This window comes from Triplophysa dalaica, chromosome 20, assembly GCF_015846415.1.
Source record: "Triplophysa dalaica isolate WHDGS20190420 chromosome 20, ASM1584641v1, whole genome shotgun sequence".
Taxonomy (NCBI): Eukaryota; Metazoa; Chordata; class Actinopteri; order Cypriniformes; family Nemacheilidae; genus Triplophysa; species Triplophysa dalaica.
In genome coordinates this window covers 19266911-19411089 of record NC_079561.1, presented here as the reverse complement: position 1 = coordinate 19411089, position 144179 = coordinate 19266911, and the positions used below count along the sequence as shown (strand labels likewise).

General features: G+C 40.9%; 9 protein-coding genes and 1 long non-coding RNA gene across 15 annotated transcripts; 6 read left to right on the top strand and 4 right to left on the bottom strand.

The window, feature by feature from the left end:
* Positions 1-2245: 2245 nt before the first annotated feature.
* LOC130408851 (uncharacterized) lies at positions 2246-3402 on the top strand. The gene is made up of 2 exons (XM_056732306.1): positions 2246-2400; positions 2463-3402. Exons 1-2 carry the CDS (start codon positions 2261-2263, stop codon positions 3133-3135), a joined length of 813 nt encoding a protein of 270 aa, XP_056588284.1. The 5' UTR covers positions 2246-2260; the 3' UTR covers positions 3136-3402.
* Positions 3403-12276: 8874 nt separating this feature from the next.
* On the top strand, positions 12277-16083 carry LOC130408844 (zinc finger protein 501-like). The gene is made up of 3 exons (XM_056732296.1): positions 12277-12466; positions 12780-12951; positions 14947-16083. Exons 1-3 carry the CDS (start codon positions 12311-12313, stop codon positions 15654-15656), a joined length of 1038 nt encoding a protein of 345 aa, XP_056588274.1. The 5' UTR covers positions 12277-12310; the 3' UTR covers positions 15657-16083.
* A 1019-nt stretch (positions 16084-17102) lies between these two features.
* Positions 17103-22073, top strand: LOC130408843 (zinc finger protein 501-like). Of its 2 annotated transcripts, XM_056732295.1 has the most exons (4): positions 17103-17235; positions 17493-17636; positions 17944-18115; positions 19167-22073. In XM_056732295.1, the coding sequence occupies exons 2-4, from the start codon at positions 17502-17504 to the stop codon at positions 20024-20026; spliced, it is 1167 nt and encodes a 388-aa protein (XP_056588273.1). In that variant the 5' UTR covers positions 17103-17235; positions 17493-17501; the 3' UTR covers positions 20027-22073. The 2 variants fall into 2 exon arrangements, with proteins under 2 accessions (XP_056588273.1, XP_056588272.1); XM_056732294.1 differs by lacking the exon at positions 17103-17235 and having other exon boundaries at positions 17242-17636.
* A 14755-nt stretch (positions 22074-36828) lies between these two features.
* LOC130409598 (uncharacterized) lies at positions 36829-41315 on the bottom strand. The gene is made up of 2 exons (XM_056733638.1): positions 40075-41315; positions 36829-40031 (listed from the first exon to the last, which is right to left on the bottom strand). Exons 1-2 carry the CDS (start codon positions 41313-41315, stop codon positions 37598-37600), a joined length of 3675 nt encoding a protein of 1224 aa, XP_056589616.1. The 3' UTR covers positions 36829-37597.
* Positions 41316-42461: 1146 nt separating this feature from the next.
* On the top strand, positions 42462-46054 carry LOC130409434 (uncharacterized). Its single transcript, XM_056733413.1, has 6 exons — positions 42462-42747; positions 44644-44758; positions 44897-45061; positions 45242-45419; positions 45522-45592; positions 45719-46054. Exons 1-5 carry the CDS (start codon positions 42623-42625, stop codon positions 45581-45583), a joined length of 645 nt encoding a protein of 214 aa, XP_056589391.1. The 5' UTR covers positions 42462-42622; the 3' UTR covers positions 45584-45592; positions 45719-46054.
* A 4996-nt stretch (positions 46055-51050) lies between these two features.
* Positions 51051-54672, bottom strand: rprd1b (regulation of nuclear pre-mRNA domain containing 1B). Of its 4 annotated transcripts, XM_056733688.1 has the most exons (9): positions 54455-54671; positions 54071-54103; positions 53589-53752; positions 53281-53410; positions 53052-53194; positions 52831-52949; positions 52589-52715; positions 52159-52334; positions 51051-52053 (listed from the first exon to the last, which is right to left on the bottom strand). In XM_056733688.1, exons 3-9 carry the CDS (start codon positions 53737-53739, stop codon positions 51904-51906), a joined length of 996 nt encoding a protein of 331 aa, XP_056589666.1. In that variant the 5' UTR covers positions 53740-53752; positions 54071-54103; positions 54455-54671; the 3' UTR covers positions 51051-51903. The 4 variants fall into 4 exon arrangements, with proteins under 4 accessions (XP_056589666.1, XP_056589669.1, XP_056589665.1 ...); XM_056733691.1 differs by lacking the exon at positions 54071-54103 and having other exon boundaries at positions 53052-53191; positions 54455-54672; XM_056733687.1 differs by lacking the exon at positions 54071-54103 and having other exon boundaries at positions 54455-54670.
* A 106-nt stretch (positions 54673-54778) lies between these two features.
* tti1 (TELO2 interacting protein 1) lies at positions 54779-67085 on the top strand. Its single transcript, XM_056733686.1, has 8 exons — positions 54779-54917; positions 55865-58160; positions 58287-58445; positions 63015-63163; positions 63255-63395; positions 63477-63681; positions 65468-65555; positions 66187-67085. Exons 2-8 carry the CDS (start codon positions 55886-55888, stop codon positions 66386-66388), a joined length of 3219 nt encoding a protein of 1072 aa, XP_056589664.1. The 5' UTR covers positions 54779-54917; positions 55865-55885; the 3' UTR covers positions 66389-67085.
* A 934-nt stretch (positions 67086-68019) lies between these two features.
* On the bottom strand, positions 68020-98819 carry LOC130409150 (V-set and transmembrane domain-containing protein 2-like protein). The gene is made up of 4 exons (XM_056732860.1): positions 98511-98819; positions 75342-75511; positions 72697-72741; positions 68020-69701 (listed from the first exon to the last, which is right to left on the bottom strand). The coding sequence occupies exons 1-4, from the start codon at positions 98626-98628 to the stop codon at positions 69408-69410; spliced, it is 627 nt and encodes a 208-aa protein (XP_056588838.1). The 5' UTR covers positions 98629-98819; the 3' UTR covers positions 68020-69407.
* A 99-nt stretch (positions 98820-98918) lies between these two features.
* LOC130409152 (uncharacterized) lies at positions 98919-103951 on the top strand. Of its 2 annotated transcripts, none has more exons than XR_008904822.1 (3): positions 98919-98952; positions 99710-99796; positions 103814-103951. It is a non-coding gene; the product is annotated as an uncharacterized LOC130409152 (long non-coding RNA). The 2 variants fall into 2 exon arrangements; XR_008904821.1 differs by lacking the exon at positions 98919-98952 and adding an exon at positions 99044-99162.
* ctnnbl1 (catenin, beta like 1) lies at positions 103561-143113 on the bottom strand. Its single transcript, XM_056732859.1, has 16 exons — positions 142969-143113; positions 141953-142141; positions 141761-141867; positions 141537-141676; positions 141260-141357; positions 139916-140009; positions 138735-138826; positions 138252-138324; positions 135929-135987; positions 135379-135527; positions 133585-133766; positions 123133-123230; positions 119830-119910; positions 112365-112502; positions 112189-112261; positions 103561-103932 (listed from the first exon to the last, which is right to left on the bottom strand). The coding sequence occupies exons 1-16, from the start codon at positions 142996-142998 to the stop codon at positions 103844-103846; spliced, it is 1692 nt and encodes a 563-aa protein (XP_056588837.1). The 5' UTR covers positions 142999-143113; the 3' UTR covers positions 103561-103843.
* Positions 143114-144179: the final 1066 nt, after the last annotated feature.

Genomic DNA, 144179 nt, shown 5'->3' with positions numbered 1-144179 from the left:
CTCAGCAGAGCTGTCTCAGTGCTGTGGGCTGACTTAAACCCATCCATCCATCCATCCATCCAACCATTGTATTCCGCTTATCCGGGGCCGGGTCGCGGGGGCAGCAGTCTAAGCAGGGATGCCCAGACATCCCTCTCCCTAGACACTTCCTCCAGCTCTTCCGGGGGGACACCGAGGCGTTCCCAGGCCAGCCGGGAGACATAGTCCCTCCAGTGGGTCCTAGGTCTTCCCCGGGGTCTTCTCCCGGTGGGACATGCCCGGAACACCTTCCCGGGAAGGCGTCCAGGGGGCATCCGGAAAAGATGCCCGAGCCACCTCAGCTGGCCCCTCTCGATGTGGAGGAGCAGCGGATCTACTCTGAGCTCCTCCCGAGTGACCGAGCTTCTCACCCTATCTCTAAGGGATCGCCCGGCCACCCTGTGGAGAAAGCTCATTTCGGCCGCCTGTATCCGGGATCTTGTCCTTTCGGTCATGACCCACAGCTCATGACCATAGGTGAGAGTAGGAACGTAGATTGACCGGTAAATCGAGAGTACAGCGACTGCATTACTGCAGAAGCTGCACCGATCCGTCTGTCAATCTCCCTGTAAACAGGTTCAAATAATGGAGGGGAAGAAAGGAGTCGGGGTCGGCGTGGCTGGGAAAACTTGCAAGAATCTCTTTTATTATCAACGTACTTCCGGGTATTCACTTCCGGGTTTCAATATACATATTTCTACACAATCTTTCTGGATCGTAGATTCCTTCTGGTCAGCCTGTTGGACGCAACGTCTCTCGGCTTCGGCACACACACACAGGTTTTCCCAGCCGTTCTCTCTCTCCCGCCTCTGGATCTGTGGATCCCTTTTATAGCGTCTCCTCGCCAATTACTAGAACGAGAAGCAGGTGTTTTCACTAAACCGTTGATCTGCCTACTCACCGTCTTTCTCGCGACACTCTCTCTTCCCGCAGACCGTGCTGAACCACGCCCACCTCTCCACACTCCCGTTCCATACTTCCCTCACTCGTGAACAAGACCCCCAGATACTTGAACTCCTCCACTTGAGGCAGGAACTCTCCACCTACCTGAAGTGAGCAAGCAACCCTTTTCCGACTGAGAACCATGGCCTCAGATTTGGAGGTGCTGATTCTCATCCCAGCCGCTTCACACTCGGCTGCAAAACGTCCCAGTGCATGCTGAAGGTCCTGGTCTGATGGGGCCAGCACGATGACATCATCCGCAAAGAGCAGAGATGAAATCGTGTGGTCCCCAAACCTGACGCCCTCCGGCCCCTGGCTGCGCCTAGAAATTCTGTCCATAAAAATGATGAACAGAACCGGCGACAAAGGGCAGCCCTGCCGGAGTCCAACATGCACCGGGAACAAGTCTGACTTACTGCCGGCAATGCGAACCAAGCTCCTGCTCCGGTCATACAGGGACCGGATAGCCCTTAGCAAAGGGTCCCGAATCCCATACTCCCGGAGCACCCTCCACAAGATGCCGCGTAGGACACAGTCGAATGCCTTCTCCAAATCCACAAAACACATGTGGATTGGTTGGGCAAACTCCCATGAACCCTCCAGAACCCTGGAGAGGGTATAGAGCTGGTCCAGTGTTCCACGACCGTGACGGAAACCACACTGTTCCTCCTGAATCCGAGGTTCTACCATCGGCCGGATTCTCTCTCCAGTACCCTGGCATAGACTTTCCTGGGGAGGCTGAGAAGTGTGATCCCCGATAGTTGGAGCACACCCTCCGGTCCCCCTTCTTAAAAAGAGGGACCACCACCCCGGTCTGCCAGTCCAAGGGCACACGGTTTAACTATGACACAGGATTCAAATACAACAGGCATATGATCAGAGAAGAAAGCATCACAGACTTCAAGATTAGAAACAGTTAAGCCGTGAGTTAAAACCAAGTCAATAACTATACTGGTTATCATCACTTCCTGTTCGCTGAGAGAGCGTGGTTTGAGACAGAGCTCCGTCAAACTTTTTCTAAATATATTGTTTATTCCTGTTATTTCTTAATATTTATATTGTAAATTGATAACTCACAGAGGGTTAAACCTATCCTTAAGTGTATCCCATACCAAATATCGTCATATAACGCACAGATAGATTTGTTTTATACGATCATTCGCTATTAGCACTCAGGCTGTTAGCATTCCCAGCCTTTAGTTTCTGAATATTGCCTTTACTGCTTAACTCACTGTTCTCATTATGACACCACTAATGGCTAATGATTCAGATATGTGTTTAACGTTACCTTTGGGTGCAGATGATGAATCTTTCTTCGCACTTCAGTCAGAACTGGAAGTATTGGAGAAGCAGATCCACGATCTACTCGAGAGGCAAACACGTCTGCGAGAACGTAAAACGGCGATGGAAACATCCCGGGCTGACGCTCGCAAAGCTGCGGTAAGTGTTCGACGTGATTGTAATACTCCTATCACTTCTACTCCGTGTGTTTCTATGCACAGAGCCCAGGCTTCAAGATCACGACGAGCCGAAATTAACTTCACTCCTGCACCTGCACACACACGGCGGAAGGCGAAATCCAGGACCGGAGCGATGACCTCTCCCCCACCGCCGCGACCGGTCTTCGAGATTTCTACGAGAAATCGCTTTGCCGCCCTCTGCGAGACGAAATCCAACGCTGTGGTCATCGGAGACTCAATCGTCCGGAACGTACGCGCCTCCTTCAATGAAGGTAAGGTGCGCACTCACTGTTTTCCTGGCGCCCGTGTTCTCGATGTGTCTGCGCAGGTAACTGCGATTCTGAAGGAGGATGCAAGAGTAGGAGCCGTAGTTCTGCACGCGGGGGTGAATGATGTGAGAATGCGGCAGTCGGAGATCCTGAAGAGGGACTTCAGGAGTCTGGTCGATACTGTTCGCAACGCATCGCCCACGGCGAGGATCATCGTATCAGGGCCGCTTCCAACTTACCGACGAGGGAACGAAAAGTTCAGTAGACTATTTATGCTTAATAATTGGTTAATGTCATGGTGTATTGAACAGAAGCTGCTCTTTGTAAATAATTTTGATCTGTTCTGGGAGCGACCTAGGCTTTTCCGCCCCGACGGGCTGCACCCCAGCAGCATTGGAGCGGAAATTCTGTCTGACAACATCTCAAAGACGCTACGCACCATTTGACTAGTAAGTACAAATTTTAACTACAGTCTGTGTTCTTCTCACCCAACTGTTAAGAATGTTACTGCTTTCAAATGCATAGAGACTGTGTCTGTCCCCCGAATAATACAACCAAATAATAATTTATTTAAAAGTCAGAGAAAAAATCTTATCATGATTAAACCAAAAGACAATATATTTAATGAGCAAAACCAACGCCTAAAGTTTGGGCTACTTAATATTAGATCACTAAATCCAAAAGCAGTTATTGTAAATGAAATGATCACAGACAACAGATTTGATATACTCTGCCTCACTGAAACCTGGCTTAAGCCAAATGATTATTTTGGTCTAAATGAGTCTACTCCTCCAAGCTACGGTTATATTCATGAGCCACGTCCGGTTGGTCGAGGTGGTGGTGTCGCAACAATCTTTAGAGACTTTCTTACCGTTACTCGGAGAACAATGCATACATTTAAATCATTTGAAATGCTTGCGTTGAACATAACAGTTCCAAACAAAAGTAAAAAATCATTGGTCTCTCTTACATTGGTTACTGTGTATAGACCCCCTGGGCCTTACACTAATTTTCTGATAGAGTTCGCAGACTTCTTATCGGATCTATTGGTTAACGTCGATAAAGTACTGATTGTTGGAGATTTTAATATCCACGTAGACAGTGCTAACGATCCATTAGCTGTGGCGTTTAAAGAACTACTAGACTCTTGTGGTGTGACACAATACATCAATAGACCTACTCATCGCCTTAATCATACCCTAGACTTGATTATATCTCACGGAGCCGATCTAACCAATATCGATATTATACCTCAAAGCGACGATGTTTCCGATCACCATCTTATAATATGTACACTGCGCACTGCAGAAATCAGTTGTATATCTCGTTATCGACAAGGTAGAACAATCACCTCAACTACTAAAGATAGTTTCGTAAAGAACTTGCCAGATCTGACTTCTCTAATAACCTTTCCAACGAATATAAAATTGCTCGATGACATGACCAGCAACATGGGCACTATTTTCTCTAATACATTAGAAGCGGTCGCACCTATGAAGTCAAAAAGGATAAATGAAAAGAACATAGCACCATGGTATGATAACACCACTCGCGCCCTAAAAAGAGAAACGCGTAAACTGGAGCGAAAATGGAAACAAACCCAATTAGAGGTCTTTAAAATTGAATGGAAAGAGAGTGCAAGCTGTTACAAAAAGGCACTAAAAGCAGCAAAAGCCGAGCACTTCCGTAACCTCATAGAAAATAACAAAAACAATCCAAGGTTTTTATTTAGTACAAATGCTAAATTAACAAACAAACAGACTCCACCTGACCTGGGTATTCCGCCGCACCTTGGTAGCAATGAATTCATGAAATTTTTTACAGAGAAAATCGAAATAATACGAGACAACATAGCTAAAACCAAACCTCCAAGTTTGTCGGAAGAATTAGTTTCAACCGTCACCCAAAAAGAAAAGCTAGAGTGTTTTTCTCCTATAAATCAGGAAGATTTAATTAAAATTATTGCAACATCCAAACCGACGACATGCTTATTAGACCCCATTCCGACTACTTTATTAAAAGAGTTACTACCTGCTGTAATTGAGCCCATTTGTAACATAATCAACTCGTCTATTAATCTAGGACATGTCCCAGGACCCTTTAAACTGGCTGTCATTAAGCCTCTTATCAAAAAAACAAATTTAGACCCAAATGAACTTGGAAGCTATAGACCGATTTCAAATCTCCCGTACTTGTCTAAAATACTAGAAAAAGTAGTGTCAACTCAACTGTGTACCTTCCTACAAAATAATGACATGCACGAAAAGTTTCAGTCTGGCTTTAGACCGCATCACAGCACTGAAACTGCGCTCGTTAGAATTACAAATGACCTTCTTATTGCTTCAGATAAAGGAAACATCTCACTCTTAGTCCTGCTTGACCTTAGTGCTGCTTTCGATACTGTAGACCATAAAATACTACTAGATCGTTTACACCATTATATCGGTATTCAGGGACAGGCACTGCAATGGTTCAGATCTTACTTAACAGACCGATATCAATACGTCCATTTAAATGGGAAATCGTCAAATCTTACGCAAGTCAATTATGGATTACCTCAGGGATCGGTTTTAGGACCCTTGCTTTTCTCATATACATGCTGCCCCTCGGCAACATTATTAGAAAACATGGAATTAGCTTCCACTGTTATGCAGATGATACTCAGCTATATATCTCATCAAGACCAGATGATTCCTTTAAGCTATCCAAACTGGCAGAGTGCATCGAGGACATAAAACATTGGATGACTAGTAATTTCCTCCTTTTAAACTCTAGCAAAACAGAAATATTACTTATAGCACCAAAATTAAGTAAACCGAATATCTCCGATTACAGCCTGCAAATTGAAAGCTGCACTGTTACTCCAACAAATACAGTTAAAGACCTAGGCGTTATATTAGACGGCAACCTGTCATTTAAAAATCACATCTCAAATATCACAAAAACAGCCTTCTTCCACCTTAGAAATGTTGCCAAATTACGAAATAGTTTATGTGTTGCAGACGCAGAAAAGCTTATTCATGCATTTGTGACCTCACGGCTTGACTATTGTAATGCTCTACTTAGTGGTTGTCCTGTATCATCGATAAACAAACTACAGTTAGTTCAGAATGCAGCTGCCAGAGTTCTTACTAGGTCAAGAAAATACGATCACATAACCCCAGTTTTATCATCGCTTCACTGGCTACCCATTAAGTATCGCATTGATTTTAAAATTATTTTAATTACTTACAAAGCCCTGAACGGTTTAGCACCTACTTACTTAACCAAGCTTTTATCACGTTACAACCCATCACGCTCGCTGAGATCTCAAAACTTAGGACTTTTGACAATACCTAGAATAACAAAATCCACCAAAGGTGGACGAGCTTTCTCATACGTAGCACCTAAACTCTGGAATAGCCTTCCTGATACTATTCGAGGGTCAGACACACTCTCCCAATTTAAATCTAGATTAAAGACACATCTTTTCAGCCAAGCTTTCACTTAATGCATAGTTAATGAACAGCAGCTACGCTAATTATTCTCTTTATTCTCTTTCCGCCTCTGCCTCGGGATGCCCATCCCGAGGTAGGAAGAAGTTCCACCATGTCCAGACGACCGACAGATGCCCATCCCGAGGTAGGAAGAAGTTCCACCATGTCCAGACGACCGACAGATGCCCATCCCCAATTTGAGATTACACCAGATACAGCTGCAGACTGACTGACCATCCCAGCTCCATCTAAGGCAATTCCACCAGCTGCCAAGAGAAATATGACCATCGGACCATCCCAGCTCAGACCACTACATCCCCAACCAAGAGCAAAGACGGACTATTTGTCTTATTAATGCTGAAGTTACAATATTTGGTATTAAATGCTAAACTAAAATCACATGTCACCAGTCTGAGTGCAGCTATGACACGTCAGAGGGGATCTGGCCCTCCCGGTTGAGCCTGGTTTCTCCCGAGGTTTTTTTCTCCATTAATCAATCATTGGAGTTTGGGTTCCTCGCCACAGCAGGGCAGTGTTGGCCTGCTCACCGGGAGACTGCATTCATTCATTTATTTATTTAGAAATTAGATGTTATTTATTAGAATGAACTTACTCGTTGTATAAATACCATGCACTGTGCTGTGTTTTAACTTTTCTGTTTTTCCTGTTTGCCCCTGTAAAGCTGCTTTGAAACAATACACATTGTGAAAAGCGCTATATAAATAAACTTGAATTGAATTGAATATACTATTATTTATAGTTATGGATAATACATAAGAGATTTACATAGTTGCGTAAAGCTACATACAGAAATGTTCATAAGCAAGAAACCTGCTTGGGGGCATCAGGTATAATAACTGTCTGACTTTCATTTCACTGTATTTTAATGTAAAATGTTGCGGTCTGGTCAAGGGGTACTTGGTTTGAAAAAATCATAAAAAGGGGTACTTAAGCAAAAAAGTTTGGGAACCACTGCCCTACTGTATACTCTTTCATTGACCCGATATTACCATAATAACAGAAATAAACGCGCACATGAATGGCCGGAAGTCAAAATATAATCGAAACAGATCACTGTTATTTCAAACTTGTTTGGAGCTCTATCAGAACAATGTAGCCTAATCCTGATGAAAGGACAATTGCTTGAGCCGTTTTGTTGCTATGATCTATTTTATTTATGTTGGCTTTGAAATTTGACGTGAGATTTATTTGTACAGAGTGAGACGTGAGATTTGCCAGTTGCCAGTTGCAAACCCTCTCATTGCATTTGATGTTGATCATAATGATTTTCTCTGTTCATTTTAGACCTGATGAAGGTGAAAGAGGAAAGTTCAGAAGCGAATGAAATGGAGGAGAAACACCATCATCTCATAACTGGAGAAGAATCTGTTTGATGAGCGACTTGAAGATCTTCCCACAAAACAAATCTCAAATAGCAACGGACAAAATGCCTCATGTGTGCCCTTGGTGTGGAAAGATCGTCACATTTAAATCCAGACTGAATTTACACTTGAAGAGTCACACTGGAGAGCGGCCGTACAGATGTGATCAGTGTGGAAAGACCTTCAGTCGTGAATACCACCTCAGTAGGCACCTGAGAATTCACACTGGAGAGAAATCTTATGAATGTAACCATTGTGGAAAGACCTTCATTTGTAAAAACAACCGTAATGCACACATAAGAGTTCACACTGGAGAAAAGCCTTACAGATGTGAACAGTGTGGAGAGAGTTTTATGTGGCCATCGGCTTTCAGAGATCATCTTCTCTATCATTCTGGAGTGAGATCATTTCAGTGTGAACAGTGCAGTAAAACATTCTCTTCTGTACATACCCTGAGGAGGCACGTGAAGACTCATGCAGATGTGAAGACTCACGTCTGCTCTATTTGTGGAAAGGCCTTCATTGTTAAATATGACCTTAAAAATCAGATGAGAACTCACACTGGAGAAAAGCGTCACAGATACGATCATTGTGGACAGACATTCACATATATATCTAGCCTTGCTGCACACATGACAATTCACACTGGAAAATCACCTTAAAGATATGATCAGTGTGGAAAGGGTGGGTGAAAAATGTTCTTCAGTATGAACTTTCTTCTCTCTTGCCTTCAGTTGTCTGTCCCTGGTGAGATTGGTCTGGGACGGGCTCAAGCACTTGTGATTCATGTTTGTCTGGGTCTGCTGATGTGCATCTGGTCTTAATGATATACTGTAATACTAAAGTCTCACTAAATATAAAATAGAACTATTATACAAGTTCTTACAATGACCAACTCATGCGCAATAATTCTGTAACTTCCTGGACTCCATTAAACCCAGAGTCATTAAGAGAGAGTTAGGCCAACGGAAGTCCAAAACGCAAGAGCGTCACGTGAGTCATGAAGCCTTCAGATAGTATCAGGAAGTTATGGAAGTTATGTTTTCTCTGTAAATGCTTTATTTCTTTCATTTTTTTGATTAATTAAATGGCATTCGTCTTTAAATAGGTTAGATGTTTACCTCAGTTGGTCTGTTTAGTTGAATCTCTATGCGTTACTAGTAACTTCCGTGAAACTGTTCCGTCTCTTCGCCATCTTTGGTCACATAGGGCTCGCGTCTGTGTGTCATTTAGTACAGTTTGCAGTGTGACCAAAATGTTTGAAATTTAGCTTTCCTGTAGCTCAGTGGTTACGCTAGCTACTCCAAGGTCATGGGTCTCGATCCCAGGGGATTGCACATAGTAAGTATAATACAATGTACTGTAATTCGCTCTGGATAAAAGGGTCTGCCGTATGCATAATTGTAAATGGAAATACACGTAACGTTTGATGTGTTGTCCTGTTAACATGGACAACAGATTTTCACAGCCAACATGTCATTTGTGAAAGTCATGAGTGAATTTATTGGTGATGCTCTAGTGAAATACACCACTGTCAAGGCAGTGTATCACTCCATCAGCTGCCTGTTTGAAGATGACACGTGCCGTCCTTTCATCTAGACGTGCTCCGTTGTTTTTTATGAATATGAGAAGCACTTCTTTCGCGATACAGTGGGGTCCAAACATCTGACACATTATTACCAATATATCAATTTGAGCTAAAATGTTCATGAAGTACAGAATTGTTTTAAAAGGGTATACAATACAAAATATACAATCTGCTTTTCCAGAAATACTTTTTTTTCTTCTTTTTAACGGTTGTCTTTTATTATTTGATGTTGTCATAACTGTAGCTTCACAAACTAAAAGCTTCATTGCAGGTTTTATCCAGATTATCAATGTCACTTTTGGACCCCAGTGTAGATTACGATTATTTTGATTTTATGAAGTCTTTTAAATGTCGACATATCTTGTCCTTTGGCTTCTAGGGTACGTCTTTGATGACGAACCTCCAAAGAAAATTGAATCAAATCCATATTTCAATAGTATTCAAAATGCAATGTTTTTCTTATGTTTTTGATCGCTATGTTAGAGCCTTAAAAATACTGCACGTGGAAAATATGACTTGACTTACTTTGCGCCCATCAGATTTAGAAGTAATAAAGACATGACGATAAATGTTAAACTTTAAAATGGTAGGAATTATTGAAAGAAGCGCTTTAAAAATATCCACTCCCTTTTTTATCCTGGTTTCTTGATACAATAATCAAAAGACCATAGAAAAACCTGGCTCCAGGGGTCTCGTTTTAGGTTTGCTATCTCACTGAGAGTTTGGATAACCCTTTGGTTTCTCTGTGGGATATTAACGACTCCTAAGCTTTAAAGCGGAGATGAGAAGTCTCTCTGTGTCATCTCTAACTTAACATCTGAGGCTAACCAGAGAAACATCTCTGACAAATAGGAACTTATGTGATTAAACTTTCCTTCACTATAAATGTATCTAAATGTCTAGGTTGTGTGTTGGCGCTCGTGCCATTTTAAATAGTCTGTAACTGTTAGATATACAAGTTTTGACTTAGGGTTTGTTTTATTCATACGTTGCGATGATTCACAGCTCAAAGCCTAGCATGTTTCCTATGTAACTACTCCTCTCTTCATTACCTATATGATGAGCTATGTTATAAAATCATATTATGCATCATACTATGTCCATAAATAAGTTTAGTTAGTACGTGCAAACTGACCATACTCTCAGAGCTATCCAAATGAGGCACCATTAGAAACAAAGGAACACTGTCTAGCCCACTTATCGCATTCATGGCATTGGCCCGCAGGCCACCTGGGTGCAGTGCAGGTATGCATTTAAAAACACCATCACCGATACACTTCGGGTGGAATTAGAAGGAAAAAGAAAGAGAACGCGGAGGACAATCCAACGGACATCCCGGCTTGCAGCTTCCCTCTGGGGAGTCAGATTAGGCCATGGAATTTAGGATTTAGAACTAAGAAACTAAACTCCGCGTTTCAACAGGACTTTATTCTGAAACCATTCAAGATCTCCATCCACGCGCATACGGAAATTGGTCCAGCACAGAGCTAGCAAGTATCCTATTCTATATATAGAATTGCTGGGTTAAGTTTTTGACTCTTCTTTTTAAAGAGGATTTTATTGGTTTTCAGACATGATTTACCTGCCTCGCAGCCATGCCCTCTCTCTCCCTTTCTCTCTCTCTCTCTCTCTCTCTCTGCGGTTCCTAGCATGTTTGTGTTTTACGTCTACGTATTATGTGTTTTGTCAGTATATGTCTAGGCCTAATTGCTTGTAGTGTTCAATAAATAACCATGTATTCCCTCATGATGGTTCATTTGCTTTTTCTCGTAGGATTTGATCACTTACACTGTGTACCTCTGCTCTAGATTCTGTTTGGTAAAGTCACATTACTTATGGTCATAAAAACGTTAAAAGTGTATAAAATCATTGATGCATTTGCTGGACGAATGCATACAGGGATTTTTATCACTATACTGCTAATCAGAAACTGTAAAATGTGTGCGGGTAATAGCGATTATTATACATATTTTTCTTTGAGCTAAACTAATTCCTTGAATGAAATTGAAGTTTTTAATAACTCATTTCATGGATGTGATCTTGATAGATCTGGTGGAGAATCTAGATCTGTTGGAGTTAAACTCATCCTTATTTTAACATACAGCTAAAACCGCTACATTTGCTTTAAAAACAATGTAGCCTATTTGACTTTAATTGTAAGAAATAGCACATTACACTAATGTTAAATATGAACAACAGTGACTTTTACTGTGTAAAAAGCTGTGCATTTTTTATTTACCCAATACAGTTTAAAATACACTATCACTAATTATTAAAACAGAAAACAGTCTTAAATTGATATCTTTTTCATTTATCTGGAACATTTCGATCACATTTTATAATTTAGACATACAGTAAGAAAAATGGTTTCAACAGAAGTCAGTCTCATTTTTTGGGAAGCATTTGTCTTTGCTTCCTTGCTTCCTGTAACTTGCATTTTTAATGGACACTTAGGTTTTCTTCTTGTTTTATCACAGTTCCTCTAATATTATCATATTCAAATGGTGTTTCTTGTGCTGTATAAATGCTTATTTTAAATCACAAGAAGAAAACACACACAGGTGTGGAATCTCTTAAGTGCTCAGTGTGTGTGGAAACCTTTTCTACATCTAACCAATTAAAACAGCAAAACAAATGTCATACTGGACAGAAATCTCACCCGTGCTCCTCATGTGGACAGAGTTTTCCAAAATCAAGACGTCTTGAAACTCTAAATGTAAACAATTAAAAGCATTTTGACGGACTGTGAAAACAATCTAATTTGTAGGCAGTTTTTGAAGCATTCATTTTCATATAAGCACAATAAAGTCTAATCCTGCTTGAACAGCTTAGATTTATCACGCTGAGTTTTTGTAAAACATACGAGCATAAAAAAATAATAAAGTCTAACAACTGTAAACCAAGTGCATGAGTAACTCTGGTCGCGACTGTGAAGCGACCGATGCGTCATCCTCCAGTCCGGCAGGTGGCGCAAACGCATCGCACGTCACAGAAAACAGCACGAGAATAAAGAGCAGCTCACAGTTTCAAGAGCGGCAAGTATTGCGTATTTTTTATCATTTTGTTGTTTATATTTGTGTTCTCTTGCTTACTGTAACTTGTTGTTTTTGTTGTCAGCTTTAAATTAATATATGATTGTGGAGATAATTTTGATGTTTTGTTCAGGTGTCCTGTCATGATGGTGCAGGTGGATGTGATGTGCTGTAAATCAGTAGGAACTGATCTGTCTATGCTGGATATTGATGATTTGATGACAGAAATCTGTCAGCTGAAGAAAGAGGTGAAGTTACTGGAGACAAAACTCAGAGAGAGAGACCAACTCAACAGAAAGGTTTGGACACATTAAACATTCATTTCATCTTTTACATGATTGACTGTCTGTCTGACAAATATAAATATTAACATTGTAGATCAGACTTGCAGTTTTCCCTGTGAGGATCAAACAAATATCAGATTTGTGTGGATGAGCATTTTAACCTTTTGGTTTGCTGGTCATTTATTGTTGAGTACAAAAATAAAACTCCTGTCATTATTTTCTCACCCTCAGACTGTTTCACATGTGTTTAATACCTGTATGTTCAGACTTGATTAAAAGTTTCCAGGCTCTGAATGTTATTCTGTGTTTGTTGTGATGTTATTTTCAGGATGTATGTGGTGTTTCTCTCTGTGACTTCACTGATCAAACATCTCCAGATCTTCAGCTTTCTGTCTGTAATGAAGAGCAGAAGACATCAGTGAAGCTGCTGGACTGTGAGATGGAGCTGAAGACAGAAATCAAAGGAGAACAAACAGATGAAGATGATGTGATTTATTCAGGTGAGTCTCTTCTCTTCATGTTTAACCAGTGATGATATAAAGACATGAGCACTATTGTAACAGATACAGAAGTGTTCAGTGCAGGGATGTCGTCTTTGGCTTTGTGGTTGGAGTGAGATTTTTTTCGGCCAGGGTTCTTCCTGCACAACCCCAAGCAGTTGTCTGTGTAGAACTGACTATTCCTTTCTTGTACTTATTAGAAAATATATTTCTATGGAGCTTTAAAGTGGAAATGTGTCACAGTAAGATGATGGGCAATTCCAGCGTTATGGACGTGACATAAAAATGCTCAGAGAATGAATTTGTTACGATTATATTGAACCATCTATTTATATTTTACTGAACCCTTGTTGATAGAGTCTAAACATCAAAAATGTCAATCTATGAAAAAATATATATTTAAAAAAAAAGGGGAAAAAACATGAGTTATGGATGTGACAAAAAACGATAAACTTTGTGGGATTTCTGTGAAATAAAATGCACAATCCTGAAGCAATAATATCCAATGAATGGAGAAGGGAAGGCTCTTTAAAGAACATCAAATAGTTACTTTATATTCGTTTTCTTGTGTCCATTTATGAGGAATATGCAGCATTATGGATGGGACATTCCTCAAAATGACACTTATCGGACTATGAAAAATCATGCACTAAAAATAAAACAAATGCTTTACAAATTTGAAGAGAGATCTCACATGGGTATTTGAACCACCAAATGTTAAGATCTGTCCTGTTACCATAGTAAAAATCGCTGGTAAAAACTGGTAATTAACTTTATTTATTTCCGTGGTAAGGTTGACCTTTTCATGGAATTGTCCTAATGTCATATGAAGTGGGCATGTCCGGGAGGCTCCTTGCAAAAGTTAAATACATGAGATCTTAACACAAGACGATTCTATTTCTTTTAAATAACAATATGAACGTATTAAGGTCTTCCCTTAGGGAAATTAGTAATGTTTTTTCTTGTAATATTATACCATGGTCTGTTTGAATACTCGAACACAGATCACCCATTGTCAACAAAACACAGATATCAGTTTCACTCACCGCATGTGGTTCATGTCCAGCATCTTTTAGCGCTGGGACGGCTCCATATATCAGTTTCAAAGGATCTCCAAATCGAGCGTTATATCCACTGTTTATATAACACCATATACACAGGAAGTAGAGGGCTGTGTTGCAATTCCAGCCGTTCTCTGTAGTCCTTGAAAAGCGAATTCTGTTAAAGAAAATATCTCGCTTTGCACTGAACTTTATCATTTTCCAGATATTATTTATGCTCTAACAGCAACATTACACACTAAGTGAAGGTTGAAAATGCGATCGCGGGTAACATGGCCTTTAATGCATGGGTAGTTCCAGTCAGTTTGATCAATGTTTGAAATTATTTGACGAAAATACCCGTCACTTTCACCTGTCTAATCAAAAACACCAAAACATCAATAACAGGTTTAACTTGGCAAATGGCCATAGTATAAGCCGGATAATTCACAGTTAGCTGTGCATTAAAGGGTTTTTTATGCATTTAACAGAGGCGCATCGCGTCAGGTTGTTCCTTACCCGTGGATTATCCCCTAATATAGTATTAAGATTAAAATAAGTCTAATGGTTAAAGATTTACTTAGTTTACTTTTGCTGATGTTACAGTAATAACAGTGTTGAGCTCCGGACACTCTTTCATTGACCCGATATTACTGTAGTAACAGAAATAATCGTACACGCGAAATGTCAACAGTCAAAATGTAATGGATACAGATCAGCGCTGTTTTACCCTTGTCCAGTTAAAAAGGTTTGGAGCTTTATCTGAAAAAATTTTGCCTAATCCTGAAGGAAGGACAATCGTATGATCCGTTTTGTTGCTGGTATCTATTGATTTCATGTTGGCTTTGAAATTTGGCGTGAGAGCGTTAAATAGAGCCTGCGTGAGAGTCGGCAACCCTCTCATTGCATTTCTGTACTATGTGATGTTGATAATGATTTTCTCTGTTCATTTTAGACCTAATGAAGGTGAAAGAGGAAAGTTCAGAACCAAATGAAACAGAGGAGAAACACCATCATCTCATAACTGGAGAACAATCTCTGAACTGCTTGAAGACTGAGAAGAATAAAGACAAAAATTCTCACATGTGCCCTCAGTGTGGAAAGATCTTCACATATAAATACAACCTTAATAGGCACATGAAAGTTCACACTGGAGAAAACTCTTATAAATGTGATCAGTGTGGAAAGATCTTCAATCGTAAAGACCACCTTAATGAGCACATGAAAGTACATACTGGAGAAAAACCTTACCGATGTGATCAGTGTGGAAAAAGATTTATGTGGGCGACGTCTTGGAGAGGACATCTTCTCTATCATTCTGGAGTGAGATCATTTCAGTGTGAACAGTGCAGTAAAGCGTTTATTTCTGCAAATAACCTGAAGCAACACATGAACATTCATACAGGTGTGAAGCCTCATGTCTGTTCCATCTGTGGAAAAGACTTCTCACACCTCTCCAAACTAAAAAATCACAAGAAGAAAACACACACAGGTGTGGGATCCCATATGTGCTCCGAACAGAAATCTCTCCTGTGCTCCTCATGTGGACAGTGTTTTCGGAAATCAAGATGTCTTGAGATTCACATGAAGAAGTGTTGCAAAGTTCATCCACATGAAACTGTTCGGATCAGAAGATCCCTGAGATCTTCATCAGTAACTTGTTAAAATTACTTGTTAAGTGTTTCCTTGTTGGACAAGTAAAACATTCAAAGAACATCAAATAACATTTCAGAAAAAACCTTTTGTAGGAATCTTACTTCAGAAATGGAAGTATTTTAAACAGGGGTCAATAAAGAAGTTTGTGCAGTTTGGGGATCTAGTGAAGTTAAAGTTTCCGTATACTGATGATCAAAGTGTTTTGAATAGAAACAGCTTATCTGATTCACAGTCTGGAATTAAAGGTCCAGTCAGTAAAATCTAGTGCTGAGGTTGTGAATTGCTACCATTGCTCACTGCACCCCTCCTCCCTCTCTTTTGAAGGACTACAGCGGCTGACACAACATGATGAGTTTATGCAAGGGAACTGGCGGTGTATGTAGATAGAAATAAATCATTCTAACATTTACATTTATTAATTTAGCAGACACTTTTATCCAAAGCGACTTTCATTTTAATAAAGCGAACAGAATTACAACATTTTTCGTTTTCACAGTTCCTTAACTTTCGGTCTTTAATTTCTGAGCAAGATCTTTCAGAACTGGTGTCTAATGTAAATCTCATTGCTTGAATGTGCCGCTTACAACTGTCCACATTGAACATTTAAAAATAGAGATGGTTTGGTAATTATGGTAAAACAAGGAGACAATATTAGAAGGTACAAAGAAGCATAGAGAAAAGTAAAGTAATTCAAAACATAAGTAGGAGGAGCAGATCATTTACACATATTTAAGGACAGAACATTCAAATATTAATCATACATTGTATAGGGAAACATAATACAGGTTGTGTGATTCATGTTAAACCCTATAAAAGTAATGTTGGGGATAAATGTGGGCAAAATGATTGTGTTTTCTTAAAAACCTTTTTTCCTCATTATCTGATTGGTAGGCTAATTTTAGGTGAAAACAACATAAAAAAGACGTTTAAGTTTTTTTACTGTGTTTTAATTAGTGGATTGCAGTTTTTTATGAAAATTATGTTTTTGTGTGAATTTTGGGTGAAAAACATAAAAACTGCTTATTTTACATTCAAATAAACTGAGTAGAGGTAATTGAGGTAACACAAAAATCACCAAATAAGTGCATAACTTGAAAGATTTTCCATTTATTAAAAAGCAAAAAAAGATAGTTTTATGACATTTCTGTAGAATATAAATGGAATCACCAAGTGACCAAATTTGACCACAAACAGCAGATTAGTGAAGAGTTAATGAACACAACTTGAGGGTTAATAGAAAGAAGAACTAGGGAATTTTCCATAAATAATACTTTGTATGATGTGTTGAATGCAGGTAGACGAATGAGCGCAGTTTCTTAATCTATCAGGAACAGTGTATGAACATATAGAATAAAGGCAAATACAGTCAATTCTGTTCACACTCTATCACAGTAGGTGGCGGTAAACACCTATAAGACGGTTTGCAACCAGCCATAAACAAAAGAAGAAGAAGATGTTTGGGGAACTCTGATAACAACTGTTGTCAAGCAACCGCTGCGTCCTCAACCAGTCCAGCAGGTGGCGCAAACGCATCACGTGTCACAGAAAACAGCACGTGAAGAATGTTCAGCTCACAGATTCAACAGCAGTAAGTGTCGTGTTGTTTATGTTTTTCATCATTTGTGTGATATTTACGTTTTCTCTGACTTTTTGTAACTTCTTGTTTTTTCTGGGAGTTTAAAATCTTGAGATTATATCGATGTTGATATCAATGTTTTAGTCAGGAACGTTTTTTCTTGATTGATCAGAGCTCCTTTTTGTGTTTAACGTTAATCACATTACAATCATTGTTGGCGGTGTGTGAATATTCTATGTTGTGTTGAGATGTCCATGATGATGGTGCAGGTGGATGTGATGTGCTGTAAATCAGTAGGAACTGATCTGTCTATGCTGGATATTGATGATTTGATGACAGAAATCTGTCAGCTGAAGAAAGAGGTGAAGTTACTGGAGACAAAACTCAGAGAGAGAGACCAACTCAACAGAAAGGTTTGGACACATTAAACATTCATTTCATCTTTTACATGATTGACTATCTGACAAATAAAAAGATGTACATTGTTTAAAGTGCGATAGATGCTAAAGGTCTAACTTGCTTTAAAGTTGAGAATCAATGTGAATGAGCATATCAACCATATTGTTTGCTGGTCTTTTTCTGTTCATTAGTTCACCCTAAAATGAAACTTCTGACATAATTTCCCTTCCTCCGGTTGTTTCATATGTGTGTATGATATCTATAAATGTAACATTGTGCTTCACACTAGTTATTTTGTGTTTGTTGTGATGTTATTTTCAGGATGTATGTGGTGTTTCTCTCTGTGACTTCACTGATCAAACATCTCCAGATCTTCTGCTTTCTGTCTGTAATGAAGAGCAGAAGACATCAGTGAAGCTGCTGGACTGTGAGATGGAGCTGAAGACACAAATCAAAGAAGAACAAACAGATGAAGGTGATGAGATTTATTCAGGTGAGTCTCTTCTCTACATGTTTAACCAGTGATGATATAAAGACATGAGCACTATTGTAACAGATACAGAAGTGTTCAGTGCAGGGATGTCGTCTTTGGCTTTGTGGTTGGAGTGAGATTTTTTTCGGCCAGGGTTGGGTTGGTTGGCTGGAAGGTGTGCATTAAAACCATTGAATGCACAGGTGTTCCAGTCAGTTTGATCAATGTTTGAAATTTATTGACGAAAATTCCCGTCACTTTCACCTGTCTAATCAAAAACACCAAAACATCAATAACAGGTTTAATTTGGCAAATGGCCATAGTATAAGCGGGATAATCCACAGTTGGCTGTGCATTTAAGGATTTTAATGCATTAAGCAGAGGTGCTTCGCGGCGGATGGTTCTTGGCCTCCATGTTTACCCGTGGTTTATCCCCTACACATGGTATTTATACTAAAATAAAACCATGGTTAAAGATTTACTTGGTGCAAAAGTTAATCACAATTTATTATACATTTTTTAATAATGCATTAAAGTGTCCTGGTATATTTATGAAATACTGCTAAAGTAAAACTAATTCATTTGTTGGCGCTTACAATTGAAAGTTATCATAAAGAATGATTTATGAAATTGTCTGACTTTCAACTATTTGACATTATGCTGTGCTGTTTCCTCAACTTGCTGGGCAATCCCATCCTATCTGCTTTTGCTGATGTTAACAGTGTTGAGTGTTGAGCTCCGGACACTCTTTCATTGAACCGATATTACTGTAGTAACAGAAATAATCGTACACGCGAAATGTCAACAGTCAAAATGTAATGGATACAGATCAGCGCTGTTTTAACCTTGTCCAGTTAAAATGGTTTGGAGCTTTATCTGAAAAAATTTAGCCTAATCCTGACAGAAGGACAATCGTATGATTCGTTTTGTTCCTGTAACCTATTGAATTTATGTTGGCTTTGAAATCTTGTGCAAGATTTATTTGAACGGAGTGAGATGTGAGAGTCGGCAACCCTCTCATTGCATTTCTGTACTATGTGATGTTGATAATGATTTTCTCTGTTCATTTTAGACCTAATGAAGGTGAAAGAGGAAAGTTCAGAACCAAATGAAACAGAGGAGAAACACCATCATCTCATAACTGGAGAACAATCTCTGAACTGCTTGAAGACTGAGAAGAATAAAGACAAAAATTCTCACATGTGCCCTCAGTGTGGAAAGATCTTCACATATAAATCCAATCTTAATAGGCACATGAAAGTTCACACTGGAGAACGCCCTTACAGATGTGATCAGTGTGGATTGACCGTCAATCGTGAATCCAACCTCAATAGGCACATGAGAATTCACACTGGAGAAAAATCGTATAAATGTGATCAGTGTGGAAAAATCTTCGTTCGTAAAGACCATCTTAAAGAGCACATGAAGACTCACACTGGAGAAAAACTTCATACATGTCATCAGTGTGGAAAGATCTTCAATCGTAAAGACCACCTTAATGAGCACATAAGAGTTCACACTGGAGAAAAACCTTACAGATGTGATCAGTGTGGAAAGAGTTTTATGTGGGCAACATCTTGGAAAGATCATCTTCTCTATCATTCTGGAGTGAGATCATTTCAGTGTGAACAGTGCAGTAAAGCGTTTATTTCTGCAAATAACCTGAACCAACACATGAAGATTCATACAGGTGTGAAGCCTCATGTCTGTTCCATCTGTGGAAAGGCCTTCTTACACCTCTCCAAACTAAAAAACCACAAGAAGAAAACACACACAGGTGTGGGATCTCATATGTGCTCTGAACAGAAATCTCACCCAAGTTTTCGGAAAAAAAGGCGTCTTGAGATTCACATGAAGAAGTGTTGCAAAGTTCATCCACATGAAACTGTTCGGATCAGAAGATCCCTGAGATCTTCATCAGTAACCTGTTAAAATTACTTGTTAAGTGTTTCCTTGTTGGACAAGTAAAACATTCAAAGAACATCAATTAACATTTCAGAAAAAACTTTTACTTCAGAAATGGAAGTATTTTAAACAGGGGTCAATAAAGAAGAAGTTTTTGCAGTTTTGGGATCTTGTGAAGTTAAAGTTTCCGTATACTGATGATCAAAGTGTTTTGAATAGAAACAGCTCATCTGATTCACAGTCTGGAATTAAAGGTCCAGTCAGTAAAATCTAGTGCTGAGGTTGTGAATTGCTACCATCAGCTCACAGCACCCCTCCTCCCTCTCTTTTGAAGCACTTCAGCGGCTGACACAACATGATGAATTTATGCAAGGGAACTGGCGGTGTATGTAGATAGAAATAAATCATTCTAAAGTAATAACATTTACATTATTAATTTAGCAGACACTTTTATCCAAAGCGACTTTCAGGGAGCAATAAGCGATATGTCATACAGGAGCAAAAATACAATAGGTGCTAATACAAAGTTACTAGTTTCAACAAAAGCTAGACCTCTACCAGTTGAGAGCAAGAGAGAGGGTTAGTTTTTTTTTCTCATTTGTCTATCAACTATTCACACAAGAGATGGGTTTTAAGTCCTTTTTTGAATGTTGTGAGAAATGTGGTTGACCAGACTGAGTTAGGAAGAATTTTCCACCAGGAAGGAGTTATGAAGGAGAATGAGCGGGAAAACGATTTACTGCCCTTATGAGAAGGCAATACAAGAAGCCGCTGGTTTGCTGAATGCAGGGTTCTTGATGGGGTTAAGGAGTTTAGGAGGGTGTGAAAGTATTCCATTGCAGATCCAGTGATAGTCCTATAGATAAGCATTCGTTACTTGAATCTGACACTGGCTTCAACCAGTAGCCAGTAGGGATGCAACAATACAGCTCACCCATGGTTCAATTCGGACCTCGGTTTATGGCCCACAGTTTTCGGTTCGGTTCTTATGGCTTCGTTACATTAAAGTTTTTTTTTATTGTTTTATGCGTATGTGACAGGAACAGTAAAAACTTTATTTTATTGAAATTCTCTTTATTTTATTTGACTTATTTTATTATCCATCCATCCAACCATTTTCTTCCGCTTATCCTGGGCCGGGTCGTGGGGGTAGCAGTCTAAGCAGGGATGCCCAGACTTCCCTCTCCTTAGACACTTCCTCCAGCTCTTCCGGGGGGACACCGAGGCGTTCCCAGGCCAGCCGGGTAACATAGTCCCTCCAGCGTGTCCTAGGTCTTCTCACGGTGGGACATGCCCAGAACACCTTCCCGGGAAGACGTCCAGGGGGCATCAGCTGGCCCCTCTCGATGTGGAGGAGCTGCAGCTTTACTCTGAGCTCCTCCTGAGTGACCGAGCTTCTCACCCTATCTCTAAGGGATCAGGGGCATTTGTGGCCTAATGGTTAGAGAGCCAGACTCGTGACCAGAAGGTTGCTGGTTCGATTCCCAGGGCCGGCGGGTAACGACTGAGGTGCACCTCACCCCTACTTGCTCCCCGGGCGCTGCAGTGATAGCTCCACCTTATCTGACTAATAGGTCACTTTCACTTCACGTAATCGCCTCCGGGATCATGATCGAGGAGGAGGAGGAAATTCCTTAGGCTGATGGCATTTTTTTTGCCTGGTTTTATTTTTAACTTATTGTTAAAATGTAAAATTCTTATGTCCCCTTGTCTAAGTATTATTCTAAGGTTGAAGAGTCTAGTCGACGGAACACACAGAGCTTCAGGATCGATCCGGGAGACCAAGTATAAAACCCAGACACAGGAGTGTAATTCAATCAGAGTCCCAAGTTTTCTTTTCCTTAGAATTCCCATAAAACAGATCAGCTTCCTGTTTGAATCTCTTTGTCTCTAGGCTGGTCCATTCCAACAACACACCAGGTATTAAACATGTCAAGTCATCTTAACTATAAATCTAACTTTAACAATTTGAGCTATGTTTTTATAAATCACATTCTAGCAACAGAGAAATTTTAACTGGTTTTAATGTTTTTATCTTAAGCCACATAACTAAGCCCGTGCACTGACTCAGTACAATGACAAAATAAAAGATCTTAAACCAAACCAAAATGGTAATGTCCTTTTGTTTATGAATCCATGCAAAGATAATGGTATCAGAATTGTGTGGCCCAAATCCCGGCCATCACAATGTATTCGATATGTGTCTTTATACATTCAACATTACAGTATCAAAACAATTGTCCCTTGACATCATTAGGAACCTTGAGATGGAGACCAACGGATACTCATATCAGCATAAGACATGATACAACTTTATTGTATTAGACACAGCCGAAATATTAAAGAGGACACAGACGAAATCCAAATCTCACATTAACATTTTTATATTTTGTTACACTTATGAGATTACAATTGCTATATCTAACAATAAAAATATATATTTCTGGAAATCATCTTGCAACCCACCCTCGCGGCATTGCGAAAATGCTTGATGTTTGTTGCTGAAAATAAGTGATTACTTTCTCCAACTTTACATTTTCCTTATAACACCGTTAGATTTGTGTGTAAGCATATTATGGGATCTTTACACAGTCGTTCCCAAGAATTGTTTTTTAATTAAACAATTTAAACTTGTATTAAAATCTAGAAATTAAGACGTTAAGTTTGTTACAACATTGGTTTATAGATTTTAGACTATGCAACCAGTCCGTAGTACTACCTTTGAAATGACATGTAATTGCTATTTTGATTAAATCAGATATATTTTGTGTTGCAAAGTTCATTGACATGAAACTTTTTAGATCAGAAAAACGCTGAGATCATCTCTCATGCAGGTGTGAAGACGCATAGTTGTTCCATGGGAAAATCCTTAAAAAATATTTTCTATTACAGAAAACACAAGACGACACACACAGGTGTGAAATCTCATATGTGCTCTAAGTGTGGGGAGCCTTCACTACATCTGACCAATAAAAATAAAAAATTCACGCTGGAGAGAAATCTAACCAGTGCTCCTCATGTTGACGGAGTTTTAAATCGTCTCGAGATTCACTTGAAGAAGTGTTGCAAAGTTCTTCCTCAGAAAATTGTTCAGATCAGAAGATCCTGTTCTGCAGTAACTTGTTAAAATGACTAGTGATGGTGCTTAACCTTCACTGAATGATTTTTTGTAAAACAGTAACAATTTAGCAAAATAATGCACTCCAAAAAATTCTCTGTGGTTTTCAACCCAACATTTCATCAAATGAATGAGTAAATTAATGTAACAACAGAAATAAAACATTCTCATGTTATTCTCACAACCTTTCAGTGCACTTGTGATGAGTCAGAGATGTCATGGTGTAAAGGACACTCTTAGGGTTTCAGACTGTCGAATCAAAATGAGGCTGATCAGCAGCTCAAACCTTCTCCAAGCTGCAGACTAGTGTGGGCATGGCTGCACATCTAAATTAATTATTTATTACCTTTATTGCTTAATTTCTGCATTTATGTCTGTATTTATTCATTTCTTTATTCATGCACTTTATTTATACACTTTATTAAGTAATTTCTCATCCTCCATAGAAAACTACCACTTGTCATAACTAGAAAGGGAAAGTATCTGCTCTGATGTAATACACGGCCACGATGGCTGTTGTTATTGATGTAAGGATTGATGAGCTATATTTTGACATATCTTCACTTTAAAGAAAAACGGTACAGTTTTAATAAAAAATCCACAGGGATATGACAAAATTTCACTCTGGTCTTAAATTGCTCTCCTGATATCAAAGTGCATCCCAATGAATTAAGGCAGCCTCTTCACATAGGATCATCTATAAAAGCATATATGACATTAGTCACTGAGATGGTCTCGTGTGCCATGAATGACTGTTACAATGAATGAATGAGTTACACCACTTGCACTTTAAAAAGGGGGATGAGATGGAAAGAAACTCTGGGTTTACCAAAGAAAAAAGTGACCTCTGTTTTATAAAGGGGCTTGGGTTACCCCGCTTTCTTGGGTTTCATTATATATGGTATACTTTCATGAATTAATGGCATGTTTTCATATAAGCACAATAAAGATGAATCACTATGCATTATAATTTTGAGTGAATGCACTTTTGATATTTAGCGTGCTGTGCGCAGTGTGTTCTATTATATGCTGGCAACGTGCTCTGTAAGCAGGTGAACCAGCTGACATATCAAGCAGAGAGCAACATCATCCGTGATTTAGAGGTATTTTACAACAAATATGCCATCAAGTTCCACCGCTGTTTGTAATATGTGGCGAGTAAATGTTCTGTGGTCGTTTATAGTTTAAACGGTACAGCCCCTAGTCGACACTGAAAACAACAGTTGATTAGGCGAAAGTTCATCCGCAAAGAGCAGAGATGAAATCGTGTGGTCCCCAAACCTGACGCCCTCCGGCCCCTGGCTGCGCCTAGAAATTCTGTCCATAAAAATGATGAACAGAACCGGCGACAAAGGGCAGCCCTGCCGGAGTCCAAAATGCACCGGGAACAAGTCTGACTTACTGCCGGCAATGCGAACCAAGCTCCTGCTCCGGTCATACAGGGACCGGATAGCCCATAGCAAAGGGTCCCGAATCCCATACTCCCGGAGCACCCTCCACAAGATGCCGCGAGGGACACAGTCGAATGCCTTCTCCAAATCCACAAAACACATGTGGATTGGTTGGGCAAACTCCCATGAACCCTCCAGCACCCTGGAGAGGGTATAGAGGTGGTCCAGTGTTCCACGACCGGGACGGAAACCACACTGTTCCTCCTGAATCCGAGGTTCTGCCATCGGCCGGATTCTCCTCTCCAGTATCCTGGCATAGACTTTCCCGGGGAGGCTGAGAAGTGTGATCCCCGATAGTTCGAGCACACCCTCCGGTCCCCCTTCTTAAAAAGAGGGACCACCACCCCGGTCTGCCAGTCCAAGGGCACTGTCCCCGACCCCCACGCGATGCTGCAGAGGCGTGTCAGCCAAGACAGCCCCACAACATCCAGAGACTTGAGGTACTCAGGGCGGATCTCGTCCACCCCCGGTGCCCTGCCACTGAGGAGTTTCTTGACTACCTCGGTGACTTCGGCCCGGGTGATGGGCGAGTCCGCCTCTGAGCCCTCAGCCTCTGCTTCCTCAATGGAAGACGTGACGGCGGGATTGAGGAGATCCTCGAAGTATTCCTTCCACCGCCCGACGATATCCCCGGTCGAGGTCAACAGCTGCCCCCCTCCACTGTAAACAGCGTTGGTAGGGCACTGCTTACCCCTCCTGAGGCGCCGGACGGTTTGCCAGAATCTCTTCGAGGCCGACCGATAGTCCTTCTCCATGGCCTCACCGAACTCCTCCCAGGCCCGAGTTTTTGCCTCCCCAACCATCCGGGCTGCAGTCTGCTTGGCCTGTCGGTACCTGTCAGCTTCCTCTGGAGTCCCACAAGCCAGCCAGGCCCGATAGGACTCCTTCTTCAGCTTGACGGCATCCCTTACTTCTGGTGTCCACCACAGGGTTCGGGGATTGCCGCCTCCACAGGCACCGGAGACCTTACGGCCACAGCTCAGAGTGGCCGCGTTGACAATGGAGGTGGAGAACATGGTCCACTCGGACTCAATATCTCCAGACTCCCTCGGGATCTGGTCGAAGCTCTGCCGGATTTGGAAGTTGAAGATCTTTCTGACAGGCGATTCGGCCAAACGTTCCCAACAGACCCTCACAGTATGTTTGGGTCTGCCGAGTCTGTCCAGCTTCCTCCCCCGCCATCGGATCCAACTCACCACCAGGTGGTGATCAGTTGACAGCTCCGCCCCTCTCTTCACCCGAGTATCCAAGACATACGGCCGTAGGTCAGATGAAACAACCACAAAGTCGATCATTGACCTCCGGCCAAGGGTGTCCTGGTGCCATGTGCACTGATGGACACCCTTATGCTTGAACATGGTGTTTGTTATGGCCAAACTGTGACTAGCACAGAAGTCCAATAACAGAACACCACTCGGGTTCAGATCAGGGGGGCCGTTCCTTCCAATCCCGCCCCTCCAGGTATCACTGTCGTTGCCCACAAGGGCGTTGATTTCCCCCAGCAGAATGACGGAGTCCCCAGTCGGGGTGCTTTCAGGCACCCCTCCCAGAGTCTCCAGGAAGGCCGGGTACTCTACACTGCCATTTGGCCCATAGACGCACACGACAGTAAGAGACCTATCCCCGATCCGAAGGCGCAGGGAAGCGACCCTCTCGTTCACCGGGGTAAACTCCAACACATGGCGGCTGAGCTGGGGGGCTATAAGCAAACCCACACCAGCCCGCCGCCTCTCACCATGGGCAACTCCAGAGTGGTGAAGAGTCCATCCTCCCTTGAGAAGAGTGGTTCCAGAGCCCAAGCTGTGCGTAGAGGTGATCCCGACTATTTCTAGTCGGAATCTCTGAACCTCACGCACAATCTCAGGCTCCTTCCCCGTCAGAGAGGTGACGCTCCATGTCCCTAGAGCTAGATTCCGCGTCCAGGGATCGGGTTGTCGAGGCCCCCGCCTTCGACTGCCGCCCGATCCACTTTGCACCGGCCCCTTACGGTCCCTCCTGCAGGTGGTGGGTCCATGGGAGGGTGGCCCCACGTCGCTCCTTCGGGCTGAGCCCGGCCGGACCCCATGGGGGAAGGCCCGACCACCAGGCGCTCACATACGAGCCCCAACCCCGGGCCTGGCTCCAGGGTGGGGCCCCAGCTGCGCCATACCGGGCAACGTCACGGTCCTCCGATTCCTTGTCGTCAAAGTGGCATAATAATAATTTCACTGGAGCCATGTGTTATGTCATTATTAAGATGCAATAATGCGGCACACACAACATCATGCTTAACTGTGGCCATTGGTTTCTTATTACCGTGATGCGGAAAACGCGGACTGAAACACGTAATGCAGGTATAAAATGTAAAAGTAGATAATGATCTAAAGCTACAGTTATGTTAACAATTACTTTATTATAAATATAGATATTTTAATATTTAAAAATTCAATGCATGAAAGACGGATTGACATTATTCGATGGCAGAATAAATGCGGTGAATTCATCTTGAGCACACAGAATAAAACTGAGATGAGAACGTCTCAGCTTCTAGAATTTACAAAACTTAGACATTTCTTGATTATTATGTTTATCACAAAAAAGCGCCTCAATAAACAGGATCGCTTAGCACTGTTATCTGTGTGCCCTTTCAGAGTTTGCGCAGATTCCTCAGACGGATTTCACAAATATTGAGGCGATTTTCCTCCCAGCAGAATCCTTGCATTTCATCGACAAGCACATGTCAAATAATCTTAACATCACAATCACATGCGGACTCGAGTGTATATTCCATAAGTTAATATGGACAGTCTGCTTTATTAACGCCTTGTTCATTCGCTCTGCGCAAGATCATGCGTTCTGTATTTTGTGCAGTGGCGCAGGTGAGATTATTGAACGGCACGTTGCAATTGTTTCTCTTCACACATACAATTTAAGCTTATAATGTGTTTTTGTTGTTTTATTATAAAACCTAAAGATTGAATGAATCTTCAGTTTAAAATAGACTTGCAGTATAAATTGTGTAAACAAGCTTTTGTGGTTTGGCCTCTTGATAAAATTTGTTTTCTTGAAACTTCCTCAAGCCAAACTTTATTTATTTTGCTCATAAACAATGCACTATCTAACTGTTTAATTAAGCATTAATGGCACATTGTGTGGTGACTACAAAGCATTCTACATTTAGTAAAAAATAGATTTGTGGCTTTGGCCTGGATGAGTGTGGGATATCCCGGCCTGAATTTGTGTCTCAGTCCGGCCCTGCCATCAATTATCAGATCATAAAACCATTTATACTTAATAAAATTTAAAAAAGATTGAAAAGTGGCTAACGAGTGTTTAATAATGAAGTTGAGGTGTAAGGCTGGGGTGAACAACTGGCAACGTACTGTTACTAAACAGACCTGACGGGCATATTATCCCTTCCACCAATGAGGAATAGCGCCAATGATATTTTATATAAATATTTTATTTCTTAAAATATAATTACTTTATTGTTTGTAATGTAAACAAGCGGATTAAAAAGAAATCAATAAAAAACTTATTTTGGATGTTATTTATTGCCATCTATTATCAAGACTAATCCTGTGAGTTGGTGGTTTGCTGCTCAGTCGAACTTTTCCAGTACCTCAGTGTAAGAAAATTTGACTTTCAGATAGCAGCGAACTCAATAAAGAAAAGATTTCGTAACAGTGCTTTAAAAGTGATTACTCTTAAACTCACAAACATTTCACTTGCAATGTGCCATCTAGGTCTCCTAAGTAAGATTCTCATTGCATCATTATAAGCTACTTGCAGCTTCTGTTAACTAGATGCTCTGTAATTACACAACAAATGGACAGTGTAAAGTGTTGAACAATATGCTTTAAGAAGTGACACTTTCGGCTCATCTGAACAGAAACTAAACTTACGTAAAAGTATATTTGCATATACATCACACCGCGTTGCCTTTCAATTTCCTCAACATCTTCCATGCGTTCAGGGATAATATGTCCAAGGTATTTTACTTTCGCACACACAGTGAGACTCTTCTTAGACAACTTAAAAACTGGAAAATGTATACTTTTATCCTCTTTAGTTCTGCAAATCATAACCACACTCTTATCAGGATTATATAAAATATCATATTCAAGACCATAATCAAAACATAAAATTAAAAGCTGTTGGAGACCAGCACTGCTAGGACTACACCACAAGATCATCTGCATACAAAATATGATTCAGTAAAGTATTCCCAATCATACAAGCATACCCTCCTTGTCTCACACCGTTACCCACCCCGAAAGGGGCAGAGACCTTATTGGCCCATTTTACTCGCATCAACAGGTGGGCATACCAACAGCCCAGAATTCTCACAATATATTCTGGCACCCCTCTTTGTCTCATTTTAGAAAATAGCTTTGAATGGTTAACCCGATCAAAGCTTTAGACGCATCAATATAACACATAAAAACTGATGAATTGTTATCTCTCACTTATTTACTATTTCCTTTAATGGATAAATGCAAAGATCAGTACCATGTTTAGCCTTAAATCCAAACTGGCTCTCTGTAGAATAAATAAACAACCTAACAGGATTTTTCCAACACTTTAGACAGGATACTACCTAAAGCTATAGGTCTATAATTATTGAGGTTACCCACCATTCCAGCTTTATTTTTAATAACTGGTACTAATAAAACAGACAACATTGAATCTGGTAACACACTGTGAATCAAAAGGCCAGTGTGACGGGTGAAGCAACGACACGCACTCGTGGAGAGGTTTTAAGTCCCCGAAGGGGTTTCTTTTAATTCAACAAATGACAAACTTAAGCAGTAATCCAAAAAATGAATACACCACGTGTGTGTGGTCCACAGTCGTGGGGGAGAAGATAGTCCTTCCTGTCTTCCTCCTACAGGGAGTATAGCCGTCTTGCAACCCTCAGATGCTTCCCTTGCTTCCGGGGTATGGGTGCGCGGTCCTGCCGGTCGTTACTCGTCCGAGCCTGGGGAGAGGTAAGAGAACAGCCTTTACCAGACGCATGTCCAAAGGAGATCTTGCTCACCTTGTGATCTGAGGCAGACTCTCTTATAGCCGCCGAGTTGGCCTTGATTTGTAACGACCGGCAGGTGTGCCTCGTTGATCCGCTTAATCTCCATGGCGACACTGACTGCGCCAGGGGTGACTCGTCACACTCCCCCCCCCAAAGTGTCGAACTGGTCCTGTGGAGAGACAAAAAACAGTGATGGTAGGGAGGGGAAGTGTCACCTGACCGAGTTGTCCATCCTGACCAGATCCTAGACAGACCATCTGCATTGCCATGGGAGGCTCCGGCCCGATGTATCACCTTGAAGTATCACGAGTAGGAACCACCTCGTGACCCTGGTATTGGAATTTTTTGCCTTGCTCATCCACTGAAGTGGCGCATGGTCCGTTACCAAGTCAAACTTACGTCCCAGGAGGTAATACCGCAACTCCAGGACTGCCCATTTTATGGCCAGAGCCTCCCTCTCCACCGTGGCGTACCGTGTTTCCGCTGGGGTGAGCTTACGGCTAATGTACACCACAGGATGTTCTGCTCCATTTTAGTTCTGTGACAATACAGCCCCCAGTCCGGTATCTGATGCATCTGTCTGGAGGGTGAAGGGGCAGCCAAAGTCTGGAGCATGTAAGATCGGGGATGTTGTCAGTGCTTCCTTCAGAGTCTGGAAAGCTCGTTCCGCCTCAGGGTTCCACTTTATCTTGTCCGGCTGCCCCTTCCTGGTCAGGTCGGTCAGGGGACTGGCTATGGACGAAAAGTTGGGGATAAAGCACCTGTAATATCCCGCTAGCCCCAGGAAGGCACGTACCTGGGACTTGTTTTGGGGTGGGGGGGGCGTTTCGTACCGCTTCTATTTTCTTGGGTTGGGGCTGGATCACACCCCCTCCCACCCTGTATCCCAGGTACTGGGCTTCGGCAAGTCCAAGATGACATTTCTTTGGATTTGCCGTTAACCCGGCCTTCCTGAGGTCCATGAGCACTCTCCGCAACCTGTCCATATGGTCGTCCCAGGACCCCGAGTGGATGACGAGATCGTCGATGTAGGCCGCAGCATATGCTTGATGGGGACGTAGGAGAATGTCCATCATTCGCTGGAAGGTAGCAGGTGCCCCATGTAGACCGAACGGCAGCACTGTGTACTGCCAGTGTCCTGAGGGGCTACTGAACGCAGTCTTCTCTTTCGAATCCGGAGCGAGGGGCACCTGCCAGTATCCCTTCGTTAGGTCAAGCGTGGAAATAAATCGAGCCTTCCCTAGCCGGTCCAGAAGTTCATCCACTTGGGGCATCGGATATCCGTCGAAAGTGGACACTTCGTTCACTCGCCGAAAATCATTGCAGAAGCGGAGGGTGCCGTCTGGTTTGGGGACCATGACGATGGGACTGGACCATGGGCTGCGGGAGGGCTCTATCACTCCAAGACTTTTCATCCGGTTGATCTCCTCCTCTATAGCCAGTCGACGAGCCTCTGGTACCCGGTAGGGCCGCTGCCTTACAATAACTCCTGGGGACGTCCGGATCTCGTGATGTGTTATTTTGGTCTGCCCGGGTTTCTCCGAAAATACATACCGGAACTGACTGACCAGGGACTGGAGATCTTTCTTCTGGACGGGGGACAGCTGTTCTCCCATCTGGACCAGTGGTGGTTCGTCCGCGGCAAAGGCTGCCATCTGGGTTGGAGGTGGTATCCACTTCTTAAGCAGGTTTATATGGTACAGCTGTACCTCCCGTCGTCGCCCCGGCTGGCGGAGACGGTAGTTGACCGGACCCACTCTTTCTGCAACGGTGTAGGCTCCCTTCCACGATGCTAGGAACTTCGATGTAGTGGTGGGGGTCAACACCAACACGCGGTCACCTGGTTGGAACTCCCTGGGTTGGGTGGGCCGGTCATACCACCGTTGTTGGGCGCGCTGGGCTTCGGCTAGATGTTCTTTTACCATAGGTATCACTCTGTCTATCCTGGCTCGCATCTGCTGTACGTGCTCAATTACACTACGGTGCGGTGCCGGCTGTTGTACCCAAGCATCTCGGGCTACATCCAGGAGTCCTCTGGGTTGTCGTCCAAACAGCAGCTCGAACGGAGTAAAGCCTGTAGATGCCTGAGGTACTTCACGGATCCCAAAGAGCACATAAGTTAATAGAAGGTCCCAGTCACGCCCATCCTCTGCCACCACCCGACGGAGCATCTGCTTTAGGGTCTGATTGAACCGCTCCACCAGCCCGTCCGTCTGAGGGTGGTATACTGACGTCCTGAGCTGTTTGACCTTAAGCAGTTGGCAGAGGTCCGCCATTAGCCGGGACATGAATGGAGTTCCCTGGTCAGTCAGAATTTCAGTGGGGATACCCACGCGGCTGAAGAACAAGAATAGCTCCTTGGCGATGGTCTTAGCTGTAGCCTTCCTCAGGGGTAGCGCCTCCGGGTATCTCGTTGCGTAGTCCACGATGACCAGGATGTATTCGTATCCCCGGGCAGACTTCGGCAACGGTCCTACCAGGTCCATCCCTATGCGCTCAAAGGGTACCTCAATCACTGGTAGTGGAATCAGTGGACTGGGGGGAGGACGCTGGGGAGACTTCTGTTGGCAGGTAGGGCAGCTTTGACAGAACCTTTTGGCCTCCCCTTCGAGGCCAGGCCAGTGGAACCGGTCTCTAATGCGCTGTATAGTGTTTGCCGCTGCCAGGTGTCCCGCCATTGGGTGGGTATGTGCCAACTCGATTACCGCTTCTGTTTTGGTCTTCGGCACAACCAAAAGAAGTTTTTCCTCCCCCCTTCTCGAAGCCGCACAGTACAACAGACCCTTGTTGATTACAAAGTGTGGGAGGGGGTGGGGACCAGGCATGCGGTCTTCTCCATCGACAACTCTGACCTGGCTCCAGCAGTTCTGTAACCGGGGATCCTCTCGCTGCTCCCTTCCAAAAGAGCCCCCTCCCGTCACCTGCTGAAAAAGGTCAGCAAATACATTAGTGTTAGGACACTCACCCTCTCGTTCGGTGTCCGTAGCCACCAGGGCGGGTCGTGGTCTCCGGTCTCTTTGGGACTTGAGCTTCCGCGGGCGTCCCCCGTGGCTAGCAGGCTGCACGGTGGCTGTCAACACCTGCTCAAACCCCGGGCAATCCCGGCCCAATAACATTGGTACCGGCAGGTCCTCCACCACCCCGACCTCCAGCACCCACGAGCCCGGGCCGGCCGACACGGTTACCCGTCGGGCCGGTACACATCGGGTGTCTCCGTGAACACAAGTGATCGGGATGGTGGCCTTACCTGCGGTATAGGACGGGATTACCCCGGGCCGGACCAGAGTGATTGAGCTGCCGGAGTCCAAGGCGGCAGTCACCGGGCGCCCATTCACCCGTACTGGCCGCCGTGGAACCCCGGTGTGCACAGCCTGATGCACCGTGCATCCCGCCAACCACGCTGGGGGCCCCGCGGAGCCTGGCTCGGTGGGCATCGGTTCGTCTCGGGGGAGTGGTGTCTCGGGTCTGTTGACTGGCCTTGAGGTACTCTCCTCAGGTCGCCATCTAATTGGTATCCTCCGATGTCCTACTGCCACTCTCTCTCCCGCGTCCCGGGCTGCCGTGGCTTCGGCGAGCTCCACCGCTTTCACGACCTCGCGGATATTGGTGGGGCCCCGCATGCTAACCGAGGTTCGGAACCTGCGTGGGAGGGCCCGCAAGAGTCGGTCCACCACCACCCGTTCGGCTACCTGGAGGGCTGAAGGTTCCCCTGTTAGTAACCACAGGTGGCCCAACCGTGTCAATTGGGCCCTGACCGGCTGCTGCTCGTCATAGACCCATTGTTGGAACTGCTGGGCGGCGCTGATTGGGGAGAGACCGATCCTGGCAAGGATTTCCCTCTTGAGAAGTTCATAATTTTCACTGGCGGGGGTGGGTAAGGCGTAATAGGCCCGTTGTGCTTCACCAGTAAGGAAGGGCGCAAGAATTTTCACCCACTCGGCTCTGTCCCATGATTCCCGTGACGCAATGACCTCAAATGTGTGGAGGTAAGCTTCTATGTCGTCTTGTGCGGTGAGCTTGGTCAACAGTTGGTTTGCGCTGGTTCTCGCATCCGGCAGAGGGGTTCGCATAGCACCTGCTTCCCTTAAAAGTCCTAGGGCTTGGTCCGTGCTTTCCTGCCGCTGTGCCAGTTGTTCTGCAAATTTTTGCTGTCGTACCACGACCTCAGCCAACCGCCGCACCACTTCATCCATTGGTCCGAGAAAGAGAGAACTTCTAAAACTCAGATTACTGTAATACAGGGGGAAAGATGAGAAAAAATAAATAAAAAATATTACGGGTACGTATCATTGCAACGTTGCTATGCCCGCATTCTCCACCAGATGTGACGGGTGAAGCAACGACACGCACTTGTGGAGAGGTTTTAAGTCCCCGAAGGGGTTTCTTTTAATTCAACAAATGACAAACTTAAGCAGTAATCCAAAAAATGAATACACCACGTGTGTGTGGTCCACAGTCGTGGGGGAGAAGATAGTCCTTCCTGTCTTCCTCCTACAGGGAGTATAGCCGTCTTGCAACCCTCTGTTGCTTCCCTTGCTTCCGGGGTATGGGTGCGCGGTCCTGCCGGTCGTTACTCGTCCGAGCCTGGGGAGAGGTAAGAGAACAGCCTTTACCAGACGCATGTCCAAAGGAGATCTTGCTCACCTTGTGATCTGAGGCAGACTCTCTTATAGCCGCCGAGTTGGCCTTGATTTGTAACGACCGGCAGGTGTGCCTCGTTGATCCGCTTAATCTCCATGGCGACACTGACTGCGCCAGGGGTGACTCGTCACACTAGTAAAACAAACAGCTAATAAAGGGGCTGTCCTCTTACTTCCATATTTAAGATGTTCAGCAGAAATATTATCTAGGCCACTAGCTTTGTTTTGAGGCAATTTACTTATAGCTTGATCCACCTCACATGACATAATCACTATTGGATTATTAACTTGGTAATCGCCCACATTATATAATTCATTTTGGATGCAATTTAAAAGACTCCAGTAATGTTGTCTCCATAATTCTGCAATATTCTCTGTCCCAGAAACTCCATGTAAAGTTCAAGGAAGAGATGACTCTGCAACTATTAAGAGTTCTGACTTCTTTCCAAAAATCAGTAATACTATGATTTAGGAGCTTCATGGCCATTGAGTCAGCCCTTATAGCTTGCTAATTTTTACAAATAAAACAAATAGCATACTTATATCTTGCATTTGTAGACTTCTTAAGCTCGGCCCTTGCCTGGGTCTACCTGCCATATCCCATAATTTATAAGCTTCATGGGCTTCAGCTTGATATGTAGCTACATACTATACTCCATCCAGGCCTAGTCTTATTTATTATACCCTTCAATTTATAAAATGGCTTACTAAATCCATGCAAGACATTACCTATATCATTATACATTGAACAGAAATCCCTCTGATGATTGACATCTTTATAGCTAACATCACTACACATCATTGCATCCCTCGGTAAAGGAATATCACTCAGGCATTTATCTGTACTCACATAATAGGCTTAAAGGTCCTCCTTAGTTAGTACTGACCAATCCATTTTTGCTATATTGATATTACTTACATTATTAGACATCGCTAATAGTCAACATTTATCACAACAGACACAGGTATATGATCAGTTGTTACTGTATCATATAAGATACGCGATGCATGTACATCTGCTGTACTAATACAATGGTCCAACCATGATGTAGTGTTCCAAGCCTCACTAACATAGGTGCTCTATCTACAGGCAAACACACTTCACTTGACAATATAAAATTATTATCTTGACAGAACGGAACAATATGACTAGAAAATAATGAATTTCTGTCTGAAATGTCCGTAATCGTGTCCCCTATGACATACACACTGGAAATAACAGAACTTTCAATAAAAGAACTGATAAAAGCAAAATATATGTTCAATAAAAACATGAATACGTATAATGTTTGTGCGGTATTAGTTTAAGCAGACTGTGTTTCTCTATTGTTGTGACTTAGATGAAGATCAGAACACATTTTAAGACCAATTTATGAAGAAATCCAAGTAAGCCCAAAGGGTTCACATACTACACATATATATATATATCATATTTAAAAATAAATGTCATATTATAAAATAACGACAAAGTCTATCATGCTAACGGCAAAGTCTATTATGTATATATCAAGAGTGAGGAAAATGGCTCAGAAAATCACCCTGGACCTCTCACATCCAAGCCCTCATCTCTTCACAATGCTGCCGCACTGACCACTAAAACATCCAGACACAAAAACGTCTCCGGTTACTTTCGTAACCTCGGTTCCCTGAGAAGCGGGAACGAGACATTGCGGAGACCGCATATGAAACTCCTCCTCTTTTTCACTTTTCCTGAAATCTTATAGGATAACGCCAGTAAAAAAACTGGCCAATTGTCGCAAGAATGCAACCGTATGCAAATACTGACGAATCCAGACAGTATAAATACAGTGCATGTGACGACAATCCTCAGAATCTACGAGAGAACGCCTGCACGGTGATAAGCGGCGAACACGGCGTTCTCCGCAATGTCTCGTTCCCGCTTCTCAGGGAACCGAGGTTACGAAAGTAACCGGAGACGTTCCCTTTCGAGAGCGGTCACTTCGACATTGCGGAGACCGCATATGGAACGGTAGTACAATCCCGCCGTGAGAGCTTGCAAAATCAGCCAGAAAAACTGGGTTAAAACACACAAGCATGGGAAGCATACTATTTTAACCATTCACGAGGTCGCTAAGCGTCAACAGCTGATTGGCTTAAATCGGCCAATAAACTGCTAAATCACTGAACCGGCCAATGAACTGCTATATCGGGCTCCTGCCAAATTTGCATATCCAAACCCAACCAATGCAGCGGGCTGCGCTGAAACAGGGCAGACACCACAACAGTAAGAGCCAGCACGGTATCCCGGGCGGATATAACAGAGATATAAAAGTACACCAAGCACAGCATAAACAGCAACGCGGCAACCACTGTGTAGCATAAGCGATTATAAAGTAGAAGATAAAGAGTGATCAGCACTCACCGAGAGGACTTGAGACGACAAAGAGGACACGTCCAATCTGTAGAACCTGGCGAAAGTGTTCTGCGAAGACCAGCCAGCCGCACAGCATATGTCCTGAATAGATGTGCCCCTAGACCAAGCCCACGAAGAGGCGATAGCCCTAGTCGAATGAGCTCTGATACCGAATGGGCAGTTCTGTCCCTGACTCTCATACGCTAAGGTAATAGCGTCCACCACCCACTGAGAGAGCCTCTGCTTTGATACAGCCCGACCTTTAGTTCCCCCACCATAGCAGACGAAGAGCTGTTCAGACTGCCGAAAACCGGCCGTGCGATCAATGTAAGCCCGCAAAACCCTTACCGGGCAGACCGCTCTCGGAGCGTTTGCATTCTGCGAGTCTGACGACTCGGAAAACAAAGCGGGCAAAGAAATGACCTGTGCTCTAAATGGGGTAGACATAGACTTTGGCACATAACCCGATTTCGGCCGGAGAGTGACATTGCAGTCGCCGGTTCCAAAACGAATGAAATCAGCGCCGACTGAGAGCGCTTGTAAATCCCCTATGCGCTTAGCCGAAGCAAGGGCAAGAAGGAGAACGGTTTTTAGAGTGAGCTCTCTTAGGGAAGCCGCGTCCAGAGGCTCGAATGGGGGAAAGGAGAGAGCCTTCAACACCAGCGCTAAGTCCCAAGGCGGCACCGAAGGGGATCGCGGTGGAAAAAGTCTCCTCGCTCCTCTGAGGAATCTGACTACCAGCATGTGCCTTCCAATGGATTGCCCATCAACCGGGGAACGAAACGAGGCGATAGCAGCCACATAAACCTTCAGCGTTGACGGGAGTCCGCCGCTGTCCAGCCTGTGCTGCAGGAAGCATAAAATATCAGACACGGGGCAGGACATCGGGTCGATATTGTTACTACTGCACCATTTAACAAACACCCCCCATTTGAGAGCGTATAAACGCCTGGTGGAAGGCGCTCGACACTCCGAAATAGTGTCAAGTACACGCTGAGGAAGTGCATTTAAAACCCCCGAAGAGGCCAGGCATGAAGACTCCACAGCTGCGGGCTGGGGTGAAATATCGTGCCGTTCGCTTGGGACAACAGGTCTCTCCTGAGGGGAATCCGCCACGGCGGTGCCGTTAACAATTCGCTTAGGTCCGGAAACCACGGTTGATTCGGCCAAAACGGAGCGACGAGGATCACCGTCGCCGTCTCCTCTCTGATTTTGCACAGCACCAGGGGCAAAATCTTCACCGGAGGAAACGCGTAAAGCCGAACGTCCGGCCATCGCACCGTCAGAGCGTCGCTCCCCATGGGGGAATGGGTCAGCGAGAAATATAGCGGGCAGTGCGCGTTCTCGCTCGTCGCGAATAAATCCACTTCCGCCGTCCCAAAGCGCTCCCAAATTGACCGCACTGAGTCTGGATGAAGCCTCCATTCCCCGTGCGGAAGACCCTCCCTCGAAAGCATGTCCGCTCCGCAGTTCAGACGACCGGGGATATGCGCTGCCCTGACAGAGAGTAGATGCCGATCTGCCCATAGTAGGAGACTCGCAGCCTGTTTGAAAAGAGTTCCTGAGCGGACTCCTCCCTGGCGATTTATGTACGAAACCACGGACATGTTGTCGGTGCGAATCAGGACATGTTTCTTCTCCAGTCTCGACTGGAAAGTATGGAGAGCTAGAGACACCGCCATCAGCTCCAAGCAATTTATATGCCATTTTCTCTGTGACTGTGTCCAAAGGCCGGATGCCGGCATGCCCTCGCACACTGCACCCCATCCCGAGGACGACGCATCCGTCGTAACGACTATGCGTCTCGTAACCAGCCCCAGGGGAACTCCCCGACTGAACATGCTTGGGTCGCGCCATGGGCTCAGGGCACTGAGGCAACTGAGTGTAACCGGGACTCGCACTCGACCCGAGGACCATGCTTTCCATGGAACCCGAGCCTTCAGCCAAAACTGTAGCGGTCGCATGTGCAGAAGACCCAGGTGGCAGACCGCCGAGGCTGACGCCATGAGACCCAAAAGCCTCTGAAACTCCCTCAGTGGAACAGACCGACCCGGCCTGAGCAGATGTAGAGCTGAAGAGATGGACTCCGTCCGCTCTTGAGAGAGGCGAGCGCGCATCTCCACTGAGTCGAAACATACCCCCAGATACGTTATTGACTGACTCGGAGTGAGCTTGCTTTTCTGCATGTTCACGCGTAGCCCCAGGGATGTCAAGTGACGAAGCAGCATTTGCGTATGACCGGATAGCGCCTCCCGTGAGTGGGCTAAAATTAACCAGTCGTCCAGATAATTCAGAATGCGCATACCGCTCGCTCTGAGAGGGGAAAGCGCCGCGTCCACGCACTTCGAGAATGTGCGCGGTGCTAGTGCCAGTCCGAACGGGAGTACGGCAAATTGGTACGCTGAACCCGCGAAAGCGAATCGCAGAAACTTTCGGTGGCGCTTGGCTATCTGAACATGAAAGTACGCATCCTTCAGATCCACGGATGCAAACCAGTCCCCGGGACGCACTTGTGCCAGGATCTGTTTTAGAGTTGTCATTCTGAACGCTCGCTTGTGAAGGGCTCGGTTGACGGGTCTCAAGTCCAGAATCGGACGCAGACCACCATCTCTCTTGGGCACTACAAAGTACCGGCTGTAAAACCCGCTTTCTCGCTCGTTCGGAGGGACACGCTCGATCGCTCCTTTCGCGAGCAGGCTGCCGATTTCCTGCCTCAACACAGGCGCATTTTGCGCTGACGTAAGCGACGGAACCACACCGCTGAAGCGGGGAGGACTTCGTCTGAACTGCAGGGTGTACCCGTGTTCTATCACATTTAGTAGCCAATGAGAAATGTCCGGAATGGCCTTCCACGCGTCCAGAAACAGACATAATGGCCGAATCTCTTCGGGCGTTACCGTCAGCGGACCGTTTAGGGAAGCACGCTGGTGCAGCGAGGCTAATTGCACTGGCGGGGAAATAGCCCGTGCGTGAGACTCCAGCCGTCTCTCGCCCACGGGAAAGACCGTGGACGAGGGAAGGCTGGTTATAGTCGGGATTAACTGCGGCTTCGCGCTGCACCGTGGCAGGGCAAGGAACGCAGCATTGGTCGTGTGAGGGGGAAAGAGCTCTTTTTGTGAACAGGTATGTGTTTTTATTGCATTTACACAGACATTTACAACATTGCAATGTTCGCCCGCAACCGCGGGGGAAAACTGATGCAAACAGCGGCGTTTGGGGGCAACCGGAACGCTCACAAACTCTCTCCTCCTCTTTATAGGTCCGTCAGGATGACGGCTTGGCAGACGATGACGCTCCGCCGTCGTGGCGCGGCGGTCCTCTCTGCGGTCCTCCCTTCGGCCCGTACCTCTTCTTAGGCGGGCCCGACCATTGTTTAGGCCGTGCATCCGGCTCACGACCTCGAGAAGCCTGGGCGGAAGCAGCGTGCTGTTTGGTCGGCCTCTGCGCGGAGTGCGACGCGGATGAAGAACGGGCTCTAGGAGACGGTTGATAAGAGCGTCGCGGGAGCACGTGACTCATGGCCTTGGCGCGCTTTTGCGTCTCCCCGAAGCGCTCCACCACCGACTCCACGACGTCACCAAAGAGGCCGGAGGGAGTGATCGGGGCGTTGAGGAGAGACTTACGGTCAGCGTCTTTCAGGTCCGCCAACGTAAGCCAGAGATGACGGTGTAGGACGACCATGAACCCCATGGATCGGCCGATAGCTTGTGCGGTCCGCTTCGTTGCCATCAGAGCGAAGTCGGTCGCTGCCCTCAGATCCCTCGTGGCGTCCGCCTCCAGGCTGCCGCTATCCAGCGACTGAAGGATCTTAGCCTGGAACACCTGCAGCACCGCCATTGCGTGCAAAGCGGAAGCGGCTTCTCCGGCGGATGCGTAAGCCTTACCGGCGAGATGAGCGGTAAACCTGCACGGCTTCGACGGCAGGCCTGGGTCCGAGCCCAGCGAGGTGGTAGAAGGGCACAAATGAGCGGCGAGGGTCTCCTCGACGGGTGGCATGCGCACGTAACCGTGGGCCTCCGCTCCGACCACGTGGGCGAACATGGATTGCGTAGCGGCGTGAACGCGCGCCGACTGAGGAGCAGACCACGATTTCACCACGTGCTCGTGGACATCTGGAAAGAATGGCGCACTCCTCTTTGATGTGGCCTGACGGCGGCCCGCCTGAAGGTACCACGAGTCGAGCTTACTTTTTGCCGGCTCCTCAGGTGAACTCCAGGTGATGTCGAGCTCGCTGACGGCCTTCTCGAGGACCCTCATGAACTCCTCGTGGAGGTCCGGGGTGCTCTCTAGGTCGGGGCGATCCCGCTCCGACCCTGCCCAGTCCTTGTCTGAAGCCGAGATGGACATGGAGTCGTCGTCCTCCTCAGCGCCGAAGGAAACGGCGCCCAAGACGGAAGGCGGGGGACGAAGACTCTCGTCGGCGTAGAGGACTGGGGAATGGGGTGACGGCAGAGGACAGCGGCCCGGAGCCGTGTCGTCGCCGCTCCCCCTTGGAGCGGGTAGACTCACCAGCGACTCGTTGGTGGCAGTGAGCCTTGACCCTATATTTCCACGAGCGATGTTCCTGCGAGTTCTCAAGACACGCGCCGGCAGGTCCGCACAGTGCGCGCAATCGGACTCGCAGAATGCAGCCTCCGCATGAGCCAGGCCCAGGCAGGCAATGCAGTGCTCGTGCGTATCCTGCGGGTCAATGGGACCCGCGCAAAGACGACAGTATGAAGCCATCGGATGCGGTGAAAAATATCCAGTTGCGTCTTCAACGATGGCAGCGTGAAAAAGAAGATTCTGAGGATTGTCGTCACATGCACTGTATTTATACTGTCTGGATTCGTCAGTATTTGCATACGGTTGCATTCTTGCGACAATTGGCCAGTTTTTTTACTGGCGTTATCCTATAAGATTTCAGGAAAAGTGAAAAAGAGGAGGAGTTTCATATGCGGTCTCCGCAATGTCGAAGTGACCGCTCTCGAAAGGGAACTGTATCTTCCTCTAGGCCATCTACCTATTTAACAGTTACATGTTTTTTACCCACCGTGCAATTTAATAAATCTGTGTGCAATAATAATTGAGTGCAATATTAATTATCCATCTATTTTATATACAACTTTTTCTGTTAATTATATTTCATGCTGCTGTATATAAACCTTCTACATACAATAGTGTATTCTTATTTTTTACTTGTACATATTTATTTGGAAAACAACAGCTGTTTTTAAATGGCCTTCCCAGTGTTGCTTTATTTTCCTCAGTGAGGTTGGGTTCAGGGCAGGACATAAACTACAGATTTATATTGTGCAACATGATGTGCACTGAGGCACCAGGTTTTATTTTTGAAAATGGTATTATTGAATGGTGTATCTGCAAGAAGAAAACTATGAGACCAACATATACATCATTTTTTAATTGTTAACGTTAGTTAATAAAAACGTAGCTGTTTATTGTCCATATTAACTTAACAAATAGTATATATGCCATATAATTAGCTAGTTTAGCTTATGTTTTAAAACGCGAGACGGACAGAGTGATATTATGGTTGGCTAGTTCACCTATACAAACTGTTAAACAAGTACTCAGAATATATAGACCGACAACATTTTGTAGACTGGATTTTATATACTACCACACATAGACAAAAACATTCAAATTTACAGCAATAGCCGCGAAATGTTCTCTATCCAACACGTGCTTGTGCTACGCCTGCAAAATGCAAGCCGTGCGAAGAGTGCAGGTGTCGACTGCAAGTGACGTCACAGGAAGTGAAGGTGTCTGAGTGTGCAAGTCTAAGAGTGCGAGTTGCAGCCAGGTTATACATTTAACAAGACTTGGTGTTAAGGTTACATTAATTAGGTGTTACATTTACATGAATTGGGTGTAAGAAATTAACACCGTCAAAAGTGTAACATATACACCCCAAAGTGTGGACAAATAGACACTTTTCCGATGTTAAATGTGACATCGTTGGTGTTCCTTTTAAACCGGCAATTTTGCTGTGTACAACCTTTTAAAATCATTTTATTATATATCGGCTACATATGTTACGCCCAGGCAGAGAACAGCCAAAGCGAACACATGCTCATCTCGTCACTTCTTGCAGCAGCAAAAACGATCCAGTCGGGGTTGGCGCATCAGGAAAGACAGATATATTACTGATCATAACGTAAGGAAAACGGAAAACATATACCTGTTTTTGCGACATTAAACATTGGATTTGACAGTTTGATTTATACATTCTTAAGTCTTTGAAATGTTGCCTAGTACACCATTTTTACTCTTTTTTATTATTATGTGTCTGCTGATGCATTTGGATGTCTGAACTGGAAACTTCAATTACCAAACAAACAAAAAAAATCCCTGTTTGCAGGCACAACAGACATAAATTACTTTCTTATTTAGACTTATTTCGGCCTACAAATGAATTGTTTAACTTTAATTAACATTTTTCATTTCAGCGGAGAAGAAGAAACACATGGTAATTCCCAACATCTACACCCATTGATCAGTTTTTATTGTCAGTGATTAAGTAATGTTAGGCTCTTCGGCTAGAGTTTCCTGCTGTGTATATTTTCTTAATATATAAATGTAATATACAGTGGTGGACAGTAACGAAGTAAATGTAATTCGTTACTGTACTTAAGTAGTTTTTTTGTGTATCTGTACTTTACTCAAGTACTTCAATTTTCGGAGACTTTTACTTTAACTCCACTACATTTCAAAGTCAAATATCTTACTTTTTACTCTACTACATTTTCAAAATCAGTCGTTCCTTTTTATTTATAAGTCAGTAAAAACTTAACTGGTAAAACGAGCCACCAATCACAGTTCATCGCGCGCTTTATTTTGAACTTGTATTGTTTTGCCCTGTTGTCGCCTTGGTCACGTCATCTACTTAGCGCGAAAATACGATTAAACACATCAGATTCAGTGCAACTGTCTGCAACAACATAACATTTCGACTTCTAATATCTTTGGTGAAATCATGAAAGAAACTGAAGAATCTAACCTTGCTCAAAACCCATCGTTGAAAAGAAGAACGAGTCTTTCATTTATAAGTGCCTTCTCTGCCTGCCTCGGTCCTGTACAATTTCTTCATACAAGAATTCTCCTTCCAATAAGGGAACACATAGAGGTAAGACATTTTAATTTCACTCATTTAAAATAAAGAGATATAAATCTAACATTAGCTTGCAGAACACATTTTGGTTAAAATATAGACTGTTACGCTACCATGAACATTGTACACGTCGTCAGACAAGTAAACTTAGCTGTTTCAGCTTATTTCATATTTAAATTTGAAACTTTTCAAGCTGAGTGCTCTGATATTGTGAAATGGGAATCAATCGAATTGAACATTTTATGTTGGAATTTAAATTAATGATATTTTGACTAGGCTGCACCGATTCAATTCACATTTATTTGTATTAGTGTTTTTCACAATACATATAGTTTCAAAGCAGCTTGAATTTGTCTACATAAATATTTTGAGTGATCTGTTATGAGAGGTGACTGTCTAAGTTATCTAAATGTACAGTTTTAAGATAATTCAAATCATGCTGTTAGCTAACATCATGTATTCATTTAAAGAAGGAAAAAATGAGCTAATTAAAGTAATTATTACAAGTTAGGAACACAATGATTATATTATAAGAAAATGTTGCATTGGTGCATGTATGATGCTAAAACAGTTGACTGTTGGAGTGGATTGCTCCTTATTAACAGGTGTTGTTATTTTCTAAAGCTTCCAAAGACTGATCTAACTAAGCCTATGCTGAAAATAATATACTCTGTATATACTCTGTATTTCTTATGACATGCTAAAAGAAAAGCACATAAAATATATTATATTAATTTTTTTAATAAAAATGATAGTACTTGGATACTTGAGTACATTTGAAGGCAAATACTTTTGTACTTTTACTCAAGTAAAAGTTTAAAGGCAGCACTTCTACTTTTACTTGAGTAATATTTTTCCTTGGGTATCTCTACTTTTACTCAAGTACATGGTTTGTGTACTTCGTCCACCACTGGTAATATATTCACTTCAATTTTTTTTTAGACACTGTCATCAGACACAGCGCTTCTCTCCAGCCAGCAGGTGGCGCAGACGCTTCACCTGTAGAACAGCAGCACGTGAAGAAAAGACGGGCTACAGTTTCAGCCGCGGTTTAATGGTGATTTTTGGTTTGTTGTGTTAAAATGACGTTACGTTAAATGTTAACATGATATCATTCTTGTGAAGAAAGTTTTTTCACTGATTTATCAAAGCTTGCACTATATGATTGTGAACATGATTTTGATGTTTTGTTCAGGTGTCCATGATGATGGTGCAGGTGGATGTGATGTGCTGTAAATCAGTAGGAACTGATCTGTCTATGCTGGATATTGATGATTTGATGACAGAAATCTGTCAGCTGAAGAAAGAGGTGAAGTTACTGGAGACAAAACTCAGAGAGAGAGACCAACTCAACAGAAAGGTTTGGACACATTAAACATTCATTTTATATTTCACATGATTTACTGTCTGTCTGACTGATGTGCTTTGTTGTAAGTGTGGAGTTTTCCGGTTAAGTTTATTGTAGTTCACCCAGACATAAAATATTTTTACACCACGAGTGTTGAATTATATTCTGTGTTTGTTGTGATGTTATTTTCAGGATGTATGTGGTGTTTCTCTCTGTGACTTCACTGATCAAACATCTCCAGATCTTCTGCTTTCTGTCTGTAATGAAGAGCAGAAGACATCAGTGAAGCTGCTGGACTGTGAGATGAAGCTGAAGACAGAAATCACAGAAGCAGTTGTACAGACAGAAAAAGGCGTTTTGATTTATTCAGGCATGTGTCTTCCACAAACACTACCATCATAGTTTCAGAACAACTCCGTGGATATGCTACTGTGTTGTATTTTTCCTAATGTTTTTTCTGTTTTCATTCTAGACCTGATGGAGTCGAAAACAGAAAACACAGAATCGGGCAACAAACAGAAAAGACTGATTTGATATATTCAGGTGTGTATCTTACCTTCATGTGTAACCGTTAATGACATAAATACTATTGTTATAGTAACAGAACTGCACAATACATGTACAGTAGTATGTGGTATTAACCATAATGATTTTCTCTGTTTATTTTAGACCTGAAAGAGGTAAAGGAGGAAAGATCAGAACCAAATGAAATTGAGGAGGAAAATAATTTCACGACTAGTGAAGACTCTCCGAGTTGCTTGAGGACAGAAGAGAGTTTCCCACAAAAAAGAATTCATACCTGTCCTCAGTGTGGAAAGATCTTCACATATATATCCAAACGTGATAGGCATATGAGAATTCACACTAAAGAACACCGTTACAGATGTGACCATTGTGAACATTTCTTTAAATTTAAGTCCAAACTTATTTTGCACATGAGAATTCACACTGGAAAACGGCCTTACAGATGTGACCAGTGTGGATCATCCTTCGTTCGTGAATACCACCTTCATAGGCACACAAAAATTCACACTGGAGAAAAATCTAACAAATGTGACCTCTGTGAAAGTTCTTTTATTCGTAAAGACCATCTTAATGAACACATGAAAGTTCACACTAAAAAAAACCTTGCAGATGTGATCAGTGTGGAAAGAGTCTTGCATCGGCAGCGACTCTGAGAGATCATCTTCTCTATCATTCAGGAGTGAGATCATTTCAGTGTGAACAGTGCAGCAAAGCATTTATTACTGCAATTGACCTGAAGAGACACATGAAGACTCATACAGGTGTGAAGCCTCATGTCTGTTCCATCTGTGGAAAGGCCTTCTCAAAACTTAAAAGTCACAAGAACACAAAAACACAAACAGGTGTGGGATCTCATATGTGCTCTGAACAGAAATCTCATCCGTGCTCCTCATGTGGACAAAGTTTTCGGAAATCAAGACGTCTTGAGATTCACATGAACAAGTGTTGCAAAGTTCATCCACATGAAACTGTTCAGACCACAAGATCTTTACTACATGTGACCATTTAAAACAGCACATCAAAATTCACACTGAAGAGAAATCTGACCCGTGCCCCTCACCTGAACAGAGTTTGTGAAAATCAAGACGACTTGAGAACATGAAGAAGTGTTGCAAAGCTCATCCTCAGAGAACTGATCTGGCTTATCTTAACTTGCTTAAAATACTGTTGATGAATATTGTACTTGTTTGTTCTTCTCTGTTTTTTCTTTTCAGTTTCAACATAAAAAATGTTTTATGAATGTTAACAATGGTAAAGTTTTCCTAACATTCCAAATTTCTTGAGTAAGTTACAGGCCAGAGGCTTCATTCTCAAAACATTTCATCTTACTGCTAAAAGATCTTATAAATAAAATGTATTTTTTTTAATTCACAGAGCTACTAAGAGCATTTTTATTAAGAATTGGGGGGAAATCCTAAAATTGAAGAAAGGGCTGGGTTGACCTTGTTGCTATGGATAATGTCATCATGCCCACAGTGATTGGCTGATAGTGGATGGGTCTCTGTCAGTGATTTAATCATACAAATATTGGAGAATGTGGTATTGTGTTGTCGATAATTAAACAAGTACAGGCTATGTTCAGCTAATATTGCATAAATAAGCTTACGGTAATCTTTAGTAAGACTGTCTAAATCAAATATTAATAGTTCCCACTCACGATGAGACAGAAGTTGCGATTGACTTCCACTTAACTTTTCCGTATCGTGACGTGTCTCCGAGTGAAACGGCTTATGAAATTAGTGTACTAAAAAAATGTGTGCTATATTTTGCCCTTCCCTTTGTCATTGGTTTGTAGTATGTTGGGCCTGGAGTGGAGGGCTTAAAATGCCTGGCCATAGGACAGTCAGTATAGCGCTACCTCTTTTTTTGTTGCTGACGTCATGTGGTGAAGAGATGTTGTTGAGAGAGAGTTTTTGATTCAAGATGACATGTGCAAATGAAATTTGAACAAATAACGCTGTGCACGGAATAATCCCTTCAACACTGTGTAAAACACTTTTTCCTCTTTGATTTCATGGTAACTTTAAAAACCTGACCAAACGGAGTCAGCAACACTCCTAACCAGTAGGTGACGGTAATGCGCCTATAAGACCCTTCAGTCATGATTGTTGTCACTCTGAAGGGCGATATATCCCAGTTGGAATGTAAGGAGGGATACAGCGACCTCCACTGTGCGTGCACTGATGCAGACAGTACACACATCTTTTCAGCCAAGCCTTCACATAATGCATAGTTAATGAACAGCAGCTATGCTAATTATTCTCTTTATTCTCTTTCCGCCTCTGCCTCGGGATGCCCATCCCGAGGTAGGGAGAAGTTCCACCGTGTCCAGACGACTGACAGATGCCCATCCCCAATTTGAGATTACACCAGATACAGCTGCAGACTGACTGACCATCCCAGCTCCATCTAAGGCAATTCCACCAGCTGCCAAGAGAAATATGACCATCGGACCATCCCAGCTCAGACCACTACATCCCCAACCAAGAGCAAAGACGGACTATTTGTCTTATTAATGCTGAAGTTACAATATTTGATATTAAATGCTAAACCTAAACCACATGTCAGCAGTTTGAGTGCAGCTATGACACGTCAGAGGGGATCTGGCCCTCCCGGTTGAGCCTGGATTCTCCCGAGGTTTTTTTCTCCATTGATCAATCATTGGAGTTTGGGTTCCTCGCCACAGCAGGGCAGTGTTGGCCTGCTTACCGGGAGACTGCATTCATTCATTTATTTATTTAGAAATTAGATATTATTTATTAGAATTATCTTACTCGTTGTATAAACACCATGCACTGTGCTGTGTTTTAACTTTTCTGTTTTTCCCGTTTGCCCCTGTAAAGCTGCTTTGAAACAATACACATTGTGAAAATCGCTATATAAATAAACTTGAATTGAATTGAGTACCGAATCATTTTTGTAATATCTTTCAAAATCTATCTATCATTTTTTATTTTATTATTGTAAGAGTTCATGATATTCAAAGAAGAAAAGAAGAAGTGTTGCAGAAAGAAGTGTTGCAAAGTTCATCCACGTGAAAGTGTTCAGATCAGAATATCCCTGAGATCTTCAGCAGTAACTTGGTGAAATGACTTGTGATGGAGATGTGTTTGACCTTCACTGAACGATTCTTGTCAAACTGTGTAATGATTTAGCAAAACAGGTTAAAGGCACAGGTGCCGTGGCTTCATCTTACTTCAAATAGAAATACTTTTGTGTGGTTTTGAGGAATATGAATCAATTATTATTCAGCATAATCTTATTTTAAGACGATCATTTTCTGATTATGAGATAAACTACAGAAAGCAGAGAATAGATATTTTAAGAATAATTCATAGTTTAAATCTCCTGGTAGGACAGTGTAACTGTGAAAGGGGACTTCTTATCAAAAGTCCCCGAAAATCATCTTCTGTTAGCAGCACACACTAACCTTGAGGAGTTTGAGTTTGTGTGATTGTATTGTTTCAGGAGAGTGAGAAAGAGTGGAAAATCACGTCGTGTTTTAGAACATGCCTGACATCTTTGATAATCTATAGGACTATATGTCCTGTCTCATGACTCCAGAAGTGTTTGACAGCTTTGTGTTCTTGTTTAAGGGATTATCTATTGATAACCAATCATGTGAGCTTGATTTATATTTTATATTTATGCATTTGGCAGACGCTTTTATCCAAAGCGACTTATATTGCATTATCCTATACATTTTACATAGGTATTTGCAATCCCCTGGGATCGAACACACAACCTTGCGTTGTTAACACAATGCTCTTACCTCTGAGCTACAGGAAAGCTATTTACCCAAGTTATGACGTAGTTAGTTGACTTGTTCATCCAAAAAAGAAAATTCTGTCATGATTTACTGACCCTTCTTAAATTGTTCCAAACCTGCATAAATTTATTTGTTCTGATGAATACAGAGAAAGATATTTGGAAGAATGTTAGCAGTTTTCAGTTCTGAGACATCATTGACTACCAATGTAGAAAAAATGTAAAGGTTTGGATAATGTTTAATTTTCTAAATTCTTCTAAATCAATATAATTTTTTTTATTTTTATTCTATGAATGATGTCACAGAACTGAAAATGACTAAACATTCTTCCAAATATCTTTTCAACAGAACCAAGAAATGTTTCCAGGTGTCGAACAACTTAAGTGAGAGTAAACGGTGATGGTCATTTATGGGTGAACTATCGCTTTAAATACTACTGCAGTTTGAATTTAAGGCAGGTCGACCCGTGGAACTCCTGGAGAGTGCTGAAGCTGACTTCACTAGTTTCTTGTGGTCAACAACTCTGAGAGATCATCTTCTCTATCATTCTGGAGTGAGATCATTCATTTCTGAAAACGACCTGAAGAGGCACATGAAGTATCATACAGACTCACGTTTCTTCCATCTGCGAAAATACATTTTTGACAACTCTACAAATTCAATTGCACAAGAAAACAACTCACACAGGTATCACATGTGCTCTGAATGTGACACATGTGAATGTGTGTATTTATGAATCTGTAAATTATAGGAACAAAAGCATGTTTTTTGAATCAGACATCAGCTGTATGAATGCTTTCTGTCTTGTTAGACATGTGGCTATTGAGAATGTTTTTCTTGAAGAACATCTATAATTTCTTTATTAAATATACCAGAAAAGTTTGAAGGTTAAAGAATCTTTAACTAGTGTAAAGTAGGCTTGGTACATAATTATCAAGGGGAAAAAGAGAACTAATGGTTAACTTGTCTTCTGTGGTGAATGTTTTCAAATAAAATTAATTGTCCACCTTTTGTATCATATCAGGGAATTTTCTATTAATATTTAGATACTATATATCGGGCATCGGCTTCCAGTGTTAAAGAATTAACGATTATCGGCCAAAATTTACATATCGGTGCATCCCTACATCTAACCAATAAAAAAAAAACACCACACTGAGGAAAAATCTTACCTGTGGTCCTTGTGTGGACAGACATTTACAGAACAAAGACATTTGGAGATTCACAAGAAGAAGTGTTGCAAAGTTCATCCTCAGATAACTGAAGGTCCCTGAGATCTTTTGCAGTAGCCTGTTAAAACCTGTTCGGCAGTTTTTTCTGAAGTTCAAGAGTACTTTCAGTACTAAAATGTCACACAGGGGTAACCTAACTGCAGAGGTTTTTTGATGTGACGTCCAGTAGCTGACTGAAAATGCACTATATTAGCTGGAAATCGCAATAAAATTCTGCACAGAGAAGACTGATTCTCCACAACACTTGTTTTTATAGTTACTTCTGTAGGCTGGAATTATTTTTTGAACTTAAAGCTAAAAATCTGTAAAAAACAACAACATTAGTTTGACATTTAAAACAAATAAAATAATTAAGACATTGAAGTCCTGATTTCACTGCTTTTTAAAAATGTATGTTTGTGAAGTATGAAATTATTTCCTTAATATTACATCGTAATAGTGTTTTAAAGTGCTGGAAGATTCAAGTCGAAGCGCATCTAGTTGTAAAATTTATTGACTCCACTAAATGTGCCAACTGAAGAAATTAAAAACAAAATATGACTACAAGAATGAGTTTCTCTTTATGATGCAAACAAATATGAATCAATGAATTCATGATGGTTGTTGCAGAATATAAGCTAATTCTTCTGTGTACTGAAATATTCACAGAACATAATGAATAGCTTTTCCCAAAAAGCCCTAAAAAAGTCAACAAAAATTAAAAACTTAAACTTTAGAAATGGTCATTCTGAACTGAATTGTTTGGCCATGGTTAGTTACATAAACATACAGTGACAATAAAACAAACCTGATAGCAAAGACTTAATGTTGTATCATTGTTAAACTGGTTATTCCTGACATTCATTTATTTATCAATTAATAGGATCGTACTATATTCTTTTCAGCAAATATTAGCGATAAATGAAACCAAATATATACCAGCTAATAATGATCCTTGTCTTATGTCTGGTGATATCATGAACTCAGTCTGTAACAGTGACTTTGTTTAAAATTTAATTCTCACGTTCAGGTCGTTTCCAAAACCACAAACGCAAAGTTATCCACGGAAGCCATAAAACTAAATATCTACTGACATAACACAAAGCAAAGGCTTTTCCTTTTTCACAACAACTTCACTCACAGGAAAACTTTCACACTCTGAATCACATTTCATTCAAATTGACTGATGAGTTCGATGGCGTCGAAGTTTCGCTCTTGCAGGAAAATCACCAAAAGAGAGCGTTCGGCTGGTGGCATCAGAATCGGGCTCCGCTCTTGGTTCTGTTATTTCTGAAGTCTCAGATCTTAGAGGGACTTTGAGTCTCAGAGGGCCAGCGCTTGACAGACGTTCAGTCAGTGGAAAAGAGATCTCCGGCGGACGGGAGCGGGGCGAGACCACCGGTCACATTAGGGAGGAGAGACAGGTCTGGAAGACTTTGGATGTGGGATTTAAGTTCCTTGCGCACTTGTGTGACCCGAGCGAGTTTTTGCTTGAATTCCTGCAAAAAAAAAATCAAACAAAGAATGCATGAATCCATCGCTCAACATGCTCCCAACCCCTTCATTGAATTACTCCGTACAGAAATGAGAGAAGACTCTCTTACCTCCAGTTTCTTCTCCCTCTCACTGAGTGCTTCTTTCTGGCTTTGGATGTATTCTGTTAGCATACGGGCTAGCTGCCGTCGGTCTTCTAACTCGGCCGCCAGACGTCCATTATACTCGGCCAGCAGGAGACACGCCTCATCTACCGTCTTTGAGAGTTTATCTGCTGCCAGTTTATCTGCCAAATGAAGAAAGGTTTAGTCGACTTCCGTCTATTCTAGTGTTCAAATACCCAGCCATCTGAATGTGGCTGTGGATAAAAGCTCGTATTCAAGCTCATTCTAGCAAAAATCTTAAAATGAAAATAAACCAGACTGAATAAAGCCTGATGTGCACCTGGACCTCCGACTGGATTTGATCAAGATCTGCACTTCATCCGAATAGATAGAAGCGGTTTAGAACAAGAAGTCGTTTGTTGAGTCTCAACCCTACCTGTGATCTTCTCGAGAAGAGAGACGTCCTGCACTTCCTGCGGCAAGGAGGCGATCTTCTGTCTAACGGCTGCATCGCCGGACGCCGCATTCTCGAGGTCCTGAAGGGCTTTCACCAGTTCCTCGGTCTGTGGAGTAAAATCCCTTTAACGCAACACTTCTAAAATCTGATTTTACACACAGCCGTGAGCACTCTTCAGTTAAATTCAATCACTTCTGATGAAATGTGCGGGAAATTCGTACCAGCTGAGGAGCAGCAGCATCAGTCTCTTGTGGAGAATATTGAGCCCTGTAATCATCATCTTCCTCCTCTTCTTCCTCTTGGATCTTCTGGTAGCTTCTCTTTAAGTTTTTCCTCCCATCTGACACAAGAAAACACATCTTTGGATGCAATATAAAGTTTGGACAGATTTATCATAACTTCACGGGGCTCATCCTGAGACGGCAGTAGGTAGCGTGCTGACCTGCAGGCTTGTGTTTCGGGCTGTCCGAATCCTCAATGGCCAATTTGAGCTGCTGTATGAAGTCTGAACGGTAGAGGCTTCGCTCCTGCCAGATATTCAAAAGCCTCTCCATGGACCTTTTGCAGTTGTCATCTCCTACCCTGCTGGAGGAAACCAAAGGGAAAGTCTGTTAAACGGCAAGATTTGTTCTACTGAGAACAGTACTCAAGATAATGTAATGGGGTTTTACCTCGCCACATGTGAATAGGCATCAACCAACACGGTTTCAAAGTCTTTGGTGAACTCCGGCCCCTTTTTCTTACTGTTCTGAATCACGTCATTCGCCAGATAGAGAAACGTCAACTTCCTGCTGGTCTTAGCTGAAAACACACAGAACAAATCAAACTTCATGGTTAAAAGAAATGATAAACATTTTCACGTTTAAAAACAAGCCATACAATATACTAGAGAAAAAGATACACATGATCGTGCAAGCTTGTGTGGAAGATAAGATGTTGTGTCGATTGTGATGTGTTTTGAGGTGGAAGCGTGTCTCACCTTTCTTCAGCTCTCTGTGCCACACTTTCACGATGAGCGAGGAGTGTTTGCGATGGTGAATGATCCACAGCGAGAGAGTCTGAACGCTCTGCTGCGAGTTACTCAACTCTGAGAGCTTCTTCTCCAGAGCAGACTCAGAGAAAGACGACATCTCCCCCAAACACCTGAGAAAACACAAAACACACTTGAGTTCACAACATTTACCATCATATAGCAACACTCACTAGATGCATATGGCCAGTTCATATACAGTAAAATGTCAAACAGCGCCAAACATGTGACATACTTTATATTATTGACAATTATACATCTACTTTACATCAATCTAGAAGGGAACTATAAAGTGTGAAATAGTGAAACAGAAACCAGTCACAGCATCTTTTCTTATTCATGTCATTTATGCCCTCAAATAATAATAATACAACTGGCCATGTACACACACCACATGCATAAAGTAAATAATAGATTATAGTTATATCCACCTATAATTTAAGAGTTTTCCGTGGTAACAGAAGCTTCCAGAACATGGAAAAACAAAATCAAGTAAAACAATCGACATAAATATATAAAATTGTCAAACATATTTACAAAACGTATGCTCATCAAATACAAGCGTATATACTAATGTGACATCTACAGCAGCAATTATTTAAAAAAAATATATAGAACTATATGCTCCAGTGTTGCAAATGATTCTTATAAACAACACCAAAACTATACGTGTTCTTATATTACAGTTACACTGTACAGGTAAAACTTTATTAAATACTTTGTTTACATTACAATAATACAACAAAGTCATCATAAGCACACGAATTCGAACAAATAAACACTCCATAAGATAGAAATTAAAAACAGATCGTTACCTGTCTGCAGTTTCGGACGCTTAATCTGGACTTAACTCACTAAAACATAAAACACGCCGGAAACACTCTGATGTGATGTCACCCCTACCGGAAGCGCGCTGCAGCTCGAGATAGAAACAGATCGGGGTCGGTGCGTTATAAACTCCCGCGTTTATTCCTCGAAACTTGTGCAGGTTGTGTGATATGAACACGATGGGATTCTGCAGCAAGTTATGGCTGATAAACAAACGAGCGTCGCGCCGGGTGACGTCATCGGAACGCGCGGGAGAGAGCGGCAGAGCGCGCGACGGTCTCAGCACTCACTGCACAGCTCTGTAGAGCACACTACACTGCGTGATTTAGGGTCATGTGTGATCTTTTGACAATTGTCATTGAATGAAATGAAGAGTTGAGTGGCTCTATGAGTTTGGATCTGATTATCTGATGATGATCATGACGCTGTTGTTGGATTGAACCAATCAAAGTAAGCGTTACTATTACATACTGTACATTTTATATTTATTTAAACTCACCAAATGATAATACAACAACCTACCTTGCTCTAATAAATAATACAAGTTATTATGGGTTCTATTACAAATGTCTATCATTAAAACCAGATTGCTTTATGTAGTGGGTTTTGGGTCTTATTCCAGTATGATTTGGTTCCCATCTGACAGATAACATCCCTGACCAATAGAAGCAAACACATAACCAGTAGACACCATTATTGTTTCCAGTAAAAATTCCCATTATAGCCATTAAACCTATTAAAGGTTCTTTGATGGTTTCTAGTGTTTAAATACATTTTTGTCACTTTATTGGTTAATGGCAATGTGTCATAGATCAGGAGTTTTCAAACCGGGGTCCGAGAACTCCCAGGGGGGCTCCAGAAGGTTTCAAGGGGTCCACAGAAATTTTCTAGGAAAAAAGATTAAGCAAAAAACGATAAAAGTCCACAGTGTTTATGTTCTATGGATCTTTTCCAGAATTCTTTATATTGTTTATATAGTTTTGCTCACTATAGGTTCTTTTTTCGGACTCGAAGTGAAATTGTTGACAATTATTAGTTGTTGTTTTTATAATATCCTATTAACTATTTATCTTACAAACTTTAAACGTTTCTTTACACTGAAAAAAATATAGATTGATATATAATTTAGAAAAGAGGGTCTCTCACAAAAGGTTAATCATATTCGGGGGTCCTTGGCATCAAAAAGTTTGAAAACCCCTGTCATAGAGAGCCAAAATACCGTAAACAGACCCAACACATTACCAGTAGAGACCATTATATTTTTCATTAAAACCAAAACAATTGCTATTTTGTTGATAATTAAATATTATCTGGTGATTTTCAGCAGGGTAAAATTCTTTTGTAACTGGATGAATTTTTCATGTGTTTTACGCATGTCTCTACAATCTCCTTCACAGACTTCATAACACACATGGAGAATGGCTGAACATCAGATCGACGACCCCAAAATTGCATTTGCGTATCTCCGCCCATCCTGCGTTCTTCTCACCAAACAACCCACGGTTGCTAACGTGAAGACTCTCAGCGGTCACCTCCACGACGTGAGCGATGGAGCGCTCCAGCAACTCCAGGACTACATCCTCTTCCCGCTCAGATTCGTCCTCAAAACCCCCGTCCTCAAGCGTGAGGCTCTCATCCTGGCGGTCATGGAAGCCACGTCCTATGTCCTGGAGAACACTTGTGTTCAGCGTTGGGAATCTCTGCGGGATCTGTTCTCCGAGCTGTGCCTTTGTCTCTGTTCCCCAAGAGACCCAGGAAAGCCGGCCGCGACCTCCGAGGAGCTGAAGCTCGCCGTCCTCGGGTGTCTGGACATCCTCCTGCATTCTGCATATGGAGATATCGTATTCAAGCTTTATGAACCGAGCATGTTACCTGGACTTGGAGCGGCCGTGTCGTTGCTTCTTGCGATCGCCGAGCAGGAGAAAGCCAGGAGGGTCCAAACAGCTTCTCTTCAATGTCTACTGTGTCTGTTTCAGCAGTGCGACTGCACGCAGGATCACGTTGAGCCGGGACCGAACCAGAGGGGTCTGCTGGGTAGTGCTTTAGCCGCGTTTCTGCCCGGCATCTGCCGTGCCCTGACTCAAGTAATTGGTGGAGACATCAGACAGGGGCATGCAGTGACGCTGAAGGCCATGAGAGTCTGGTACAGATCGGTAGCCTTGGTGATCGCTGATGAGCAGAATGGGAATGTTGGTGATGATGTATCCGGCGGTAAGTTTGAGGGGGTCGAGGAACTCATTGTTAAGAGGACTCCATCCTGGCGCAAGGACACATCCCAACGCCTGTCAGTGGTCCTAAAGAAGATTATTTCTTGCACTTCAGCACATCCGCACTGGAAAGTGAGACTGGAGTTAGTCAATCTGTCTCACGTCCTCCTCACGCACTGCAGCCGGTCTTTGGGAGAATGTGTCGGGCCTCTGTTGGAAGCTTTGGTGGGTGCCATCAACAATGAGGAGGCAGAAGTTAAAAACAGATGTGATGTTGTGTTGCGTGACGTTGCACAGAGAAGCCAAGTCAATGGCGGACAGGACTTCACCGGCGTCCTCTCCGAGAACCTCCACAGCCTGGTCTCGTCTCTCCCTCGTCTCATGAGAACTACAGACGATCAACGCAAGCTCTTCACGCTCAACGTGTTTCTGGGGTACCTCCAGATTCTGGGACCCAAAGTGGATGCTGTACTCACATCAGCGGTCCATCTAGAACGCATTTCTAAAGCACTGATGCAAGTGTTGGAGATGGATGTAACGGATGTGAAGATCATCGAGGACAGAACTCTTACTCCTTCCACAGACCTCGGACCTGATCTGCACCGTTTACAGCCGCAGAAGAAATATTTTCTCTACTTCACAGATGATAAGATATTTTCAGCGCTCAGAAAGATCTGTTGGATGTTGGGGTACTACGGGAACCTTTACCTACTCGTCGACCGCTTCATGGAACTGTACAAGGAGTCTTCTGTTTACAGAAAACAGGCCGCTCTGGTTTTGAACGAGATCCTCGTGGGTGCAGCGGGCAATGGCTTGAAGATGAACGTTTCGGGTTGTTCGAGATCAAGTCGAGAGGAAATCAAATCTTCAGTCGTGTCCATCATTGAAGAGTACATCAGTTTTAATAATTGGCATCTCCCCACGGTGTCTCAGGACTTGGATGATGAAACTCACGGGACACTTGCGTCTCCAGCTTTTACAAATCCTGATAAAAAACTTTTGCAGTTACTTCCAGCCTCCAGAAGTCTCACAATCAACCAGCTGAACAGCAACATCTGGCAGATCTCCATCCAGTTGGAGGGCATCGGTGGTTTCGCTTCAGCCCTAGGCCTTAATTTTCGTCTGCTTCTTATGACGTCGCTCTACCCAGTGCTGGAGAAAGCCGGCGACGAGTCGCTTCTCATCAGCCAATCGGCTTTCAGCGCCATGTGTGAAATCTGTGAGGCTTGCGGTTATGGTTCACCCAAAGATCTGCTGATACAAAACTCAGACTACCTTCTGAATGATATTTCTTTGAACCTGGCTCGACCCAACGCTCACCCGCACGCTCCCAGAGTTCTGGGGGTGATGTTCGCTCACTCGGACGCGAGTCTGTTGCCTCTGGTGGCTGATGTGGTGCAGGACGTGTTGATGGCTCTCGATCTCAGTTATGATCAGAAGACGCCGCAGTTCTGCGCTGTGTTGCATTTACTCATGAAAGCACTCGGTCAGCATAACTCACTCTTGACTTTACACTGATATCATTCAGAATTTCTACAAATAGATTTGTTTTATTGTCTTAATTGTTTGAATGTTGTGTCTTATAATTGTCATCCAAACATCTTATCTGCAGTGAGGTGGTTTCCTGGCACTACTGGACACCAGAAGCCCGACAGCACAGAGACTCGAGGTGAAGTCTGTGTGAACCTGAAGACATTTCTCTTGAATTATAAGAAACAGAAGGAGCTTTCAGAAGGGATTGGAGTAGAAGAGGAAGATCCTGATGATCTCGGTTAGTAATTTTATATACGTGTATTTTAACTTGTATAATGGTTGTTTGTAGGGATGAGCATGATCTGTATCTGTTTCTGTTAACTATATGAATTATCTGTATCTGTACTCGGACTGGGCGTGGCCTAACCCAAAAGTGGGCGGAATTGAACCCGGAAATGGGTCGGGTTGTCTTGAGATGGGCGGGGCTTTAACCGTTATGTTATTTTAAGCATGCAATTGATATGGGTTGATCAGAAATTGTTATATTTGTTGCTGATTAGAAAAATATTTACATGACAGCATCAGCATTGAGCTTCAGATGGTTTTGATCACGATAACAAAATAACTATAGACAGAACAAGTTTTGCAACAATGAATACAACACATGCGGTTTCAATTATGAAGTAAAATGTAATGAACAAGAGTTTGTGTGAAGGAAAAAAAACTGGTTAGACCCACCTAACGGTTAAAAAGGAAAAAATAACTCCGACAGGCAGAGACGGCGAGTCGCATTCTACCAAGCACCAAGTCTGAACAAACCCCATGTTTATCAAAACTCTACTGCTTAACAAGTAAGTACTACAAACCGAAGTAAAAAACAAACCTGTAGCTGAAGAGACCTAAACGTTAACGGAAAAGACGCGCGAACCTGAGTGACTGAGGGAGAGACAGAGAGCTGCGGACACAATCAGCAACACAATACATCTGTATGTGTGTAGGGGAGGGGCGCTGTGACTATCCTATCACAGAACGCAGACACAGTCAGCTACCCAATGAGGATTTTAATTCAATCCGAGCACAGATATTGACTGTATTACTCGTATGATACTTGTACTCGGCAAAAGTGCTTTATCCGTACCGGACACTAGTTTCAGCCGAGTGTCCGGCTCAACTCTAGTTGTTTGCTAAGGCAAGCATTCTTATATAATTTCTCTCATATTTTGGGTCCTTAAGAAAATGCCTTGGCAACCAACCATGATATCCTAGAATCGCCTTAGCCACCACCCACGACATTCTAGAAACACCTTAGCAACCACCGATTACATCCTAGAAATCCCTTAGCAGCCACCACGACATTCTAGAAACACTTTAGCAACCACTGACGACATTCTAAAAATGCCTAAGCAACCACCCATGACATTCTAGAAATGCCTTAGCAACCACCCATGACATTCTAGAAATGCCTTAGCAACCACCCATGACATCCTAGAAACCCCTTAGCCACCACCCACAACATTCTAGAAACATCTTAGCAACCACCGACAACATTCTAGAAATGCCTTAGCAACCACTGATGACATCCTAGAAATCCTTTACCAGCCATCCACGACATTCTTGAAATGCCTTAGCAACCACCAATGACATTCTAGAAATGCCTTAGCAACCACCCATGACATCCTAGAAATCCCTGAGGAACCACCCACAACATTTTAGAAGCACCTTAACAACCACCGACAACATTCTAGAAATGCCTTAGTAACCACCCACGAATTTCTAGAATTGCCTTAGCAACCACCCACGACATCCTGGAAATCCCTTAGCAACCACCCACGACATTCTAGAAACACCTTAGCAACCACCAACGACATTCTAGAAACACCATAGCAACCACCGATGACAACCTAGAAATCCCTTAGCAACCACCACGACATTCTAGAAACACTTTAGCAACCACTGACGACATTCTAGAAATGCCTTAGCAACCACCCATGACATTCTAGAAATGCCTTAGCAACCACCCACGACATCCTAGAAACCCCTTAGGAACCACTGATGACATCCTAGAAATCCTTTACCAACCATCCACGACATTCTAGAAATGCCTTAGCAACCACCAATGACATTCTAGAATTGCCTTAGCAACCACCCACGACATTATAGAAACACCTTAGTAACCACTGACGACATTCTAGAAATGACTTAGAAACCACCCATGACATCCTAGAAACCCCTGAGGAACCACCCACAACATTTTAGAAACACCTTAACAACCACCGACAACATTCTAGAAATGCCTTAGCAACCACCCATGACATCCTAGAAATCCCTGAGGAACCACCCACAACATTTTAGAAGCACCTTAACAACCACCGACAACATTCTAGAAATGCCTTAGTAACCACCCACGAATTTCTAGAATTGCCTTAGCAACCACCCACGACATCCTGGAAATCCCTTAGCAACCACCCACGACATTCTAGAAACACCTTAGCAACCACCAACGACATTCTAGAAACACCATAGCAACCACCGATGACAACCTAGAAATCCCTTAGCAACCACCACGACATTCTAGAAACACTTTAGCAACCACTGACGACATTCTAGAAATGCCTTAGCAACCACCCATGACATTCTAGAAATGCCTTAGCAACCACCCACGACATCCTAGAAACCCCTTAGGAACCACTGATGACATCCTAGAAATCCTTTACCAACCATCCACGACATTCTAGAAATGCCTTAGCAACCACCAATGACATTCTAGAATTGCCTTAGCAACCACCCACGACATTATAGAAACACCTTAGTAACCACTGACGACATTCTAGAAATGACTTAGAAACCACCCATGACATCCTAGAAACCCCTGAGGAACCACCCACAACATTTTAGAAACACCTTAACAACCACCGACAGCATTCTAGAAATGCCTTAGTAACCACCCATGAATTTCTAGAATTGCCTAAGCAACCACCCACGACATCCTGGAAATCCCTTAGCAACCACCCACAACATTCTAGAAACACCTTAGCAACCACCGACGACATTCTAGAAACACCTAAGCAACCACCACGACATTCTAGAAACACTTTAGCAACCACTGACGACATTCTAGAAATGCCTTAGCAACCACCCATGACATTCTAGAAATGCCTTAGCAACCACCCACAACATCCTAGAAACCCCTTAGGAACCACCCACAAGATTCTAGAAACATCTTAGCAACCACCGACTTCATTCTAGAAATGCCTTAGTAACCACCCATGAATTTCTAGAATTGCCTTAGCAACCACCCACGACATCCTGGAAATCCCTTAGCAACCACCCACGACATTCTAGAAACACCTTAGCAACCACCGATGACATTCTAGAAACACCTTAGCAACCACCCATGACATTCTAGAAATGCCTTAGCAACCACCCATGACATTCTAGAAATGCCTTAGCAACCACCCACGACATCCTAGAAACCCCTTAGGAACCACCCACAAGATTCTAGAAATATCTTAGCAACCACCCACAACATTCTAGAAACACCTTAGCAACCACTGATGACATCCTAGAAATCCTTTTCCAACCATTCACGACATTCTAGAAATGCCTTAGCAACCACCGATGACATTCTAGAATTGCCTTAGCAACCACCCACAACATTTTAGAAACACCTTAGGAACCACCGACGACATTCTAGAAATGCCTTAGAAACCACCCATGACATCCTAGAACCCCCTGAGGAACCACCCACAACATTTTAGAAACACCTTAACAACCACCGACAACATTCTAGAAATGCCTTAGTAACCACCCATGAATTTCTAGAATTGCCTTAGCAACCACCCACGACATCCTGGAAATCCCTTAGCAACCACCCACGACATTCTAGAAACACCTTAGCAACCACCGACGACATTCTAGAAACACCTTAGCAACCACCACAACATTCTAGAAATGCCTTAGCAGCCACCCACGACATCCTAGAAACCCCTTAGGAACCACCCACAAGATTCTAGAAATATCTTAGCAACCATGCACGACATTCTAGAAATGCCTTACCAACCACCAATGACATTCTAGAATTGCCTTAGCAACCACCCACAACATTTTAGAAACACCTTAGCAACCACCGACGACATTCTAGAAACACATTAGCAACCACCGACAACATTCTAGAAATGCCTTAGCAACCACCCACAACATTCTAGAATTCCCTAAGCAACCACTTAGGACTTTGTAGAAATACCCTAGCGACTACCAAGAACACGATAGAAATGTCCTGGCAACCCCCCTTCCCCCAGAACACTATAAAAACTCCTTAGAAACCAAAACCATGGAAACTAAATACCTACCATCCAGAATATCCTAGTAACAACCTAGCAACAGGCTACCAACCATGCAGAACACCATAGCAACCATCAAGCCACAAACCACTAGCATGGTCAGAGTGAGTTTTACAAATGTAAACACACATTTTCGAAAGGTAATAAACCAGGAAAACATTGCAGTATATATTGTGTGAAGCAGGCGTTCCTGATAGTTTTCTCATGAGTGCAGATGAAGCTGAGATGTGTGTTTTTTCTGAAGCAGTTTGTGTCTCACAGAGGTCATAAAGCAGAATGATGAGGTTTCAGGTCAATAAAGCATCAGCCAGGAGTCAAACTCCCCGAGCAATCTTCATTCATGTTTGCCTCATTACACAGCTGCTGATTTAAAGATAAATCCACTTGTTATTTCTGTTTGAGCCTTAATAATCCTGCAGCGACGGAGCGTCTGCATGATGTCTGGCTCACATTCACCCTATAAACATGTCGAGACTTATAACTAAATAACACGTTAATTATGAAAAACCTCCTGTATCTATGCGCAGATGTCTCTCCCTCAACATTAACACCTGATGAAGACGTGGACGGTCCAGCTGTGAAAGAAGAACTTCCTCTTCACGTTCAGATTGCAAAAGACGTCATGGAGCGATGTGTCCACCTGCTGTCAGACTCCAGTCTGAGAACACGACTCAAGGTGGTTTTCTGTTTACTTCACCGTGAGATGTTGTCAAAGAGTTTGACTTGAAATGTGTGTGAGAAATAAAATATTTGTGTCGTTGTTGCAGGTGTTGGACATTCTAGAGTTGTGTGTGTGTGTTTTGTGTGAGAAAGAGAACGAGCTTCTTCCCATGGTGCACCGGTGCTGGCCTGCTCTCCTCCACCGTCTGACCAGCGACGATCCTCTCGCCATCCCACGAGCCTTCAGGGTGAGATGAGTGTGTGTCTCTCTCTCTCTCCTCATGTGTTTCTCTGTCTCACTCACTTCCTCTCTCTCTGTGTCTGTACAGGTGCTGTGCGTTCTGGGCGAGACGTGTGGAGATTTCCTCAGGAAGCGGGTGTCTCAGGAGGTCCTGCCCCGGCTCACCTCCAGTCTGATGAAGCAGGCGGAGATCAGCGGGCGATCCGGTCCCGTCTACACACACACACTGGCATATAAACTACAGCTGGCTGTGCTGCAGGGTCTCGGACCGCTGTGTGTCAAACTCAACATCAGTAAGTATGAACATCTGTGCATGATATTTATGATCACAACATCTATTGGAATAAAAATAAATAAACAATGCTATCAGTCAAATTCACTTATTCAATCTGAATTTGACTGGAAATATTTACAATATTGTAATACATATAGCATTCATGCAAAATCACGGTTATACCAGTATGCTGTGACACGTGTAAAAACTAAGTTTAGTGCTGTAAATGAAGTGCAGTATGTTATCTGTTGAACACTAGATGGCACACTTACTCAAAGTAAGCACGGTGTGTCTACATCACAGCTGTTTAAGACATCTGGAGATGACCTGTATCTCATCTGTGCTGGACAGCTGTTGACTGCTATCTACACAAACACATTTCAAGACAAATTGTCGATTCATACATTGGTAAAATTCATCTTAGTGCACAAATTTAACTTTTACTTTGGATTTTTTGCACAAATTTGGTCAAGTGTGTCCAAACTATACAAACTAACAATGGTTGAACTGCAAATGGAACCAAAAAAAAGCTTTTGTTACTGTAGTTAAACCATAGTAAGGATGTGTAAAATGTGAAATGAAAAGCTTATGATACATTATCCGTAGTATCATCATAGAATTTGTGGGGAAACAAATGGTAATCCATCCGTCAGAAACATGGATACTACAATCACCATAGTGAGTTTGGGTGTGTCACACAATAACAGACACACTTCCTGCCTTATATTCTCTATTATCGGCTATAGTGTTTCACCTCTCACTGCCATGTTTCTATTCTACCTCTCTCCCTCTCTCTCTCGTCCCTCTGCACACCCCTTCATTTTTCTTGAGTAATGAGGCTCTACATCATGCTGTTTAATTAATTAATGAGGATAATGCTGCCATGGAGACTATTAGAATACATTACAGCATCTGTGCTCATTACCATGCAGATGTGCATTGTTTGCATTGTTCCAGCGAATTTGGAGTCGCAGGTTGTAAATACTCCAGAGAAATACAGGAGCATTTACGGACAAGAGAAATTAGGGCACACATTAAGCTGTATAAATGTCATTGCATCAAATAACTAAGAATCAAACCAAACGGTGTTTATTTAAAAGCACACACTTTAATACACAAGTTGCGAAGAGGCTTTAAAGGTAAAAGTCATTAAATCATCATGAAGTAATAATAGAAAATCATGTCTTTTTTCTGTTCCTTGATGGCCAATTTGAGGCAATTTTCATACTTCATTTTAGCATTATAGTCCAAGTGAAATTAAAAATGACAATTCATATTTTTTTCTTGAAATATTGCTGCGTTTATAGTAAAAAGCTTATCAATGGGGGTCAATTTCTTTTTTAAATTCCTGTGCTCTCATAATCTTCAATTAAAATCTGAAAATGCACTTCTGTCCTGAACGATGATCCATCTCAAATGTTAGACGGCTTGACTGGAGCATCCGTGAAGTCCTCTGCTGCTGCCAGTTTCATTTCAAAATCAGTGCAACAGCTGTTGTTACACAACCAATCGTTTCGCAGTGAAAAACACAAGCCACGCCCACTCATTTTCTCCTTCGAAATTCCTTTTCACTGGGAAACGTGTCAGAATACAAAATTAAAGTAGTATGTAGTAAGACTATAAAGTACTAAAATATTGATTCTACAGACTTTCTTCAGCAAAAATTTGCACGCAACTATTAATTTGTACTACATTCATTACCTCCAAATGTAACTCACTTGAATTAAAACATTGTAATTTATTACCCTTATTTTGGAAAGACTCTGAAGTTCTCACTTGTGTTTATTCTGAACGTTTGTTTGCAGTGGAGGCCGACATGGATCGAATCACTGAAGCCTGTTTTCCATACCTGAGCTGCCGACAACCAATCAAACTGCAGGAGGCGTGTCTTAGGTAACCCAAACCATCCCACAAGCAAAATCACGTTGCATATCTTTATTCAAAATCTTCATCAATGGAGTGAATTGTTTAGCTTCAGGTTCGTAGGTTTGGCATTTTTTATCAGCATGAAAATTTCAGTTGAAAATATTCAGGAATAACTTGATCTCAGATCCTATATTTTCACCATTTCAAGAATGTTTTTCACAATTTTTAATCACTTTTGGTTTCTCCTCTAGTTCATTGAATAAATAATCAGACCACATGACCCATTATTAGTTATTATTAGTTATATTTGTCTCCCATGAATCATGAGCTCATAGAAGCTACTGTCAATTATACAGGAATGATCACAATGCTGTTTCAAATGGTTTTGATTGGAATTTAGACTTAACTAACAATATCTGACCAGTAACATGTAACTGCATTACAAATGAAACTTAAACTACTGTCTATATTTACATTTATGAATTTGGCAGATGCTTTTATCCAAAGTGACTTCAGTATTTGTGTTCCCGGGGGATGGAACCCGTGACCCTCCCGCTGCTGATGCAATGCTCTGCAAACCCACAAGCGCTCTGATTTTCTTCAGCATTAGCATGATTTAGGCTAATAGGTGTTTTTCTTTCTCTGGTAATTCCTACAGTGTTTTCCGGCACCTGATTGAGTTGGACGCTGATTCGTGCTGGTTTACTCTGAATGAGATCTTCTGTCCTGTGTCATACGAGCCTCCTCATCCACACCTGCTGCCCGTGATGCTGAGCGGATCCCACAAGCCCAAGAACCAATTCACAGACAACATCCTCGAATTACTGCGGGAGTTTGATCCCCCGCAGGGGAAGACATGAGATCAGAGGGATTTAGAGGACAAATAACTGTTTCATGAGCTTTATGTGCTAACCGTGAGGCTGATCAAACAAAATGATGATGTACATGTATGATAGGCACATGTCTTCCTCACACAGTTTATGTTCTTTACAAACGCTTTGTCATGGTGATGATCATTTCTGAGCAAAACACCTTCATTCATCTACTTGTGTTTTAGTAACATTTTACAAAAGCTTTCCATTTATTAACATTAGTTCATGAGCTAACGTGAACAAATAATGAGCTTCAACAGCATTTATTCATCTTTGTTAAATGTTAATACAGTTGCTCATAGTTCATTAGCTAATGTTAACAAATGTGTGTTTTGTTTTTTTAAATGCATAAAGATTTGTTAAATTAAAAGATGAATAGATGCTGTGGAAGTATTGTTCATTTTTAGTTTGTGTTAACTCGAATGAAACCTGTTGTGAAGTGTTAATAGTACTTTTACAAAATAATACATTCATATAAATATCTTTGAACAGAGCTCTGTTATTTTATTAGTGTTTTCATGATTTATTTCAAATGACTAAACACACTTTATGAAGTGATGTGGTGTTTTGGAAGGAACTGCAGTTATCATGATACGAAAGAGGCTTTTTCTGTGTGTACAAAATATAGATTGTATGTTAATGTATAATCTGTATATTATTTTTATAATAAAAAAATGTTAATGAATGTCTTCTGAAGGTTGACCTAATATCAGGTGAAGTACACAAGCTACGGTCTCTTTGATAGCTCAGGTGATTTGCTAGAGTTCTCAGTTGTGTTTGATTTAATCATTAGGTTTCCTCAAATAGAAATAAAAACGGCAATTGTTAAAAGCCATGAAGAGTCTGGATTTGGCTAAATTTGATAAAGTTGATATCGAGATCTTCAATAATGACTTTTGATCATAGACTTGACTAATCTGAACTCAGTTTGACACATTGTTGACATCTCTTCTCAAACTCTAATGACACACATTTGTGAGATGTCGGACTACTTTTCTCTTGCAGATTAGACCTCAGAAAAACTTTCTATTTGTGCTCCATTCAATCTCAGTGATGTCAAGGAGAATTGTTTGAGATATTTAAGAGATCTTGGTTGATTTTGGGGTTGGTTCTGGTGTTGTGTGGTCGTGGTTTCTCTGACAGTCTGACAAATGTGTGGGTCTGTAAGAGTGGCATTAAAGCTGCCTCATATGCTTTGTGTTAGGGTGCTGTGTTATCTGCACTGTATTTTGCTATTTATCCTCCTGCCAGAACGGACACGGACGCTATTATTCACCGGCCTGTGTGGCACGAGCAGCCGCTTAATGCAATTTCCCCTCGGTCGCTTCTGATAAGTGCGCCGGCGTCATTATGGAGTCAAAGCGTTTGACATGAGCTTTGTTTGAGATTCACTGCCGTTTAGGATAACAAGACGAGCGGCGGTGAAGAAATGATGAAGAATGGAGGTCATATTCAAGGGCGGAAGGTGGAAGAGCCATTTGTTATAACAGAAGGTGTAAAGCGATTCGGTGGTGTTGGTCACGTCTCATTGATTTTAGCTTAAACTACTCACTTTTATTGCATTACATAGCTGCTTGGTCACAAATTCTTCGTGGCAAAAAAAGTTTAGTTTTGCAAGATCATTTTCCATCATGTTTTATTTTGCTGCTGTACCTTTAAGAGTTCAGTACATGTATGACCGTATAATCATGCCACAATTTCTGAAGTCATCCGATAAATGTTATGGTCGGAGAGCAGAGGTTGATTTGAGTATACTGAAGTCAAATTTATTTTTTAAAGACAAAGGATTGCGTCTTTATAATACACCAAGTTGTATGATCAATGTACAATGTGTTTATTACTTTGATAAAGGCATACATGGAGTGTGAAATCAGTTCTGTGGGATTACTGTAATATACACAATCTGTACATATAGTCTCACTCGAAATATAAAATTCAAAGAAACCGGAAAGAAAGCAGTCATTAATACCATTAAACATACTGTGACTGCTTTAAAGATGTTTTAAAAGCCGCATAAAAATCACAAAACGTAATATTGTTTGTGTGCACCGTCGATCCATTGATAAGACTAAAGCTGAATGAAATATTTGCAGGAAACTGCGGGACCTTATAAATGACACTTGTGTCAGCTGTGACTCTGTCCCAACAATAATCCGGTGCCTTCTACATTATACACGTAAACAATGAGAGTAAATACAGCTTGTCAATGTAATTGCTTTCGCCAGATGAATAATATAACTTTTGTCCTGCCCCCTTTTTACTGAATTTAAATGGTCAATAAATAAATCTGGGTCATATTTCACCCCAAAACCAAAAGAAAGATAAAAAGGAGAAATGTTATTTTGCATCACAACATAAGAAGCAACGTCTAAAAACTTTAGGATTCTTTTTTTCTGCATTTTGACATTAAAGCAAATTTCCTTCACATGTTTTATTAAACCCAATTAATAGAAATGAGAAATCTGAGGGGCAATGTGCTTAAAACTACAATCCGTTAAAAATCATCAAAAATGAGCGAGTAAATAAACAATCAGTGTTCCACAACTCTTGCCTTAGCTTACGACAATTCACAAATGTTAGCTCATAATTAGGATGCAATTTATGTAACCCACATTACAGAGATGGCTATAGAAAGCAAACGCATGAGACTGCAGTATTAACAAAACAACTTTGTCAATAGGCTTCATTGTGTTAACTTTTTTGGCTAAATATACATCACTGACATTTCTCAGTGAGTTTAATCCATCTGTCTACTGTATCAAAACCATAAATCCACTAAAAACGACCAGAGAGGTGTCTGATTTGGTTGCTTTGCTGCTTAGCAAATATTAGAAAGATTTGTGTCATGCACTCCCTGTTCTGAACAGACATCTAACTTTGTTTTATACACAAATATACATCTTGTGTTAAGGTTATGAAGGACGTGAAGGGGTGTTGGTAGGTGTGAGTGGAACTAAGAGCAGGATTTTAAAGTGCACAACTCTCCGTGCAGTCAGTGTTACTGTCATCAGTGGACCTCTTCCTGAGCTCTCGACCGCCTTTGTGGTGGCCCGTGATGGGTAGACTGGTGCTTGTGGTGCTCAGACTGCAGAATTTCCTCCGGTGACGCTGCTCCCTGCTGGGATGGAGGTGCGGCGTTCCCCTCGCCCTGCTCCACCTGCAGGTATGCCCGGACGTGATGGTGACGCAGCTTGCTGTCGCTAAAGTCGATGACACGGCATTCATATGTTCCCTCGTCTGATGGCTTCACGTTGGACAGACGGAGTTTGTGGGAGATGTTGCTACCCGCCACCTTCACCACCTGCAGAGAACGGAGAGGATATTCTTCAGCTGTGAGATGTTAAAACATGACCCGTCAGTGCATTAGATAATGAATAAGCCTCCTGCGTTGACTTCCCCTGCTGAATATGGCGAATTAAACCGGACTCCAGCTGATTAGGGCGGAAGCTGCAGTTATCAGATGTCTATTATGCTAAAATATGCAGTTTTAGTAACACTTTATTTGACAGTGCCCAGTGTAATTATACATTTAAAGTACTGTGTATTAATAATGAACTACATGTACTTACTATAGGGTGATTATTAGGTTTAGGGTGTGGTTTAAGGGTAGTTATATGTCATTGTGAATAATATATAGTAAATACCGTAGTAAATACATGCAACATGTGTAACAAGGGCACTGTAAAATAAAGTGTTACCGCATTTTATTTTTAGAAGGCATACATCAGATCTACATACAGAAAATAGGGAAATGTTTTGGCACAGGAACTTGAGTCACATATCAAAAAATAAAGCCTTACAGCGTTGTTTTTCTTCAGCAGCAGTTTTTGTTCGTTTTAACCAGCCCATATTTTCATGTACTGTGGGCTAAAATGAGGCCCTGAGGGAGATTATGACCCCACTTTGGCTCCTTATGAGAGAAGTAGTGCAGATGCAGAGGGCAGCATGAGGCTACAGCGGTGAGCAGCAGTGACATGCAGCGGTGAGCAGCAGTGACATGCAGCGGTGAGCAGCAGTGACATGCAGCGGTGAGCAGCAGTGACATGCAGCGGTGAGCAGCAGTGACATGCAGCGGTGAGCAGCAGTGACATGCAGCGGTGAGCAGCAGTGACATGCAGCGGTGAGCAGCAGCAGTGACATGCAGCGGTGACAGCAGCAGTGACATGCAGCGGTGAGCAGCAGTGACATGCAGCGGTGAGCAGCAGTGACATGCAGCGGTGAGCAGCAGTGACATGCAGCGGTGAGCAGCAGTGACATGCAGTGGTGAACAGCAGCAACATGAGACAGGGTAAAGGACTGACATGCAGTGACGTAAAGCCGTGACATGCACCGGTGAACAGCAGTGACATGCAGCGATGGAGAACAGCAACATGCAGCTGTGAACGGCAGAAGAATGCACCGGTGGAAAGCAGTGGCAGGCAGCAGCGAACAGCAGAGACGTGCAGTGGTGAACAGTGGGGACGTGCAGAGATTGAGAACAGTGATATGCTGCTGTGAACAGCGGTGACATGCAGCGGTAAACCGTAGTGACATGCAGTTTGTAACAAACGAAACTGTATTTACATGAATCACATTATTGTGCGGTGTGCCCCTTTAAGAGACTGATCACGTCATTTCTGATGCGTGCTATGCGTGATAACGTTGTTGAGTTGAGCGTGAGTGAGATCCACCGTAGATGCTAAGCGTGCTCTACCCTTTTTCTATATTATTGTTTTGTTAGTTTTATTTTGTGACGCTGAGAAAGAGTAATCTCTCATGTGTGAGAGGATTGCGTTGCTTGTGTTACCTGCCATTAAATGTGCGTGATACAGCCTTTACGCCTCTAACCTCTTTCTTCCATTGACTTTGTGAGAGCTATCCTGGTCAAAGCGTTACAAGTTGTGAAAAAAATAACATGCAACAGAGAACAGTGGTGACATGCAGCGTTGGAGAGCAGTGACATGCAGCTGTTCATGCACTGCAGGACAGCAGTGGACATATTCATGAGCAGTAATGAGATGTGAGCTGTGAAACCACACAGGGGCTTCACTCATTGGCTGTCAATCTTTCACTCTCTGATGTACAAAAGCAATAGGACAATCTCTCTCTAGCTCTCTCTCTCTATCATGGCCAGCATTCCCAGAGGGTTTTTAAGCACGAGTCCAGACGCTCGATGATTCTGACTACCAGTGAAACAGATTGAATGTGGACTAAGGTGGATAAATAAACATGCATTCACAAACCCATATGCACACACACATTCATGCACACTAACTCAAGTTCACTTACTGGTGCTGATCCCACATTTCATATGTTAGAAAACAAACCCTGCGTACTATCCTGCAACACTTGCATATACTTCTATAGTCTCATAATCACATCAGATATACAGGATATACAGATTTAAGATATAGTCAGAATCAAAACATTGCCAGTGATTTTGTAACTCAAGATGACGTGATTCTGTATGAACTCGCAACCCTGAAGTGTTCTCCAACCGCAGGACGACAGCTCTGAGCATTTCTCTGAAAGCAAATGTCCTTCTGAATATTTTATGAAGTAACAGAGGAGATGCTTTGATTTATCCACCCACACACACACCCCACACGCACACACGCACACACACACACACACACACACTCTCTGACACACACTCAGGTAAACCTCTCACTTTCACAAACTGAAGCTTTTGATTTCTCCTGTATTCTGTTCTTCTGTATAGGGCGGTTCTACTCTCTAATGATCTGTTATGTTCTTCAGAGTTATACTGGATTCTGGTCTTTTGTGTTTTACTGGATTTTTCTGTATGACGATCTGTCATTTTCAACAGTTTTCTGTATTCTGTTCTATTGTGTTCTCAGTCTTTGAAAACACATTTGAGGGATAATGTACACACACAGTTCCAGTTACAGTAGTTTCAGGTCACATTGCCAGCACACATTTTACCTCTGAAACACAAAAAACGCTAGATCCTTCCTGGTTGTGTCTGTTTGCGGACAGCTGTGTGTGGCTGTATCACTTTAATGTGAGAAGGTTCCCTGCGTCGTTGTTGCCGTGGGAAGTTTTGAATCACACAACTAACTGCTGTACACACACACACACATTCATAGCCCGGAGCGGCACAACCAGCACGAGCCAAGCGAGTTGCTAACAAATCACCTTCAGCCCGACCAACCGTGATGTTGTGTTTGCATGCTCCAGTTATTTGCCCTCACAAAGACACAGAATGTATTTTTACATTCCATTAGCGACAGCAGAAGGTAACAGCCGATGAATCTCACGAAAAATGTGAGAAAATTACAGTTGAAAACACTCACACTGATTTTGGTGGCGTCCTTGGACATCTCATTCTGCGGCACCACCTGCAATGAAAAACAAGCCTATCATACCAGCCATCCCATATGTAAGCCATCCACTATTTATAATATATGGAATTCGTTTCACGAATGATGTTTATCATATAGTTTCAGAAGGGTGTGAGTCATATGAAAAACATATTTTATGTTCACTATATACATTTTTGGTTGAAGTTTTCCTTTCACTACTGGCCAAGAGTAGAGAAGCTATTAGTGTAACAAACAGTTACTGCAGTAGAATCATTAAACACACACACACACGTATAATAAAGCTGGAGTCCGGTCCTCTCAAATGAGTTTCTAGTTCAGTAAGGAGGTGCAGTATAATAACTCTGTGTTCTGTTCAGCTGATCCTCAAGAGCCTTTCATGAATAAAACATGATGCAAAGGTGAGCGAGAGTTTCCCATATTTCCTTCTCTTCATCCCTCCATCCAATTAAAAAGCATCCTGACTTCACAGCAGGAAATCTCTCTCTCTCTCTCAGTCTCTCTCTCTCTCTCTCTCTCTCTCTCTCTCTCTCGCTTTCTCTCTCTCTCTCTCTCTCTCAGTCTCTCTCTCTGTCTCTCTCTGTCTCTCTCTCTGTCTCTCTCTCTCTCTCAGTCTCTCTCAGTCTCTCTCTCTCTCTCTCTCTCTCTCTCTCTTCTCTCTCTCTCTCTGTCTCTCTCTCTCAGTCTCTCTCTCTCTCTCTCTCTCAGTCTCTCTCTCTCTCAGTCTCTCTCTCCCTCTCTCTCTCTCTCTCTCTCTCAGTCTCTCTCTCAGTCTCTCTCTCTCTCTCTCTCTCTCTCTGTCTCTCGGGAAGCTGCAGCTATTTCTACCGTTGTGATTAATGTGTCAACGGTTACCTGCTGCAAACCCACACAAATCCATTAATTCCTCTCTTTTCTCCTCTCATCCCTTCTCTACATTGCTACACATTTACAAAGATATCTTAATGATATGTAGCGTCCAAAAGTATTTGGAAACATGTGTCACACAACAAAAAAGTAATTATTTCAATGAAAGCACACAGCTGTAACATTCACAGTCTTTAGGAAAGTAACCGAAAAATAAACTACAGTCATCCTTCATCAATTTAAAATCCCAATGGAATCAAACTGAATATTTTATGTCTTTATGATATCTATAAACAAGTTTTCTATACTTTTTGTATATCATGCATTATTGTTTTATTTGATTAAATTTTTTCTATCTTAATATATATTTGCACCATGTGTACACTTTCTTCTGCACAAAGCTCTTGTCACCGAGTCAAATTCCTTGTGTGTGTGTAAACATACTTGGTAATAAAGCTCCTTCTGATTCTGCTGTTTTAAATCATTTGTCTTGTACTGCTGTTCTTTTAAGAAGACTTAAATAACTGATATTAACCCTTATATTGACATGTTTATTAAATAAATGAGTAAATAATATATAGAGAATACGTCTGTGCATTGGCAAGGGGCTTGCGATACAATACATATAACAATAGACCTGTAAGAATAAAATATATTGCAATACTTTTTCTAAATAAAAACTGTAACAAGAAAATAAAGCTGAAAACACAACTTGCTCCGGACCACCTGGGGTATTTTTTAACATCCCACCAATAGAATCCATGACATAGCAGTAGACAAGATTATAGTTTCAATTAAACCAATAAAATTCCTCGTTACCTAGGCGTCGTCTCTGGAAACTGGAGCAGCACGCTCGTTCATGATTGAGAGAATGGCTGTGTGTATTGTATATGACGTTAAAAAGTGATAGTTGAGGTTGGACTATCAATACACTTTCATAAAAAAATATTGTGATAGCTTGTTGCATCAATACGCACAGAGAATATATAGGTTTTATTTAAACTGTATAAGAGGCTGAGAGCTCTCCATGGTGCTGAAGTCTCTGATTGGCAGTTGCTTATTAGTGTGTGTGTGTCTGTGTGTGTGTCTACAGCGGAAAGGACAGGACAGTAAACCCACTGTCTTCTGGACTCTTATAATAGGCCTCTCTGTTTGACTGGCACAAGCACACAGAAGAAGAAGAAAACGGGCACATAATTGCAGGATGGTGACAGCCTGCCCGCTGTGGATCATGTTGTTCTGTATATTGTTAGTTATAGTTAGTGCTGTAATTGTAGGCAGATTTCAGCTGAATCGTGGTGAGGTTAAGGGCCGAACACAAGGTGCAAAACTGACAAAACTGTGATATTCCTAAAATGATCAAAATATAATTGAATACACTTTAACTGTTACAAAAAAATGTGATTGATGCTTGACTCACTGCCACAATGTTTGGATGTTGTAGATGGTTGCCAAGGCGTTGCTACTGTATGTGTTTTCATGTGTTCTATTTATTTTATGATTTTCTCTTTTCCAGCATCTGAACAGTGACACTGCAACAATGTAAAATTGTGAGAAGTGCTCGAGAAATACTTTTGCATTGAAATGAATTGTTTGCTAGGCAGCTGATCGGGTGATGTTTTTAAGTTATTCTGGGTAATAAAAGCTTTTTTAAAGGAATAGTCCACCGAAAATGTGTCATCCATCACTTACAATTTAATATATATTTATTTATTTACTTTGGGTGTCTATAGTAGCATTAAAAATGCATAATGGGTCATTTATGTCTCTACCTGATTGGTGGTCCACGTCTGCTTGTCCGTCCATTCTCTGTGATTCCTGATGTACCACCACTGAATCTCTAGTGAATAGGACGGTGACCCCGCACCCCGGAACGAGCAGGCCATCTCCACATCCTGTCCGCTCTGTGTCGTGATGTCATGAGGGATTTCCGTGAAGAGAGCTGAGGAACACACAGAGAGACACGGTGAAATGCTTTTTTAACCTCTAAGTTAAGATTCCTCTATATAAAAATGTTTGCAAAACAACGTCACTTCAATTGTCAACACTCTTTCCCCGAGATACTGTAGCATTGTGCCATCAAACAGAACAGCCGGCAAAAGATCTTGAGCTTGATCAAACATCTAAAACAATGACATCAAGTAAACAAACATCGGTGAATAAAGTTGTTTCTGTAAGTGCGCAGGCTAAACATTCCAGCGTTTTGTTTGCCGTGACACAAACCCGTGCGCAAAACAAGCCTATCAGCAACTTCAGACAAACACAATTCAATTATCCCTCGTGTCAAAGGCAGGATGATACGAGCCCCCCTCAGCTGCCCCGAAACCAGAATAGAGACGGCACGAGAATGAGCTGAAATCAGTGTGAAAGAATAATTTCTTCCACCAGTGGGAGTCTCTCTTATCATTCCTTACAGTGCCTGCAGGGAGTGTTGAACACAGTTCAAAGAGAAAGAGCTCAGCGTCTCACACCTGACTGTCATACCATCAAACTGAGGAGGAGGCCGAGCCGTCTGGAATGGATGTGAATTCCTGGAAGATACGTGGGAAGATTGTACAGTTTACAGCCAATTCACCAGCTCAAAGATTTCAGTTGGCAAATGCAGGATTGGAAATACAGTTGCTTGTGTCGACGATCAAAGAGTTTACCAAACTTACACAGTGGTTTGGAAACGGTGTGTGCCAATTTTTTGCTGTAGATAATATTGCATTAAAATACTATGGTAATAAATGAATACCATAGTATTTATAAGTACACCCAGTATTAGCAACCTAAGAATAGTATCACATGTTGCTAACCACTAAAATGAGCTAAAGATCAGACACAGTGTGGGCAGTCAGATAAACGGCACGTTGGGGTCGCTCGCAGCGTGCGGTAGGGCAGCTTGTGCTCTCTCAAACGAGCCCGGTGTGAAATAAAGACGTGTCGAACAGAATCCTTCCACATACAGCTATTAACACACCCAAATCCTCTTAACTGCTTCCTTCAGAGCGGCTCTTCATTTACCCATAATCCCATTCAAACAGGCCCGGACGCAGTGGGGGGGTCACTGTCGAACCCACAGGGTGCCCGAGACGTCCGTCCAGACAAAAATTCATGATGGGAAATCCATCCTCGTTCAGATCACCGCCTGAAGATAAGATTTTTGCTCATTAGATATGTGCTGGTCCTAAACTGGCCATGTGCTGGTTTAAGCTGGTGCTGAGCTGGTCCTAAACTGGCCATGTGCTGGTTTAAACTGGTGCTGAGCTGGTCCTAAACTGGCCATGTGCTGGTTTAAGCTGGTGCTGAGCTGGTCCTAAACTGGTCATGTGCTAGTTTAAGCTGGTCCTGAGCTGGTCCTAAACTGGCCACGTGTTGGTTTAAGCTGTTCCTAAACTGGTCATGTGCTAGTTTACGCTGTTCCTTAGCTGGTCCTAAACTGGTCACGTGTTGGTTAAAACTGGTCCTAAACTGGTCATGTGCTGGTTTAGCTGGTCCTAAACTGGCCATGTGCTGGTTTAAGATGGTCATGAGCTGGTCCTAAACTGGTCATGTGCTAGTTTAAGCTGGTCCTGAGCTGGTCCTAAACTGGTCACGTGTTGGTTTAAGCTGTTCCTAAACTGGTCATGTGATAGTTTAAGCTGTTCCTTAGCTGGTCCTAAACTGGTCACGTGTTGGTTAAAACTGGTCCTAAACTGGTCATGTGCTGGTTTAGCTGGTCCTAAACTGGCCATGTGCTGGTTTAAGATGGTCATGAGCTGGTCCTAAACTGGTCATGTGCTGGTTTAAGCTGGTCCAAAACTGGTCATGTGCTGGTTTAAGATGGTCATGAGCTGGTCCTAAACTGGTCATGTGCTGGTTTATACTCTTCCTTAACTGGTCCTGTGCTGGTTTAAGATGGTCCTTAGCTGGTCTTAAACTGGTCATGTGTTGGTTTAAGATGGTCCTAAACTGGTTATGTGCTGGTTTAAAATGGTCATGAGCTGGTACTAAACTGGGCATGTGCTCGTAATGTGCTGGTCTAAGGTGGTCCTAAACTGGTCATGTGGTGGTTTAAGGTGGTCCTTAACTGGTCATGTGCTGGTTTAAGCTGGTCCTAAACTGGTCATGTGCTGGTTTAAGGTGGTCCATAACTGGTCATGTGCTGGTTTAAGCTGGTCCTAAACTGGTCATGTGCTGGTTTAAGATGGTCCTTAACTGTTCATGTGCTGGCCCAAGATGGTCCTAAACTGGCCACGTGTTGGTTTAAGCTGTTCCTAAACTGGTCATGTGCTAGTTTAAGCTGTTCCTTAGCTGGTCCTAAACTGGTCACGTGTTGGTTTAAGCTGTTCCTAAACTGGTCATGTGCTAGTTTAAGCTGTTCCTTAGCTGGTCCTAAACTGGTCACGTGTTGGTTAAAACTGGTCCTAAACTGGTCATGTGCTGGTTTAGCTGGTCCTTAACTGGCCATGTGCTGGTTTAAGATGGTCATGAGCTGGTCCTAAACTGGTCATGTGCTGGTTTAAGCTGGTCCTAAACTGGTCACGTGTTGGTTAAAACTGGTCCTAAACTGGTCATGTGCTGGTTTAGCTGGTCCATAACTGGTCATGTGCTGGTTTAAGCTGGTCCTAAACTGGTCATGTGCTGGTTTAAGATGGTCCTTAACTGTTCATGTGCTGGCCCAAGATGGTCCTAAACTGGCCACGTGTTGGTTTAAGCTGTTCCTAAACTGGTCATGTGCTAGTTTAAGCTGTTCCTTAGCTGGTCCTAAACTGGTCACGTGTTGGTTTAAGCTGTTCCTAAACTGGTCATGTGCTAGTTTAAGCTGTTCCTTAGCTGGTCCTAAACTGGTCACGTGTTGGTTAAAACTGGTCCTAAACTGGTCATGTGCTGGTTTAGCTGGTCCTTAACTGGCCATGTGCTGGTTTAAGATGGTCATGAGCTGGTCCTAAACTGGTCATGTGCTGGTTTAAGCTGGTCCAAAACTGGTCATGTGCTGGTTTAAGATGGTCATGAGCTGGTCCTAAACTGGTCATGTGCTGGTTTATACTCTTCCTTAACTGGTCCTGTGCTGGTTTAAGATGGTCCTTAGCTGGTCTTAAACTGGTCATGTGTTGGTTTAAGATGGTCCTAAACTGGTTATGTGCTGGTTTAAAATGGTCATGAGCTGGTACTAAACTGGGCATGTGCTCGTAATGTGCTGGTCTAAGGTGGTCCTAAACTGGTCATGTGGTGGTTTAAGGTGGTCCTTAACTGGTCATGTGCTGGTTTAAGCTGGTCCTAAACTGGTCATGTGCTGGTTTAAGCTGTTCCTAAACTGGTCACGTGTTGGTTAAAACTGGTCCTAAACTGGTCATGTGCTAGTTTAAGCTGTTCCTTAGCTGGTCCTAAACTGGCCACGTGTTGGTTTAAGCTGTTCCTAAACTGGTCATGTGCTAGTTTAAGCTGTTCCTTAGCTGGTCCTAAACTGGTCACGTGTTGGTTTAAGCTGTTCCTAAACTGGTCATGTGCTAGTTTAAGCTGTTCCTTAGCTGGTCCTAAACTGGTCACGTGTTGGTTAAAACTGGTCCTAAACTGGTCATGTGCTGGTTTAGCTGGTCCTTAACTGGCCATGTGCTGGTTTAAGATGGTCATGAGCTGGTCCTAAACTGGTCATGTGCTGGTTTAAGCTGATCCTAAACTGGTCACGTGTTGGTTAAAACTGGTCCTAAACTGGTCATGTGCTGGTTTAGCTGGTCCATAACTGGTCATGTGCTGGTTTAAGCTGGTCCTAAACTGGTCATGTGCTGGTTTAAGATGGTCCTTAACTGTTCATGTGCTGGCCCAAGATGGTCCTAAACTGGCCACGTGTTGGTTTAAGCTGTTCCTAAACTGGTCATGTGCTAGTTTAAGCTGTTCCTTAGCTGGTCCTAAACTGGTCACGTGTTGGTTTAAGCTGTTCCTAAACTGGTCATGTGCTAGTTTAAGCTGTTCCTTAGCTGGTCCTAAACTGGTCACGTGTTGGTTAAAACTGGTCCTAAACTGGTCATGTGCTGGTTTAGCTGGTCCTTAACTGGCCATGTGCTGGTTTAAGATGGTCATGAGCTGGTCCTAAACTGGTCATGTGCTGGTTTAAGCTGGTCCAAAACTGGTCATGTGCTGGTTTAAGATGGTCATGAGCTGGTCCTAAACTGGTCATGTGCTGGTTTATACTCTTCCTTAACTGGTCCTGTGCTGGTTTAAGATGGTCCTTAGCTGGTCTTAAACTGGTCATGTGTTGGTTTAAGATGGTCCTAAACTGGTTATGTGCTGGTTTAAAATGGTCATGAGCTGGTACTAAACTGGGCATGTGCTCGTAATGTGCTGGTCTAAGGTGGTCCTAAACTGGTCATGTGGTGGTTTAAGGTGGTCCTTAACTGGTCATGTGCTGGTTTAAGCTGGTCCTAAACTGGTCATGTGCTGGTTTAAGCTGTTCCTAAACTGGTCACGTGTTGGTTAAAACTGGTCCTAAACTGGTCATGTGCTGGTTTAAGCTGGTCCTAAACTGGTCATGTGCTGGTTTAAGGTGGTCCTTAACTGGTCATGTGCTGGTTTAAGCTGGTCCTAAACTGGTCATGTGCTGGTTTAAGATGGTCCTTAACTGTTCATGTGCTGGCCCAAGATGGTCCTAAACTGGCCACGTGTTGGTTTAAGCTGTTCCTAAACTGGTCATGTGCTAGTTTAAGCTGTTCCTTAGCTGGTCCTAAACTGGTCACGTGTTGGTTTAAGCTGTTCCTAAACTGGTCATGTGCTAGTTTAAGCTGTTCCTTAGCTGGTCCTAAACTGGTCACGTGTTGGTTAAAACTGGTCCTAAACTGGTCATGTGCTGGTTTAGCTGGTCCTTAACTGGCCATGTGCTGGTTTAAGATGGTCATGAGCTGGTCCTAAACTGGTCATGTGCTGGTTTAAGCTGGTCCAAAACTGGTCATGTGCTGGTTTAAGATGGTCATGAGCTGGTCCTAAACTGGTCATGTGCTGGTTTATACTCTTCCTTAACTGGTCCTGTGCTGGTTTAAGATGGTCCTTAGCTGGTCTTAAACTGGTCATGTGTTGGTTTAAGATGGTCCTAAACTGGTTATGTGCTGGTTTAAAATGGTCATGAGCTGGTACTAAACTGGGCATGTGCTCGTAATGTGCTGGTCTAAGGTGGTCCTAAACTGGTCATGTGGTGGTTTAAGGTGGTCCTTAACTGGTCATGTGCTGGTTTAAGCTGGTCCTAAACTGGTCATGTGCTGGTTTAAGCTGTTCCTAAACTGGTCACGTGTTGGTTAAAACTGGTCCTAAACTGGTCATGTGCTGGTTTAAGCTGGTCCTAAACTGGTCATGTGCTGGTTTAAGGTGGTCCTTAACTGGTCATGTGCTGGTTTAAGCTGGTCCTAAACTGGTCATGTGCTGGTTTAAGAGGGTCCTTAACTGTTCATGTGCTGGCCCAAGATGGTCCTAAACTGGTCATGTGCTTATTTTAACTGGTTATGAGCTGGTCCTAAACTGGTCATGTGCCTACCTACCTAGAAAATGCAGTTTTTTCTAATCTGTGATTTTTTGTTCTGAACCTAAAACTTCCCCACATCTCAAAAGAATGGTTGACACGGCAAGTGTGCTGTTCAACAACTGCGAATAAACTGTTGTCTGTTGAAAAGTAAAATGTTTCTAAAACATGTCAGAGACTCACATCAGACCTTCTCACTCTAAGCGTGGTTTTACTTGCGTCTTTTTCCTTCAGTAAACCTCATGTAATGTGTGTGCCGCAGCCGCGCTGGGACGGAGATGACAGGAAAGCGCTCGCTGTAATTACCGCTACCCGATCTGCATATTATAATTGGGGTCCTGGGGCATCATTATTTCAGAGGGAACGGAAGAAAGGGAGATGAGATACGAGAGAGACATCCGCGTAATCACAATCTCTATCAAAGAGTCTGCTTTCAGTGAAAACCTCATCGACCCAGCCCATCAGCTGCAGTCTCTCTCTCTCTCACAGAGATGAGTGTAAACGCCCTAAATATCACAAAAGAGTAGCGAGGAAGAGGTGGAGAACGGGTTCATTTGGTGGAGACGCTCATTTGAAAAAGCAGGCGGCAGGTTTCTCGGCTCGAGCCTTTGAAATGTGAATCTGAGGTTGATTGAGTTTAGATCAAAGCGTCGTGAAGGAGACGCTGCTGTGAAACACAATACACACACCAGAGCTGCTTTAAAATCCAACACAAATTCAACCATTTACTCGACAACATCATTCAGACAGCGTCGATAACCTTTACATTAATATCACTGTCCAACCCTTATTAAAACATTTAAACGCTTCACAAAATATAAGAAGCTAAAGGCATGCATATTTATCATTCATTCTAATTCATGTCCTTGATAACGAAATACAAGTATAAAGAATTTTAAAATGTAGGTCATAAGACACAGCAGCATTTTCACCCATCTGTAAATTCATAAATATTTATTTCTTATAATGTTCATAAAACAGTTTCCTTCTCGCTCCGGTCAACGGTTTCTTTGGGAATTGAAGCATCAAGGTTGGACGAGCATGTTCTTTATTAGGACGAAAAATCACACATGAGATCTCTTTACTACTTCAGTTATTCCTCCAAAACACCAATGAGATGGAGAGCAAAAGCTGAAAGTGACTGTTCATCCAAAAATGAAAAATCTTTCTTCCTTTATTCACCTTCCTGACATTTCAAACCTGTATGACTTTCTTTCTAACGCAAGACACAATAGAAGATATTTTGAAGAAAGTTGGTAACCCGACAGTTCTTTGTACTACCACTATTGTATGCACACAAAACCAATGCAAGTGAATGGGGATCAGTTAACAACATTCTTCAAAATATCTTCTTTTGTGTTCTGCGGAAGACAGAAAGTCATACAGGCTTGAAATGACAATGATAACAGAATTTTGGGTCAACAACCACTTTTAGTCTCATCTGGGTTTCAGATAAAGATGCCAACAATGTTTAAAAAACTGATCTCTGACTTGTCAAGTTTGCAATTAAAAGTCAATATCATTGAAGATCTCAAAATGAACGCAAATGTTTCTCATCGAATTAACCCAAATCAAGATTATTTTACCTCTGCAATCTGCATTCATTTTAAGCTTTCATACTCTACTTGTGTTATTTGGTTCCCTTTTAAGCAATTTCAGGTTTAAGTTGAACCCCGACTGAGAACTCTAAGCAATAACATTTTTCTCTTCTTACTTTCTCGACTCTGAAATCTCGTCTCAATATTGAACTGTTATGTGTATGTAAATGAGGACGCTGAAGAACATTCTCTATGGCCTTCAGACCAGCAGAGAGTCATGAAGGTGATCCAGTTCCTGTAATATGGATGTTGTTGACTCATTCTTGCCTGATTTATTCACCAAAATGACCTTAACACAACATACAGATTGTTTATGAACTGCACTAAGCAAAGCTGTAGCCTGCATTATCAACCAAAATAAGACAATAAAATGAGAATGTTGACTAGACTTCCTCCAGCTACTGTACTAAAACTAATCTCAACCTGTCCTCAGGAAGATACTGTGATTTCATGACAAATCATTGGAGACGTCTTGTGATTCACGCGTGGTCCTGCCAGGCAGAATTTCCGTCGCCTGGGGACATTTTTCTTCCTGTAACCTCCAGAGAAAGTACAAATGTGAGATTCTCTCCTCAAATCTCATCAATACCTGGACAAACAGACAGAGAACCCTGCCGGCGGATGTGCCGCGTGTCCGAGACACGGCCCTGTGATTTAACACAACGCTTTAAGACAACGACCACAAAGACAAATGGAGCAATTAACAAGTCAAACAATCGACACAGAGACCACTTCTGCTCTCTGTTTGGAGGACTTTTCTTCAGTTTTTGTGTGATTTAGTTTGTGCTTTATTTATTACATCCAATTATTTCACTACAATAACAACATCTTCAACTCGTGGAATTGGAATGAGTCACGTGGCTCATTTAATGGTGCTTTAAAACCAACTGTTACATGTAAAAAAGTGTTTCAAACGACAACTTTGAGGCTCTTGCATCGCATTTCTCGTGTGGGTCAGTGCATGCAAAGATGAAAGAAAGAGTTGGTGAAATCCTTGAAATGACGTGTTTATAATTCTCGACACCGGCGTGTCAAACGCGAGGCTAAGAGCTTTACTTCAAAGCAAACGTGCCGTTTAATCTCCAGCCTGCAAACACTTACCCCCCCACACACACATGAGCTCTCGTGGCAGTCAAGTGCTCCTGTTGCCCCTGGAAACCAGAGCTGGCGCCGCACGTACGATCACTATTTCAAGAGGGAAAAACACAGAGAAGCGACCGAGATATAGAAAAGAAACCTGAACTCAACCTGCACCCTATTCAGAGCCATGACTTCTGAAACTACAGAAAAACATTCCATAGCAATGAAAAATCTCCATGGCAACCATAACCATGTGAAGGAAAACTCACAGATGAGATCTTTTAGAATCATAATTTAAGACATCAATGAGAACAGCAAATACGTCTCAGATATTTCTCTTGAGAAAAGGAGTCAGAAATCTTTCAAATGTGTCCATTGAGTTTGAGAAGAGATGTCAATGATGTGTCAAACTGAGCTCAGATTTGTCTTGTCTGCAATCAGAACTCAATATTATTCTAGATCTCAATATCAACTCAATATTTACTCAAATCCAGATGATTTAACCTCTAAAATCTACATTCATTTTACGCCTCCATTTAATGGTAGTGACAATCACTGTACTGGAAGGTATTTTGATGAACCAAAACACATTTGTTCTAAATTGAATTGTCTACACTACTAATTGTGATTTTATATTATGCACTTTGTATACTGTAAAAGTGCAACAGAATACCTGAAACGACCACCTGTAGTGTATAACAGAGCACAGTGCATACTTCAATTAGACATGTATATTGTACACAGTAATGTCTACAGTACTTTGTGCAGTGTGCTCTGTTGTATAGTATAGGTTTTCATACTTTATGATGCCAAGGACCCCCAAATACGATTAACCTTTTGTGAGGGACCCCCTTTTCTAAGATACATAACAATCGATATTTTTTCTGTGTAAAAAAACGTTCAAAACTTTGTTGGATAAAAAGTAAATACAATATTAGACAGACAACACACATTGTTTCTAAACTTAAATAGTCTGCAAAAATTTCACTTTGAGTCTGAAAAAAGAAACTAGTGAGAAAAACTATTCAAATATAAACAATTCTGGAAACTATCCATAGCAAAAAAGCAGATAAACACTGTGGACTTTTTTTCCAAGAAAATTTCTGGGGGACCCCTTGCATCCTTCTGGAGGACTCCTGGGGGTCGCCGGACTCCAGTTTGTAAACCCCTGGCCTAGACGACACTGTGATCCTATAAATGTCACGAACATCAAAATACATCTCTTACTAGCATTTAAATATTTATTCAGTTATTATTTGGTATGTAATGTTTACTATTTACTGTATACTTACACTTATTTAAATCTATTTAATTGTATTAATCTAGTGTAGCGTCACTAAACTCCGCCCTCTCGCGGTGAGTTGTGGGTAATATCAGCAGATAATTGTCCATGAATTCGTACTTCGAATTTTCACCGGAAGCAATACTTTGAGAATACTCATTTCAGCAGACTATGATTTGGGACATACTAATTCTATTTTGGAATATTATTTAGGACAGATACTCGGATCTGATGTGAATTGGGACTCAGGTAGTATTTCTTCAGGGAAAACACATACACACACAAGTCACATACTGTGCACACTACTGCAGCATGAAATCATAACAGACCCATATTATTTTAAAAAAGTATGCAGTATAAAGCATATACTGTGAAGTACGCAATGCACTAGGATTCTGTTGTGATGAAAGTGAGGGTACACAAACCTGCGGTTAGATCATCACTCCGGTCATTTCCATCACTGTGTGTGTGTGTGTGTGTCAGAGGGCTCGTGCCGGCTGTGTCTCTATATCACAGGACAGTGTGTTAGTGTTATTTATGTCAGTGGGAGGACAGGAGACACTGGTGTGAGAATATGATGAATGTGCAGTGACTTTTTACATTATCAGTGCTGTATCTTCTCATATAAATCACACAGTATCTCCTGTAAGTCGCTCACATTTATGAACTCATTCAAACAGTACGAAACACAAAATGAAACTCGAATCAATCTCTTTTTACCTGATGGTCAATGAAATGGGCTAACAACAAAACATCATTTAAATCCAAATATTTGCTGTCACATTGTACTGTTTTACCCTCTCTCTCTCTCTCTCTCTCTCTCTCTCTCTCTCTCGCTAGAACATAAAACACTCAATAGCTAATTTTAAATGAATGGAAGGAGTTTATAGATACAGTAAAGCAGGTGATGAATGGTGTTTGCTAAGGCAAGAATAACTATAACTATTATTCAGACTTAGTATTAAATGATGTCACAAAAGTCAAATCCTGCACCTCCTGTGCAACAGACATAAACGCTCCGAAACCTCAAACCATGCCGTCTTTACAGAAGAGCTTGAGCTATTAACTTTTTTAACAAATTACACATTCAGTTTGTCTGGAAATAAAACAAGTATGAAAAAATACAAAATAACATTTAAAAACGGACACTGAATCAAACCCTTAGCAACAACGCAGCAATGCTCTGACAACCATCATCTACACGCTAACATCATGTTTTATACATGAAATCAACAGGCGCTTATGTTATTCAGTTATATATACAGCTGCAGAAAAATTAAGAGATCCCTCCAGTTTTGTCTTTGAAAATCATTTTTGCATGTATTGTGTCTACTTGTTGAATTTGAACAGAAACATATCTAAAGAATGACTGACTGAGGCCCTGTCCACACGAACACAGGTATTTTCAAAACAACTGCTTTTGAAAACTCCCGTCAAGGATGAAGATTTTTAGAAATTCCAGTTTCGGAGTTGCAGGCTTCTGATTGGCCAACACGGCTTTATGGTAAGGGTTATATCGGCACCTGTTGGTTTGGCCCTTTTGACAGCGCTTTCTGGAGTTTTTTTTACCCGTGTACATGTAGACAAGAGAGTAAGCAAAGATTCATGAAAGCTGTGAAAAAATATTCAAATATTAATTTTTGAACTGATCCTAAAATACATGTAGAAACATTAGAATTGTGTTGTTTAAGCTATACAACTAACTTGTTTTCTTTACACTATTCAACATCTGCAAACATTGCATCTTATTTGTAATTTTGATCGGTCAATTTATTGCGTATAAATGTAAATAAAAAATATTTTGGGGGGGGGATTTGGGAGAAATGTTGTCACTAGTTCACAGAAATATATTTATATATTTTTTTAATTTTGGAGTGTTATCTTAATTTTCCCTATGGCTGTGTATATATTAATTCTCACCATTAGAATATGCTTTAACAACTAAGACAAAATATTAAATACAGTTGAATGAAACACAAGAGAAAGAAAGCACGCTGGACGTCTTCAAACTGAATTTTAGTCTGGTTCCATCCCACGCTATAAAGCTGCTGGTCTTTACACGCGCTGTAATAGTTAACCTCGGTTGCTTTAAAGACAGGCTGTTTAAATGTCACATTTTTACTGCAGCTGTGTTTTATGAGGACTGCAGAACATCACTTGAAAGAGAGAAAATCTTTAGCTAGAGGAGGACAGCGTTCAAGAACTTCACCATTTCACACGCTCGGTGGGGATCTTATCGGATGTATCCATGACAACGGCGAACCCCAATGATATACGACACAAATTTAACATCGTTCTAAATGAAGATGCATCTGTGTTCTTCAGTGATGATGAAGGTTATGCTAAACACAGGCAGCCGTGTGTATATTACACAACTGCAATGAACTGCAGACGTGGATTAGCGTTTGTACAAAAATATGAAGAAAATGTAACAAATGCAATATGTGGTTAAACATTGTCGTTTCACCTTGACACTGAAATAACGCAAAGAAAATACATGTTGCAATGTGAGCGCCGTTTGCTTAATTATTTGCATCTGCCTTTTTTCTAAAAAAGAAAAGAAAAACTATTATTGCTGTTTCAGTTAATTTAGATTCATCCACCCACACAAACCACAATAAACAATATCCAGACAAAATCAAAGCAGAAAGAAAGGTCAGATATTATGTGTGACAGATGAAGATATCTACCACAATAAACCCACCCAAAGCCATCAGACAACCCACCCACAGACAGACTGAGAGCAGATAGAGGAGTGATAATGATCACTGGACGAGCTTGTGTTCACAGATATCTGTACTTGATTTTAATCTTGTGATTATTGTGTGAAGGTTCAATGCCTCGGGATGAACACACACATGAATATCAGCAGACGCAAACATCAGACGTTCTGAAGCTACAAAACGCTTTTGTTGTGAATTCACTGAATGTCCACAAAATGACACTGTGTGGGAGATGAAGACTATTTCTCATACTGAACAAACCGCTCGCACATAGAGTATTAAACTTCAGCGTAAAACACTTCTGACTATGTGTGCTATGGATTTGAATGTCAAGATCATGTGACCTGTAAAGAGTCGAGCCGTTTTATAGATACAAACATGCACACACACGGGAAACACGCGTAGTTTGTGCCAATCTCATAAAAATCTTGAGACCCCATACAGTAGTATTGCATACGTCACATCTTGAAAGAGTGTTTAGTTTGATCACATTTATTAAAGAGAGATACAGCTGTATGATTATTTCCATAAATAGATGAGCTGTTGGAGCAGGGCTGACATAACTACAGCACGAGCACACAATACATCATCACATTAACCCTTTGTGTTGTTAACATTATGCCCATACGTGCAGATTGCCAAAAAAATCACAGACTTAATTTGACTTACTGCATGCGGTTCATGTCAGGCATCTTTAAGTGCTGCGACCGCGGCATCTATCAGTTTCAAACCATCTCAAAATCCAGCGTTATATTCAGCGTTAATATAACATTCAACACCCAAATGCAGTGAGCAAACAAACACCTGAACTTCCATTAGCCGGTTGAAGCGACATTGATGGGTGTGCTCTTTCACACGCTGCCTGTTTGGCGTGTGGTCTTTTAATCGGTGACTGACACGTGGGCCTACTTTAACGGGAGAATGGCCAATAAAAGGAATATAAACTGTAACGAACCAGGGATCTAGATTTATAAAAACTTTCCGAGTGCTGGAGTGGTGGGGGAGTGTATCAAGCACAGAAATACAACGTCATACGTCCAACTTGTTTTTTAACAAGTCGAATATGTTAAGTATGTGAAGCCAGCACGTTTAACAGTGTAAAGAAGTCAGAATGCATGACATAGCATGATAGCTCATCTTTAAAGTAAACATGTTTCATACTTATATCCGTCCACTTACTATATAATTTTTACAAATCAAATCAATAAACGTTTTAGATGCATTGTGTGTTTAAAACTCGTTGTGTTGGTATAAAAAGGCCTTGAGGCATTCTGAGCATATTTGCTCCCTTCATCTCAAATCTGGACATTCTGTAAGGACTGCTACAGCTGATCTTGGATCAGGGGGTAGGAACGGCTCTTTGGACATCATTCCAGCTGATTTGTCCTCTGAACAGCGTCCCGTGAGGATTAGTTAACATGCGGCTTTCTGCACCAGCACCTGAAGATCAACACAAGCTTTTTGGAAAACATGGAGTCCCGGGAGTTGAACAAAGCTGCGAGACTTTCCTGGCCGACGCTCAGCACATTCAGCGTGACATTGACAAACGACACACGCAGGCAGACATGTGCAGCCTCCTCTGAATGCAACCAAAGCAGACAGCTGTACACTTCTGCACACCAATAACCACAGCAGAGAGAGAGAGAGAGAGAGAGAGAGAGAGAGAGGGACTGGAAAGAGAGAATAAATCTTTTCTAATTCTTTCAATAACAGATCTTTCTGTGTAAACTAAAAGTGACTCGTGTTCAGATTAACAGCGGTGGCTAATTCTGAGAGATGTTTATGAATTAAATATTTCCTTCAGTAATCATGTGTAAATTTAACCTAATTAAATCTTTACAGTGCAAAACTGACACAACAATGAAACATTACAGCTGTTGTTATTATAAAAAAGCACCCAGCACGAACGCCAAATAACTGAGAAATACAGCAGCCGTCACTTTTGATATGGAGTCACACATCAAGAGTGTACGATACATCTTCACATCAGTCTGATGCTAAACACTCTATTAGTAACACAACAAAACATCAAGAGCAAAGCGTTTCATGAGAGATGACTGCACTAACAGAGCGTATAACACGCATGACGGACACTTCACTCTTCATGACCGATCCATTGCTAAAAAATCTGTCATTTGATTCTCAACCACAATTATGATTGAGAATATATCAAGTTCTGATAAAGGTTAAACTTGAAGGGACAGTTCATTCAAAAATAACAATATACAGGCCGGTTGGTAACATGAATCGGTAATGAATCATACGAATCACACAGTCTGCTTATTGATGTGCAAAATGAATATTTCCTCAGTAAAAACATCAATAATAGGATACTGTTTGATTATTTAGGAATGTTTATTAGTGAAGAGTAAAGAGTTGTACAGGCCCGGGTAAACTTCTAAATACCTCAATATGTCTGTGTTATCAGAAATACATCAAAACGTGGTGCTTTATTTTAAAACGAAAATACTGTTGTTTTGACAGTGGAAGTGTGATCATAAATTGGTGATATATCTTTAGCTCTAATTTTAATTTAATTTAATTTAGAGTTTACATTTCAATAAATACTTTAACTATACGGTGGCCATAAGATTTGGGATCAGTATCACATTTTGGCATTTTGGATAGTTTCGGCAAGATATTAAAAGTAATATATTAATATATGAAAAACATTAGATCTGAATACAAACCTACATAGAATTATTAACAGAATCCCTAATGGACATCTTATGAAACAACTTGCAATAAAACTCTCAATAAAATTACTTAGATTTTACTTTCTGTAATCAAATGTATTTACTGTAAATTCCAGCTATGCAAAATTGTGAAAAGAGCTATAAAAATATATTTGAATTGAATTGTCAGTTCAAGTGTGACACTCACAAAACTAGTCAAGGTCATTACTAAAAGGGAAACAAGATTCTCTTGACAATCCCACATTTAGAAAGTTAGTCCAATTTGGAAGGGAGATCCGCGTATTCCTTCTGTGATATGAGCAACGGTTTTCAAAACACTTTATCAAAACTCCTGAATTGTATATGTCACAAATGGTTCATGATGTGTCAGATTGTAAACACGTCTCGTAGCAGGTGACAGCGTCAGTGTATACGCAGCTGTGACAGACCTGTCATTGACCATTCGCCTCATTCTCTGGTCGACACGTCCTCGGGCGGCTGTAATCGTCTCGCATTTCTCTCCAGAATCGCCTCATCAACCTCAATCTATAGTATAATGTCATGGGACGACTGGCAAGATAAAGAGACGGCCCGGTCACGGGCAGCAGCTCATCTCACAGGCCTCCGGCCACACAAAACATGTCGTGTTTCACAAGCAATACGCCTCTTAAATGTGCAGCTCAGAAAATCAATGAGTCAAAGAAATAACAGCACGTTTCATCATGGACTTAATGGTTCATGTGGATCCTCCATGATTATTTATTGCTAGAGCATTTCTATCTGAACATGTTGTAATGTTTATCGAAAGTTGATCAAAAATAGCCATTTTTCTCATGTTTGCCATGTTGCTCCAGTGTTCTGGGTGTCTGCATACAGGCCAACCCCTCGCCTCCTCCTGCAATATAAATGGGACATTTTATTTTCTCTCTTATCATCCACAAAACTCAACATAAAAATAAATAAAAACAGAATAAACTGCATTATATAAGCCTGAAGACACACACACCAGCATCTCAGATATCTTCACTGCATCACACAAGCTCACATTCAACATCCATATAAAGAACACAGACACACACACCAACAGAAACACGCACAAACACACAAAAACACAGACAGAAGCAAATAGCACACATACACACACGCATGCGCACACAGAGACAGCGAAACGTACACACACATAAGCACACACACAAACACACAGACAGCGAAACATACACACACTGACAGACAGAAGCACACACGCACACACACACAGTGAAACATACTCACACACACACACACACACACACACACAGACAGACAGAAGCACACACACAGAGGAACATACGCAGACAGACAGAAGCACACACACGCATACACACACAATCACAGACAGCGAAACATACGCACACACACAGACAGAAGCACACACACGGAGAAACATACGCACACAGACAGAAGCACACACACACATACACACACAATCACAGACAACGAAACATACGCACACACACAGACAGAAGCACACACACGGAGAAACATACGCACACAGACAGAAGCACACACACACATACACACACAATCACAGACAGCGAAACATACGCACACACACACAGACAGAAACACATACACGGAGAAACATACGCACACAGAAAGAAGCACACACACGCATACACACACAATCACAGACAGCGAAACATACGCACACGCACACAGACAGAAGCACACACACACATACACACACAATCACAGACAGCGAAACATACGCACACACACACAGACAGAAGCACACACACGGAGAAACATACGCACACAGACAGAAGAACACACACGCATACACACACAATCACAGACAGCGAAACATGCAAAAGACATACAGACAGAAGCACAGACACACACAGACAGAAGCACAGACACACACAGACAGAAGCACACACACACATGCACGCATACACACAGTCAGCGAAACATAGGCACACACACAAGGCGCTGGTGAATCGTTAAAAGTAAAGAGAGAGGACCATAGAAAGTTGAATGAATTATTAAATGCAACAGAAATGAAATGAATAAACAAACAGATGAAGTAGCCACATTACACCCCCGCATGACACCAAACACACACAGACATCTTCTTCACACCACAGTCTCTCCCTAACCAAACACACAACTGCAGAAAAACTCTGAAAGACAGAAACCTTTACATATAAAGGCAAAGCTTTTAATCACCGAAGCGAAGCAGGACTATGCATTCAGTATGTTTACCTTCCACTGCCTTGACCTTTGATCTGACATAAACATCCTAAGCATACAGCAAGATGTGAAAAAGCAGCAAGATACAGCCTGCAATTTCAGCCTCTTTTGGGTGCAGAACACATCATACGGTTTGTGTTCGGTCCATCGACTGTCTGCGAGAGGCCATAAAAACAGCTACAGCATGAGAGCAGGTGGCGGTACAAGTGTGTGTGTGTGTTTGGCGAGAGCTCAGGTAAAGCGGCTGAATAAGTGAATGTTGGGTTGTAAACAGAGCTAATTAAACAGGCTTATTTAACGTCGCACGTCTTCATTTGTCCCGTTCTGTAGCAATTGTGCGAAGTCCCGACACTCAACGCGCACGCTTCAATTAACCCGAGCGCTGGAACGCCACAGATCATCTTCACTGCTGTGTCCTGTGGATTCAGCACTCACGGGCAAACAAAAGACCAGCGGCGAGTGTTTGAGAGAGTGTGTGAAGCTAAAGCTCTGTTTGGAGAGGACATGGAGTCCAATCACTCATCGCTCTCTCTATCTCTCTCTCTCTGTGCCAGCAGACGATTCCTGCCAACGGCTGCCCAGGAGCTGTGTGACGGCCGGCCTGGCAGAAATCTGTCTAATGTGAGATAAGGTAGCACCCTTCTGAGGATAATTCAGACTCTCCATCTTTCTCTCTCTCTGCTCTTTACATCAAGGCAGGAGGAAAAGATGGCCGTCACAAAGAGAGGAAAGACTAGACCATAAGCTGCCTGAGAACACAGAGAGAGAGAGAGAGAGAGAAGCAAAGACACATGGAGAAAGAGAGCGAGAGACTGAAAGGAAAAATTAAGAATGAAAGGAAAAATTTGAGATACGAAATCCAAAAAAGAATGTGTCAGCAGCACCTCACATCAACTGATAGATTTGATAAATATTTGACAAATGTACAAATAAAAAGAGAGCAAGACAAAGAGAGAGAAAGAGAGAAATAAAATAGAGAGAGACTGAAATGACAAATTAAGGATAAAAAAGAAGAATGAGAGATAACAGCAAAAAAAAGAATGAAAGACATAAAAATCAATGTGTACCGGCAGCACCTGATATGAACAGTAAAGAATAGATTTGATAAATATTATCAAATACACAAAAAAGAGAGTCAGAGATTAAAATAGAGACAAAGAGAGAGACTAAAAGCACAAGTTAAGAATTAAATGGAAAAAACACACACAAAAATGGAACATAAAAGAAGAGAAAACAGAACAAGCGTGTGTAGCAGCATCGCATAACATTTAACCATCACAAAAATTTGGTAAATTTTTTAAGAAAACACATGAATTATAAATCATAAACGCATTCAAATCAACTTCTACACATTTAATTAAATGCTCAACGGGAATCAAAGATGAGCGAACGCCTCCAGATAAACACACACACACACACACACACACACACTGATTGGATGTCTCACTGTGAAACAGAGACAGACAGGTGAGAGAGATAGTGACCAGTGAATGACAAGAGGTTCAGGGTCTGGAACACATGCTGATCTGACAGTTAACCCATTGACTTCTTGTTAAGTGAAATAAATGACCGTCCGTCTTTAAACTGTCTGAGGCTTAAAGAGATACTACTCTCAAGAAGGAAAATCGTTAACTCACTTTTCATGTCATCCCATACCTGAATTTAGTTTTTATGTGGAACACAAAAGAAGATATTTTGAAGAATGTTAATGATCATACAATACTGAACTCCATCCTCTGCATTTTGATTGGTTGCATTTTAAAATGGCACTGGCAGGAGACTGACAGTTGAAAGGGAGGAGTTAACGGATGCTCCGCCCAAGCTTTCTAACATTCGTCATTTAAGATGGATAGTCAGTAGAGGGGGAAAGTGCACTTTCAGATTTTAACTAAAGATCATGAGCACACAAATTTTAAAAGAGATGACCCATTGATCAAGTATTTACAAAAAACGCTGCAATATTTCATGAAAAAATAGGAATCCATTTTTTATTTCATTGGGACTTTATAGTATTAAAATTCCTGAAAAGCTGGTCTGACCCACACGAAACACTCACTGTTTTAAATCCTCTATTCTGCTGTCTCTCATTCCTTGAAGAAACTGCATTTCTGAAGTGTTTCCGAATGTATTATTTTACCGCAGAAGGAACCGAGAAAATGAGAAATGAAGTTGAGCCAAAAACATTCCCCAAACTAAATCTAAATCTAAAGCTATAGTCCTTTTCGAGCCGAACGATGTTCCCTAATAGCCTCAATATTAAAAATGCTTTTTTTACTATCTGTTTTAGGTCTGTTTCAAAGCTTGATGTGCTCAATTGTGGATTGTAAGGTTAGCTTACTAGCAACAAACTAATTAAAAAATGTATTGCATTGTGGGTTGAGACTTTCGTGCAATTGTGATCTTAAAAAAATATATAAAATATGAATAAAATATGACAGCTTTTATTTTTCAATAAAAAATGAATGTCATTTAGAAGCTTACTATTAAAACTCTGTTTAAACTAGGACGCTGCCTTCAGAAGGCACTATCTATGTAGACAGCTCACTAGAGTACTATAGGGCTTGTTTTTCTTTACTGACCAAACAAACAAAATTATTGATAAAAAATATAATACTATAAAATAAGACTTTAACTTTCAACATTGTAATTTCACAGCCGGGTGGTCATATACGACCAGTGTTATCCACATGAACAAGTTCATCACCATCATCATTATATTTATAACTAATAACTTCAACATCATAAACTCTTATGACTCTATAATGCACATCGAACGGAATCTGAAAATAAATTAATTTACAATGTAGCTAGATTACACACACACACACACGTCCTTCATGCAAGTCTTACATCAGTGAAGTGCACACACGTGTGAATCGTGACTGCGTGTGGGCTGTAAGACACACCGTCACACCGTCCGTTTTTCAGAGACACAGAAACATGCAGGAGAGATTGAGAGAGCGCTGAATTAAAGTGCACAAGACAAAGCGCCATCCAGCGAATAAAAATCAAACAAAGCGGCAAAAAATGTCAGTGGTCAGTGCTGTGAGTGACGGCTACTGAAATTACTGTCAGTGTGTGTGACCGGATAAAGTTTCTGGTGTGTGTGTGTGTGAGACAACAGTTATTATCTTGAGCTGACTGTAGCTGTTTCTTCACAGTAAAAAAAAACAGGAACCGACGTGTTAAAATCGGCAAAGAACATTTACTGCAGAGACCTCGCATACAAACACACAAACACTGTGAGAAATACTCATTTTTCAAAGGGATCTTAATCGGATTGTTCACCCAAAAATGAAAATTCTGTCATGAATTACTTACCCTCTATATTTCCCAACCTGAATAAATGTCTTTGTTCGGTTGAACACAAAAAAAGATATTTGGACTAATGTTAGCAACTGACAGTTCTGGGGCACCATTTACTATCATAGTAGACTGAATTAAAATGGTAGTCAAATGTTTTTTTTTCCTACTATGGTAGTAAATTGTGCCCCAGAAATGCCAGTTGTTTACATTCTTCCAAATATCTTTCTTTGTGTTCAACAAAACAAAGAAATGCATATAGGTTTGGATCAACTTGAGGATGAGTAATTAATTAAAGAATTGTCATTTTTGGGTGAACTAAAGTAACGTTCCTACATTTTTCTATGGATTTGGGGAATGACATTTGATGCAAACAGTTCTTTCTAAATGCACCCGTGAATAAAATACAACTTTGGCCTCTTTTTGTGAAAGAACATCAATCATCAATCATCTTTCCTTCAGCTTTTGACCGACCACAGCACACACACATACAAAAAAACACAACACTTTGGGGTGAATTACAGGGTTAAAGGTGAGATAATCAGGACAGATGAGTCGGAGACCTCTACACAACCAGAGAGCAGAAAACAACTCTAGACATCGTCAGTGAACAAATTTAAACAACTCAAATTCACAAATCTAAAGTGAACAGGATTTTGAGTTCTTACTGGCTTTATTAGTAAGTACAGCACAGACCGAGTGTAATTTTCAGAGTAAAATGGCTGAAGACGTCAGGATGTTTGGAGCTCGGATGCATTAAGATGCACTTTCACAATCGCTCTATGAAACGCGAGTGTAGATGAAAACTCTCTGGGTGAAGAAAATGAGATTCAAGCTCAAGCCATTGCTATTCATGTGATGTGTGCTGGTGTTAGCGCGAGGTCTAATGGGTCTCCACTCTTTGTTTCCTTACTATGAGGTCAGAGGAAAACAGGGGTTTAAAGTTGCTGTTGACATTAATTAAGGCTTGTTACCGAACACAACAGTTTTCCCAGCAGGCTTAAAATAAAGGTAAAGCTATTGAATACAGCAACAGCAGCTGATCACGACACAATGACAGCATATCTGTTTCACATAAACGAACAATTACACAAGAACATTCTGGCTGGCCTGAGTGGGCGAATGTCATAAAATGTCGATCAACATCGAATCTAAAATCTAAAAAATATACTTTGCGTAAGTAGACAGCCTCAAGAGATTTCTTTACACTGTGAAATTACTTTCACGAATAAACGCTCTTCCGTAAATTATCATTACTATAATGCAACCTTTTTTAAACACAAATGATCTATTGTAGCAACATATTAACAACATATTAGTAAAAAAATAAGCTCAGTAATGAAAATAAGAAGCTATGCACTACAGCAATGAGATTTGTGGAAAAATTAGCTTGTTTGTCTTTACAAAAAAATTAAGTAAAATATAATTTGTCATTTCTTACATTTGATGATGGGGTGGGACCTGTGCATTGATGCAAATATACTTTAGCTGCTTTTTGAAGACCCTAGCAGGTCGAAATTTATACTTTGCTCATTCAAAAGTGGATAAATCAACCAATGCAAATACACGCAGGGACCTCTGATCTGTATAACAGAGCCTTGAGTTTAATCCTATAGTGCAGATCTTACAAATTGTCCAGTCTTTAGTTCATACCAATACACAGGCCTGTATGTCATCTAATTCAAACATCACTTTTCAAGATTCCAACTTCTCTTTTTAATATTCCTCATGAATATCTAGCCCGATCACATTCTGCCCTTTAATTTCATGGTGAGCGACCCACAATCCCGTCTGTGAACGCTTTCATCGGTTTGATGCCTGCCTGGCTTCATCAGCTCTGCTTTATTCAATGCATTAGTCATCTATTGTTCATGCAACTGTCATAACTTCACGTATGAATACTGAATGTTCATGCGAGACACATTCTTTATATTTTTCAGTGCATTTCGTATTCATAAATCCTATATAGTACTGTATATTTAGAAATGTGTTAATGTGTTGCACTTCCCATTTCCATCATACTGTACAATGGAATTATAGCATTGCCTAAAATTAATATTTAAACTTTGTTTTTTTAGAAATCACATAAAGAATAAGACGTAACTGTATTTAATAAATGTTATGGAATATACCCAGATGGTAATTCTATTACCCCTAGTATAGTATCCATTCAGTACAATAAAAGCTCATACCATGACAGAACTAAAGAACATATGGTTTATTTGTAAGGCTTAATAGCTGTGGAACACCAATTTAAACAAAGGTAATGCTATGATTGAATTCACACTACTATGATGATAATAAATTGGTATTTTTAAATTTCTAAATCAAAATACCAAAGTATATATATGGCAATAAATCATTATTATGGCATATAATAAAGTTCCCAGGTATTACCGTCACAGTCTCATGGTGACACCTGTCAATGATGATGGCACGGATCTGAGGGACTGGATGTGTTGAAGATGCACCTGCTTTGCGCATTACCACCACTGCTCCGTTTACGCAAGGTTCGGGTCAAAAATTACACCACCTGCAAGCTATTCGCGTACAGAACCCGAACAATTCCGCAAAGCTTACCGTTGCTGGATATGTGGTTTTCCACGTCGTCGCTTCCAGCTTGTCTGAGACTGGCACTAAGTTGGATGTAGAGTCCCACACAGTGTAAACTCCTCAGAATCACTCCAAACGCGCCCATCACTGCTCCCTGTCAAGCACTCTTTTACATCAGGTGAAAATACACGGCTTTAAGAGATAAATCCAGGTGTGCTGAGGGGTTTCTGGCGGGCTTTGTTCTGACAGGAGAGAGTGAGAGCGGCTGCTTTCCTTTGCAGTCGCCCACTGACGCGCTTTGATTCTCCGCGAGGACAAACCAGCCGGATCTAACCGACGCGGCGGAAGGACACAGCGCTGGGAGAAGGTAGTGAAATTGGGGAATTTCAATTAAGCGGAGGTATCTCACAGAGAGATTTTGCGCAAACAGTCTGCGGCAAACTGAGGTAAAGTGTCGTCGTTATTTGTGGTAGGTTGTTAAATGACGTCTCTGAGGTAAATGATACCAACAGCTGTAAATATGTAAACGGTTTTTATGGGTTATTAATAAAACGTGATCAGAATTTGTAATGTTATTAATGCAGACAAATAATATTGAAGTATTCATGTAGAAGAGGATACCTGCTATTGTTTCGTCCCAGTCGTCGCTATACAAGGCAAAACAAAAGAGTAAGAATCGGTGAATCGGTGAGATAAGAATAAAATATATTTATGAATTTATAACGAAAGCTGCTAATTTGATATTAATAACGGGTACCGCCAGGTATCGCCTGAATATTCTGTTTTTAGGATCCATTAATTGCGAATCTTATTTAAAATAAATGAGGTCATATGAAATTTTTACCCCAGGAAAAAATAGAGTAGGAATTTCTATTATAACTTGCTATAGTGTTCTTGAACCTTACCACATAATATATTCATAAATATTAAAGTTGTACAGTATTGTACTTATAACAGCAGGATCACACCACAGTTTTTCGTGTGGGGGGTTTTCTTGCGTATTTTAAAATGAAATAAAACATTTCATCATAACATTATACTGTGGAAATGCCTAAAAGTAATAAAATGCACTTTTATACAATTTAATTTGACTCAGAGTCACCATTGCTCAGTATATTAATATTTATCAGATAGTTCCATGGTATTATCCATGTGATAAAACAAGATCATTGTACCATTAAGTGGTACTTTTTGTGCAAGTAAAAAACATTCTTATATGTTTTCAGGCATCCTCAAGTATGCAGGGAAGGATTTCTGTGACGCACAGAATAAACACGGATACTTCAACCTGCGACCAGCACGACACTCCAACGGTAAGGTGGGTCAAACCCAGCGATGTCTTTACAGGTCTGCGTCTGTTTATCTTCTCTGAGGAGGAGAAACCTGCACTCACAAAGCTCAACTCAATCACACGGAGAAAGACAATTATTCTGAGCTCTCTGGGCTGTGAAATTGCTGTTGAATCACCGTTAGCGCGCCGGTGTCATAATCACTGATAAGAGATGCGTGCTGGGATACCTGCCCTTCCCGTCAATTCGAAATGCAAATAACCCGTGCCGCTTTTTAAAGCGGTGATTTCGGACGGGTAGCTGTGGGGGGAAGCAGATGTTGCTCTGCGTGAGCTGCTGTGCCCCCGCCCGCCACGGCAAACCGGCGAGACAAGAGTGATTGGCAAGCTCCGCTGTTGAGCATCACAACGGTAATGAGCGTGTCCTTGAAGAGCGCCGGGCGTTCGCTCCGGTCTGTAGTTACCAGTCATTTGCATTTCAAGTTTAATGCCTTGGCAGAGGGGCATCAATAACGCTCCTGCTTGTGCATGCACGCCGGCACACACAATTCATCACATTGTACAATTCAACAGATGGGTAACTGTCTCACGTCGCCGCCTCCTCCAATTGTCGGCATTCCTCTACAGTATTTACACCTCCCTCTTTCTGCAAAGCATCTCCCTGGTAACAACGAGAACCGGTGGCAATCACTGACCTCCAGAGATAGAGGGAAATACAGAGATCTCACAAATAAAGCCGTTCTTTGCCAACAGCAGCCCCGAAAGGACGGCCAGAGAATATTTAATATGCCAGAAGCGTCGGGCGCAAGCATGAGAGCGTAGCTCCTCAGAGGACAGGCCGGGTGGATAAACAAAAGAGAACGTGCCGAGAAAGTGTCAGGAAGATAATGGCTCGTGTGCATGTCTCCGGGCTGCGGGACAGAAAGTTATCACTCAGAGACAATGGACAGAGACGAGGAGATGCATTGTGTCTCTGTTAAGTTCTTATGTGGCGTCAAAGCGTTAGTTGTGCCCGACTAGACTTTTACTTCAGGCAAGATGTCTGGTCTTCATCACAGATTGTTCTGACTGTGAACTGCCCATTTAAACATGAAGATTAACAACCACTAGAGCTCTTTGTAGTCTTAAATATGAACTGAATTGTACCGCAGTAAAAAAACATAGACAAAATTAAATTCAAATAGTAAACTTTCATCCGTTACAAATATTTTAGACTTAACTCTATCCCATTACATATATTAGCCATGGTTTTATTGTAGTAATGTTTACTAACCATGGGTTTTATGGTGTATTGATTACCATTTGTGTATCCGGTTTTACTATCAAAACCATGGTAAACTAAACTGTGACTTTAGCAAAACTATGGTTACAGGGATAGATCACCCCGAGAATATGTTGTCATCCTTTATTCACGTTGTTTCAAACCTGTATGACTTTCTTCAGTTCAAAAGAAGATATTTTGAGAAATGTCTCAGTGACATACAATGGAAGTCAATTGGGTTCAATGTTGTGTTGATACCATAATGCTCAAAATAAATCTTTGTTTGTGTTTTTCGGGAGAAATTTTATTATTAAAGAATAGTCATTTTTGGGTGATCTATACTTTACTTTGTGGTCACGGTTTATTGTTCTAATGGACACAGTTCTGCTTGTCGATATAGAAGTACTTCGTCAGATGTTTGATGTACTTGAGACCAGAAAAAAAAAAAAAACATTGGTTGGTCCTTTCTCAAAATGCACTCGTTGTATTACAAGTAATAAAAAACCTGCATGTCTCACGTACAGCAATCAAATTCTGCTCTTCTGAAGATCCAGGAAACTAAAGTCCACTTTAAAAACAATCATTATGTCATAATAGTCACATGAGTACTGTAAATCAACACTGTAAAACATGCTGGGTTGTTTCAATCCTCAGTGGGTTCAAATATAGATATTTTCTAGATTGATTAAAAAAAAAATTGTTTTCCTTTTGAAAAGCTCACATATTTTTGTTGACTGAAAAAATATATATTATGCCCATCAACAAACCCTGATGATCACATTTAAACTTTCGACTCTCTCAGTGTACATTGTGTTCGTGAGGGACTGTACAGTGGGCAGTCGGTGATTGTGTTGTCGGAGGCTGAGACTACAGGCCGCTCTGAAGCACACAATGACCACAGGGGCCTCGGTCTGTCAATGTGTGATAAAGTGCCAGCTGTAATGAGTCTGCGGCACTTAATTAGTTTGTGAAACCACCATTCTCTTCTCGTCGCTTCATCGAGACCAGGAGCCACTCAGAGATGTTTTGGTTACAATAATAATTTCCTTACATAATGTCCGCTTTAAAGCTATGGCCTTCCAGTGAGGATAAATCCTCCGTAATGGCCCGACTCTCCCTGTTGAAGAATCCCAACGAATTGATTCAATTTGGCTCTTGAGCTTTAAAAAAATATTCTCACCTTCAGCTAAAAGTCCATAAGGTAGGAGAGCTTAGTAAGCAAACTGTCTCTCTATACACCAAACCGTTCCAGCCCTGTGCCGATATACATGCTAAGCCCATGGTATAGAGGCAGGCGGTGATCGGAATGTAAGCGAGGTTAGAGACTGAGAGAGTCGTAGTGTCGTCTTCACCAGCTCAGCAGGTCTGCTATTAGAAAGGAATGGAAAATCTCTGGCTCATTGCCACTGGACAAACATCAAATTAATGCCATTAAAAGCACAGCAGATATAGCATTTAAATGAGAGAAATCAACACAGGGTTCAAAATGAACATGCGCTGAGCTCCAAATACAACAAACTAAACAAACATAGAATGTCATCTAATGCAACCAACAGTGCGGTGATGTTTGTCGATGTAATCACTATCAATGTGAAGCTTTCAAAGCGTTTGGATAAACAATCATAAAGACTACATTTTCCGCCATAAGACGAGTAATGTGTATTCAAGCACAACGGCTTAATTTAGATTAAAGATGAATTTGAGATGAATGGCTGAATGACCATCACTGCCACAAATTTAAGCCATCAAGAAATATTAACACACAGCTTCATGGCCTTTAAATCAGAATCAACCTCAAGATTCAAATGTGACCTTGGACAACAAAACCAGTCTTAAGGGTCAATTTTGTGAAATTGAGATATATACATCATCTTAAAGCTGAATACACGTTATATTGATGTGTGTATGGTTTGTTAAGATAGGACACTATTTGGACAAGATACAACTAATTAAAACTTTGTAATCTGGAGGTTGCAGGAAAATTGTAATATTGAGTAAATCCCCTTAAAGTTGTTAATCAGAGGTGCTGTAGCAGGCTGTTACTATAAAGAAAGAGGTTTGTTTTAACATTCTCTATTAGCGTACAGCTGAAATGACGTTGTGGTGTGTAGAAGAACCCGAAAGCAGAAATTCTAAGCTTTACGATCCAAAACATGCGTGAGTAACTCCCAAAGAGCAGCAGCAGCGAGTGAAGATTTTGCTGCATCAACTCCAAAAAAATGTGTTTTGATACATTTACAAAATATCTTCATTGAACATGATCTCTACTTAATTACCTCATCCAATTTTGACTCTTTTGCCCCAGATATTCCTGTGCTACTTAAGACTGATACTTAAGAAGATATTCACTCAATTACCCCTTATTTTACATGGAGAATCTGAACGATAAGATGATAAATCGAGATGTCAGCTGTCTGAGAGATGCTGGAGAGAAGAGATGCAATGTTTCCTAAGTTATGTTTTAGCACAAGAGAGCAAAATAAAAGATTCAATTGAAAACCTAGCAAAGAAGTAAACCACAAGCAGAATAAAAGCAAACATTTTAATCAAATAATTTTTGATAATTTGTATCAAAATCAAAACAGTACACAAAATATTTTACCCCCGCAGATACAATATAGAGTCCATTCTAAAGCTGTTGGGAGATCATCAACCCCACAAATTTTCATATTTCAGTCTGTGTTTTTGCAAACAGAAGAGTTTAGGACAGGATCTGAAGTTCACACACAGAAAGATGTCAAATCAGCTAGACACCAACTAACACACAAACTCTATTTACAGAGGACACGGCGGTGGACGTCTGCCGGATGTTTAGAAGCTCTCAAGCAGTTCCATAATCCTCTTCTGCTCGCTTTCTTTAAATTCTTCACTCTTACCGTCACCAATGCTTTCTGCATATTCTGAAACACGAGAGAGAATACATGTTTAGTCATTTGGATGAATTTCATGTGCACAACCAGCCCTGCCAAAAAAAACGTCCTAATGCCGTCTCAACGGACGGTGTGCATACTTTAATCCTGAAATACAGAAAAATCAAAGTGAGAATTTGTATCCCTGAAAGTATTCTTAAAAAATTAGTCACACATCTCTCGACTGCCCAACAGAGTTTATTTCCAACCCCTTCTTCATAAGCTCGGCTGATTTATAAAATCTCTGTCTGGGGTTTGAGGTACTGGGATTTAGGAAGCACCCCCCTTAAACACACCAGAAATCTTTAGGAGCACTTTGCGTTTGATGTGTGCCGTTGAGAGCATGCACTTGACTCCGTTCGTATCGCCCATTTTGATTGAGGTCCGGCTATTTCAGGACTCTCCAGTTTCCAGCAACCTGCAGTGACTGGAACATTGCCCAAGAACCCAAAGAGCTGCAAGCTTTTACCATAAAGACAACATACGCCAAGAACCAGACTTTATCACCCTTCTGGACTTTTTTGTGATCAAGCCAACATTTCACAATCTGTGTCAATGTTCTTGAACTCGATATAACACAGTAAGGCCATTTTTAAAGATCTGCCATTTATCTTTGATGTAGGAAATCCTTTAGCATCTGTTTTCTGTGTGTTGTTTGTGTGAGGGTAAATAAACATTAAGACCGCATGTGTGCGCTTCAGAAATGTGGCATGTGGAAGGCGTGGAAAGGTAGACATGCTCTTGGATTAGCTCCTAAACCCTTCTGAAGCCCAGGGACAGAGAATCAAACCCAAGGAAAAATAAATAAATAAATCAATAAGATGGTTAAGGAAAAAAGCAAAGCGCCTTTGAGAGACTAGCCCGAGGACTGGATATGTGGCGGCAGTTAAACGGGGAGGGATTGTGGGTGTCTGTGCGCTGGATGATTTGAGGGGGATTATCCATTATGAGCTCAAAGATGCTGAAAACTTCCTCCTGCTCCCCGGCACACAGAGCTCAAGGTCACACGCACAACACAACAGAAAGACACACTAATGTACGTGTGAGTCACAGAACCGGCCTCAGAGCGCTGTGGAGTCATTTACTTTTCTGAATATCTGCAGTAAAACATCATCACTACCTATCACAGAACCTCAATTCTTGTGTTAGGCATCCGGTTTAATGCCGCTTCTATTGGTCGCGAATTCGCAGGTCAAAGTTCATCAAACTTGAACGGGCTTGCGTTTCCGGTCTGACACATTCGTATGCGTATGAATGAGAGTTAATGTAATGCATGCGCTTCATTACATAAAGAGCTGTTTTACTCAAAATGCCTTTAAATTAGCAACCAAAGATGATCAAAATTGATGCCCATCACATAAACAGATTGATATATAAAGATTAAACATTTTTCTTCTCATAGACTTTGATGATTAAAATAGCACTAAACTAGGGCTGCAACAAACTATTATTTTGATAGCCGATTAATATAACGATTATTGGACCGATTAATCAACTAATCGTCTATCATTTCAATGACTAATCGGTTACGTTTTAATGATTATTCAGCTTTTGCAACTAGTTAAAACATTGAGTTATACATAATTTACGTAATGAATAAAATCAATTCAGCTTTTGAAATTTGTTTTAATGAACTTAAATCAATACTGGTAACTCTCTTTAAGTTTGCTGATTCTGTCCAACTCGAATCACACAAATACTCTCTACAAACTTTTAAATACAAATAAAATAAATAAATAAATCGGGTACATTACAGTCCAATTTTTTTTTAAATGTAAAAAAATCTCTTGACAGAAGCATTAAGCAGCATTTCTATGACAACAGTTCAGTTTAATTCCCCCCCCCCCAGTTTGTACAACAGTACAAACACTGATTGCCATAATAACGTCTTTGGGGAACCGTTTTTTTTTTAAATGACGAGATAAATCATCAATGTCGGTGAAAGAGTTAATAAAAAAGAGCAAGTAACAGAAGAAAATATTTTAAAAATAAAGGCAAGATATAAGACTCCTATCACTTAACGTCCCTCTCTTATAATCATTTTCCTCTCATGTAATACCTAATAGTGTTATAATAATCAAAAGAGGCTTGACTTCTAAGCCCGATGAATGCTTTGTACTTTGCAAAACAAATAATAACATTGATGTAATTATATGATTATTTTTGTTATTATCATTACTATTATTATTGCATTCTCTCATAAAAATATTTACCTCTAAGTTAGTTAGTTAGCTCTAGATGGAGAACATTCACCTCTCTCCTGCTCATTCTCCTGGATGTTTCCTTTTTAAATGCTCCAGGATGCTGGTTGTGCTGCCGTGAAAGGCAAGTTACGCCTTTCATGCATTGCACACAACTGCCTTTTTTGTTTTCAATTTGGTAAAGCTTTCACACAATTCATTTGTACTCCGCCATAATTCTCGCTGTGTGTTCTTCTACTGTGATAGCATTCGGGAAGGCTGCATTACACTCTAGCGCTACAGTGCCGTAGCGGTTAAATTGTGATATTGCAGGCCCTTAAATTAAGTCACGTAATCAAACGACTACTCGACAACAAGAATATTTGTCGAAAATGTCGACTAATCGTTTCAGCCATACACTAAACTCCAAAAAAAAGGAAACAGCTAGCTAGTTTAGCTTAACAATCCAAAGATATTGCTGATAGTAATACTGTTAATTCACTTTTTCCAAGATGTGGATGTAACGAGACTGTATTACAGGTTTAGTCATGTTACTGTGCATTCGGCATACACCCTATTAAGTATAGGAAGCAAAAAAGGCATTTAAAGGGATTGGTCCCCAAAAATGAAATTTCTTTCATCATTTATTCACCCTCATGTCATGTCAATCCTTCACAAGTTTCTTTCTTCTTCAGAACACAAAAGAAGATATTTTGAAGAATGTCGATAACCAAACAACACTTAATCCCATTGACTTCCATTGTAGGTACACAAAAAGAGATATCTTCAGCAGAAAGAGTGTATACAGATGAACAACCACATGAGAGAAAATAACTGATGACAAAAATGTTGGTTTCTGGCTGTACTGTCTCTTTGTTTTGAACAGTTTTAAATCAAACGGATAAACAGAAAAAGTTTTAAGATCAAAGGAAGAACAATGTTTAGGTTACTGCTTTGAGTGCAGCTACTATAAATTCCCAGCTTTCGTTGGTTTGTAAGCAGAGGAAATTGCAGTAAAACATTCAGGAGGCAAACTGCGATTCCTCTATATTTTTTCCTGTAACATGTTCATCTTGTTTTTGCACTACTCTGGCAGCACATGTACAGAAGCGTGTGACACCTGCGGGTGAAGTACACGGGCAGAACGAGGCAGATCTGACACGGTCACAGGTGCTGCGGAGGCCAGGTGAAAATTTCAATTTCTCAGCCCAGTCGCAGCAGCCCTGTGGGAGGTAGTGGTCCTCCTCACACCAGCAGATCACACAAGACCAATCCCAGAGTATCCCAGAGCTCATATAACACCAATCACACAAACTCAAAACTATACAAGACACAAAAAGCCTGAAGGAGAAAATCTAACTTCTAATGAAATCACTCTAAAATGTTTCCCCCCACATGTCGCTCGAAAATAATTGACTGTTTGATCCCGAAAACTGAAGAGCTTATCAAAATATCAAAAGCTGCTGTTCTTTGTTGACCTTCTTTGATGATTTTTGGAATAGCAGGATTTAAGTCTGGGTTATCTGGAACACTACACAAAAACTGTAGAGATTTTAACCTTTGAAGCAGGACTGCCACTGAAACAACAAAGATTTCAATCAGGGACCAATCTAGAATGTTCTCAACCACTGAGTCATGATCCAAAACCCAAACAAACCTCACAGGTGACACTCCATCAATCAGCTTTAAAAAAGAAAAACCAGAAAACACTTCACAGATAAGTTGTGGCTGAAACAGAAAGCTGTACAATCAATTAAAGTTATTTTGGCAAAAATTGTTTTGTCACTTGACAGTAGCCATTTAAATACTTCACATGCACTCACGCTCGAAAGCACGAACAAATCAACACGAGATTAAAGAAAACACAACCCAGACCACATTAGATTCAGTTAAAACAAAGATACACTGTGCGCATATCAGCAAAATCTCATTATATTATAAATCAATATAGATTACAATTAAAATACACTTATGTTTGATCCAGGGTTATGGTCATTAACTAAAACTATAAAAACACTTTTATTCATTGGAATAAAATGAAGAATTTGGTTCCAAAATGATATATTTTTATTGTGTTGTTATGGATAAATAAAAACAAAACAACTGCAGTGTAATTGATATTAATTGGAATGCACAATAAGAAAACATGATTTTAGAAAAATAAAAAACAGAGTTTACCATTTTGGAACCTTCCTCTTTAAACTAAAACAGGCGTAAAATTAGTTGAAAAACTTGATCAAAACAAAATAAGAAATGAAAGTTATTTGAAGGCTGCATCCGGTGGGGTCGCATTTCTTTGACCACATACGTCATTGAGATATTCTAAATAATAAACTTTGACGATGTATGCGGACGACAAAATTGACATCCGGAGGACGCAGACTTCAAATTACGATGCAGATTCCTTTGCAAATAAACTGAAATAAGTTAGTGTTGTGGCATTAAAAATTAATAACTGGAAATAAATAAAAACTAAACTACACAATAAAATTAAACAAATAAAAAATGAAATGACAAAAGCATAAACAAAAATCTGCTAAATACTAAACTAAAGTTAACATGAAAAATATTATGAAAACCATTAAAATATGAATTAAACTACAGTCAAACTAAAATTCTTAAAAAAACAACGAGCCGTTTTGGTGTGTGGTTGATAAGCGCAATTGTCACCAAGTGCAAGTCCGTCAGATATTGAATGTATTTGGGCCCGAGTACGATCACGCTCTCTCTCTTTTCCTCTTTGTTTTATTTGCTGGCTCTACCATGGTGATGGTTTGGAGACTTGCATTGAACTAGATTGTTTCGTCTTATTGTTAGATGTTCGCTGACTTACCCCAGGCTATGAGTAAAACGTGACATGTGCCGTAAAGCAGGTGATGGACGGAGCTTGGAAACCTACCCGCAAACCAAACTTAAAAGTGTGATTTCAGCCAATAGAGGGCTGTTTAGGTAGCAGCGGCAGTAAAATTCGTCCCTTTAAGAGTTGTCATACCACTAAAATAAATTTGGTGAGATTATTTCAAGGTTGAAAAACAACTCGTTGTTACTTTAAGAAAATATTTGTTAATTTTCGTAAAAAATCTACTTTTGCATTTTGCTTGCTTGCCACTTGATAACTGCAGCAAATTCCTTCATGCTTTTGGCATAGGTGTAACCTGAAAATCAAACCCATAACCTCTGTGATACTGACTCGGCCAGTTGATCAACAGGAATGTAAAAATGTCTAAAGTCACCATTAGCTCAAATTAACAACTCTCTTGTAAAGAGCAACGCTTACGTGGTTCAACACCCTCTGTCGCCCTCTTGAAATGAGCAGCACAGGAAACACATGCACAGCGCGCTCTTAACCTTTCCAGACGGCTGTTTTCATCTCCAGCAGCAGTGACAGCGAGTTCAGGCGAACATCCCCCACACTGATGAATCATTTATGATCACTGAACACGAGCAGGAACACGATTTAACAAGCTGACCATTTCTGAGCACAAAGAGCAGAAAGCACAGCCTCTTGTGTTTTACACATGTGGTCCAGGAAAGAAACCACGAGCTCCAGATAACCTCCAGGAATCAGACACCATATCTCTCTCAGCTAAATCTGCACGACAAAACTAAAAAAAGGATATCTTCACTCAATAACTACATAAGTAATACGCTGTACATTTACACAATTCAAAAATAGCAAATCACCTACAAAATGTGTTGAATATTACATACTCAGGATGAGACAGCACGTGACCACACCAAACTCCCTCCAGATAGCACACTGTTCACTAGACTTTAATAAAAATGATCAACAGCGTTCTTCCCGTGAGAAATATCAGCGCGGTCTGAAAGAATGAGAGAAAAGTCGGCGCAAAGCAGAGAGAGAAAGAGCCGTCAGGACTTAATCAAGGTGCTCCGGGCGGAAAAGTGTGTGAAGCCCAACAGGCAATATTGGTAAGGAAAGAGAAGGGATGGATGAGAAGAGTGAAATATTCTGCCAACACAGTCAGAGGGAATCTGCCTCCGAGCTCTGTTGTGTGTGTATGTGGATTGCCTGCAGATGTGTGTGTTCTCCAGGAACACCTTTACACAATTCACCTGATACTGCGGCGCTTCTTTTCTGGCCTGGAATGTTTATTAGCTTGTTTCTCTAAATATTTAGCAATGTTTCAGCTTGTTAAGACAAGTGAAAGAGCTGGGGGATTGTAATTATTGACAGATCATCGCCCAGGACAATTAACAGAGCCAATGTTTACTCATTTGGAGATTATTGGCATCAGCGTTTTTCTGCCTAAGTGTTCATATTTGGTTTTTAAATATTTTAGAGTAAATATAATCTACAATCATTTCATCTGGCATTATCAGATCGCACAAATTACTTATATAAAAGTATATATCATAGAAATATACATCATCTCACAGAAGTGAGTACACCCCTAACAGTATTGTAAATATTTTATTAGATCTTTTCAAGTGACAACACTGAAGAAACGAAACTTTGCTCAAATACACCCCTAAGTGAAAATGGCCCAATTAGACATATTCCCTCCGCGGTGTAATGTGAGTCTGTAGTGTTAAAATGTGTCAGGTGTGACACTCTCTCATACTGGTCACCGGAAGTTCAACATGGCACCTCATGGCAAAGAACTCTCTGAGGTTCTGAAAAAGAGTTGTTGCTCTACATAAAGATGGCCTAAGCTATAAGAAGATTGCCAAGACCCTAAAACTGAGCTGCAGCACGGTGGCCAAGACAATACAGAGGTTTAACAGTACAAGGTTCCACTCAGAACAGGCCTCAACATGGTCGACCAAAGAAGTTGAGTGCACATGCTCAGCGTTATATCCAGAGATTGTCCTTGGGAAATCCCTCATTGGGGGAACCCTGAATGCCAACATACTGAAGCAGAGCATGATCCCCTCCCTTCGTAAAATAAGCCGCAGGGGAGTATTCCAACATGATAATGCCCCCCCAAAAAGCTGAGGGTAATGGACTGGCCAAGCATCCCCTAAACCCTATTGAGCATCTGTGGGGCATCCTCAAACAAAAGGTGGAGGAGTGAAAGGTCTATAACATCCACCAGCTCTGTGATGTCATCATGGAGGAGTGGAAGATGACTCCAGTGGCAACCTGTGAAGCTCTGGTGAACTCCATGCCCAAGAGGTTTAAGGCAGTGCTGGAAAATAATGGGGGCCACACAAAATATTGACACTTTGGGCCCAATTTGGACATTTTCACTTGGGGGTGTACTCACTTTTGTTCCCAGTAGTTTAGACATTAATGGCTGTGTGTTGAGTTATTTTGAGGGGACAACTCTAATTTACATTGTAGCAAAGTGTCATTTCTTCAAGGTTGTCACATATAAAGATATAATGAAATATTTACAAAAATGTGAGGGGTGTACTCACTTCTGTGAGATACTGTTTATAGTAGCAGCCCAAAAGTGATCGAACCGAAATGGCATATTTGTAGGTTTAATTCAGGCATAAAAATATGAAGAATTCACTTGCAAAACCATTACTTGTATTATGCATTCTAAGTAATATCAATCAAACTTAAGCCAGTTTGCTTTGAATAAGTAATAATAATGTAAACATAAAGCTTTAGAAGTTACCTGTTTTTGCAAATTACTCTTTATATGTAAAGCAAACTTGGTTAAAATATTTAGTTTAAAAAGCGTATCAGGGGATACAAGTTTTATTCTAATATACAAAAAAGTGCAGCGAAAAGAACAAGCTCACAGGTAATAAATCAAACTTGCCCAACTTTTATCAGTTATTCATTTTCATGTTATTTTTAACTAAATCAATCATTCTCCTCTTGATAATAAGTTTGCTCATGTGTGGTTTTGTGTCATTTTGCCAAACGTCTTTCAATTCTCCTCAAAGCTGAACTTCTATTAACACTAAGCTCGACTACACAAAATGCGTGCATCGTCTTTTATAACATATTTGAATAAGATGTGAAAACTTTCACCACTGTCTATATTCACGATGCATTTACAATGATGTATTGAGCACAAATAAACACACACATGGATGATGTGACCCGTTGAGCTCGAGAGTCTCTCTCTGTGTCTGCTCTTCTTACCTCTCATGATATGACGAACAACTTTGACAGATCCTCCTCTGAGATTAAGAATCTGATGAATCCTCTGCTGTAACTACAGGAAACAAACACACACATCATTCAGCATGTGCAAGAACGTTTCTGTCACATGATCTCTGACTGTGTGTGTGTGTGTGTGTGTGTGTGTGTGTGTGTACCTGAGGAACGCCAGCGCTGCAGATCTCCACCATGATGTAACAGATGAGCTGAAGAACGAAAAGTCCAGCGTCCAGCCTGCGGAGATAAAACTCGTCATCCATACTGTCATCGATAATCTCACCCCGACGCACCATATCCTGAAAAAAAGTTAAGAGGAAATCACCGTCAGAAATGTTAGAATTCACATATCAGGAAGCAAATAACTGGACTGACATTCAGACAATTCATCAAATGTGAATGAATTCAATCATAAATGACAATTAAAGGGACAGTTCACCCCCCCCTAAAAAAAAGAAATCTGTTAAAACAATCACCCTTGTGTCATTCAAAACCTGCAATGAGACTCTTTCTACTAAAAGAAGAACATTATAAAATACTAATATTATAAAATGGACACCTCAAAACACACTGATGTTTCTGGGTACACATAAACAACTGACCGTGAATATCATGTCTTTCTCATCATAAGATGACCCAGCGAACCGTTCTCAGATCAGTATAAAGGGTCAAATGCACTCAGAGCTTTTAGCTTTTCAAGCGCTGCTACCAAATCTATAAGGACGGTGACGCTTGGCATTTGTTGTGAGCCATAATTGCAGCGCTTGACAGTAGAGTCTCTCAAGGGATCCCAATCTTTTCAAGCGCAAAACGTTGGCAAGCACACGCGTGTGAGCTCTGTGCCGAAAACAGTTCAACACAAAGAGATGTGCAGAAACAGCAGACTGGTGCAGAGAGCTCAGAAACACAGAACACCAGCTCGGATAGACATGAGGTTTTTCACTGACTCCTGTGAGCCACATACACCATAGACTGGGGAAAAACGCATTTAATCGACTGACTGTTTACCATTTGTGTAAACAAAAATGGCTAAACTAGGGTGACAAGGTGTTTTTATTAGGGATAAAAACGATAAAAAGCAATGAAAGTCAATGGAGTTCATGTTGTCAACATTCTTCAAAATATCTTCTTTTGTGTTCTGCAGAAGAAACTCATACGGATTTTAAATAATGTGATGATTTTTATTTTAGGGTGCATTAACACTTTAAAGATCTTATAATAGTGTATGAAAGCGCTGTCAGATTTCAGGCTGATTTGAATCACTTGCATGTGTTAATCCTATGCATTATATCAACAAAACTCTGTGCAAAACATCATCACAGATGTCAGATGAGGACGCTTCAATCTTATGCACACATTATTCTGGTCTCATAACAGAGGAACAGCCGTCGGCGAGTCAATTACATCACTGCAAATAACACGCGCCTTCACCTCCGGGACACGGAGTGATTTTTAGTCACTTCCCGCCGGGAAACTGCAGGCTGGTACAGGTGCTAATATGACATGCTGATGAAAGCCGAGCGAGACCCGTGATTCAGTCTCACGGGACGCAATGAGGGTAAATTAATCCGAGCGCGCCCTGCCAACGCTTCCAGCGCAAGATCTCACAGCGAGCTCCGGCGCGAACATGCGTGTGTCACGGCAGTGAAACAGAAGATGAGAAAATAAAGCGCAGACCGGTGACTGAATGTGATGGGGGGTTTTATGGGGGTTTGTGTTTAGGAAATGCAATTCGGTGAAAATTTGTAGCTGTTGTTAACCGGTAAAAAGCAGACGGGATGGGTTGGCACGCGCGCTCTGAGGGCTCCGCTACGGGTGATATAGTTTTACGGCGCGCGAGGAAGGCTCGGCACTGGGAGCGCTGGTGCGTTCAGCTGGCGGCCTGCAAACAAGAGAAGACATTTCCCGACTCATAATCCCGTCACTGCTTCTGAGAGGAGATTTATAGGACGCAGAAGACACAGAAACATGCAGAGATGGTGTAGATGTGTGCATGAAACACACACCTCTGAAAGTAAAACAGCTGGGACAATCGCAGAATATTCATAATGTATATTATAGCTCATCATCCAAAAATTAAAATTCTGTTATCATTTATTTACCCTGATGCTGTTGTAAATCTCAGCTGAACACAAAAGAAGATATTTTAAGAAATGACTCAGTGGGTTTGAGTAAGTCAATGGAGTTCAATGATGTTTGATTTACAACATTCTTCAAAATATCTTCTTTTGTGTTCAGAAGAAGAAAGTGGTTTGAAAGCGCATGTGTTTGAAATGACATGAGGGTGAATAAATGAAAGATAAATGATATTTTTGGGTGAACAATCAGTTCAAGCAACATATTTTAATATTGCAATGATTCTAATGTATTTTTTATTTGGTCACTATGTTCCATCAGGAGTGTGTCATGGTCAGACTGGTCAAACTAAGTATATAACATAACATTTCATTGATTCATTTCTGTTAATACATTCTAGGCCTGTGCAAAAATATTGATACATGAAGCTATCGCAATAGTTTTTTTTTCGATAGTGTATCGATCGATACATTTTTAAAATCATGTCATATACAGACGGCCAAAAGTAAGTGGAAGCGAGCATGATGAAAAATATAAGACCGCTTCGAGCTCGCAGAGCTGATGTGTGGGTGACCTTTGGTTTTGAAAATAAGTGGTGGAGTAGTGTTAATTTTGTCAGCTATATTTTATATTAGTGTAAGTTTTAGTTCCACGACGAATACACTTTTTAGTTTTTATCATATTTGGTCATCCTTGTCCTGTTTTTGTTTAATCCAGTTTAGTCGACTAAATGTCTATGCATTTTCGTTTCGTTTTAGTCAAACTTAGTCACTTTTTCGTCATGCTGTATAATAGTTAAAATGGGTATTTTACCCAAAATTTGTTAATGTTGGAGAAGCTGTTTTTTGAGATATTTGTTTTTATATTTCATTATCTATTTTACCAATAAGCACAAATGAATAGAATGTCAAATCATGTGCATAGTTTACTCAACTTCATAGCTTCAAGTATTTCGACAGAAGTCTGATAAGTGCAAAGGCCTATTCATAGACATCCAACCTCCTGACGCCTGAATCAGGTTTGAGGTAAGTTTTGATAGCTGCATCTTAGTCTCGTCATTATTCGTCAACGATATTGCGTGCTGATAAAGTTTTAGTTGTTGTTTAATGGCCTTACTTTTCGTCTCGTCTTTGTGCTGGGAAAATAGTCGTTGGCGAATATTTTTGTCATTATTTTCGTTAACGAAATTAACACGATCATGGAGTATTGTTTGAAGTAAAAATTTTATACCAAAAAGACACAGATATTTATTGTGCTTTCACGGATGTGACACCAGCGCATTTACAGCACGAATGAAGCAGGGGTTTTATACTGCCCATGTTCATTGTTTTAACTGATATACACCACAACGGCCAAGTGACCCACCTTATTCCCCTGTGCTACTAACTTGAGGGTAGAAATCTACAGTTTGGGAACCCAAACCTATGATCTAAAGTCCCTTGCATCGCACATCATGGCCACTCTTCAGAGGTAAGGGATGTTTTTACACTTATCCTTACAGAAAACCCCAGGTGGTGCAGAGCATGTTGTATTTCTCTAATTTTTACATTTTCTATTTAAAGAATAGCAATATATCGCAAATGTGTATCGTATCGAAATACATAGCAATTTATTGTATCGTGACCCATCTATTGTGATGTGTATCGTATCGGGAGGCACTTGCCAAAACACAGCCCTAATACATTCAAACTGTTTGAACACTAGTTAGTAGCTACAATATGTGTTTGGTTAATACGATGGTTAACTGTTTTTAGACCAAACATAACAATATATATATTTCTCCTTTTTAACACCATACCAGGGGCCCGTTTCAGAAAGCAGGGTAAGTGCAAACTCAGAGTAAGTCAACCCCAGAAAACGGAATACTCAGGGTTTTTGGTTTCAGAACGCGAGGTATGTCAAACCCACGACCGCGGAGTAAGTCAAGCCCATTTCAGAAATTGAGGTATCTTATACTCCGAGTGAGTAACCAGAGTAACCTACTCCGTGAACCTAACCTGGTCCGGAGCAGGTTTTATTCCGCAAACCCAGGGTTTGTTACAATCTCCGCCCCCTTTTCGAAGCGCGAGCGGTGTTGAAATGACATACGTCATCTGTTTATTGATTCGTGTTCCTAATCGCACTCTATTTAGTCACACAGAACTTAAAATAGCATGTTCGTTTATTCAGGAACCCATAGAAGAGGAAGCTGCATTAATTCGCAGAGAGTTACATTTATGTCGGGAAGGAATTGTGAGGCCCCGTTTGGACGTTTTATCTTAACTTTTAAGGCCAGTTTAAGAAGTATATTTAACATTTCCCAATCAGTCATCCTACTAGCAAGACTATTTTATTTCTTTAAACTTTCCTGAATGAATGATGTTATTGTATTTCTACCACGGCGTTTAAGTGCCACGTTAAAAATAACAAATTCAAGATTACGAGAATAAAGTCGAAATTTTACGAGATTAAAGTCAAAATGTTACGAGAATAAACTCGTCGTAATACGTATTTTATTTTCGTGAAAGTTGTAGTTTAAGAGTTTAAATTATGTTTAAGTACGTCATCTGAATCAGTGAGTTAATTCGTAGTTCATGTCAGATTTTGACATTTCGACTTTATTCTCGTAACATTTCGACTTTATTCTCGTAACATTTCGACTTTATTCTCGTAACATTTCGACTTTATTCTCGTAACATTTCGACTTTATTCTCGTAACATTTCGACTTTATTCTCGTAACATTTCGACTTTATTCTCGTAACATTTCGACTTTATTCTCGTAACATTTCGACTTTATTCTCGTAACATTTCGACTTTATTCTCGTAACATTTCGACTTTATTCTCGTAACATTTCGACTTTATTCTCGTAACATTTCGACTTTATTCTCGTAACATTTCGAATTTATTCTCGTAACATTTCGACTTTATTCTCGAAATCTTTTTTTTTTTACGACGCCGTCGTATATTTCATATTCAGCTGCTGCCAAGATCTTTTTATTGCAGAAGGATTTCACCTACATGAGAGCGAGAGAGTTAAATATAATTCACATTTTCACAGCTTCAACAAAATAAATATAAAAGTGATTGACATATAAACTGCCGCATTAACACGTGAAGCACTTTTCTCCCACGCCAACTCTCTTTCTTTTGCTGCTGCGGCTGTGTTGCACTTTTTTCTAAATATCTGCTCATATTCACTGTACGCTTGTAACAGTTCCTTCAATTTGATTGGCGAGAAATGAACAGAGCGCTTTTTGTCACGTGCCGTTGCCATGGTGAATCGTGCTATCTTCACTCAATTGATGAGGGCTTTTCATCGCCATGCTGCACGCGCATAACCTAGAGTGAACTTACTCAGGGTTGATTGAACTAACTCAAATCAGCTGTTCTGAAACTGAAAACTCAGAGTAGCGATTCTCTGAGTAAATCAACTCAGAGTTCAGATTTTAACTCGGTGTTGGTTGAACTTCCTTATTGAAACGGGCCCCAGAACTATGGCAATGATCACAGCGAGAGCCAGGTTTAGTTATTCACAGAATAAGGTGTTTTATGTTTTTTAAGATCATTTTTGCTTAAAATCTTAAACTTATCGATTGATTTATTTTACAGTTAGATTTTCTTTGGTTATGTAACCCATCTCTGCGTGAAACAGAATCACCAAGTAAACCACACGCACACATTAGGATGGATGAGACGTGCGCTGCAGGAGTCTGCATCGATGCCCACATCACATACTCACAATACACACACCAATATCCCCCCTAGACGCACGCACGCACACAGCAGACCAACCTGCATGCAACGCCACACACACATAGCAGTCAGCTCTCTCTCAGAGCAATTCTACATTTTCTCTCTCACACACACATCTTTTTCTCACTGAACCTTATAAAATAAAAAGTTTAAAATCCTCACGTAAAGAAACCAGCCTCCGATATGACCACTGAATAACTTACACTGCTATAATATTTGTTTTTACTATTGTTTGCCAAGCCAACTATCACTGTTATCATGACTCAACGAACCTCAACTAGACCTTCACCTCATATCCAAAGTTCAGATAACAACATTGAGCATGGATGAACACAGAACATCCTCATTGCGTAAACATTTATTTCTGAAGTTATGTTTGGAAGCATCAGGGTGAAATCAAAAACAAAACTTCGGGGAAGATGCATTTGAGATACCAACACATGAATCTTAAAGCGGTTCTATCATGCTATGTCATGCATTCTGACTTCTTTACACTGTTAAACGTTAAATCTCATGCTTAACTCTTTCACCGCCATTGACGAGTTATCTCGTCATTAATAAAAAAAAAGGGGTTCCCCGCCAAAGACGAGTTATTACTGCAATCAGTGTTTGTACTGTTATACAGCAGGTGGCGCTATTACACACCTTTGGGAAAAAGTACAGAATCCCAGAACCTAGAACACATATGTTTTAGGGGTTTTTAATGATTGTTCTGAGTGGAATCTGGGCGGAATCTTTGACAAAAAACTTTAATTATCTCAGCTTTTTAATCAAAGTGATGCATTTTTTAAGAAACCTACCCACATCTACGGAGTGATAAAAAACGAACAAATGAAGATAGAAGAATACGGTTTCTCTAGTTTAAAAGCTGAGACTCTGTTCTTTCATTGTACATATTGTTTGTCCATATATTCTTTACAGAAAATTTACTGTGAGCCATTAAAATTGGGTGAAAATATTAAAAACGCTGGCATAGGCTGGCAACTTTTTTTAAAGAGGCTGGCGGTGAATGAGTTAACATGGTCGACTTGATAAAAAACTCCCCACAAACTAAGTCATTTGTTTGTTCTTTTCTGGCAATCGGCGTGTACGCCCTAGTAAAAAAACTATTAATTTAAAATATATTTATTTCATACTTAGTATAGTTTAAATGTATTAACCTATTTACTGACATGTTATTTGGAGAATTATTTAAACACAATGCACATTTCTTCATATTAAGACTGTGTTTAAATAAAAATGTGTTCAAATGTCACTTTTGATAAGGATTTTAAGATTTTTCAAATGAAATCAATCTTTCAATGCAAGAACTTTAAAGTGTACCTGAAGCATACTTGCAATAGTTCCACTTTAGCACAATGAAATACACTTAAATGTATATTTAGTTGGACTTCAGCACTATTTCTGTACAATTAAAGTATATAAAGTAGAAAATTAGTTGTTCCAATTAAGCAGACTTTAAGTATACCAATTTAGTATCCCACAAATACAATCTCAGTGTATTTTCATTTAGTACATAAGATGAAAATGGATTTGCAGTATACATAGCATGAAATAAATGCAGCATTGAGGTTTTGCTCAGTGTATATGGTTGTGGATTATATATACACAGTGAGAGTCCATTTGAGATTTTTTTAACACTGATGATTTTGCTGTGTGGAATACAGACAGCAGTGAAAGATCAGTGTCTTTAACTGTTAAAGGTGAACCGTCCAGCAGTAAACCTGCAGGTCTCACAGTGAGGTTTTATCTTCTTACACATATCTGGCCTCACAGAAGAGATACTGCCAATCAAATGCATGCATGTGTGTCTTACATGTTTCTCCCCTTCGATCCTCTTGTCTGCGAGCTGCACAGCTTCCAGGTACTTAAAATGCAGCTCCATCAGTCTGTCGACCTGCAGCGGGAGAGAGAACGAGAGCGGATGAGCTCGTACACGTACATGGAGAACTTCACATACACACACACATGCCACACTGCACACACCACACATTTCTGGCAAAACACACACACTGCAGTTCAAACATTGCAAGCACACGCACAAACAAATACACACACACACACACACACACACACACACACACACTGCACAAAGCACATACCTACACTTTACACAATCTACACACACTGGATTGCAGGACTACATGATGAAGAGCTACACATTAGCCCAGTTCATCTATTAATGTTCTGCATTTGGAAAGATTCTCTTGGGTAATGTTGATATACAACAAAAGTATTGATAGTGCACAAGGAAAGAGAAGCCTCCACACGAGCGGAAACGTTTGTCATCTTCATTCTGACACTTTCTGTGACAATCTATAGACAAGCAGAAGTGTTGTATGATGGCCATATGGCCAGCATCATTCAGCTCGTGAAACTACCCATAATGCACTGCTCCTGTCAGTGTGATGAAACAGGGCCCAGCAGGACTGTGAGGGTTATTTTAAGAGTAGTGACTGCTGAGCGATAGCAGAACTGTAGAACGACACACGTGTTCATCCAGGTGATGTATGGAGACCCCTAAAAGAGACTAAAGGAGACATAAGACACTGTGTGTAGTGTATCAAAAACAGATGAATGGGACTAAACCTCATATGAGCTGAGACACGCTTTAATACTAATGCCTGACTGATGAGAGAGAGAGAGAGAGAGAGAGAGAGAGAGAGAGAGAGAGTGGGGAGGGATGGACGGAGGAAGGACAGGATGGGTGAAGAAAGGGAGGGAGGGATGAATAAGTGAAAGAAGAAAGGAAGGAAGAAAGAAAGGACAGATGATGGACAGAGGAAAGGAGGGATGCGGAGGCAAGAGGAGAATGAAAGGCAGAAAGTGGAGAGGACAACGGAAGAAAGAAAGGAAAGATGGGGAATATAGAAAAATGATTAACAGAAGGAAGGAGTGGACACAAGAGAGAAAAAAGAGAAGGAAGAGATGACTGAATAATTGAAGGAAGGAGCGGGGGAAGAGATTGAGGAAGAAAGGAAGGAATAGATGGATGGTAGAAAGAAGGAATGAAGAAAGTAAGAGAAGAAAGGATGAATGGTGGAAGGAGGAAAGGAAAGAAAGGAGAACGGGAGGTAGGAAAGATGGAAGAAAAATTAAACCATAGCAGGAAGAAGGAATGAATTGAGGAAGAGAGGAAGGGATAAATGGATGGAAGGATGAAAGAAAGGAAGAGAAGGATGGATGTACGAAGGAGGAGAGGTCACAGGGTAGAAAGAAAGGACGTAGGGAAGGATGAATAGAGGAAGGAGGAGAGAAAAAAAGGAAGGAAGGAAGGAAAAAGGGATTGAGGATGAAAGGAAAAGATACATGGAAGTAGGAAACAAGGGAAGAAGGAGGAGAGGAAACAAGGGATAAAGGAAGAAAGAGAAGAAACGATAAATGAAAGAAAAAAAGGGAGAAAGGACGGAAAAAACTAACAATAGAAGGGAGGAAGGGATGGAGAAGAAAGGAAAGGATAAAAGGAAGAAAGAAAGAGTTAAAGAAGCAAGAGAAGGAAGGAGGGATAAAAGAATGAGGTAATGAGAGAAGGGAGAATGGGAGGAAGGAAAAAATAAATAATAAAAGGAACGAAGGGATTGAAGAAGAAAGGAAAGATTGATAATAGATGGATAAAGAAAGAGAGGGAGGAAAGAAGGAAAGATGAAAGAAATGAGGGACGTGGGAAGGAAGGACAAAAGAAAGAAACAGGAGAGAGGGAGCACCAGTCTATGGCACGGGTCTTCACCTACTTTTCTTTGAGGGTCAGACTCCTAAAGTCTTATTGGGATGTGGGCCAGTTTTGACCATATCCTCATTTCTTCTGTTATTTTGTATTTCTGGTATTTATTGCATTTTCTTCCTTTTTCTGAGACAAGTTCACGTGGTGTATCCTTCCTGCTGTTACTTTGAAGGGCACAAGACGCGTGCGCAAACCGACTGCCTGTGGCTATGGATTGCCCATTATAACATTGTAAATAATGTTTAGTTTCTTGGACAGACCAATCAAGTCGCTCTATAAGATGTCAATGAGCCGCAGGAATTACTTTCTTATTGAATGTAGCAGCATATTTGACTTTCAAAGATGTGATGTCTCAGGACATGCATTTCTTAGAGCACACCGTTCTTAAAGGGTCAGTTCACTCAAAATGAAAATTCTGCCGTCATTTACTCACCCTCAGGTTTTTTCAAACCTTATACATTTCTTTGTTCTTTCTAACACAAAGAAAGACATTTGTTAGAATGTTAGCAATGTTCAGTTCTGTGACATCCACGATCATAGGAGGAAAAAATATTGTATATTGTTTTTGTTCTATTGAACAGAAAGTGAGATATTTTGAAGAATTAAGGAACACTGGGCACCTTTGACCAACATTATTTTTTCCTACTATGGCAGTCAATGATCAAAATCACAGAATTGAAAATTGCCAACATTCTTACAAATATCTTTCTCCTTGTTGATCAGAACAAAGTAATTTATACAGGTATGAAATGACATGAGGGTGAGCAAATGATGACATTTTTGGGTGAACCATCACAGTTTCTGTGATAGATTCTGTTGCCATCTTTAAGAATCAGCTGAAAAACATCTCTTCCGTCAACACCTGACCAATGAGCTCTGACTTCTGTCTCTTTTCTTTTCAACTGCTTTGTAAACTGTGGTGGGCTATATGACACCAGTTTTACTGCGCTTATGCTTTTTGTTTCCATATGATGTTCCAGTTGCTTCCATTGTTTACCTAATTTGTAAGTCGCTTTGGATAAAAGCGTCTGCTAAATGACTAAATGTAAATGTTAAGTCTCTCCACTTATATGAAATGTTAAGGCACCAGTTGACTAGCCCTGGTCTATGGTTTCTCAGTAAAATTCAACTTGCAAAATGACTTCTATAAACCATCTTCACTAATAAAGTGTATTTTCTGACAGACCAACACATACAAAATAAATGAGTGCATATAACAACTGACTTAAAATCAAACAGTCAGTGTTTGTTTGTAAATCATAAAGATCTATTTATTTTCATTCGTGTGATAATAAAGAGTGTACAGAGAGTTTCTATGATCTTTATAATAACTCTACATTAAACCTGCTCTCTCTCTCTCTCTCTCTCTCTCTCTGCCGCCAGCCGTCTTATTTTTACCTTCTCGCAGTCGTTCTCGGTGAACTTGCTCAGAAGACGACTTCTCTGCTGTCCTTTCAGGTTCCTCAACAAGGAGGCGATGATGGAACAAACATGCTCTGAGAGAAAGAAGAGAAAAGATTTAGCACCCGTGTCACTCGCTCACATGAAATGAAAGAGAAACAGCAGCTGTGAGCGGGATGTGACAAAGACACAGCAAGTCTGAAGACAGACACCTCTGAGATTACAGTTCCAAACTTTCTCTTGTCAGAGAGATTTCGGCAGATTTTTGTCAGTTCTGATCAAAACCGCCGCAGCGATGACAGAATCCTGCATTTAAACGCCTCAGAGACTTTCAACCAGTGCAGACACAAACCTCAGAATAAGCCGTAGAGTTTTCTAAACTTTCTCTACGTCTCTCAAAGCGATTGTGAAAACCCCCTGTAACAGTGAGTACATTAATACTTGTGTTACATAACAGAAAACGAAATATGATAACATATGCCATAATACATTTTCAACTAATAAAAATATTTATAAACGTCACTGTAATCCTAAAAATTGGTGGATTCATGCATAAATCATCTGTAAAAGGATTTAAAATGCAGCTCATCCAATTTGAAGTCAGAAATGTAAAGAAAGAGACATTTATAATCATTTACTGAAAGACTCGACACAAAAAGAAGTAGAATGTGCGCAGTATCTGTTAAGAGGCTGTGATCGTGTTAGATAAGCGCCGCAGATGGAAAATGTGCCGTTGCAATGAAAGCTTTAATGAAAGTGAAGTGCATGAAAGTGTCACAAATCACAAAAGATGGAGTTTCAGAAGGACAGCAGCAATGTTTTTAACTAATAAAGAAAAAACAAACCAAGGATAAAGGAAAATCACACATAAAAAAGAAAGAAACAAGGTACAAGAAAAAAAAGTAGATGAAAAAAAGTGAAGGACAAATAAATAAATGAAGCAAAATAAATAAGTAAAAATATGAATAAAAATTCATAAAATTTCATAAAAAAATGAATACATATGAAAGTACAACAAGGAATACAAAGACAGTCAAGAAAATTGAATGAAAGAGCAGTAAGAGGTAAATAACCGACAGACAAGCTACAAAGATAAAAAAACAATAATGTACTTAAAAAAAAAACACATAAAAAAGCAAAAAGGAGTAAATAAAAAAGGCAGGATAGAAAGTCAAAAAAAATGAATGAAAGACAGACATGATGCATGTATATCCCCGCAAAAAATTAAATAAAAGACCATTTCAGACACCGTTTTTCTGATTTTAATATTTATTATTTCTAGTTATGTGTTTGGTTAAAAAAAATGATCATTTATGACAATAATTTTACAGAATTTCAAATACACAAAAGTGAGTCTATTTTCCTTTATTTGCAGAAAATGAAAATTGGAGAAATGTTCTGTGTTTTTTCAGATCTCAAATACGGGAAAGAAAACAAGTTCAGATTCACTTTTAAGCAGCACAACAGTCATATTTCTACATGTATTTAGGAAAAGTAAAAATGTTTGTGATACCCTGGATTCTCATCTCAGTTTGTCTTGTCATGCTGTCAGTCTTTCACATTGCTGTTGGACGACTTTGTCACTCCTTGAGGTTTGATTTTGTTGAATTTCAACAATACCACAATACATCTAGCAATGATGATTTGAAATGAAAATTCAGAAAACAAATGTATAAATGAAAAATGACCTGTCGTCTGACATGCTTCACCCGTTTCCAATACAGTCTTCAAGCACACACACACTTCAGCATCGGTTCTAATCAGTGAACTTGTGAGTGTCTGAGAGCAGTTCTTCCATACTGAAGTACGTGACCGCTATAACAGCACATGCACATGAAGAAAAAAAAAAATATTTCACTGCTATCTCATACAAGCCCTCACAAGCAATAATCAGTCGGCCTTGATAAAACAATTTAATTTGGCCTTGGCTCTCACTGCCTCTGAATACAAATGAGACTCCTTGAGTTTAAGCTTCGGTCCACGAGCACACGCCGGCATCTCTTAACAAAGACATTACACATTCTAATGCAGCGGGTGTGCGGTTGGCCCGCATTAATCATCACGCTCCAACAGGAAGCGCTCGGTCAGCACCCCCGTGTCACGGGTCTTCAAGGCGACTCCGGGGAGCACGGCCACTAGCCGAAGAAAAGTGAAGCGTTATTAGCGGCGGTATAAAGTGTCTGGAGCTGAGCAATGCAGCCACAGGGACACGAGAGAGGGAAGAGGTCTGAGATAAGTGCCTTATCTTCCAGCGATGCCCCGGGAAAGCTTTTGTCATCATTATACACAGGAAAGACTCGACTGCCCAACACCATTACTCCAGGTCACCATGGCAACGGGAAGAAAGTCCATCGGCTGGCTGGTCATAAACGCAGCGGGGGCGCCAACAGGGGGCAATAATCTTTGTGGGATTAGACAGGAGTCAGTCAGTGTGGTGCACAGCGCAAATAATATTTCTGAAGGACAATGCATTAGAGAGAGAGTTGTTTCTAGAAAACTGTTACTATAGAGAGTGAACATCTCAGTGCCCCTGCACTTATCCCAGTGTGCACATTATGTTAACTTTAATATTTACTTTACGGTTTTTAGAGTGCTTCAATATCACCTGCATTCTTTTAAAGTGGCTTCTGATCCTCAATGTCCCCTACACTCTTCAAAGTGCTAATCTCAATGTCCCCTACACTCTTCAAAGTGCTATCAATGTCCCCTACCTTCAGAGTATTAATCTCAATGTCCCCTACACTCTTCAGAGTATTAATCTCAATGTCCCCTACACTCTTAAGAGTGCTCACTTCAATATCACCTGCATTCTTAAGACTGTTTACCACGATGTCCCCTATTCTCTTCAGAGTGCTAATCTCAAAGTCCCCTACACTCTATGAGTGCTTACCACAATGTCCCCTACACTCTTCAGAGTACAAATCTCAATGTCCCCTACACTCTTCAGAGTGCAAATCTCAATGTCCCCTACACTCTTCAGAGTGCTAATCTCAATGTCCCCTACACTCTTCAGAGTGCTAATCTCAATGTCCCCTACACTCTTCAGAGTGCTGATCTCAATGTCCCCTACACTCTTCAGAGTGCTGATCTCAATGTCCCCTACACTCGTCAGAGTGCAAATCTCAATGTCCCCTACACTCTTCAGAGTGCAAATCTCAATGTCCCCTACACTCTTCAGAGTGTTAATCTCAATGTCCCCTACACTCTTCAGAGTGCTAATCTCAATGTCCCCTACACTCTTCAGAGTGTTAATCTTAATGTCCCCTACACTGTTAAGAGCGCTAATCTCAATGTCCCCTACACTCTTCAGAGTGCAAATCTTATTGTCCACTACACTCTTCAGAGTGCTGATCTCAATGTCCCCTACACTCTTCAGAGTGCAAATCTTATTGTCCCCTACACTCTTCAGAGTGCTAATCTCAATGTCCCCTACACTCTTCAGAGTGCTGATCTCAATGTCCCCTACACTCTTCAGAGTGCTGATCTCAATGTCCCCTACACTCGTCAGAGTGCAAATCTCAATGTCCCCTACACTCTTCAGAGTGCAAATCTCAATGTCCCCTACACTCTTCAGAGTGTTAATCTCAATGTCCCCTACACTCTTCAGAGTGCTAATCTCAATGTCCCCTACACTCTTCAGAGTGTTAATCTTAATGTCCCCTACACTGTTAAGAGCGCTAATCTCAATGTCCCCTACACTCTTCAGAGTGCAAATCTTATTGTCCACTACACTCTTCAGAGTGCTGATCTCAATGTCCCCTACACTCTTCAGAGTGCAAATCTTATTGTCCACTACACTCTTCAGAGTGCTGATCTCAATGTCCCCTACACTCTTCAGAGTGCTAATCTCAATGTCCCCTACACTCTTCAGAGTGTTAATCTCAATGTCCCCTACACTCTTCAGAGTGCTAATCTCAATGTCCCCTACACTCTTCAGAGTGTTAATCTTAATGTCCCCTACACTGTTAAGAGCGCTAATCTCAATGTCCCCTACACTCTTCAGAGTGCAAATCTTATTGTCCACTACACTCTTCAGAGTGCTGATCTCAATGTCCCCTACACTCTTCAGAGTGCAAATCTTATTGTCCCCTACACTCTTCAGAGTGCTAATCTCAATGTCCCCTACACTCTTCAGAGTGCTGATCTCAATGTCCCCTACACTCTTCAGAGTGCTGATCTCAATGTCCCCTACACTCGTCAGAGTGCAAATCTCAATGTCCCCTACACTCTTCAGAGTGCAAATCTCAATGTCCCCTACACTCTTCAGAGTGTTAATCTCAATGTCCCCTACACTCTTCAGAGTGCTAATCTCAATGTCCCCTACACTCTTCAGAGTGTTAATCTTAATGTCCCCTACACTGTTAAGAGCGCTAATCTCAATGTCCCCTACACTCTTCAGAGTGCAAATCTTATTGTCCACTACACTCTTCAGAGTGCTGATCTCAATGTCCCCTACACTCTTCAGAGTGCAAATCTTATTGTCCACTACACTCTTCAGAGTGCTGATCTCAATGTGCCCCTACACTCTTCAGAGTGTTAATCTTAATGTCCCCTACACTGTTAAGAGCGCTAATCTCAATGTCCCCTACACTCTTCAGAGTGTTAATCTTAATGTCCCCTACACTGTTAAGAGCGCTAATCTCAATGTCCCCTACACTCTTTAAAGTGCTCACTTCAATATCAGCTGCATTCTATCAGTGCTTACCTCAATGTTCCCTATTATAGTGCTCATCTCAATGTCCCCTACACTCTTAAGAGTGTGTACTTCAATGTCACCTGAATTTTTTTCATGTGCTTACCTCAATGTCCCCTACATTTTACAGAGAGCTCAGTTCAATCTCCCCTACACTTTTGTGACTGCTCACTTCAATGTCGCCTACACTCTTCAGAGTGCTCACTTTAAATGCTGTCCTTCTCACAGTGAACAGTGCATGTGACTCACTCTAAAATGTATTTGGCCCTTTAAAGGAGCGTGATGTCACCAATGTTTCTACACTAGCCCATCTGCAGCGTCAAACCGAAGGTTTTTTCTTACCAATTGTTAAAGAAAAACGGATTATCACATTATCAACAGGCAAAATCTGCAGGAAAGGAAGCGCTAATTTTCAATAATGAATCCATTAGCAAAACCTCAGAGACGAGGAGAACAATGACCCGATTCCAACTTTCATTTCCAACAGAAGAATTAACAGAGCTCTGGAGATCAGCGCAATTACACCAGAGCTTCTGATCCAATTTAACAAAGCAATTCAAGCACTTACCACAATTATGACGTGTCCGGTAGAGATTAAGAAGCACTTAAAAGACAATCATTAGAAGTAAATGAACTGCTGCGTCTCCCTCCCTGATCATCTGAAATCACATTCTGCCGATCTCGAGACGCTGCTGAGAGGACGACGCGAACATCTCAACATTCTTACAACCCTCGTGAGAACTGATATTAGCTTCTGTAGCACAAGACATTTGGTCAAACCGCTGGAGTAATTCAGTGAGAAACAGCCCAGAATCCCTTGCACCGACTGATCAGAGATCAGCCAAACAGAACCGCATACATTTCATCAACTCAACAGTACTGACGTTTGTGTCGATATCTTCAACAACCAATACATGAGTCTAAAGATGGTCTGTGTTTGATTATAAGAAAACACGCTATTTCATATTTTATTTATATTTTATTGTATATTAATTGTATAAAATTAAATTAAAACTACTCGACAGTTATTGATCCTTTGCCCAGGTCTACCGGAAGTTAAGCTTGGGCCACATAACATTTGTTATGCTGAAACATCAAATGTCGGGTGTATTAATTATAAATTAGTAGCACGTATTTAAGAAAACATGTAAAAATTTATAAAAATTTATATAATATCAATTATTGTCAAAATGTATTTAAAATATTGCAAATATTTCCTAAATACGTATACACTCACCTAAAGGATTATTAGGAACACCTGTTCAATTTCTCATTAATGCATTTATGATGGTGGTGTAATGGTGTGGGGGATGTTTTCTTGGCACACTTTAGGCCCCTTAGTGTCAACTGGGCATCGTTTAAATGCCACGGCCTATCTGAGCATTGTTTCTGACCATGTCCATCCCTTTATGACCACCATGTACCCATCCTCTGATGCCTACTTCCAGCAGGATAATGCACCATGTCACAAAGCTCCAATCATTTCAAATTGGTTTCTTGAACATGACAATGAGTTCACTGTACTAAAATGGCCCCCACAGACACCAGATCTCAACCCTATAGAGCATCTTTGGGATGTGGTGGAACGGGAGCTTCGTGCATCCCACAAATCTTCATCAACTGCAAGATGCTATCCTATCAATATGGGCCAACATTTCTAAAGAATGCTTTCAGCACCTTGTTGAATCAATGCCACGTAGAATTAAGGCAGTTCTGAAGGTGAAAGGGGCTCAAACACAGTATTAGTGTGGTGTTCCTAATAATTCTTTAGGTGAGTGTATGTATGCTTATAATACAAAATGAATATGCACAGTATGCAGACATATATAATGTAAATACAAACCTTTATTCTAAATGCGATTAATCGCAATTAATCTTTTGACAGCCCTATTACAATGCAAAAAATTGAAGAAAACTCAAAACGAAACCAGAGATGCTTCTCTAGACTAACTGAACGCTTTTTTTATTGGTAAGGTTTTAAACCATGAAATCGGACAGATGTATATTGTGTAGGGCTGGGCGCTATATATATATATATTGCTAATTATACTTGTCTAAATTGATTTTGAAATCCATTCAATGTTTTATGCACAGCTCTTCAATGAACTACGGCTCTTTGATCAGTAGGAAGCACTGCTCAAACTAATCACTACGAGATTGAGTCGCTTATAACGTGCATTTAAAACAAGCACCACTCGTCAAACATCCTCACTATAAATATACTTTATTATCATGAAAATACCTGAAAAGTTTTGAAGAAGAACGATAGAATATGACCACAGGCATTTCCTGGAAATAATTGTTCTTCTGTTTCCCATATTCAGAGTGTCTGCGCAAGAAAGCCCTCAAGCTTTCGGAAGTGACGACATTTTACCGCAAATCATTGAGAAACTGAACCATAAGAATTGTACAATATATCGCCCAGACCTTATATCGTGGTGACAAAACGAGTTCAAAGTTCACCTTGACTGTGAAGCAAACATTCAGCATGTCATGACTTCTTCACACCTTCCATCGCAAACACATCATTAACTCAAACTCATCCTGACAATCTCGCTCGCTTTCAACCCACACATGATTATTCTGCTGAAACCGCTCAAACTTCTGCTCATGCTATTGTGTTCGAGCACAAGATTAACATCCTCAGTTCTGTCAGGACGGTTCACCTGCCCACCGTCTGTTTTAAGTTCACAAAAAAAAAATGAAGTCAATTTCGAGTGTATTTGGGTGCAGAACTCATGTGTAAGTTCTAACAAGAGATTTTACCTTCCTCAACAAAAGACTCAGCGAGACACAATATATCAGCACTGTGTAAATCTCTGTTACCTTGGCAAACAGAAAGAGCTTTTTCTAATGAACTGATTACGAATGCAAATTTAAGTCGAGTAAATTTCAGAAGGGATTTTACGTGATCAAATGAACTTTTACGATCGGCAGTAAGAGCTGAGCTGTTTAATTACTCAAACTCTTATTGTCGTGAAAAGTGATAATGAATTAATCTCTCCATAAAGACTCTTTTTCTCCACACGCGCGTCAGGAATTAAGAAGAGAACAACTGACTGATGCTTAATCTCACAGTAACCATATTTCCCACGAGCACGGCAGAACGCCATCGTGTTTCTTAAGACAACAAACCAATCCAATTTAAGAAGGAAAAACTAATCCGTTTCCAAACAAATTTGCTGAGCTCAAAAAAAAAGTTGAACAAAAACCGACAAGCTTTTACACTGTTAAATGGCGTCTTTAAGTACTTCATGAGTCTGATTTTCATCTTTTCAGTGCGAGACAGCGGGTTAATGAATTCTGCCTCCACGATGAACGTACAGATGTCACATCCCATTTTCCTCACGCTTGACTGAACAGTGACATCTGAACGTTCAACAATCTGTGCTGCTAAACCCCTGAAGACTGTGAGAGCAAAAACCCCGGCTCAGGTGATCAACTCAACAACACCATCTCTCTTATTCTCTCTGTGTGTCTCTCACTCATACACTCTCACTTTTATTTCACACACTACACATTTAGTATACAGCAATATGCAACGGAAGGAATAATGTGTAAATTAAAAGCAGTAAAAGGACTAAATAGGATTCAATCTCTTATCCTCTCTCTCTCTTTTTCTTTCCCTTTCTTTCTCTTTTCTCATGGCGCTTTTCCACTGCATGGTACCGTCAGGTTTAGTACGATTCGCCTCGGTACAGCTCATTTCACTTCGGCTTACTCTGCTTTTCCACAGCAGTTTAGCAGCGCTTCAAAGTAGATGGGGATTATAAACTTTTCGTTGTGGTTGCGCCGCCTCTACTCCTGTATCATCATTGTGAATGGGACATAAACACACGCACAACACAGGAGTGATGGAGCATATTGATGGCGGATGGCAGCAAAACAAAATACTGCTAAAATACCAGTATGTTTGGGAAATCTTACAGTTAAGAGCAGACAATGATCATTTGGTTTGCTGGACGGGGCACGTGGGTAAGCTAATGTAGCATTTAGCATTGCGTAAAGTGTCTCAATCTCTATTTCACTGTCACGAAGCATAAAACAAAATGCCAAAATGACGTTTTAACATGCATATTCATCTGTTGCAAATCCAATGACGCTGGTAATGATTCTCTCGTGCATGCCAAACGTCTACATAATGGTACATAAATGCCTAGTTCACTCCGAAGTCTAAACTGGAAAGGACTTCATTTGGAATGTTGCCCGTGACGGTTCAGCACGAATATGTTCCGTTACACCCCGTTATCAACAAATGAGTAATCATGGCGCACACTCTGCAAAACACAAATGAATAAGAAAGGGAATACAAACATTCCACTGGCCTTTTAAAATGTTAAATGTAAAAATTAAAAAGTAAATGGCTTTTGAGGACAGTGCTTACATACTATATTCTACAATGTTCTCTGACATAAAAAAGCTTCCGCCATCGTGTTGTCAGTCAGCTAACTTCACTCTCCACACATGATGAATGAAATCTAACTCCTGCTGCTGATCTTTGCTGCGACGCATGTTCCGCTTGCACTGAATGCAGCAGCCGATTCCGATTCCAATTGGTTGGCGGGTGGACAACGTGTATCAGCGGTCAATCGCAACCAGCCTATCCCATGATGCCACAGGAACGGTCAAATTAAAAAGTGAATTAAATAAAAACTGTGGAAAACTTTAGGGCAGATGTCTATTTTTAAATGCAAGTATAGATAAATATATTTCTTGTGACTAAATTATGTTTTTACCAATGCCTAGGTTGTAGTTAATGCGTCATATGCCAAATAGCATGCAGGTCACATGACAATAAAACATGGTGGATGCAGTGTGTCCGAAATGTGTTCATAATACTCCAACAGTACATCCTGTCACAGTATGCAATCTCTTTAAATATTGAATTTTCAATTTAAAGATACTTTATACATGCAATATTGTAACACACAAAACACAATAATGGCAAACAATAAGGTGGAGTAAGGTGCTAAATGAAGGATAAAATATATAGATATTAAAAACTCTCTTTCCCTCGCTCTCTTTCTTGGGTTTTAATAAGCATTAGGAATTAAGGATGGTGTGAAGAAACTCAGTGAATAAACCACACCAGCAGCTGCAGTTTCATCCCTGTGGAATAAACCACAGACTGTAAATAATGTACGAGGAAAAGATATTACAGTGAACTCCATGTGATATTACACTGCCCGTGTGTGTGTGTCTGTGTGTCCTGTTAATTGAGCAACTCCAACAAACTAAATCCATTTTTAAGAGAATAAAAGTGCTGAGGGAAAAAACATTACAGGCAAAACAGAGAACATGAAAGTAAAAGAGAGAAATTACTGGACATGCATGAAACCAAACAGAGCGTCTGTGTTGGTTCACAGGGAAATAAAAACACTTCATCTGAGATTCAAGACACAGAATTAAATGCAACTCTATTTACCGTCCTAATAAAATCTTGCTGGTTTCATAAATAGAAATCGTTTTAAAGCGATCGTTCTTTAACATTACATTTACATTTAGGAATTTGGAAGACGCTGTTATCCAAAGCGACTTACAATGCTTTTATCCTACACATTTTACATAGGTATTTGCAATCCCCTGGGATCGAACCCACAACCTTGCAATGTTAATGCAATGCTCTTACCACTGAGCTACATGAAAGCTTTAAAATGTACATTTCTGCTGCAAACCAAGACTACACGTGCCAAATAAACATTTTCAGAAGGAAATATTACGCAGACGATTCATATTTAAGATTGTGGTAAACTAACCTTCATGCTCCTTGTCTGATATCCCGACTTTCTTCATCTTCTTGGGTGTTTTCATAAACAGAGGGAATATGGTTCTGAGACCCAAGATGTCCACAAACTTGTGACAGTTATCAGAACCCTCCGGACCGATCATGGCGTAGTCCAGAACTTTCAGTGCACTGACCCGAGACATCTTCTTCTCCCTGGAGAATAAAACCATAAAAATGTGTTTTGTATACGAGCTAGTCTTGGTTTGCCTGCAGTCAAAGAAGTTTTTATTTTATTCTTTAACACTGTTTTTGCATTTCTATTACAAATGCCTTTGTGTTTCAAATGCACATTTTGGAAAAAAGAAACGTTATAATAACCGCCTCTCTTTTTCTCAAAAGGCCAATTTAATTTGACATATTAATGGATTTACCCTGCAGTCTACAGGAGTTAAATAAATGCACTCATTGTGTGTACATCAGTTTTCTGTATAACACACAGAGTTTCAAAAGAGAGAGAGTCACACACACACACACACACACACACACAGGATGTGAAATCAACACCACCATCACAAACAACACAGAAATATATTACAGGTGTTAAAGGAGGAGGTGTAGGAAACGTGGAAATTGTAAGGAAAGTTTTAAATGTAGTTTTTAAATAACTTCAAGTCTGTCCTTCAGAGTTCAAAGTGTCAATGTTACATCCAACTAATACTCAAACTGTAAAAACACTTGTTAACACTTTATCCAGGTGAACGCTCGTTCTTGTGCATCAGCAAAATGAAGAATACAAAGAATTAAAGGTCCAGATGAGTCGTGTGACATGTGCGTGATTTAGAGGAGGGTTTTACATGTCTGAAATGAGATTGAGATGAGATTCATTCAGCGTTCAGCACCACGATTATCGCTGAGGTCATGTGCTATAACATCACACAGCATTAGGCATGGGCCGGATACAAGGTATACCGAGGTTCGAAAGAGGCAACATTTGCTGTGACACCGTTACTAGGGTACGAGCAGTGTTGGTGTAACTAGTTACGAAGTACTTAGTTACTGCATTTTAATTACTTTTTCCTTGAAAAAGTAAAGTAAGGGATTACTCATATGTTTTCTGTAATTTAATTACAGTTACTTTTGATGTACTTAAACTAAATACTTTGTGAAATATATGCGTGTGCAATAGTGTAATTGACTTCAAAATTTAAAGTCTTACTTTAAAATCTGTGCTCACATTTGTTATACTTTGGTCAGTTAATAATATTATTTATTTGAATGAATTAAATAAGCCGTTTCATGTCTATCCTTGAATCACTTAGGGTTAGGGTTACCCTAACTAATCAAGGTCGGTGTAGGATATAGAAAGTAATTAGTAATGAGTAACTAAATACTTTTTGGACAGTAATCTAATTACACTATTGAATATGTAATTAGTAACTAGTAATTAATTACTTTTTCAGAGTAACTTACCCAACACTGGGTACGAGCTATGTTTACACAAAAATAAATTATGATATCATGTAATTCGTTCGATGTTTACACAAAAAAATATATTTTGTATTTTTAAGGCTTTGTTTTTCCCTGAAAATCATGTTCAATATGTTGGTTAAAACTAAAATGTATTGTGTCCAGTTGAAAAATTGTTGTTTGTATACACATACATTTGAAAATAACACATTTTAATGTGTTGTAACTGCAATACAGTGAACCCGATGTACTTTTGCTTAAGGTTGTCATACCGTCAAAATCTCATACCACCCCATGACTCAACAGCATCATATTTTACTCAACAAGAAACGCAAGCACATGAACAGTGATGACATACCTGAGCATGAGGTTCATAAGCTGAAGCCCCTCCCCCCTCAGGAAACGATCACGATTGGCTGGAAGCATGAGACAGGAACATAGAGCGTCAAACAAGTTCTCCATCATTTCCTGTTCCTCCGCTGTGGACGGATTGTGACGTTTAAACACCTGTGAGGAACATGTAAATGGGTTAAATTTGCGCCTGCACCGAAAGCTTGTCAGTAACCCAGGATGATAATTCTAACTATAAAGATAAGATGTCAAAATCGTTCGAAGTTTAAGAGAACATTGATCACCAAATATTTGTACATTGCATTATACAGTAGCTTCAATTGTAAACATTAGTTGAGTTTCTCTCCAGTGACCTTTAATGAGTTGCTGCCCACGTACAGCGTCTGTCACTCACACTTCTGCATTAGACGCCAGCTGCCTATATAGGCCGTAGACAGCCTGCACACTAGAGTTTAGAAGAGTGCTTGAGCGAGTGAGCGAGAGAGAGAGAGAGAGAGAGAGAGAGAGAGAGAGAGAGAGAGAGAGAGAGAGAGAGAGAGAGAGAGAGAACATCTTACTGAAAGCTGCTGCAGTAGAACGTCAATGCCGTCTATTTCTCCCAACAGCTCCCTGGTTTCTGTGAGAGAGAAAAATGATAAATGTGTGAGCTCAATGCACTAATAATAGGAGAGAGAGAATGAGAGAGAGACAGAGAGAGAAAAGATGATAAATGTTAGAGCTCAGTGCAGTAATAATGGAGAAGAGAGCGAGAGAGACAGAGAGAGAGGCGAATGTGATAAGATCTGCTATTGAGAACAGAGAGACAAACCAAAAGAAATATTTACAAACCAGAGCACAAGAAAAGCAATACAACCCACAGTGTGAACAGAATATTGTAGCTGTACGTACAAACCTGACTCGAATACTTCATGTGTAATCGAGAATCATAAAGTCTGATACTAAAGGCCATTTCACAACAACAATTTTACACTGGTCATGTACATGCATGCAATTCCACCTAAAGCATTTTTCAGACACATGACCCAAAGCTGTGATCTTATTGGTCAGTTAGTCTTATTTCCTGAACAACAAATTGGAAAAATAAGTCCACGAAGAAAAAAAGCGATAAATGTTACTGTGTTGTGCGAGTCTTGTTAATATGAAAATACTAAAAGATATTTTTTCAGTAACACTTTTCTACGAATCCAGCATTAATACATAATATACATTGATTCATTATAGAAGCATTCTAAGTGCATTATGATTCAGACAAAAAATCATTATAATATCTTGCATTGATAAATAAACATAAAACAACACTTTGCATTTGTCCGCTCATACGATGTAGTGAGATATTATGCGATGAAATGAGATTTAATACATTATAACTATGGTAACCATGTAGAGTTCATCACGTGTCATAAATCATCACACAAGTTATAATTAGGGATGGGAACCGAGAACCGGTTCATCTTTAGAACCGGTGCCCAGTGAATCGATTCCTTGGAACCGTTAGCGTACCCGTTTAACGATTCCGCTTATCGGTTCCGCTCATTGCAGATGTGTCATCATCATGACGTCACACACGTGCTGAGTTGTTTTGGTTACGCAGCGAACATGTCGTCGAGGCAGAAGCGATCTAAAGCCTGGTTATATTTCACTAGAAAAGACGCCAATGCGGTCATTTGCAACAACTGTTAAAGTTTAATTTCGACAAAGGGAGGAACAACCTCCAATATGCAGAAACATTTGGCCATACAGCACGAAATTTATTTGCAGGACTGTCGCGTGTTTGATACACTACTACTTAGCGACAGGGCAACAACAAGTGAGTCAAGCAGCAGCGGAGCTAACGAGACGTCATCTGCTATTAATGCCGAAGATAACTTCTCTATTAAGTTAATGTGAGGGCCATTTCATTGTGTAAACTTTTACTATATGAATAATAATCTCCATTGTCAATCAAATTTAGATGAAGATTATGACGGCCATCAGAGACTTGTCTAAATTGATAGTTGTGGTCTTTACAGAAGACTTCTTTTATTTTGTATGTGAGTTGAGTTGAATTTTGTTTCAGGTAGAATATTCCCAAAGGCACAAGCTCTTCCTTGACTGTTTGTGTTCTTAGTTTTTATGGCACTTAAATGGCACTTAAAAGGCAGTTTTATTTTATTTTTTTGTCTGGACCTATGATGAATGTGAAAAACTCTATGGGTCCCTGGACTTCACTTTGTAGCCTACTTTTAGGTTTGTTCTGAGGTTGCTACACATCATTTTTGTATACTCCGAGTATGTGTTGTGTTCTTATCAGATATTAAAGCGAGTTAATACAAAGAAACAAATTTGTACTTATTCCCTCACCCAATGAGAATCGATAAGAGAATCGATAAGGAATCGGAATCGTTAAATTCTTATCAATTCCCATCCCTAGTTATAATAATAGTAAGTAATAGTTTATCAAATGATACAAGATATAATGTTCTCTATAAGGCATTACGCATGCATTATAAATCAAAAGTTTTCTTCCATATACTCCACGTTTAAGGAACGGTTCGCCTTAAAAAATAAAATTTCTGTCATCACTTACTCACCCTGAGTAATTTTCTTTCTCTTCAGGACAACATAAAAGAAGATATTTCGAGAAATGTTGATAACCAAAGCCATAGGTCCCCTATTGACTCAAAACCAATGAAAGTCAATGGGGACCAACAGCTTTCAGTTACAGGCATTTTTCAAAATATCTCCTTTTATGTTGTTCTGCAGAAGAAGGAAAGTCATGCAGGATTGAAATGACAAGAGGGCGTGTAAATAACGACAGAAATCTCATTTCGAATGATTTTGAATAAATACCCCAAAACATCCAATCAAACTCAGTCAGTGTCCATGAAATGTTTTACTTACTGTCGTTGTTTTGCAGAAGGATGGCCAGTATTTCACTGCAGTACAGCTTATTGGCATCAAAAGGCATCTTCGCCTGTTCGGAGAGAAACAACGAATGGGTGATTTCAATTGGTTTGGCAGCTGTGTCCAGTTCAATCTGTGTGCCGTGTTTCTATTGTGAGCTTTCTGTCGGAGCGCTGGATTCATCGGGTCTTCAGGAACATTAAGACTCAAAGCACAACAGCATGAAGCTCTTATTTCAGTTGAAATCGCAAGAGAATTACACTTCACATGGAGAAAACTGTGAGTTAAAACAGCGTGCCTACAGCTCTTATAAAAATCTCAAATTCAGAGTTAAATCCCTCATTATATATGGACAACTTCACACAAAATAACATTAAAGTTTTTACCATTGTCCATATTTTTAGATTTTGTGATTCTGTATTTCTGTTGGTCAACACCACAGAGGACTAAAAAATTGTTGGGAGGCTTTGAACATCTCACCTTGATTCTCTTTAACAGCCACTGCATTAAACCCTGCTGGGCCGCTTCTGTGCACAGACCGGGCCGAAATTCGGCCATGTTCTCGATCACCGCTGCCAGAGAGAGAGAGATAGAGAGAGAGAGAGAGAGAGAGAGAGAGTTTACTCCATGCTTGTCAGACACACAGTTTTATGAATCGTGTTGTACTGTGACCCAGTTTTGAAAGTGTCTGCTTCACCTAGTTGCCATGATAACTGATGCAGACAAACTGCAGTGAGATCAGACCTCCAAACACATCCACATCCACACAACACATTCATGCTTAAAAAACACAAAACACACACATCTGTTCGCCATCTGGTCTCACAATAGTGATGCTGCAGTACTGTTAAGCTTGATGGAGACGGAGAAGACTGTGTGATGCTTTGATATCTGATCTGAAGGACGTATGTATGTACTGCATTTACACCATCATCGGTTTAGTTTAGTGCACCAGTATTTATAAAATGCAATTTTAAAAGAACAACAGCGGACACACTTCATTATATAGATTTTATAAATGCATTTTGATTTATCTAGTAAAAATCAAAACTGCTAGCCCGACAATAACAGGCAGGAAAGAAAATATTTTATATTTCTGAGCCCCGGGGACAGAGAGTAAGAAAGAGGTAGAGAATATGTCTATATGACACACCACAGCGGAGTTTTTACTCTTCTGTGATATAAAAGACACCTGATAACTCAATCACGGAGAGAGAGAGAGAGAGAGAGAGAGAGAGAAAGAGAGAGAGAGAGAGAGAGAAAGAGAGAGAGAGAGAGAGAGAGAGAGAGAGAGAGAGAGAGAGAGAGAGAGAGAGAGAGAGAGAGAGAGAGAGAGAGAGAGAGAGAGAGAGAGAGAGAGAGAGAGAGCGGGAGAGAGAGAGAGAGCGAGAGAAAGAGAGAGAGACAGAGAGAGGAAGGGAGAGAGAGACAGAGAGAGGAAGGGAGAGAGAGAGAGAGAGAGAGAGAGAGAGAGAGAGAGAGAGAGGGGGAGAGAGATAGATAGATAGAGAGAGAGAGAGATAGAGATAGGATAGGGATTACAGAACAACTGGAACGAGACATTGGGAGTGAGACATTGAGGAAATGTGTCATATCAATCCGTTCAGTAATTTATCTCTCTCTGCAGAGTCAAAAACAAAGTGTGTGTGTGTGTGTTTTACCTAAAGTGTTGTAAACTCCGTCAGCCTCCTCCTTCACCGTCTCATCCAGACGCTCCATATTCTGCACCATGAGAGCTACGACCTGACCCTCCAACTAACACACACAAACAAAAGCTTTTCTTAAAAAACTTAAAAGTCTGATTCACATACAAATGTTTTAAACTGAATCTTTGCAAACGCTGGATTTGGAGATGGTTTGAAACTGATAGATGGCGTGGTCCTAGCGCTAAAATATATATATATATATATAAGATATATTTTCCTGTGGCTCAGTGGTAAGAGCATGGCGCTAGCAATGCCAAGGTCATGGGATCGTTGTCAGGGTTATTGCTCATAGTAAGAAACAAAATGTGTAAATATTCATAAAAGGAAATATGTCTGTGTTTTGTTGGCAATCGTCGCATGCGTCAATGATGTTTTTAAAAAACATGAAAGGGATAATGTGATGATGTGTTGTGTGCTCGTGCTGTAGTTCTGTCCCCCCTGCCCGCCTCCAGCAGCTCGTCTTTTTCCGGAAATAATCATACAGCTGTATCTCTCTTAATAAATGTGATCAAACTAAATACTCATCCAAGATATGACGTGTTCAGTACTTCTGTATAGGGTCTCAAGATTAATATTAGATTGGCACAAACTGCGCGTGTTAACCCATCTTTAATCATGAGAAGCTACGTTTAACAGTGTAAAGAAGTCAGAATGCATGAAATGGGATTCAACCCCCTTAAACACATCTAAATATTAACAGTGATAAACACCAAACACAAATACAAAACCTTAAATGCGGCACAGCAACATTTACATTGATCAGATGCTTTTATTCAAAGTGATTTAAAATGAGTAAGTATTTAAAATTGTGTTATTTAGCAAAACATTAAAGCGACGACTTAATGAACAGATTTACGGACAAACCGTTGGGCTAAAATGAACCAGACTTGCTTAAAACTCATTTGTGATTCAATGCATCTCTGTTACCCAGAATTCTGCATTTCTGAGCACAGGAGATGTGCGTGTAAACAATTATTCAGATGTATGAATGCACAGAAACTTAAAACTTATCCTGCATAAATCAGACCCGGATCTATCTCTGATTGTTTCCTATCTGCGTCTGATGGAATAAGCTTTTTTAATAACAGTCTGATGTTTTCTCTCTCTCTCTCTCTCTCTCTCTCTCTCTCACTCGTGTGAAAATGTCAGACTAATAAACAGCTGAGTCTCGCACACAGTGAATCATGTCAATAATGCCGGCAGCGTGTGACCCGCTAACACTCGTGAATCAGGCGGCAGCTCCACAGATGAGGACTTTATTTCTCATTATTAATAAATATGATTGATATAAAGACTCACCAGACCATCAACGAGCACCTCTGCTCCCTCCTCGCTCTCATGAAGTGTGTCGATGTCTGTCAGCTCCTGCAGGAGATCCACCACGGCAATGCTGATATGTGACTCATGTTAAGTTCTTACTGACAGTTCACAGAGGTATTATGTTTGTTTATTTTAAACGATCATTCTAAAAGAGGATTCAATGACATATCTGCTGGATATACACATGTAAACGCTAATAATGGTCTATACTGAAGGCATGTTGTCGATTATCGCTTGAATCTGTTGCTCAGGATATCAGTGTTGTCATGACTGAGGAGACCCAGCAGAGATTGAACCGCGTTTAGCTCCACCAGCAGATGGTACAGCTCTGGAATCGTTGCCACAACGTGCATCTCCTGGATGATGTCATTCAAGTCGAGCTCCGCCTCCATGAACCTGCCACAGGAGGATGGGAAGTGACGTCATCATTGCGAGCCACCATGCGAGTATGAATCGTTTGCAAAAATCCCTGATACTCACTTCTCGGGGTTGTCTGGAAACTTGATCCTCAGCTCCTGGTTTTTGTACGATCTCTTCTCAAAGGTCAAGATCATTTTCTTCACGGTGCCCTCATCCACCGGCTCCGCCTGTCAACACAGGGCAAATCACGAGGTCAAATGTCAGAACTGTTCTTCTTATACTTACAGTAAACCTGTGCTCGTACGATCTCACCTCGGGATCTTCTCCATCCTGATCCATCAGGTTTTCCAGAATCCTCTCCCCCTCTCCTCCTCTCTGCTCCTCACTGTCAAATTCAGCCCTGGCTGCAAGGCGTCCGGCGTCCCGTCCAGACGTCTTCGGTTTGCTTCTGGACTCCTCTTTGCTGTCCTCATCTCTGGATCTCTTTGCGCCTCTGTCAGGCTGAAAGAGAGCAGATCACATGATTGTAAGCGTGAGGCAAGATCAAAGGGGTCCATTTCAACATCAGATGCAAAATCAGACTTTGACTCAACTGAAAGACATCTGCACAACATCAGAGACAGTATCAGGCTCTTTTTTATGTTTTCATCAGTATGTTTATTTTAAGTTTGTAGGTTATTCTACAGGACAGACTTTGTTATAAACCCAAAGACTCGAAATTGTAAGTCTTTAATCATGCTGTGCTCCAGATCCAGTGTTGCTGTTGTTAAAGCAAAAGAGGGTTTCACCAAATACTTATAGATCATTTTAAATCATCATTTTATCTCAAATTATTCTGTGTTCAAGAAGCATCTTCAATCTTCCAGCTATCACATGTTCCCACAGAATATTTGACTACATGCTAATGGTAATGCATGGCAACGTATCAATACAATGGATTTCTGAACGTGAAGAATTTCTACGCAGATTTGTGTAATGAATATCTTGGCACGCGTCAAAGCATCACAACAGCTCAATGTAAATCAAGCACGACAGGTAATGTTGTATTTTCACAAGAGAGTAAGCAAAATACTTCATAATATGCAAAAACATACGCATTTATAAATACAAAGAAACACCGAGCGGCGAAATTATACAGTCAAGTTCAGTTAAAATCCATAAACAGGTAACTTTCATAATATCACGAATGAACCAGCAGGCGTCTAAATAATCAGAAAATGTGTTTATTCATGAATTAATTATTAAAGTTTTCATAACATTTACACTTGCATCAGAACAGATTAAATAAAGCCCCAGCAGCTTACAGAAACATTAAAGCCCAACATTACCTGATAATTCAACAGCTCACCCACATCCATGGTAAATTGTGTGTGTATGTAATCTTTCTAAACAACAATATTTCAATAAAGTGTGTAAACACAAAACACGCTAGTTTGTTTGTGAGGTAACTTGCGGTCTGTCCTTCACGCGCATGAACCGTGCGGCACGCACGCGCACAGAGACTCAACGGCGACACCTGCAGCCGCGGAGGACGAGACGCAAAATAAGAACATGATAACATTGATTTTACATTACAAATTTAAACAGAACTTCCAAACAATTGAACAAGTTTTCTTAATTTAAGAAAGAGAAGAAAGTTTAATATAGGAGAGCTAAAATGCATCCTGGTATTTAAACATGATCCCAGGGGATTGCATATAGTCAGAAACAAATGTCTAACATAATGATATGCAAGTAGCAAAAGCGTCTCCCAAATGCATAAATGTTAATGCACACACAATTTATCACATTCTGCCTCAGAGGAAAAAATAAATAAGAGACTTAATAAAACTAGTATTTGAAATTCTATACTTACATACTTCTTTCTGAACATATTTATAAGATAGTATACAAAATATGCTACAATACAGGAGTAGTTCCCCTTCGAAATGAAAATCCTTTCATCATTTACACCCTCTTGACTTTCTTTCTTTTGCAGACAACAAAAGGAGATAATTTGAAGAATGTTGTTAAAAGCCCCCCATTCACTTACATTGGTTGGGGGCTGTTAACAAAATTCTTCAAAATATCTTCTTTTGTGTTCTGCCGAGGGACATGTTTGAAACGACGAGAGGGTGAATAAATGATGACAGAATTTTCATTTTGAAGGTGAACAACTCCTGCATGTTTGTAGTGTGTAGTTATCATGTAAGATCTATGTCAGATGTTTTTATGGGGGTTTTGCATTTTAAATAAAATTTTGTCTACATTTTTCTAATCAGTCAAGAATAAGATGAGATGTAAAATGTATAGTTGCAACAATCAGGTTTATGGTGAGTCTGAGTAAAAAATATTTTTGTCAGTTTTTAAGACAAGAACACATTCTTTGAAAATATTTTATAGCATTCACATCTATGTTTGTGTTTGTGTGTTTCTCTCTCTCTCTCTCTCTCTCTCTCTCTCTCTCTCTCTCTCTCTCTCTCTCTCTCTCTCTCTCTCTCTCTCTGTCACTCAGCGCTGGCCTCTTCTGTCAGGTCATCTGTTGTGCGTGTCACACTTG

Excerpts from the sequence above, each read along its gene's own strand:
- LOC130408851 (XM_056732306.1), top strand. The coding sequence starts at position 2,261 with ATGATGAATCTTTCTTCGCACTTCAGTCAGAACTGGAAGTATTGGAGA. Across the intron at positions 2,401-2,462 it reads CTGACGCTCGCAAAGCTGCG|AGCCCAGGCTTCAAGATCAC; the intron begins GTAAGTGTTCGA and ends TTCTATGCACAG.
- LOC130408844 (XM_056732296.1), top strand. The coding sequence starts at position 12,311 with ATGATGGTGCAGGTGGATGTGATGTGCTGTAAATCAGTAGGAACTGAT. Across the intron at positions 12,467-12,779 it reads GAGACCAACTCAACAGAAAG|GATGTATGTGGTGTTTCTCT; the intron begins GTTTGGACACAT and ends TGTTATTTTCAG. Across the intron at positions 12,952-14,946 it reads AGATGATGTGATTTATTCAG|ACCTAATGAAGGTGAAAGAG; the intron begins GTGAGTCTCTTC and ends TGTTCATTTTAG.
- LOC130408843 (XM_056732294.1), top strand. The coding sequence starts at position 17,472 with ATGTCCATGATGATGGTGCAGGTGGATGTGATGTGCTGTAAATCAGTA. Across the intron at positions 17,637-17,943 it reads GAGACCAACTCAACAGAAAG|GATGTATGTGGTGTTTCTCT; the intron begins GTTTGGACACAT and ends TGTTATTTTCAG. Across the intron at positions 18,116-19,166 it reads AGGTGATGAGATTTATTCAG|ACCTAATGAAGGTGAAAGAG; the intron begins GTGAGTCTCTTC and ends TGTTCATTTTAG.
- LOC130409598 (XM_056733638.1), bottom strand. The coding sequence starts at position 41,315 with ATGGCTTCATACTGTCGTCTTTGCGCGGGTCCCATTGACCCGCAGGAT. Across the intron at positions 40,032-40,074 it reads CCGCGACGCTCTTATCAACC|AGGCCGACCAAACAGCACGC; the intron begins GTCTCCTAGAGC and ends CACTCCGCGCAG.
- LOC130409434 (XM_056733413.1), top strand. The coding sequence starts at position 42,623 with ATGTTACGCCCAGGCAGAGAACAGCCAAAGCGAACACATGCTCATCTC. Across the intron at positions 42,748-44,643 it reads GATATATTACTGATCATAAC|ACACTGTCATCAGACACAGC; the intron begins GTAAGGAAAACG and ends ATTTTTTTTTAG. Across the intron at positions 45,420-45,521 it reads AGGCGTTTTGATTTATTCAG|ACCTGATGGAGTCGAAAACA; the intron begins GCATGTGTCTTC and ends TTTTCATTCTAG.
- rprd1b (XM_056733688.1), bottom strand. The coding sequence starts at position 53,739 with ATGTCGTCTTTCTCTGAGTCTGCTCTGGAGAAGAAGCTCTCAGAGTTG. Across the intron at positions 52,950-53,051 it reads CCCGAAACACAAGCCTGCAG|ATGGGAGGAAAAACTTAAAG; the intron begins GTCAGCACGCTA and ends TTCTTGTGTCAG. Across the intron at positions 52,054-52,158 it reads AGAGGGAGAAGAAACTGGAG|GAATTCAAGCAAAAACTCGC; the intron begins GTAAGAGAGTCT and ends TTTTTTTTGCAG.
- tti1 (XM_056733686.1), top strand. The coding sequence starts at position 55,886 with ATGGCTGAACATCAGATCGACGACCCCAAAATTGCATTTGCGTATCTC. Across the intron at positions 58,161-58,286 it reads TTTACTCATGAAAGCACTCG|TGAGGTGGTTTCCTGGCACT; the intron begins GTCAGCATAACT and ends TCTTATCTGCAG. Across the intron at positions 58,446-63,014 it reads GGAAGATCCTGATGATCTCG|ATGTCTCTCCCTCAACATTA; the intron begins GTTAGTAATTTT and ends ATCTATGCGCAG.
- LOC130409150 (XM_056732860.1), bottom strand. The coding sequence starts at position 98,628 with ATGGGCGCGTTTGGAGTGATTCTGAGGAGTTTACACTGTGTGGGACTC. Across the intron at positions 72,742-75,341 it reads AGACGTGGACCACCAATCAG|GTGGTGCCGCAGAATGAGAT; the intron begins GTAGAGACATAA and ends TTTTCATTGCAG. Across the intron at positions 69,702-72,696 it reads AGGACGCCACCAAAATCAGT|GTGGTGAAGGTGGCGGGTAG; the intron begins GTGAGTGTTTTC and ends CGTTCTCTGCAG.
- ctnnbl1 (XM_056732859.1), bottom strand. The coding sequence starts at position 142,998 with ATGGATGTGGGTGAGCTGTTGAATTATCAG. Across the intron at positions 141,868-141,952 it reads AGGATGGAGAAGATCCCGAG|GCGGAGCCGGTGGATGAGGG; the intron begins GTGAGATCGTAC and ends CTGTGTTGACAG. Across the intron at positions 119,911-123,132 it reads CCGAGAACGACTGCGAGAAG|GTCGACAGACTGATGGAGCT; the intron begins GTAAAAATAAGA and ends CTCCCGCTGCAG.